Raw genomic sequence first — 144179 nt, forward strand, 5'->3', positions numbered from 1 at the left:
CAGATAATCAAAAGATGTCACAGACAAAAGGGTCAAAGAGGTGTCCAAGGTGGTGACATTTGTCTGAGAAAAGTGCTAATTAAGAATGGAAGACAGGATATTCAAAGTACAGCTCTAGTGGGGGTGGGGTGGAAAGGCTAACAAGGTTTTAGTTTAGATTTAAAAATAATGGAAATAGGTGGGGAAAGAAGAATCTATATAAATTATTGAAAAAAAAGGGGGGGGGAAAGAAACGGGGTGGGGATGGGGGGAGGGGGAGTTTAAGATCTAAAGTTGTTGAATTCAATATTCAGCCCAGAAGGCTGTAAAGTGCCTAGTCGGAAGATGAGGTGCTGTTCCTCCAGTTTGCGTTGGGCTTCACTGGAACAATGCAGCAAGCCAAGGACAGACATGTGGGCAAGAGAACAGGGTGGAGTGTTAAAATGGCAAGCGACAGGGAGGTTTGGGTCTTTCTTGCGGACAGACCACAGGTGTTTATTACGTTTGCTATTTTATATTACGTTTATTTATGCTATATTACGTTTATTCCTTAAGTTTGCTTAGACAATATCAATAGGCACAGAACTAAATTAAGCCTGGTTTTCACCAAATTCCACAGGTACACATTTCCAAAGTATCCCTGACTGACTTCTCTTCATCAGTAGCCCAAGGACAGAGTTCAATTTTATTAATTTCAACACTACCTTGATGACTTCACCTAACTCTGATCCAGGATCAAACCTAGGATCTTCCTACTCTGTATGGCTCCATACCACATTAGATGGCGCAACTACTTACAGCCATCTGTGGAACAGCACAAAAATGGGCTTCTTGGTTTATAAATGTGGACCTACAGTAAATAGAAATAAAACTCCCAGTTGAGTTTTGTTTCTTTCACATAACATGCAGAAAGTTAAGTTCTACTTGTTATATTCATCCATTCATCTTTAAACTAGCTCATTTCAATCTACTTCATATTCCATTAAAAAAAGTATTCAACTCAACTTTGAAAACAGGAAAAAAATGAAACGTTACATTGTAAATTGAGAACAATCATGTTTCTTCCTTTAACTATAGGCAGTATTACATAGTTCAAAAAAGATTGACAAGACTACAAATTAAAATGGGCAGAATAACCAACACTCAAAAAGAAATACAAGTCATATGCAATATTTAGGATTTAGAAAAGGATCCAACTGCAAAGTTAGGACCTCAATCAGTAACTTCACAGGACATTTACATAATCCACTGGTTAATAACCATCCTCCAACACCAACATATCACAACTGCAGGTTACCCCCAAAAGTACATCTCAATCTTTGTGTCACTAAAATTGGTTTTAAAAAAAAAAGTCCTCATCTGCATTTAAACATATATTCCATGATCATTCGCAGTGATGTGGGATAACGATACTTACTCAAGCTACTCTACTTCATTCATTTCAAGGAGTTACTGTTGAAATTTAAGCACTGTTTACCCAAGTTAAAATATTTAGCAATTCAAAAATTGCCATTTCTGCTGACATAATACTAATGCACTCCATTTCACAATTTAGTTAAAAATATAATCACAGTACTTCACAACTGTGAGATTTAAAAACCAATTTTCTTAAGTAGAAAACAGCAATATCACTAACTACATAAACTAACAAGGACATTTCTTTCAGGGTCTCTTGTAACATTGAAATATTTACTACCATATTTAAACAGAAGTACAAGTAACTGCAGTTTGTTACTTACCATTTGAAGCTCTTTGATTCACTCCAAACTGAGTATCTGGTCACATTACAAGCCTATTAAAACAGCACTCCATTTACATTTTCATAACTAGCATTTTAAATGATGTATAAATCAAGATTTCATTCACTAGTTATTTAAAAAATATATTTTAATAAGAGTTGATTCAAAACATGCCAGCAAGGAAATGCATCTTATTTGTTACGATTGAACAAGTTCAGAATTGTTCAATGCTTGGGGATATGAATTTTACATTAATATGTCTTTGCCTGCCTATCCAAGTTTATCTTGACCCATTCACTACTGGATGAAATATCTGGACATGCCCTGTAGGTGCTAGTTCCAGGAAAATGGACAGTTCCATGGCCAAAGCTGCAGTGTGGATTCTGGCTGCATCAAATATCATGGTGAGTTAAGTTAATCTACAGCTTTCCCCCCAACCAGTCCGGAAATACTCTAATAGTTATAGGTGATGGAAATAGCAGTGGCAATTTTATGGGCGTTTATACACACAACCAAGAAACATCACAAAATCAATCGACTTACTAATTTCAACTCTTAACTCCTAGCTTTTCAGACAGTGTTCATTTCAACATCCAAATACATCATGCCTAGATCTTCTGTAAAACATTACAACTGCCTTCCAAATAAAAGTACATTGTCCCCTAAAACATAGCACATTTATACAAGAATACAGATACATTTAATGCATGTACAAACAGGATAAAACAAAATTTCAAAGCGTGTCTCTTGATTAACAACTGATGGTGCACCTAATTGTTGAAAATCAAGCTAACACATGCATGCGCAGGTGTATACACACACACAAATCAACACCTCTTAATAAAATTTGAAAAGAAAACAAATGGAAGGGATTCAAGTGAGACCACTCAAGAAGAGTGGAGAGATCTCCAAGAGGCATGTACAGCTTGCAAGTATTCCTTTATACAATAACCATCAGTATTGCAGAAAACAGTCCAACAAAAAAAAAAGCATTTTATGATCTACACACAAACCAGTGTGGAATAAGGATTAACTAATAAAATCCAAAATCTGCTTTTGAAACCATCTGCAGCTGATATGCACATTTAGATCAAAGCTTAAATCAGTGTTGGAGAACTATGTATATACAAAGGCTCTGTACAATTCCCTTCTCGGGATGTGTTTAACAAATCAGGTCATATAGTACAGGATCCATTTTCAAAATTAAAACTCTTCCTTTCTTCAGGCCCACCATTAACTTTTGTTCAGTAACATCACTGGTCTGTTTTATTTTAGGTAGTTTGTACTACTCCTAGGTCTGGCCTGTGGAGATTTATACACAAAAATCAACAGTCATAACTACCAGAACAAAGTGAGATGATTACGTTGATCAACAAGACTGAAAGATTTAACAGTAAACAGTTATTTTACTTATCAATGTCACATTTTAAAAAGCAGTCAATTCAACCATTCTTTACTCAAGTCTTGTTCCTACATCCTTCAGAAATCTAATTAAAGCAATATTTTATTGATATATAGGAAAGTCTTAAATGCTATTGCGCAAGTCTGAGTGGCAACAGCTGGATTTATTTTTTATCCAGTTAAAACGGGTAAGTAGAACCCTAGGTTTTGCATTTTGTAGAGTGCCTATTTCTCAAGGATGGGCAGAATTTGTTTTCTAATTTAAGTAATGCAATTAGTAGGAAGGCACAACATACATTATTGCAGTTCAATTTTCAAAAGACATAGTCCAAACAGTTCACTACCTGTACTTGGCAACACAGTTACACTCTACCACAGTTCATACTTCAAACCATTTAGGCTTCTCAGTTATGTATTAATAACAATACAAAACAGTAAATCAACCATGTGATTATGCCACCAAAAATTAAAAGGATCATGCCATTCATTTTCAGTTAACAGTGCAGGAGAGCAATAAGAAAAAATTAAAGTTAGTTACTTTGACATTGACTTGGAAGTGCTTTTCATAAAGGCAGTTACAGATGTTTCACAGAAAAATAAGTTTCCAATCCAATGTACTAGGCAGTACAAACAATTCTCCAAGATCAAAGTTGCGTGCAAATCAGTCAGCAGTCCAGTGTAGCACAGAAGACATAAGATTCTCCAGTAATTCTGGAGTGCAATATTAAAGAAGCAGTGACAACATGCAAATTACAGTCTGTTAACCAAAAAAGGGCAGTATGATCATCAAAAACAGTTATGAAAAATGAAAAGCAATTTAAAAACAGAAGGTTTTGTCAAGCAAGAGTACTGTTTGTAAGTTTTTTGCCCATGCAAAAACCTAATTCAAGGACTACATGGAGCTTTTTTTTTTATACAAAGATTCATGCTGGAGCTATGGTGAGATCATGTTCAGAGACATCAGTATGCATGTAATGACTGGAGTGGTATATGGATGATGGGTGATTGAGAGGAGGAGGGTGGGTGATTTGCTTTCCTTTTTCCCTTAAATTTGGTTGCCTTTGAAAGCACCACGAGCTGCAGTAGAAGCTGCATTTGCTGCAGCCGTCTGTACAGTTTTATTCGACATGACTCCTGTTGCAAACTCTTGCTGTGCTTTCTCAAAGCTAGCTCCTGTAGTACGATACATTCCATGTACCTAAAGGAAGAAAAATATCTTAAGTTATTAAGTGCTTCTCACTTCAAGACTTAAGTGTGAGAAATAAAGCATAAAAAGATTAGCTTTATTGTTGCTTGTAGCATAGCTCAAGAAAATGCTTATTTAGTAACAGCAATCATAAAATAGAATGGAAGACATGCAAAGATCTGTGGAAATGAAAGCAAGGCTTCAGAAGCAACAAAAGCCTCTTAATTTTTTAACATCCAAGTTATCTGCATTACGTTTATCTACATTTTAATTTGCACACATCAAATCTTTGCAAAACCTTTTTTTATTCATTCATGTGGTGTGGCTGTTACTTATTGCCCATCCCAAATTGCTCTCGAAGGTTGTGATATGTCACCTTTTAGAACTGCTACAATCCATGTGGTGCAGGTACATCCACAGTGTTGTAAGCGGGGATGTTCCAGGATTTTAAGCCAGTGACGGTGAAGGAATGGAGATATAGTTCCGAGTCAGGATAATGTGTGTTTTGCAGGGGAATTTGCAGGTAGTGGTGTTTCCATGCATCTGCTGCCCTTCCCTTCTAGGTAGCAGAAGTTCCTGATTTGGAAGGTGGTGTCCAAAAAAACTTTATCCAGTCATAGAGTCATAGGAGGTCAACAGCACAGAAAAAGGCCCTTCGGCTCATCAAGTCTGCGCCGGTCAAACAAGTACCTAACTATTCTAATCCCATTTTCCAGCATGAGGCCCATAGCCTTGTATGCCATGGCATCACAAGTGCACATCCAAATACTTCTCAAATGTTATGAAGGTTTCTGCCTCAACCACCCTTTCAGGCAGTGAGTTCCAGATTCCCACCACCCTCTGGGTGAAAAAATTCTTCCTCACATCCCCTCGAAACCTCCTGAACCCTACCTTAAATCTATGCCCCTTGGTATTGATCCCTCCACCAAGGGGAAAAGTTCCTTCCTGTCTACCCTATCTATGCCCTCAATTTTATACACCTCAATCACGTTCCCCCTCAAATCTCCTCTGCTCCAGGGAAAATAACCCCAGTCCATCCAATCTCTCCTCATAACAAAGTCTCCAGCCCAGGCAACATCCTGGTAAATCTCCTCTGCACTCTCTCTCTAGTACAATCACATCCTTTCTATAATGCAGGTTCCAGAACTGCATAACTAGCGTCTTATACAGTTCCAGCATACCCTCCCTGCTCTTATATTCTATGCCTCGGCTAATAAAGGCAAGTATCCCAAATGCCTTTTTAACCACCTTATCTACCTGTCCCGCTACCATAAGGGACCGGTGGACATGCAGTTGCTGCAGTGAATTTTCTGGATGGTACACATTACTGCCAGTGCACCAGAGGAGGGAGTGAATGTTTAAGGTGATGGATGGGGAGTCAATCAAGCATGCTGCTTTGTCCTGGATGGTGTCAGGCTATCTGAGTTGTTGGAATTGCACTTACCCTGGCAAGTGCAAAGTATTCCATCACACTCCTGACTCGTGTCTTGTAGGTGGTGAACAGGCTTCCAGTCATGAGAATTCACCACAGAATTCCCAGCCTCTAACCTACTCCTGTGTCCAGGGTATTTATATGGCTGGCCCAGTTAATTTTCTGGTCGATGGTAACCTCCAGAAAGTTGGTGGCGGGGTACTCGGCTATTGAATGTCAGGGAAATGATAATTGCCAGGCATAAGTGGGTTTCTCTATTGTTTAGAACTTTGAGACCAGTTTAAATTTTCTACCACTTGCATATGCAATCATCAATTAGTGTTTTATAAAATGACTATTTTGTTAAAAGCTGCATTTTGTTTCTGATACACACTAATGCACTTAAAAGCGCAATATACATTTAGAAACTTTGCACTATCCAAGACTTTTTTAAAATTTCTACTCAGCAGCTTTTCTGCCATCATCTGGACAAGAGTTTCATCTCTAAATGTGCCATCATCAGAATTAAGTAATTGCACATAGATTTCCTATGATACTTGCACACAGCAAGTTAAACACACAGGTGAAACAGAGAAACAAAATGTAGTGGGTAAAATGCCACAAGCTGTGACTAAAATGTAACACAGGAAATGGATAGTTTTAAGAAAAAATATTTTTGATAGATATCCCCACTTAAATCAGTTAACCCCAAGAATCAACATCAGTAAAGTACACAATCAGCAAATCCGGTCATGAATTGAAAAACTGTAGGAATTGACTGCACTTAAAGCATTGGTCGCACTCTTCTTCTTCTTAATTATTGCTTGCTTACATATGCACATTTTTTAAATTAAAGGACCAAGACGACTTAACTTACAAATCCACTGCTAAACTATTCTACATTCAAATGTGCCACTCACTGGGAAAGATTTCAGCCAACTCAATACCCAGATTTGATTATTACTGAGTTTATTTATTAAATTTCTATGGCCCTTAACAATAGCCAGCTTTTATGTATCCTAGTGAACATGTATTTTGAGGATAATTAGGATACATACAACTGTTTTCTCAGATTGCCCAGTGAAAGCAATCTTTGCTGAATGTTTTCCCAGATTACTCAAAATGGAAAATCTACAAAATTTGCTCCAAATAAAAATAAATGTCTTTTTGGATAAAATGCTATTCAAATTTTCCTCTAGATTACTTATTGGTAAATTCTCTTTGCTTTTCCCCCATCCTCAAAATAAAATGGTACTTCTGTTTTCAAATGTGTGTATCCTCCTTCAGCTGAAAGCTGAATAAATTCTTTTCCATAGCTATGTTAATCTATCCATTCAGTTGATTTATTATGTGATAACTTGTATTAAATAGCATTTTTAAATGTAGAGAAAATGAATCCAATGGTATTTCACAGAAGCAGAAGGGTGAAAAATGATTACACTTCCTAAACTTTGGTTCAGCAAAGACTCAGAAATGGGTTTTAAATAGGTTATTAAACAGGAGGAACAGGAGATGGAGAAATTTGAGGATGTGGACAGATAGCTGAAAGCACATCTGTCATTGGGGTGGGGTAGGAGTTTTACCGCTAAAGATTGGAGATGGGGGAAAGAGATTGAGGCCAGAGAGTGTTTAAACTAGAGGATGAGAATTTTAAATGTGAGGAGAACCAGGAGTGAAATGTAGATCAGCAAGGACTTACTCCAGGATACACTATGTGCAGTAAAGTTTTGGATGAGCTGAAAATTTATGAATGATTATGAAGCCAGCCAGGAGAGCATTTGAATAAATACAGCCTTGAAGTAATAGAGGCATGAAGACTTAAATCGGTAAGTGAGTCAAAACAAGAGTGGGAACAGCAGATGTGACTGGGGCAGAAGTTTGTCTTTGCGAAGGAGAGGATGTGGCATCAGAAGCTCAGCTTTGGGGTCAAAAAGGATGTTTGCTATTAGGTTGGTTCAGCTTGAGACAATGGCTGGGGAGTGGAATGGAGCTTATAACAGTCTGAAAACAACTAAGTCAAGCAACATGACAGCAAAGAGGCATAAAATAGAAATGATATTTTGAGATGAAGTACATTAGCAATTTGAGACAAGAAATATGATAAATGAAGCATGGTTGGGAGCTATGGTTCCCCAAGCCTTCCACCATTATGGATTTTCATTTCCTCATGTTTAGGTCTGTTTAGACCAAATGATAGAGGTTGAATTGTCAACAACTTAATTATTGTTGCATCCGGTGACTTTGAGGATGGTTGAAGATGAATTAAAAGGACACTTGTCTTCTATCATCTGGAAATTCCCATGTTTCTTACAGCCAGAATGGAAGACAGCAAAAACGTGAGTGAGTGGTTGGCCAGAGGTATTGTAGCAAATGGAGGACCCAAGGCAGACATGGCTTCATTAGCAACTGAGCATGCAAGATGTCAAAGGCAAAAGGGTAGCTGTTAATATGGATGAAAGTGTGTGCGCGCGCGCGGGGAATTATAGAGAACAAGCGGAGTTGAAATGAAAACTGAATTCACTGAGGATGAGGGTACAAATGAGGAAGGATCCCTCAGATCCCAGTAGATGGTGAGAATTTTAAAGGAAAGTGAGAATGTTGGAACAAAGTATGGTTCTCATAAGAAAATATTCTAAAGAAGTAACAAAAAAAAAGAGAGAACAAGCTAAGATTTGATGATAAGAGCCATATTGCCACCACAGTTTATGTGGGGAAGGTAATAGTAAGTATTATCAAACCAGAAAGCTTCATTCAGGGTCAAAAGATTGACTACTGTGTTGCAGGGCGACAAAGTCATATCTGTCTGCAGAATAATCCATTATAAGATTCTGGGTGGCAAGGGCCTTGCTTGCATGGGAACAGACATTTTGGAAGGGTAGCAGATTCTAAGCAGAAAGTGCTGGGTGGGATGAGCTGAAGGACGTTGGCAAGGTTAAATCCTAGTGGGCGGATTGAGGCATGTGATTGGGGGAGGGGGAAAAGGAAGGAAAGAAGGTGACCTGCAGTTGGTGTCAAAATGGGGTCAAAAGCAAAAATGGACAATGACAAGACATTTTTAAAAACTTCAGAAATATCAAACAGCATATTGATTATTTTCAAGCAACACAATTCAGATCACAACTGCCTATAGTAGTGCTCAGACTGCCATCTGCTGGAATATCTAGGTAAACAATTTGCAACAGCCAATCAGTAATACAACAGTGCAAATTTACATAATCTTAATTAAAATTACAAGGGCCCTCTGGCACTAACACAACTGTTCTGGAGAGCTTCAACAGCAAATATTAGGAGGTTATTCAACTTCATGGGGACATTAGAACTGAGCTTGAACCAATCATAACCTGATGGTCAACCCCTTGGAACTGAGGAAGGTTAGAGAGGGGCAATACAGTGAAGGGGTATAAAAACAAAAATTAAATTTTAAATTTGAGGTGATGTAGGGCAAGGAGCAATGCAAATCAGCGAGACCATGAATAAGTCAGCAGAACTTGTTGCAGGATAGGATACAGCAAGTACAGCTTGAGGTGGAGTTGGGGGTTCAGACGGTGCAAAGCAGGAGGCCAGCAAAGCATCTGGACATGACAAGCGGATGAGAGTTACAGCTGGGCTCTTTTCTTAATATCTTAATCGTTCATGGAATCTGGGTATCACTGGCAATCCACCCCTAATCGCTCTTTGCTTTTTAATGTCTAAGCGAAGCCAAGATAAAGGAAACACCAGATGAAGTACAGAAAGGTGTCAAAGTAGAGGTCAATTGGTGTGGTGGTGGCAGCAGCAGTGGAGGAAGAAAGATTGTTAGTGAATATTATCGGGTGAAAGCAACAAGTTTGGATTGGCCGTATGATAAAGGCATGCAAACTTGCTGAATAAAAGATTAGAGGGATGTAGACCAAGAGGGGGAAGAGAATGATGTTAAACAAATTGAAATTGAAATGTGGCCGGGGGGGCGGGGGTCCTATGAACAACTAAGACGAAAGCACAAGACTGAGGCGCAGAGAAATGCACTGAGGAGAAATCCTCTGTTCCAGTAACCAAGGCTTTGGTAAAAGGCTTTGGAATTCCATTGTCCAGTGAGGGAGAAAGAAGCTGTGAAATACCTCCCTTATAGCAACAGTGGGTGCTTATTGTAATATTTCTGGGTGTTTTGGATTAAGAATCTCTTTGGACAGTTGCCTGAAAGGGATGTGTAGTGGGAGCTTAGTCAAGCAGAAATCTTGTGAGAACTGTTATAGAACTAAATGCAACTGCGTAACTGTAGTCTTGTGTGTTTAGGTTTTCTTTTCTTTTGCTAATAAATGTTTTAATTTCATCTTTAAAATCTCAAAAGGTGGTAGTGGAGTCATTACTTTTGACTTCAGCATCCAAGCCTTCTCATAATAAATACAAATTACAAAATTGTTGTGATAGCGTTGCCAAGTTTCCCTTTTGGATTTGGTCAGCCTGGCAATATCACTTACCATATCTTAAATGGTATTTATATGGTAGACCCAGTTGAGTTTCTGGTCAATGGTGTTAGGGTGTTAATGGAGGGGAAATTCAGCCATGGTAATGCATTGGACATCAAGGGGAAGATGGTCAGAGCCTGGCACTTGTGTGGCACAAACATTACATGCCATTTGTCTGCCAAGCATGAATGTTGTCCAGGTCTTGCTGCATGTGGTACCGACTGATTAATTATTTGAGGATTTGCAAGTGGCGTTGAACGCTGTTCAATCATCAGCAAACATCCCCAGTTCTGGCTTCATGACAGAGGTAAATGAAGCAGCTGAAGATAGTTAGACCAAGGACACTACCCTGAGGAACTCCTGTAGTGATGTCCTGGGGCTGAGGTGATCACTCTCCAGTAAACATAACCATCTTCTTTGAGCTAGATATGATAACTACAAACAGTGGAGAGTTTCTACCCCTGCCTCCAATTTTGTTGGGTTGCCTTGATGGTGAAATGCGGCCTCTGTCAAAGGGCAGTAAATTGGGGAGAGGGCGGGAAATTGGAGTTGAGGCTGGAATTAGATCAGCCATGATCGTAATGAATGGTGGGGCAGGCACGAGGGGCTGATTTGCCTCTTGCTCCTAGTTCTTATGTTCTTACATTCTCACTGCATTCTGGAATTTAATTCTATCACCCATGTTTAGGCTAAGGCTGTAATGATGTCTGGAGCCGAATGGGCCTGGCAGAACCCATACTGTGCACTGGTGAGCAGGTTAATGCTGAGTAAGTATTGAGGTAGAGGCAGAACAATGTGATGTCAAGAACCTTTATGTTGGGGGAGTATATGGGGTTAGATGCGTGGCTTATATAGCATATCAAGATTGGGGCCAGCCTGAGGCAAGGACTGGAATGGAATCAGAGACGAAGGTATGGAATATGCAGCCAGGGCTGAAGGCAAAACATAATTCTTCTATGATAGTTCTGGAAATTCAAAGTTTCAATATTACAGAGGTGATCATTTCAAATGGATTCAGAGTTGATCAAAATCCACGATATAATTAACTTCATTGGAGCAGAAGTGGCTCCTGTAAACCACCAAATAAAGGGGTATTCTTACTTTGGGAACTGAAGCCGGGTTTTGCATAAGAAAAGCCTAAACAGAACCTAACAGAAATCACTGCCTTAAGAATAACACCTTTTAAAAACAAATCAAATGTGAAAAAGGATCATTTGAGACTCAGTGAAATGAATATTCAATTGGGGCCTTGACTCTCACCCATCAATTCCAAAGAAACATTCTAGAAATTATCCTGAAGAGGACCACCAAACATCAAGTAAACCCAATTCAACGTTACATATACACAGGTACCATGCAACTGTTTCAAGATACTTGTTTGATTCAAGAGTTTGAATGACCATCATAATCTTAGTTTAAAAATGTCATCTGAGTCTAGAAACAGAATGGAAATTATCCATTTTACAAGTATTTATATTTCAGATCCCTGGCTATCAAAAATATTGATTACTTTGATAAATGCCATCAGTTTTATATCAATACAGAAGACTTCACAATTTTACACAAAGTAGTAAATATTTTATTCTTTTCAAAAGCATTTAGCAGGGATTAAAAATATGAAGATAAAAAGTATGGAAACTAATGAATACAAAAAGTAGTTCACATAATGTTGTGTATTACAATGGATAGTTAAAAAATGCTTACCTTTTTGAACATAATTAGTGAGACAACGGCTGAGCCAGTAAAAGCTGCTGCGACAATCATCATCAGAACTCCAACAGGGATGCTGTTATTAAGAGCTGTAAGTGCTGAAATCCAGCCACTGAAATAGAGATGGATTTCAGTTCTGCCTTTCAAAATGCAAGTTAAGACAACTGGTAACATTTGAAGTTAATAGCCACAAACTCTACAGATTTTCTACAAGTTTTAATGGCCTACATTTTGCAGTCAGTGGCAAAGCAAGGATGCTTGCTGCTGACCTCAAACAAAGTCTCACTAAGAGATTTAGAAATGTGTGACAAAGACTTAACCTCCTCTCCCCATTCAGTTGATTGTGGTGTTCTTTAGTGAGTTTCCCAGCGTGGAGTTGCAGTGATGTCATCAAGCTGTACAAGCAGCCAATCAATTCTCATGACAGCCAACCAGGAAATAAAAAGTACTAAAAGCAAACGACTGCTATTTTTTTAAAAAACAAGGAAATAGAGGGTTGGGACATATGCAAGGGGTGAAAGAAGCAGCTGGAACATCATGGAAAAAAAAATCTAGTAATTAATCATTAGTGATATTTAACAACAATCCACAAATATAAAATTATTTTTTCAGGACTAGCTCTGTTGTTCAGCAAAAACTATTATTCAGATCATCATTAAAAACCAAGCTACAACTCAATGTGTAATTTTTAAAACAGCGAAGCTAGATCAGCAAAAGGGGAAGTTCACACCACATGAATTGCTCTTAATTATTGCCAGCTCTGGGGGTTCCATAGTGGAGTCTGTGGCACAGCAGTGAAAGACAAACTGCGACTTCAGGATTTCCACGTTAATCTTCCCCAAATCACAAAGTTGTCATCAGTTTCAAGGGAGTAACGATTTGGAGTGCTGACAGCTCACTGTCAAAAACCCCTGCAAAATCCAGGCCAATACATTCCTTGAAAATTATAAGATTTGCATCTTTCTTCCACATTCCAAAGATAATTGAGTGTTCCAGACAATACACTGGAGAAGGAGGCTCCACAAATATCCCCATCCTCAATGATGGAGGAGCCTAGCACATCAGTGCAAAATATAAGGATTTGCTACAATTTTCAGTGAGGAGTGCCAAGTAGATGGTCCATCTCAGCTTCCTCCAGAGGTCCCCAGCATCACAGATGCCAGTCTTCAGCCAATTCGATTCATTCCACATGATATCAAGAAACAGCTGAAAGCACTGGATACTGCAAAGGCTATGGGGCCCGACAATATTCTGGCAATAGTACTGAAGACTTGATCTCCAGAACTTGCTGTGCCCCTAGCCAAGCTGTTCCACTACAGCTAGAACACTGGCATCCACCTGGCTATGTGGAAAATTGCCCAGGTATGTCTTGTACACAAAAAGCAGGAGAAGTTCAACCCAGCCAATTACCCATCAATCTACTCCAGCATAAATAATGGAAGGTGCCATCAACAGTGCTATCAAGCGGCACTTGCTTGGCAATAACCTGCTCACTGATACCCAGTTTGGGTTCCACTGGGGCCACTCAGCTCCTGACCTCATTATGGCCTTGGTTCAAACATGGACAAAAAAAGAGCTGAACTTCTAAGGTGAGGTGAGTGGCTGCACTTGACATCGAGCCTGTATTTGATGGAGTGTGGCATCAAGGAGCCCTGGCAAAACTGGAGTCAATGGGAATCAGGGGGAAAACTCTCCACTGGTTAGAGTCATACCTAACACAAAGCAAGATGGTTGTGGTTGATAGAAGTCAGTCATCTCAGCCCCAGGAGTTCCTCAGGGTAGTGTCCTAGGCCCAACCATCTTCAGCTGCTTCATCAATGACCTTCCCTCCATCATAAGGATGTTTGCTGGTGATTGCACAATGTTCAGCACCATTTGTGACTCCTCAGATCTGAAGCAGTCCATGTCCAAATGCAGCAAGACCTGTACAATATCCAGGCTTGGGCTGAAAACTGGCAAGTAACATTCGTGCCACACAAGTGGCAGGCAAGGACCATCTCCAACAAGAGAGTGTCTAACCATTCATTCAATGGCACTACCATCGAATCCCCCACTAACAACATCCTGGGGATTACCATTGACCAGAAACTGAGCTGGGTTAGCCATATAAATACATGGCTACAAGGGCAGTTCAGAGGCTAGGAATTTAACGAGTAACTCACCTCCTGACTCCCCAAAGCCTGTCCACCATCGACAAGGCACAAGTCAGGAGTGTGATGGAAAATTCCCCACTTGCCTGGATAAGTGCACCGTCCAGGACAAAGCAGCCCGCTTGATTGGCACCACATCTACAAACATTCACTCTCTCCACCAACAGCACAGAGTAGCAGCAGTGTTTGCCATCTACAAGATGCACTGCAGGAATTCACCAAGGCTCCTTAGACACCTTCCAAGCCCACAACCACTACCACCTAGAAGGACAAGAACAGCAGATAGATGGGAACACCACCACCTGGAATTTCCCCTCCAAGGCACTCACCATTCTGACTTGGAAATATATTGCCATTCCTTCAGTGTCACTGGGTCAAAATCCTGGAACTCCCTAACAGCACTGTGGGTGTACCTACACTACATAGACTGCAGCGATTCAAGGCAGCAGCTCACCACCACCTTCTCAAGGGCAACTAGGGATGTGCAATAAATGCTGGCCCAGCCAGCGAAGCCCACATCCTGTTAATGAATAAACAATTTTTTCTAAAACAAACAAAATATTTGCACCAATATTATTTCAATACCTCAATTATATCAAAGTAAAATAATTTGAAATCACTGGGGTAACCTGGGTTTCACAAGTAGAGGTATTAAGTACAAAAGCAGGGAAGTTATGCTGGACCTTTATAAAGCTCTGATTAGGCCTCAATTAGAAAACTCTGCCCAGTTCTTTAGGAAGGATACGAGGATTCTTGAGGGGGTCCGGAGGAGATTTACTTGAATTTTTCCAGGGATGATGGATTTTAGCTTCAAGGTTAGGTTAGAGAAAGTGAGGTCATTCTCCCTGGTACAAATGCGATTGAGGGGAGATTTGATAGAGGTATACAAGATTATGGCAGGTTTGGACAAGGTGGACAAAGAAAAGCTGTTCCCATTAGCTGATGGTGCAAGGACGAGGGGGCACAGATTTAAGAGATATGGGTGAGGATGTGAGGAAGAACTCTGTGCAGCAAGTGCTGATCACATGGAACTTTCTGCCTAGGGAGGGTGGGGGAAGAGGGAGACAATGATTTCCTAAGGAAATTGAATAAGCATTGAGAAAAAGAAACTTCCAGGGCCACAGAGATCAAGTAGGGGAATGGAACTGACTCGATTGCTCTACAGAGAATCAGCATGGGCTTGATGGGCTAAATGGTCTACTTCTGCACCATAATTGCACTGCTGAGTGTGGACACAGACCAAGATGATCCAGTTTTGATTTCTTGGCTGAGATTAGCCAAGTAACCAGAGATTGTAGCAGCTGGAACACTCCAGTCCTCAGCAGCTGTGTGTGGAGGGGGAAGAGAGTGGATGAGGTCAGAAGAAACCAATTCCTCCACTTTGATATTTGTCCAGTGACTCCTGCTCCAACAGCAGGTATGTATGTGGATGCTGACTGAGAAGTAAACCAGTCATGGCTATAATGTTCACCCAAGGAAAGCAAAAAAGCAACACAAAAAGGGCTGACCTGAATACCTCAAGTTCTATCTAACTTAATTTATAGTTTCCTTTGTGAACTCAAAAACTTCACTTAAATGTAGTTTATTTGAAACAAAAAAAAAGTCAATGGAACAATTTGGTCTAATTAGAAATGAGAACACTCAGATGACAATGACTTTGAAACCTAGGAATTAATACTCACCAGTTTCCCCACTGTGGAATTCCTACTGACTGCAGTACATGGACAGCAAATTGACAGATAAATACGAAGAAGAATAGAAAGAAGCTGAAGGAACTGTCACTCCTGAAAAACAATATACCTTCATCAGTTTTGTTGAAAATGCTAATAACTTCGATGAATACTGTACCCCTGCCTCACAGCGTGCATCTTGGGATAAATCGATCAGAGGCACAGAATTTGTACAAGATCATGGTTCATTTCAAATCTTGTGAAAATGAGAAATAAAGCAGAGTTTTTCTTTCCCCAATGAAGCAAAAAAAAAGCAAACCGAATAAATAGTAGATTGAAAGGCAGGTTTGTTGGGAAAAGGGTGCACGAGTAGTATACTTTAAAGGGGGCAAAGTTGGGTGATATGGAGGAGCAGAGTAATTTAGAAATTCAGGTTCACAAGCACCTTGATACAATTAAAAAAAAACAATGGAAGTGTTAAATTTAAAAGTCGATATGTTGAATCCATGTAAAATCTCTAAGTCCAGTGCACAAATTCAACTGGATGCTGCCTTACATAAAGAAATATGAAAATAAATTTGATAAACTGGGGCTTTTTAATTAAAGCAATGGAGATTAGAGATAACTTGCTTTCTCAATTCTGAGCACTGATCAAGAGACCATGCAGGTCAACACACTAATTTTTATGCTTGAGAGATCTAGAACAAGCAGGTATAGACACAAGATTAGAAACAAGAGTGGGCCATTCAGCCCCTTCGAGCCTGTTTAGGAGCCATTCATCAAATCCTTAATCTCTTGATATTTTGACCTAACAAACGCCCATTAATCTTGAACAAAAACAGAAAATGCTGGAAAAACTCAGCAGATCTAGCAGCATCCGTGGAGCAAGAGAAACAGTTAACGTTTCAAGTCCTTATGGCCTTTCTTCAGAGCTCTGGTGGATGTGGAGAGAATGCTTCCTTTTGTGGGAGAATCTAGAACTAGGGGTCACTGTTAAAAATAAGGGGTCACTCACTTAAGACATAGATGAGGAGAAATTCTCTCTGAGGGTAGTGAGTCTTTGGAACTCTGCTTTCACCACCTTTTGAGGAAGAGTCTTTGAATATTTTTTAAGGCAGAGCTAGATAGATTCATCATTAAGAAGGGGGTGAAAGGCTATCTGGGAGCAGGCAGGAATGTGGGGTTGAGGTTACAATCAGATCAACCATGATCTTATTGAATGGTGGAGCAGAGTCAAGGGGCCAAGTGGCCTACTCCTGCTCCTAACATGCATGTACATACGTATCTGTACACATGGACACAGAAATCTATTTGCTCCTCCACAGTCCCTAGTTTATTTTCTTTCCATTCAGCAAATATTCTGATTTGTCTTTCTTGTATTCAAAATGGATGAACTGCATTAGTCATGGTTTTCAGCACTTATTCAATCTACATCCCTTCCTCCTCCTATCTGCATAACTTACTTACCACTAAAGAATGCATGTACAATTCTATTCCTTCAAGTCATTAGTGTGTCATGAAAAGCAGAGGCCCACTTGTCATATGCTAACAATCAGAACAATCCTTTATCCCTACTCTCATGTCATCCCTCTCAATTAACGTGACTGTAGAATCTTTCTTTAAAAAAAAAAGCATACAACAGGGTTGTTAGGATATGGAATACACTACCAGAATTAGACAGATATAGGGGTCAGAAACACTTATAGATTGGACAGGTGGTTGATGGAAAAGGGAATGAAAAGATATGCAATTGTGTCTTGTGCAGAGAGAAGCTATACAGATTTGACATTTTACAATACAAATCTCATGGGGGTGGGTGGGACAGAAGAAGAGATGGTGGCGTAGTGGTACTATCATTGGACTAGTAATCCACACGCCTGGGTAATGCCCTAGGGACATAGGTTCAATTCCCACCACAGCAGCTGTGAAATTTGAATTCAGTTAATAAATCTGGAATATAAAACTAGTCTCAGTAATAGTAACCGTGACAATTATCATCAATTGTGTAAAAACCCATCTGGCTCACTAATGTCCTTGAATGAAGGAAATCTACCATGTGACTCCAGACCCACAGCAATGTGGTTGACTCTTAAATGCCCTCTGAAATGGCCCAGAAGTCACTCAGCTCAAGGGCAATTGGGGATGGGCAATGAATGCTGGACTTGTCAGCAATACCCACATCCCATGAAAGAATCAAAGAAGTCACTCATTCCAATGAGAAGAAAAATCAGGATCATTCTTAACTGGTTGAACAGTGGATTTATTTTCCACACAGTTATTATGTTCTTACCAGACCCAAAGAGGTCAACATTTTGCAGCCATTTTAGAAAGCAGTTATGTATCTGGACTTCATGCTCTCTTTGTACGCACCCTTCAATGTTTGTGTTTACCAAATAATCCTATTTTTTTTCACCTGCCCCAAAATGTTAACTTTCAACTGTCTCCTCATTGTACTAACATGTCTGCATCTTCCCAAAAATCATCATTTTTCTAAAGAAATGCCCTCCACTTGATTTGTGGAATCTCCTACTTGTGACATCAGCAAATCCCTACTCAATGCACTAATCTCCCACTCTAATAAGTTAAATGGAGAGTGAGAGCTTCTCATGTCTGCCAACTGATGCACAAAATTTAATATGCCAAATGTCAGGATATAAGACCATAAGACATAGGAGCAGAAATTAGGCCATTCGACCCATCGAGTCTGCTCCACCATTCAATCATGGCTGATAAGTTTCTCAACCCCATTCTCCCGCCTTCTCACCGTAACCTTTGATCCCCTTACCAATCAAGAACCTATCTATCTCGGTCTTAAATACACTCAATGACCTAGCCTCCACAGCCTTCTGTGGCAATGAATTCCATAGATTCACCACTCTCTGGCTAAAGAAGTTTCTCCTCATATATCTTCTGATTTTCCACAAAGGAAACCAGGAACTTTGGTACATCATGCAATGCCCCTATTCAGTTCAATAACAACTTACAAAAGTTATGTATTGATAAATAACTTGAAGGTCATACATCATGAACAGCATTCTGATTAGTAAAATTTCAGCAACACTTATCGCAATGAAGTTACAATTTCCAGAATTTATTTTTAAAATTCTTGTGGATGTGCACTTTCTGCAAACTAAAAAAAAAGCCAGTTTGGAAATCACACTTATTTTTGAAGTTATAGGTTTTACATTTATTTCACCTTTTAAACATTATAAATAGTGAGTTACTAACCTGAAGGCTTTGTAGAGTGGTCTGTACCAACAAATAAATGAACAGGGGGTAAAAAGCAAGAACCAGAGAATGGCCAGGCCAAAGTCCACCCCTCGGTAGCTATCAACACAGAACCAGGCAAGGCAACCAATAATATTTACCAAGAGTGTAACAGCATGGACTGTGGAGGAGAAAATAAATAAAATTAAGTCTAAAAATTGAACTGTTTGAAGCACATTTTAGGAGGTGCAAGAATATAACTTTAGAATTGGACCTAACCTTGGTCACAAACCAGTTCCATTGGTCACAGATTTCCTTTGAAACACCATAAAATACTGCAAGTTGCTCACAGTTATGACATTTTGCCAACAAAAAAAAAAACTTGCACCAGTGAATAAGTTGCCAATTTACAATAAAATGTCATGGTACCTGATGTGAAATTACAAAACAAAATTGGACGGTCAGCAATTCCTAATAGTACAGAGTCTGTCCATTCAATTCAATTATCTTAATGCTCTCAAACTGATAAGCATTGATCGAGGTGGTAGGTTTGAAGTTAGCCCAACTAGAATTTCATGGCAATTATATAAAATTAATTTTGGGGTTGGGGGGGGCACAGCAGGAGAAGTTGGTGCAGAGTTTCAGAAAATGTTTCTAAAAAGCATTTTTTACCTTTACCTCTGGCTAATTTAAATGCTAATAAATTGATACAATTTCTTTAGTCAGGCTTGGCCTTGTACTATATGAATTTTGGAGAACTTGATTTTTTACTATAGATTCTGAAAACGCTTACACAAATTGCAAGTATGCATCAGGCAGTAACCCCCACACATTTCCTGTAATCAGTGGCAAGCATTCAGCAAACATTTGTAACTTAACATGTTTGACAAAATAATGCCTGTGAAAATTTAGATATTTTACATGCTACCATCCAATAGATAAACATAAACAATAAAATTAAAGAAAGTTGGCAGAATTTACATACACATCCATAAGTAGTAGAGCATCTTGACTGTTTTTTGAAATTCAACAGGGATATCTACAGAGAGGTCCTGATAGAAACATGGTCCCACAGGGCATCGTTCTGGAAGGGGTGGCCAATTGTTCTTCCGAGCTGAAAAGAAAATAGCTTACTGTGTGCAGTTCTATAAATCAATTGACAATGAATAAGAAAACCCTATTTTCATCTTGGCTAGAGGAAAGAAAAATCTTTGGGAATAAAAAACACATTATTGCTGATCATTAAATAAGGGCCTCAAAAAGCAAAATTAAATCTGTCAGTGTATGTAGAATGCCATGGTGGCAGTTTTATAATCATAAATATATTTTACATACATGTACCTCAACCACCCATGCACCACACAGATTGACTTAAAATATTAATTAATTAGCAATGGACAACAAATGCAATTATGGAAAGCTTGAATGCTGGTTTGATACCTTAGAACTCAATTGTAGAAAATATGACTACAAGGTAATTAGCAAAGCTGGATGCTAAAACCTGAATAACTTTTACCCAAATTGTCTGCTATAATCGAAGTAGTGAACTTTGGGGTATAAACATTACTTTCCACTAATATAGGAAATCTATGTACAAATGCAAGGAATTTTTTCCAAAGCAATGCAACTACATACGATCGTAGCTGAGATTTTTCATCTCACGTTCCCGTCGATCAAGCTCTGCTGCCTTTTGCTCTAGTTCTTCCTGACGTCTCAGCAGCTCAGCCTGGGCTGCAGCAGTTTCCTAGAATACAAATTCAAGCTCGTTTTAACAAATTGAAAGCTACAATTCAAATTAAACACAAATTTAATAGCCTGATGGTTATCTTAAGCAGGTATTTTAATTTTGTACAGGGTTTTGTAAAAGGATAATGTAAATTTGATTTTGTGCAGGTGGAGGGATAAAATCAAAAAGGTAGCTATTTCAGTGTATTGCAAAGGCTATTACAACTCCAGCGATGCTACTTCCAAACTATATCATCTTTCCATAGCAGCCATGCTCCAAGAACTTCTCTGACCAGTTTCAGCCAACGCAGATATCCTCCATGAGAAAAGCAAAAACCCACAAAGCACGCCCAACTGTGACACATCAACCTTACTGTAAAGTTTCAGGTCGTGATCCAGGCAAAGACACAGGCTTCATCATTATAGCATGTTAAAATTTCTGCATTATTATAAAAGAAATGTAGCCAGACCATGGGAGCAGGGTTTTAAAAAAGTACGCCATGACAAGAGTTATAGAGGTCTACAGCACAGACAAAAGGCCCTTCAGCCCATCGAGTCTGCACCGGTCAAACAAGTACCTAACTATTCTAAACCCATTTTCCAGCACGAGGCCCATAGCCTTGTATGCCATGGCATCCAAGGCGCATCCAAATACTTCTTAAATGTTATGAGGGTTTGTGCCTCTACCACCCTTACAGGCAGTGAGTTCCAGATTCCCACCACCCTCTGGGTGAAAAAATTCTTCCTCACATCCCCTCTAAACCTCTTGCCCCTTGCCTTAAATCTATGCCCCCTGGTTATTGATCCCCCACACCAAGGGAAAAAGTTCCTTCCTGTCTACCCTATCTATGCCCCTCATAAATTTTATACACCTCAATCCCCCTTCAATCTCCTCTGCTCCAGGGAAAATAACACCAGTCTATCCAATCTCTCCTCAAATTCTCCAGCCCAGGCAACATCCTGGTAAATCTCCTCTGCACTCTCTCTAGTGCAATCACATCCTTCCTATAATGCGGATTCCAGAACTGCACGCAATACTCTAGCTGTGGCCCAACCAGTATTTTATACAGTTCCAGCATAACCTCCCTGCTCTTATATTCTATGCCTCGGCTAATAAAGGTAAGTATCCCATATGCCTTCTTAACCACCTTCTCTACCTGTCCCGCTATCTTAAGGGACTGGTGGTCATGTACACCAAGGTCCCTCTGATCCTCAGGTCCTACCATTCATCGTGTATTCCCATGCCTTGTTTGTCCTGCCCAAGTGCATCACCTCACACTTATCCGGTTTAAATTCCATTTGCCACTGATCAGCCCATCTGACCAGCCCATCTTTATCCTCCTGTATATCTAAGGCTATCCTCCTCACTATTTACCACCCCACCAATTTTCGTGTCATCCGCAAACTTACTGATCAATCCTCCTATATTCAGGTCTAAATCGATTATATATACCACAAACAGCAAGGGGCTCAACACCGATCCCTATGGAACCTCACTGGACACAGGCATCCAGTCACAAAAACACCCCTCGACCATCACTCTCTGCTTCCTGCCACTCAGCCAATTCTGGATCCACTTTGCCAATTGCCTTGGATCCCATGGGCTCGTAACTTCATTATCGGTCTCCATTGCTGGACCTTATCAAAACCCTTGCTGAAGTCCAAATAGACTACGTCAAAAGCATTGCCCTCATCTGCACACCTGGTCACCTCTTTGAAAAATTCAATCAAATTGGTCAGACATGACCTCCCCTTAACAAAACCATGCTGACTGTCCTTGATTAATCCCTGCCTCTCCAGGTGTACATTAATTCTGTCCCTCAGAATTGCTTCCAATAGTTTCCCCATCACTAAGGTTAGATTGACTGGCCTGTAGTTCCCTGGTTTATCCCTTCCTCCCTTCTTGAATAACGGTACCACATTGGCTGTCCTCCAGTCCTCTGGCACCTCTCCTGTGGCCAGAGAAGAATTGAAAATTATTGCCAGCACCTCTGATATCTCCTCCCTTGCCTCACTCAACAGCCTGGGATACATTTCATCCGGGCCTGGAGATCTATCTACTTTTAAGCCTGCTAGACCACTTAGAACCCCCTTCCTTTCTATGCTAATTTCTTTACTTATATCACAGTCCTTCTGCCCGATTTCCATACCCACAATCTATTCTTTCAGTCTGCAAGAAGGGCAAATATACAATTATGCCTAGAGAGATTTAGTGTAGTTAAATCCAGATAAACTTTCTCCACTCTGCGACATTAGATGGCTTGCCAATGCATATTGTTTCGATGGCCTAAAGGGGAGGGTGGGGGAAAAAAGTAATCTGCCAACATGCAAAATTCCTCTTGCCTCAAGAAGCCAAGAGCTATTGTTATTTGCCATCCATTTGAAGCCATAAGAGTTAACAATCTTTTCTGAGGTGTTAACATAGGAGCCACACAGCCCTACCAAAGATACTTTGAAGGCCAACTTTGAACCGAAGGCACCAGAAAATGCCCACATCATCTAAAATTACTGCAACATACAAGTTTATTTGTTTCAACTATTTAGCATCACGAGAGAAGAGCACCTCCCCGCCAAGAAAAAAACTAAAAATTCTGAAATGCTAGGCAAGTGGTTTCAAATGTTGGCGGGCGTTGAAGTGCAGTTCAACAGAATCACAGTTGGGGAGGCGATGGCGTAATGGTATTGTTGCTGGACTAGTAATCCAGAGACCCAGGGTAATGGGTCTGGGGACCAGGGTTCGAATCCACCATGGCAGATGGTGGAGTTTGGATTCAATAAAAATCTGGAATTAGAAGTCTAATGATGACCATGAAACCATTGTCAATTGTTGTAAAGACCCATCTGGTTCACTAATGAAATCTGTTGTCCTTACCTGGTCTGGCCTACATGTGACTCCAGACCCATAGCAATGTGGTTGACTCTTAAGTGCTCTCTGAAATAGCCTAGCAAGCCACTCAGTTGTAACAAACCACAACAAGGCACAAAACCAGACGGATCACCCGGCATTGATGGGCATTGGAAACGACAACGGCAATCTCAGACGTGTCGATGCTGCAAAGTCCTCCTTACTAACATCTGAGTGCCAAAATTGGGAGAGCTGTCTCACAGACTAGTCAAGCAACAACCTGACAGTCATCCTCAGAATCATACCTAACAGATAATCACCATCCCAGAATGTGTCCTGTCCCACCGGCAGGAAAGGCCCAGCAAAGGTGGCAGCACAGTGGTATACAGTCAGGAAGGAAGTTCACCTGTGAATCCTCAACATCCACTCCCTACCCCATCAGGTCAAACATGGGCAAGGAAACCTCCTGCCACTTACCACGTACTGCCCTCCCTCAGCTGATGAATCAGTGCTCCTCCATGTTGAACACCACTTGGAAGCACTAAGGGTAGCAAGGGCACTGGATGGGGAACTTCAACATCCATCACCAAGAGTGGCTTGGTAGCACCATTACTGACTGAGCTGGCCGAGTCCTAAATGACATAGCTGTGAGTCTGCAGCAGGTGGTGAGGGAACCAAGAGGGGAAAAAACATACTTGACCTCATCCTCGCCAACCTGTCTACCACAGATGCATCTGTCCATGACAGTATCAGTAGGCGTGATCACCGCACAGTCCTTGTGGAGATGAAGACGAATTCTCACCTTCACATTGAGGATACCTTCCATCGTGTCATGTGGCACTACCACTGTGCTAAATGGGATAGATTTTGAACAGATCTAGCAACTCAAGACTGGGCATCCATGAGGCATTGTGGGCCAGCAGCAGTAGAATTGTACTCAAACGCAATCTGTAACCTCATGGCCCTGCATATCCTCCACTCTATCATTACCATCAAGCCAGGGGATCAACCCTGGTCGAATGAAGAGTGCAGGAGGGCATGCCAAGAGCAGCACCAGGCATACCTAAAAATGAGGTGTCAACCTGGTGAAGCTATATTATAGGGCTACTTGCGTGCCAAACAGGATAAGCAGCAATTGATTGATGGGGCTAAGCGATCCCACAGTCAACGGATCAGATGTAAGCTCTGCACTCCTGCCACATCCAGTCGTGAATGGTGGTGGACAATCAAACAACTCACTGGAGGAAGAGGCTCCACAAATATCCCCATCCTCAACGATGGAGGAGCCCAGCACATCAGTGCAAAAGATAAGGCTGAAGCATTCGGTATAACCTTCAGCCAGACGTGCTGAGTGAATGATCCATCTCAGCCTCCTCCGGAGGTCCCCAGCGTCGTAGATGCCGGCCTTCAGTCAATTCGATTCACTCCACATGATATTAAGAAACTACTGAAGGCACTGAATACTGCAAAGGCTATGGGCCCTGGCAATATTGCAGCAATAGTACTGAAGACTCGTGCTCCAGAACTTGCCGCGCCCCTAGCTAAGCTGTTCCAGTACAGCTACAACACTGGCATCTACCCAGCTATATGGAAAAGTGCCCACAAATGTCGTGTGTACAAAAATGACAAATCCAACCCGGCCAATTACCGCCCCATTAGTCGACTCTCCATCATCAGTAAGGCAATGGAAGGTGTCATCAACAGTGTTGTTATCAAGCGGCATTTGCTTAGCAATAACCTGCTCACTGACGCCCAGTTTGGGTTCCGCCAGGGCCACTCAGCTCCTGACCTCATTACAGCCTTCAAACATGGCCAAAAGAACTGAACTCCTGAGGTGAGGTGAGAGTGACTGCCCTTGACAGCAAGGCAGCATTTGACCGAGTGTGGCATCACGGAGCCCTAGCAAAACTGAAGTTAATGGGAATCAGGGAGAGTACCCTCCACTAGCTGGGGTCATACCTAGCACAAAGGAAGGTGGTTGTGGTTGTTGGAGCTCAGTCATCTCAGCTCCATGACCACACCGCAGGAGTTCCCCAGGGTAGTGTCCTAGGACCAACCATCTTCAGCTGCTTCATCAATGACCTTCCTTCCATCATAAAGGTCAGAAGTGGGGATGCTCACTGCTGATTGCATGATGTTCATCATTCAACATTCGTGTCACACAGTGTGAGGCAATGACCACCTCCAACAAGAGAGAATCTAACCATCATCCCTTGACGTTCAATGGCACTAACATCGCCGAATCCCCCACTAACAACATCCTGGGGGGGTTACCATTGACCAGAAACTGAACTGGATTTGCCACATAAATACGTGGCTACAAGAGGAGGTCAGAAGCTAGGAATTATGCAATAAGTAACTCATCTCCTGACTCCCCAAAGCCTGTCCACCATCTACAACGCACAAGTCCGGAGTGCAATAGAATACTCCCCACTTGTCTGGATGAGTGCAGCTCCCACAACACTCAAGAAGCTCAACACCGTCCAGGGCAAAGCAGCCCGCCTGATTGACACCACATCCACAATCTACAAGATGCAGTGCAGGAATTCACCAAGTCTCCTTCAACAGCACCTTCCAAACCCACAACCACTACCATCTAGAAGGATGAGGGCAGCGGATAGATGGGAACCACCACCATCTGAAGTTCCCCTCCAAGTCACTCATCATCCTGACTTGGAAATATATCGCAGTTCCTTCACTGTCGCTGGGTCAAAATCCTGCAAGTCCCACCTTAACAGCACTGTGGGTGTACCTACACCATATAGACTGCAGCGGTTCAAGAAGGGTGCTCAGCACCACCTTCTCAAGGGCAACTAGGGATGGCCAATAAATGCTGGCCCAGCCAGTGAAGCCCACATCCCATGAATGAATTTTTAAAAAACTTGTAAAGTCATATTGTTGAGCAGTTCGTGTCCAGATCTTTCTGCACATAAATAATTATAAAGATTTTAACATAGCATTTAAAATCTTAACACTACAAATTACCACAAATTCAAAAATACTCATGCATTTTAAACTTGCCTGTGTATGTGGTGCATATGTGGGCGGTTCCTCTGTTGGCTTCATAATAGCTGGCTGTGTACTGGGCATAGGACGCTTTTCAGCATTTCCTGGTGGTGCCTGAGTAATTAGAAAAACACAGTACATGTTTTCATACATCAGCAGCAACATCATGGCACTTCATTTTAATTATATTTGTCAACAAAAAAAATCTTGCAATCTTCAAGATTGGCAAAAAGGGAAGTGCAGGCAATTATGGGATCTTACAATATTGTGAAAGGGGGGCGAGAAACAACAAGCATGTGGTAACATTGAGAGAAAGGCTTCGTTTCTGCTGTGCATCCTATGGCCATTCCTCTGTGCCTCACCCCAATAACTCCACTGTGGAACTCATTTACCAGCATTGAGTTAGGTACCCCACCCCATCAGTTAATACTTCTAATAACTGTATGACAAAAAACTGTGGAAGCACAATAAACAGTCTTGAATTCTATTAATGTTTCTGGCTCAGAGCAGGGAATCTGGCAGTACGACTGGATGCTGGTGGGCTAGGACTGGATTCTGGTGAATGGTGAGTAAAGAGCCTTAATTTAAAAAAAAAATCTTTTTGTAAAAATCTTATTGTTTCTAGTTCGAATTTAAGCTGTAGATTTCAGTTAAAAGCTAAAATTCCCAGCAATAAGCAGGGTTTTAACATTGGGTGAGTAGTTGGACTTATTAATTAAAGAAGCAGCTGAAACTGGGTCCCTTCCTGTGTAAGTGGGTCAATTAGCCTTTATGTGCTCTTAAGACAAAGCCAGCCAACTTAATGCGACTTTTAGAACAGTGTTCGGAGTTGGCTGATTAAGGGAGTTAGGGGAGGAAGGGAAAAAGGTGCTCCCTTGTTTTTGGTATTTGATAATGAGAGGAGAGGTGGCCTTAAGGAGAGAGGGGAACCAGGCCCAAGGGCAGGACCGGGAGCCAGCGGGAGAGGAGCGGCAGCCTTGGTAAGTAGGACCTGGTGAGTATTTCAACTGTCCAGTCTTTTAAGTAAAAATTGGTCTTTAGCTTAAATTAGATAGTGTTTAAAGTACAGGTAAGTAAAGTGCCGAGTATATATTTAATATTCCTTAAACTTGAGGAAGTAAACGTAAAGGGGGTAACTTAAGGGTAAGTCATGGCAGGGCAGCTTGATCATGTGAAATGCTCCTCCTGTGCAATGTGGGAAGTCAGAGACACTTCCAGTGTCCAAGGCAACCACATGTGCAGGGCTATCTCCTGCTGCAGCAACTCAAAATCCACGAGTTGCAGTTACAGCTGGAGTCACTGTAGTGCATCTGCAAGGCTGAGATCTTCATGGGTAGAACGTACAGTGAGGTGGTCACACTGCAGGTACAGATTGCACAGGCAGAAAGGGAATGGGTGACTGCCAGACAAAGTAAAAGCACTAGATAGTTAGTGCAAGAGTCCCCTGGGTCCATCTCCTTCTCTAACAGATTTTCCATTTTGGATACTGCTGGGGGAGATGGTTTCTCAGGGGAATGCAGTGAAAGCCAAGTCCACGGCACCATGAGTGGCTCAGCTGTACATGGGGAGGGAAGAAGAAACCAAAAAAGAGCGGGAGAGCACGAGTGACAGGGGATTCTATCATAAGGGAAACAGATATGAAAGTTTCTGCAGCCACAGACGTGACACCTGGATGTTATGTTGCCTCCCTGGTACCAAGGTCAAGGATGTCACTAAGTGGCTGCAGGACATTCTGAATGGGGGGTGGGATAAACAGCCAGAGATCGTGGTCCATATTGATACCAATGACATAGGTAAGAGGTATGAGGTCCTGAAATCAGATTATAGGATTTTAATCTCAGGATTACACCCAGTGCCATATGCTGGTGAGATCAGGAATAAGAGAACAGACCAGATGAATGCATGGCTGGAGAGATGGTGTAGGAGGGAGGGGTTTAGATTCCTGAGGCAATGGGACTGATTCTGGGAAGATGGGACCTGTACAAGCTGGATGGGTTGCACCCCAGCAAGACCAGGACCAAATCCTCACAGGGGTACTCGATAGTACTGTGGGGGAGTGTTTAAACTAGAGTAGCGGGAGATGGGAACTGGAGCAGGGATACACAAGAGGAGGAAACAAAGTTAGGAATGAAAGGCAGAAAAGTAGAAAGCAAAAGCAGAAGGCAGAGGAAACAAAAGCTGGCAGCAAATAGGGCCACAGTACAAAAAACATATAAAAATGTTAAGACGACAAGTCTAAAAAGGTACTGCATCTGAATGCACAGAGCATTAATAATAAAGGTAGATGAATTAACACATCAAATAGATGTTAACAGGTACAATATGATTGCGATTACGGAGACATGGCTGCAGGGTGACCAAGGCTGGGGACTGAATGTCCAAGGGTACTCTATATTCAGGAAGGACAGGCAAAAAGGAAAGGAGGTGGGGTGGCATTCTTAGTTAAGGATGAAATCAGTGCAATAGAGAGGGGATATTGGCTCAGAAAATCTAGATGTAGAATCAGTCTAGGTGGAGCTAAGAAGCAACAAGGGGGTGGAAAACATTAGTAGGAGTTGTCTATTGGCCTCCAAAACAGTGGTGCTAAGGTAGGGGACAACATTGAAAAAAGAAAACTAGAGATGGATGTAACAAGGCTGCTACAGTAATCATGGGTGACTTTAATCTACATATAGACTGATGGCAAACCAAATTAGCAATAATACTGTGGCAGATCAATTCCTGAAGGGTGTACAAGATGTTTTTTTAGACCAGTACGTCAAGGAACCAACGAGGGAACAAGCTACCCTAAAATTGGTATTGTGCAATGAGAAAGAAGGGGTTAATAGTAATAGTTGTGCTGGGTCCTTTAGGGAACAGTGAACATAACATCACATTCCATCCTAATGAAGAATTCTGTCAAGTAGTCCTATCTGAAATTAGGGTTCTAAAATCAAAAAAAAAAAAGGAAACTACAAAGACATGAAGGGTGAGTTGACTACGATAGATTGGGGAACTTCATTAAAAGGCATGATGGTGGATAGGCAATGGCTAATATTTAAGGAATGCATGTGTTGCAACAGTTGTACATTCCTTTCTGGCACAAAAACAAAGGAAAAGGTGCTCAACTTCTTTTGTTAGCCATGGTTGCACAGAGTATTAGATCCAAAGAGGAGCTATATAAAGTTGCTAGAAAAAGTAGCAAGCCTGAGGATAGGGAGCAGTTAAGAATTCAGCAAAGGATGACCAACAGATTAAGAGGGGAAAAATAGAGAGTAAACTTGCAAGGAGCATAAAAGCAGACTGTAAAAGCTTCTATAAAAGTGTGTAAAAAAGAAAAACATTAGTTAAATCAAAACGTAGGTCTATTACAGTCTGAGAGTTTATAGTAGAGAACAAGGAAATGGCAGAGCAACAAAACAGCTACCTTAGTTCAGTCTTCACAGAGAAGACACAAATAACTCCCTAGAAATGCCAGGGAACCAAGGGTCGAGTGAGAAGGGGGAATTGAAGGAAAGTAGTATTACTAAAAAAAGTGGAGAAATTAATGGGACTGAAAGCTAATAAATTCCCAGGGCCTGATAATCTACATCCCAGGATACTAAAGGGGGTGGCCATCGAAATAAGGGATGCGTTGGTTGTCATCTTCCAAAATTCTATAGATTCTGGAACAGTCCCAGCAGATTGGAGGGTGCCAAGTGTAACCCCACTATTTAAAAAAAAGGGAGGGAGAAAACAGGGAGTTACAGGCCTGTTAGCCTAACATTAGTAGGGAAAATGCCAGAGTCTTAGTAAATACCAATGGGATTAGGCAAAGTCAACATGGATTTATGAAAGGGAAATCATGTTTGACAAACTTACCAGAGTTTGAGGACGTAACTAGCAGAACCAGTGAATGTGGTGTATTTGGATTTTCAGAAAGCTTTCGATAAAGTCCCACATAAGAGGTTAGTGTGCAAAATTAAAGCACATGGGACTAAGGAAAAAAAATTGGCAGGAATTGAGAATTGATTCACAGACAGGAAACAGAGGAAGAGTAAAATGGGTCTTTCAGAGTGGCAGACGGGAACTAGTGGGATACCGCAGGGATCAGTGCTTGGACCCCAGCTTTTCACAACATATATCAATGATTTGGAACCAAATGTAAAATTTCCAAGTTTGCTGATGACAACAAACCTAGGTGGGAATGTGAATGGCGGGGAGCTTGTTAAGAGGCTTCAAGGCAATTTAGACAAGTTGAGCAAGTGGGCAAATGTATGGCAGATGTAATAAAACATGGATAAGTGTGAAGTTATCCACTTCGGTTGGCAAAACAGAATGGCAGAGTATTATTTAAATGGTGATAGATTTGGAAATGTTGATGTACAAAGGGATCTGGGTGTCCTTGTCCACCAGTCACAGAAAACAAGTATGCAGGTGCAGCAAGCAGTTAGGAAAGCAAATGGTATGTTGGCTTTCATTGGAAGAGGATTTGAGTACAGGAGCAAGGATGTCTTACTGAAGCTGTACAGGGCCTTGGTGAGACCACACCTGGAGTATTTTGTGCAGTTTTAGTCTCCTTACCTAAGAAAGGATATACTTGCTATCCCAGGAAATCAGTCTGGTGAACCTTTGCTGCACTGCCTCTACGGCAAGATTGGCGTATAAGGAGAGACTGGGTCGACTGGGAGTTTAGAAGCATGAGTGTGGATCTCATTGAAATGTGTAAAATTCTGACAGGGATGGACAGAGTGGATGCAGGGATAATGTTTCCCCTGGCTTTGGTGTGGGGGGTGTGGGGGGGGATCTAGAACAAGGGATCATAAGTCTGAGGGTATGGGATAGGCCTTCAGGATTGAGAGGAGGAGAAATTTCTTCACTCAGTGATGAATCTGTGGAATTCTCTACCACAGAAGCTGTGGAGGCCAAGTCACTGAATATATTTAAGGAAATAGATAGATTTCTAAACTCTAAAGGAGTCAAGGGGTATAGGGAGAGAGGGGGAGTATGGTGCCAAGATAGAAGATCTGCCATGAATGGTGAAGCAGGCTCGATGGGTAGAATGACCTACCCCTGCTCTTATTTTCTTTGTTTCTAGTAGAAAAGGAGGACTAGGGAAGGGTATGGGGAAAGAAAGTTGTTTTTAAATTCATTCCTGGGGTGTGGGCGTTGCTAGATAGGCCAGCATTTATTGCATTTATGTTCATATTTCTTCTTAGAGTTCTCTGCCCAAAGGCAGGTCCTTGGCATTATTTGCTGAACCACAGCAAAGTACCATTTTTTAAAAAACAAACAGGTAGGATGAGAAGGCAGATCCCGAATCTGCATCAGCAGGGATAAAATCCCATGCTGTTGGCGTTAACCTCATCCTCACATTAGCTGCCTGGCCAACTGAGCTAACCAGCGCCCATTAAGTCAATTCCTTCTCATCCCAGCACCAATTCCAATATGATCAGACTGAAGTTTCATTTGAGGGGAAAATGGCTTCTTATATAACTAGACACTCTAGATCTATTTTAGGAGAAAGAGTAGTGTTTTTTTTAAAAAAACACTACCCTTAAAAAAAAAATCCATGGAATTGACAACATGGTATATGGGAAGTTTCATCAACAAGAGTCTTCAAATGCTCAAACCTACAAATTTGAGTATATGTGTCAAAATATCTGTGCTAGTATCACAGGCCTTTTGCCAATGCCACTTTTGAACCAGTGATCGCATGGTATGTGATCCAAGACGATTAGCCCCTGGATTTTCTATTCCTCTGCGTTGTTTACACCTGGCCTCTTGTAATGTCATTTTTCTTCAATTTAATCCCTTAGTCTGATTGTGGAATAATGCATGGCAATTACACTTAGCATCAAATAGGTAAATGTTCTTAGCTATGCACAACAGTAAAATAGTGAATTGAAATTCTCATACCGTCCGTCCATCTGTGAAAGGATTGTATTCCTCTAATGCTGGTGGAGGATTTCTTGTTACTTGTGTAACTGATGGATCCTAGGATGAAAAGCAGCAAGAATCAACAAATGAAGAGGCTTTGCATTGTGAAAGTGCAATCACCAATCACCATGGTTAAACGTAGCCAGTTGGTGAAGGAGTCGAGCAGAAGGCAACCTTTACTCAAGTTTTAGATTTATTTGCAAAGTCAGACATTACAAACGAAGAGCTCCCAACTCCACAAGCCACCACCAGTGTCAAGTGTTTCTTAATACTCTTTTGTGCAAATAATAACCAAATAAATTAACTTAAGAACAACACCTTAAAAGGGGTACTATAACCAAGACAAAAACATCAATGGAAAATTAAATTAAAATGTAATTACTGGGACAGATGATGCACTCCAGCCCCTGCATCATCCTCTGATCGCGGTAAGCTTCGAGTGTACCGGAGAACACTGTGCTCCCTCTTCAGGAACACCCAGATGCAGATGGGAGAGAGAGGCAGGCAGTGGGGTTGAATGATCCCTCTCAACCACCCACTGCCTGCACCTGTTTATGGACACCTTGGCCAGGCCTAGGAGCGTGCTGGTGTTCGTTTATTTTATATGCAAAAAAAATACAAATAATTTAATTGACAGCCCTTTAAAGAGGCACTGTAACAAAAACCACATCTTTAAAGGAAACTTATCAAATTAAAATGTTGTTTTGTGGGCTTTTGATGCACTCCAGCCCCTGCCATGCCCACTGGTTGTGGAAGACCGCAAGCACACCAGTGTCCTTTCCAGGGACACCCAGACAACATGGATGTAACACGGAAGAGAGGTTGCCTGGTCGGGTCCAACAACCCCCTCAATGGCTCACTGCCTGTTTATGGCCGCTTGGCCAGGCCCAGGAACAGTGTAGCACCCACTAGGTACTGCATGGTAGCGTCAGGCTGGATTTTGGGTCTGAGTATCTGAACTAGGAATTGAACCCACAGCCTTCCGCTTCAAGAGAGCTATCCACTGAATCACAATGTTTCTTAATATGAGCACAAGTCATTACCCAACGAGTGGCGCCAACTGTAGACAATTAACAGACTCTTAAAAAAATGCTCAAATAATATTTCAAAACCCAAAGAAAAAATGATTTTCCATAATTCTCTACAAAGCCTCTCTTCTCAGACCCCCAATAATCTTCTGGTACAAGCATCCACTTTCATGAAATAAGCAAACAAGATTGCACTGACCCATTTGATCTTGGAGATTTCCGTTTTCTCTCACATAGATTAAGGATTGACCTTGCTAGCCTGAAACAATTTTCACTAACACTTTTGGTCAAGTGAACTTTATCCCACAAGGAACGGTTATCTGTGTAACATTGAATGGGAAAATTGTTTTCAGTGCAGTCCTTTTACAGAATTTCCCAAATATTTGACAAATAGAATCCCATTTCCACTGCTTCCACAAGTGCCAGTGTTTCCGCAGCTAAAAGTACTTTTAACAACTCTTCTCATTTTCTTAGCGTCCCAGGCTAAAAGCCAACATTTCCCATTTTCACCCACCAAAAAAGATATGAAACCCACTGCACTTGAATACCCATCAGGAAGATTGGCATGAGAAACATCATTAAAAAGAACCAATTTCATGTTCTTTGGGTCACTCAAGGATAGAAACTAAAAGTATGCATTTATCCATTTTTAATTTTTTGAAATATTTTATTTGTCCTTAAAACATCGACTTTAGGGTGATTCACCATAGTACTAGTTCCAAAAGATCAAAACTGGCATCTGGTCTTGTTTAAGTGTATAACCAATTCAACTGATCCAGATCTGCTAAAAATGCTTTCATCCACATTCCTTCCATGTGCAACTCTTCCTTTGTACTGGCACCTGCATATCCAATATCTGGATGATCTCAAAATGCCACAAAAAGAGTCCACTATCCTTTGTGACACTGCAAGGTTTGCCATTAAAGCTGCTAGAAATGACTGCTTCCCCAGGAATTTTTTCAAGGCAGTGGAAATCTGCTCCAAAAGGAAGTCTCCTTCCAAGAGCCAAACCCCGGTTACGACCAGGAGCCTGCCCATATACGACACCTTAGCACAATCGAATCATTTAAAGAGGGCGGAACAAGGAGTTTCCAAATTGAATTTCTGCTTTTTTTTTTAAAAATACAGCTAAAGCCCATGATATATTCATTCGAAGGAGGAATATTATCTTTTGAAATCTATCAGTCTGACCATGTCTCATTGGCATCCAATAGATCATCTTTCAGATGCATTTTATCCATGAAACCTAATAGTAGAGCCAATCTTTCCTCAGTATCCAACTGACAGGCTTCCAGCTTACAAAATGCTTGGCTTTCAATTTTACTTGTTAGGAAATGACAATGCCAAGGCCATAACTCGTTTCTTCTTTGGTAAGGATGTAACCTATGCCCACATATCCCACTTCATTCTTCTACTGATCATAAAGTTCAGACTCTTGAGTGTCAGAGGGTAATCAGACCCTGATCAGCTTGTTTTCATCCATACTTCAAAAGCATACTTTTGCTGGACTTGGTCCTAATTTAAAAGCTAATAACTATGCATTTCAAAATGTTCATGCCATTGTTGCTATTTTAAAACGGTCTACACAAATAAAACTGGAAACCAAATAACTACATACACAAAACTGATCCTGATCATTAGGATATAAAGGCAAGGGTGGTGTAAAAAAATGACTTGGTGGGGGAAGGGAGAGAATAAAAAAGTGAGAGATAGAGGATAAGCTGCTTTCTTCCAACTCCCTGTATCACATGATTAATTTTCACAATTAAAGCCAAGTAGGGGCAATAACAGTGATTAACCTCCTTTAGCAGAAAAGTGAACATGTTTTACTTTCACCAATTTGCCAATCAGGGGCATTTTCAATGTGATCAGGGCCCTAAAAATGGGAGAAGAGAAGCGGGTGGTAAAGAGTGAGAAACAGATCGTAAATTTTCAAATGCCGAATCACACCCAAACTTCCACACTGCAGTAAAAACTGCATTTTACCAGTTTTTTCGACTTTCCATCTTCTCATGTGACATTTTTATTCAACTAGGACAAAAATTAATTTTGTAGTAACATATGACTATTTGTATCTTTTGGTCTATGATTAACATACACTGCAACAGAAGCATTTTACAAGGCATTTTGCTGCTGAAAGAATGCTCCTTGAGAAAGACAAAATTGGTCTTCACATTACATGGAGATTGCCTACTTGGTCCGTCACCGAGATCACAAAACTTCAGTAGGGCATTTCAGCAAATATATATCAAAATTAACTATTGCTATCTTTACGGAACAAAAATAAAAATAGCTGGAAAACCTCAGGTCTGACAGCATCTGCGGAGAGAAATACAGTCAACATTGAGTCCATATGACTCTTCATCAGAACTCATTTCCAGCATCCGCAGTATTTTGTTTTTATCTAGCTATCTTTACAGCACTTTTATCACCAGCTTCACCTCTCTGAACCCACTAGATAGATAAAGCATTAAAGCTCTCAATTTCATGAGATAAAGTTACAAACTCAGTCAATGTTTTTTTTAAAGAAGATCCTTGACCTGCATCCTACAAATTTTGCATTCTTGATAATTTTGACATTGAATCACTTCTCTCCTCTAGATGACAGCAAGACTGTTCTCAATTCCTATGCCCATTGTAAAACTTAGACTGAAAAATCGATGAAAATATTACCAAGATTAATATTTTTCCCTCAAGTGAAAAGAGTAACAATATACCCCAAACTCAACGCATTAGATAATTGTAAAAGCACATGTTTTCATGTTAAACTTATCCCTGTGTCAATGATTTTCTTGACAAAATGAATTGAAAAATGCAGTGTATGAATTATGCATTTGCAGCTGACATGAGAAATGATAGGATAATTGTGCCCAAATAGCATTTTTGACCCAAAACACAGCTTTACTATAATTAAAAAGCATGAGCTTAACTATTGTATAAGTGAATGGTTCTTTTATGAGGTAAACATCTAGTTCAAAGACTTTTAGACTCTCAAATTCTATAAACTTATCAGGAAAGCTACTGAGTTTATCGATTTTAGATAAACATCTTTAAGGGGGAAAAAATTATCCTGAATCGCAACTTGGTAGACCTGCTGAGTTTTTCCAGGTAATTCTGTTTTTGTTTTGGTAGAACACCATCTGGCAACACAAGTATAGGTAGTAAGTCTGGAATGGATCTCATTTATGGCTCAGTGGTAGCACTCTCACCTGAAATCCACTCAAGATTTGGACATGTAATCTAGGCCAACACCCTACTGCAGTACCAAGAGAACGCAACACCGTCAGAGGTGCCCTCTTTCAAGTGAAAGGTTAAACCGAGACCATCTGCCTTTTCAGGTAGAACGAAAAAAGATCCCATGGCACAATTTGCAGTACAGCAGGGTCCAGGTTAATAATTATCCATCAACCCACATCACTAGAACCAATTGTCTGGACATGAGCACATTTTTGCTTGAGAGCACTTGTGTGCAAATTGGCTATAGCCCACTTTATACATTTCCCAAGTAGTCATTATTCATGTATGAAATTTGATAGCAAGTGCCAGCAGGGGGAATGATAGATAACAGCTCTGAAGATTACAGTAGACATAAAAATCAGGACAGCAGTAGGCATTCTGCTGCCAATTTGGTCAGAGGTAGAATGTATAGCAAATTGGATGTGCTTTGTTTTGTACAATGCTACTGAGCATATTGTAGCTGCATGAAACGTCAACCTTTCATTTATGAAGCATGATAATATAGTCATCCAGTCACAAGATTCTGAAATAGCATTGCATACATATCCATTTACCACATGGGGCTAAGGAAGTCAAATCTGCGGGGACAGTACCAATGTCAATCAACAAGAATGATTTCTACATTTGGGACTTAAGACTCAAGGTTGAAAAGCAAATCAATGATTGAAAGACTGTGGTAGCTGTTAAGGTAGCTGGCTTATTCAGCAAAAGGACACCATTTGTTCAGACAAATATAATAATCATGTAAAGTCTGGGAAACAAAAGCGGTGGACAGAGCTGTTACAAAGTGAGAACAAAAGGATATGTAGGGAAGATCTGCATCCAGACAGGATATTATATTTTGGCCTCTAACATGGTAAACATTTCAGAAATCTAAATAAATTAGGAACATTGGGATTCCCTGTGATTATTTCCTTGACTCAATATCAGGTACACAATATTTTTATTTTAGTAGCCACTCCTTGAATAAAATCTAATGCCTTAGTAGCAAGACTATGGCCTGGATTTTCACTGAACCAGGTTAACTCTGGAGGCATTTAAAAATGGTGGGATGGATCAAGTCTGGGATTCCAGCCCCCATTCCTGACATGAGTATTTCATACCAATGAAGAATAAGAGTGTAGGTTGGCAGTTCACACCCTGCGCTCCTGAGCTGTTCAGATCTGCTGCAGAGATAGGCATCTTGTATCCAGCCCTGCAAATTTGAGGAGTTGGACCAGCTTCTGGAAGTCCCCTGGTTCACAGACCCCTCAGAGCAGTCATGAGCCATACCTTTTGAAACATAAGCCTTACTCATGCCATGACCATTCTCCATATGCATTATGGAGAACAAATGCACCATATAACAATGGCAAGTCCTGAAGTGCTCAAAAAGAAACACCCATTCAGAAATTTGCTTTGAAAGAAAAACTGTTGTTCTTACAGCCATATAAAAGTGTGTCAGACAGAGCCATATCATCAATAACAGCCTCACTTCACACTTAATCTTGTCCAAATAAACAGATACTGATAAAACAAAATAAATCATAACCTCAAAGATGTCAATCCATCAAAGCAAACACTCCACTTGAATGAAACAGGAGCTCTGCTGAGCTAATCCATTTCAGTTTTGGAGCTCAGCCAAGCATTCATAATGAGCCTAGTGGAGAAACAGATATCTGGCATCTCTGTTGATACAGTTCCCAGTTGGTTTCAGGTGATTGCTTGGTTGAGCTCCAAGACAAATGGTAGTGAAAATCCTGCCCCAAGTGTTCAAAGTCAACAAGTAAGTATATACAGCCAACCACTAAATATTTGATGGAAACCCCTATCTTGGGGGCTCTTTGCAATTAGGGCTTACCATAAAAAGTACTAGAGAAAGCCAACTTGATTGAGGGCCCAATTCCTGATATATTCTATGCAAAACAACTTTGCTAGAGGACTGGCCAGAAATTTGGACGAATTCTAGCAAGCAGCGCAACTTCTCGGAATTAAATAATTAGAAGGTGAACCACAGACGATTTCAGTTTTGGAAATGTTGAGGATTGGGAGAGTTAATAGTTTATAGACTTTTGCTTTGCAAACAATGAGACACAATTTAGACATTGGTCTGTTCTAAAGGGAAAATGAACCCTTTCCAAATGTTAATTGGGGTATTGGGCACACAATGATTACTTTCCAAAGAAGCACTAATTGCTGGTTTGATAATTGAACCACTTTCATTACCTGATGAGAAAAAAAAATCAATTTGTGATGAACTCCTGACACTGAAAACTTGGCTCACAAGAATAGTGTGCAAGCATAGCTTATTCTGCATAGAGCATTTAACATGTCATAAAGCAGCAATTTTGAACTTGTAAAGTAATGGAAGGGGTCATCAACAGTGCTATCAAGTGGCACTTGCTTAGCAATAACCTGACACCCAGGTTGGTTTCCGCCAGGGCCACTCAGCTCCTGACCTCATTACAGCCTTGGTTCAAACATGGACAAAACAGCTGAACTCCAGGAGTGAGGCAAGAGCGATTGTCCTTGACATCAAGGCCACGTTTGACAGTGTGGCATCAAGGCACCCTAGCAAAACTGGAGTCGACGGGAATCGGGGGGAAATTCTCCACTGGTTAGAGTCATACCTAACACAAAGGAAGATGGTTGTGGTTGTTCGAGGTCAGTCATCTCAGCAGGAGTTCCTCAAGGGAGTGTCCTTGACCCAACACCTTCAGTTACTTCAATGACCTTCCTTCCATCACAAGGTCAGAAGTGGGGATGTTCACTGACAATTGCACGATGTTCAGCACCATTCGTGACTCCTCAGATACTGAAGCAGTCCATGTCCAAATGCAGCAAGACCTGGACAATTTCCAGGCTTGGGCTGACAGGTGACAGGTAACATTCAGGCCACGCAAATGCCAGGCAATGACCATCTCCAACAGGAAAGAATCTAACCATCACCCCTTGACGTTCAATGGCATTTCATCACTGAATCTTCCATTGTCAACATCCTGGGGGTTACCATCGACCAGAAACTGAACTGGACGAGCCATATAAATAACTATGGCTGCAAAAGCAAGTCAGAAGCTAGGAACCATGTGACGAGTAACTCACCTCCTGACTCCCCAAAGCTTGTCCACTATCTACAAAGGCACTAGTCAGGAGTGTGTTGGAATACTCCACACTTTCCTGGATGAGTGCAGCTCCCACAACACTGAAGAAGCTCAACACCGCCCAGGACAAAGCAGCCAATTGATTGGCACCACATCCACAAACATTCACTCCCTCCTCCACCAATGCACTGTTTTAGCAGTGTGTACCATCTACAAGATGCACTGCAAGAGTTCACCAAGGTTCCTTAGATAGCTCCTTCAAAAGCCCGACCACTACTATCTAGAAGGTCAAGGGCAGCAAATACATGGGAACACCACCACCTGGAAGTTCCCCTCCAAGTCACTCACCATCCTGACTTGGAAACACATTGCTGTTCCTTCACTGTCGCTGGATCAAAATCCGAGAACTCCCTTCCTAACAGCACTGTGGGTGTATCTACACTACACAGACTGCAGCGGTTCAAGAAGGCAGCTCACCACCACCTTCTCAAGGGCAACTAGGGATGGACAATAAATGCAGGCCCAGCCAGCGAAGCCTACATCCCATGGATGAACAAAAAAAAAACATTTTTTTAATTGGCATTAATGCAAACAATTATTGTTAATTTGGCAATACAAATGACTGACCCTTTTAAATATGTACATTTTAAGCACGGAGGTCTATAGTGAGAATGGACAGCATCTCTTGGTGGACAATTAATGGACTGCTGCTTTTTTATGACGGCAAGCATGAAAAATGGTAGTTGGGCATATGAATGGAGCGCTGTCAGTTGCCATAGGTGAGTTTTTTGATTTAAGAAATTGAGAGACTGAGACAGAGCATGTGCGAGACACAATCAAAATAATGATGAATTTGAAAACATTTTCAAAACTAAAATAAAACTACAAGTTGACTCACGCCACCTAGATGCCAAGACAAAAACTTCCTGACATACAGCAACTTTATGCAATTTGCATAACATGGAATTATTTTGTCACAAGTGACTTTACTACCAAGCATACTGCAAAGTCCAAAATAATTAATAGAAAAGGGAAGTGAATCCAGGAAGAATACAGTTCTTTTTTCAACCCACTAAATTTTAAGCAAATCGGTAAACCACCAGGTGAGCAATATTAATTTTCAAAACAGAGAGGATGGGATGTATAGCAAAAAAAACAAAGCTAGAGATTACACAATATGTTAGGCATATTCACATGTTTTAGTGGAACTGCTCCTATGAACAAAAATAAAACAGGAGGGAAAAAAAAAACAGGTCCATTATTCAGCTGTTCTTGCCAATTTCATTTTTTTGTGCTCTCCTTCAGGAGCTGTGCAATTTCTAAGACTTCCACTGGTTTTAAGATTAGAAAATGCTGAATATATGGTTCTATAGTTGTAAAGAACACCCAACTATGCTAAACTTGTTGAAATTATTCCAGCCCTTGTATACACCAGATAAAACAAGCTCATCAAAATAACGAGTGAGCGAAAATGAGTTTCCTCCAAACGAGACATGTTGTGCCTAACTGCCTACAGTGAAACAATGCTCAGATTTCCATGCAAACTAATTAAAATAAGCCAGAAAGTCAGATCTCTTAAGAATCAACGCAATCAAGCAGTGGAAAAGAGGTAAATCAATTCATAACAGAGCCTGCAGGTGTTAGGTTGGGCCAATATAAGAATGGAAAAACAAAATTTCCCCCTTTAGAGTAGGGCTACAGACCATAAGGGAAGCAGCGCTCATCTGTCGTGCAATATTTACAAAGTAATTTAAAAGTCCATCTGACCAGAATCCAAAAACACTTGGTAACTTCTCCCTTACTGCATTTGACTGATAACAGTAAAAAAAAATCTTCAATTTTGCAGAAGGCAGATGTTCAGCCCTCTAGGCCAAGGACCAGGCATGCAAGGAAGGCTGGTAGCCTCATCAGGAATGCAGCCCTTAGCAGAAATGACCAAGACAGAGACGACCAAAACAGAGACAGATCCCAGAATGGTGGAGTGTGCCTAAAGAAACTCAATGACCCGACTAGGTAAAGGAAAGCAAGACATTTATTTTTAATAACCTCATTTTGTCACACCAAATACACCAGACTCAAGATGAATCAACTTTTCCTTTGTGTCTTTGTTGGACAAGAACACGAACAATGCCCAAATGAGAGAATGAGGAGTAGTGTGGATTTCCCCAAGCCTCCAAATGCTGCCCCCTGCAGCCCCATGATCAGAAAGCAATGGAGCTGCACAATGGCCGAGGTGGGTGAACAGTCTAAACTTTGGCCATTTATCATGCTTCCATACAGACAGTGGCACATGGTTGCCACTCCACGCGCTCTGCCACTCGCAACAGTTCCCAAGTTTCTGACACCAGTAGCATTGTGGCAGTGGGGAACAGAGGACAACAGCCAGAATGAGGTCAGCGGAGCCTAATTTGTCAGCTGCATGCAAGAGGCCCACTGACTGCACTGCATCAACAATAATATGGACAATCTTGCCAGCCTGGTGTCAGAAAGTATTGTGGAAAGCTTCGGCAGCACTAACAGACTAAAGTACAACTGCAGGAGCCCATGAAGCAGTTGATCATTAACACAAGATATCTGGCCAGTCCCCTACATAGAGTCCATGAAGCAGTCATGGCCTCCAATTTAGTGGAGGCTGAGGTTTCTGTTCGGAACGGCATAGTGAGAGAGTGAGCTGCACATTTTGAAATTTCATATTTTGCACCCTTGATCATGTTTAAAAGTTAAGTTTAATAAAAAAAAATTAAAACTAAACAATGTTCATAAATTGAAAGAGGAAACAGTTGTACCTTTTTAGATCTTTAAATTTCTATTCTATCATTGCAGAATCAGAAATTATTATAACTAATCTCTTCTGTATTTGAAATAGGTCAGATTTATGAAAGTCTGTTTATAAGCTGTGCTGACATGCTTGTCCTTTTGGGTGTTTGCCTCCTCCACAAGTTATACACCCTTCCGCTCAGAATCCTGTGGCACTGCATCTTCTACCTCTATCAAATGCTCTCTGATGTAGAGTTAGAAACCTTCTGCCATTGTGAAGTTGGGCATGTGCTGTAAACCACCACAAATCATCACCACTCTCCAGAATACTGGATTAAGCCCCAGACCTTTTCAAATACACTCAAGTGGCTCTTCACCAGCCCACAGGTCTTTTTCTGTCTGGTGGGTACATGCTTGATGCTCATAGTTCTCTGCTTAGGTCTATGCCACCTGAAACAATGGCATAAGGCATGCCAGCAGCAAGAGTATTTTGCTTCAAAAACATCCATTTCACTTTCACTGAGCATATGCACTATTTTGGAATTCCTCATGGTGAGCATATCGTGGCATAAATACAAACACACACAAAACATTACACTATTGAGGTCAAATGACCAATGCTTGTTCAAAGCGGTCAGCTTTAAGGAATATCTTCAAAATGGAGGAAGGAGAGGTAGAGGGGGTACAGTCTAAGCATCTGAAGGCTCCCCCCCCCACCCCCAAAAGATTTAACGAATAAAAAAACAACTTAACTCACAGTGTGTCCCATTCCCCTATCACCCCTGTGCTCACTGATATACATTGCTTGACTGGGAGCCAAAGTCTTGATTTTAAAATTCTTATCTTTGTTTTCAAATCCTTCTTTGATCTTGCCGCTCCCTGTGTAATCTCCTCAAACTCTCAGATGTCTACACTCCACTAATTCTGGCCTGCTGTGCATTCCAAATTATAATTTTTCCATCATTGGTGGCCATGCCTTCAGTTGCCTGGGCTCCAAGCTCTGGAATTCCCTCCCTGCACCTCTCAGCTTCTCTATCGCACTCTCTTCCTTAAAGGCACTTAAAACATGCCCCTTTGACCAAGCTTCTGCTGACCTGTAGCTCATTTATAATGCTCCTGTGAAGCAGCTTGAGATGTTTTATTATGTTAAAGGCACTATATAAATACACGTTGGCTGTAGTCCTGTGAATATTTCCTCTTCAGATAATAACCCAATTCTCTTGTGAAAGCCCCAACCGAATCTGCCTCCAGTACACCCACAAGCAGTGCATTCCAGATCCTAAACACATTGCACTAAAAGGTTTCCCTCATGTTGCGGTTGGTTCATTTGCTAATCACCTTAAATCTGTCCTCTTGTTCTCAATCCTTCCAACAGTGGGACCAGTTTCTCCTGTCCAGACCCCTCAATGAGATTGTATACCTCTGTCAAAACTGCACCCTTTTTTTTCCCCCCTCTATAGGACAACAACCCCAGCTTCTCTAATCTATGTACCTGAAGTTCCTCATCCCTGGAGCCATTCAAGAATCTTCCCAATATCTTCATATCTGTCTTAAAGTATGGTGGCCAGAACTGGATGGAATACTCCAGTTGAGGCTGAACCTGTGTTTTATACACGTTTATCACAACTTCCTTGCTTCTGTGTTTTTCAGCCCCTATTTATAAAGCAAGGATTCCATTATACTCTTTTATCATCTCTCTCAACCTGCCCTACCAGCTTCAATAATAAAAACATAAGTGCTGGAAAAAACCCAGCAGCAGCTGTGGAGAGAGAAACAGATTTAATGTTAAGTCCAAAATGACTCTTCTTTGAGACTCATGAGGAACAGTACCTCATCTTCCAATTAGGCACTTTACAGCCTTCTGGGCTCAACAACTTCAGATCATGAACTTTGTCCTCCATTTGGTAATTTTTTTTTTGCTAGTGCCAGTCTGTACCTTGTTCAGGCTTTGCTCTCAGCACTGATCTGTATTCTGCTATCAACACCTATTTTGGACCAGTGCTGGGCATTGGGACAAGTTCTGGGAGAGATGGACTAGTACAGGGTGAAGGAGTTGCAGTAGAAAGAGTTGGAATGAAAGGGCGATTTGCAAGTGCTATTGGGAGGGTTTATACTAACTTGGCAGGGGTGTGGCAACCAGGCAGTAAACTAAAGAGGTGCATCAAGAATTAGGAGAGATAAATAGCACCAAAGGAGGAAATAGTAAGGTATTAGGAAGGAAAGTAATGAATGAGGGCTACTGTGCTTACATGTGAATGCACGGACTGTGGTAACGTTGGTGAGCTGAAGGTCTAGATAGCCACATGGAAATGTGATGTGGTGATGGAAATATGATGTAGTGATGATAGCGGAGACGTGGGTCCGCTAGGGCAGGACTGGGTACTAAATTAGAAAGAAAATCGGGAAGGAGGAAAGAATGAACACAAAAGTGGACAGCAGTATTTCATTAAGGAGCGCATTACAGTCCTGGATTCAGGGGATGACCCAGAGGGGTTAGGGACAGAAGTAGAGCTACGAAACAATAAAGGTAGCATTACATTGCTTGGTGCAATCTGCAGGCTACCAACTAGTGACATGAGCAAGGGTTTTAGCAGATGAGTCGAGGCAGAGCAAAGTCAGGAAATATTATGGGAGGTGAAAATGGGCTCTATTAGTGATGACGCAAATGTAAGGATGGAAGCTCACCTCGGGGTCAAAAGTGACAACAAGGTTGCAAGAGACTGGCTTAATCTCCAACAGAGGGATGGAGTCAGTTGCTAGGGAACAGGGTTGGAGCGGGGATCGAAAATTATGGCTTTGGTCTTCCCACTATTTAATTGGAGAAAATTTCTGCTCATTGAGTACAGCATGTCTGATAATTTAGCAACAGTGGAGGACTCAAGAGGTGATTAGACCATAGACCATAAGACATAGGAGCAGAAATTAGGCCATTCAGCCCATTGAGTCTGCTCCGCCATTCAATCATGGCTGATAAGTTTCTCAACCCCATTCTCCCGCCTTCGCCCTGTAACCTTTGATCCCCTTATGGTAGAGCTGGGCGTCATCAGCATAGATGCAAAAACTAATAAATTTCAGGCATCTGTAACATTTTATTTTTGTGTCATGTAAAAACTAACACTGTGCTTTTGGATGATATTGCCGAGAGGCAGCATGAAATTGTGAAACAGGAGGGGGGGGGGGCAAGCATAAATCCTCAGGGGACACAAGAGGTAAGTGGTGTGGGAATAGGAACGGAAGCCATTGCAACTGATTCTCTGGCTAAGATAGATAAAAAAGGAACCAGATGAGAATAACTCCATCCAGCTGGCCAACAGTGGAGATCTTGGATGTGGATGGTGTGCTCAGCCATGTGAAAGACTACAGGCAGGTTGAAAAGAATAAGGAAAGAGGGGTGATGGCATAGTGGTATTTTCACTGGACTAGCAATCCTCTGGAGGCCCAGGTTCAAATCCCACCATGGCAGATGGTGAAACTTGAAATTTGAATTCAATACAAAAAATCTGAAATGGCCTAGCAAGCCACTCAGTTGCATCAAACCGGACTGCCTCCATAACAGAACTGTGGGTGTACCAACACCACATGGACTGCAACGGTTTAAGGCGGCAGCTCACCACCTTCTCAAGAGCTATTAGGGATGAGCAATAAATGCTGGCCTAGCCAGCAACGCCCACATCCCAAGAATGAATCAAGAGAAGTCACATGGGATGTCATCCATTCTTGGAGAAGAACGGTTTTGCTACTGTGGCAGGGTGGAAACCCAAGCACATATGTGGTGAGCACTGCTGCGCACAATATGCAGATGGTTGTCACATACAATCTGCAGATTAAAGAACTGTAAACGTTTTATTTTAGTGCAGTGTGCGTCTAATCACTTCGAGTACCTTATGGAAGCCAGTTATATGATGGAAAGCGAATGCCCTCAATTTGTGCACCACAGGCAACTATCAAATGAAATTAACACACTGCCCAGCAGGACAGCAAGTAGAAAATGAACTTTCTTTAAAAAAAAAGGAGTTCATAGAATGTGGGAGTCACTGGCAAGGCCAGCACTTGCTGCCCATTCATAGTTGCCCTTGGAAAAGAAAGTTGGCGAGACTGGAGATCAAAGGTTTTGACCTCACGATGAAGAAATGGCAATTTGGTGCCGAAGTCAGGATGGTGAGACACTCTGGAAGTGATTGTTATCCAATGCACCAGTGACACCCATATCCCATGATCAAATAATTGGAGATTAGGCTAATGGGCCTATAATTGGATTTGTCCTACCTTTTATGGAAAAGACATCCTTGAAGAAAAGGAGCTGGAAATCTCCAAGGAAGCTGTGTCTTGAAGGACTTTGTAGCCAAATTGGTGCCATATGCGCTGTGGACTGCCCAGTAAATTCACAAGATTTATTTCTGATGTATCTGCTAATGTGCAGTTTGTAATATATATCCACTGTGATCTGCCAATTAATTCAGCAAGTATGCTAATTTTGGCTTGATTGTTAAAGAAAAGATATCTTGTCCATTGGCTTTTCATTGGAGTAGTTTGGTAAATTTAGTTCTTTTGGTTTGTTGATCTCTACGGGGACCATGGTAATTACAACCACATCTCTGTAATGGCTAAGTGACCAAGGTTAGGTGGTACTGAATAGTCATGGGCATTTGACAATTCGAAAGGATAGGAGGCAAGTAAATGTAGTAGCAGCAGTTCTGTTAATAAAAAGATCAGTACACTGGTGAGAAATGATCTTGGCTTGGAAAAACCAAGATGTCGAAAATAGGTCGATGGAAAAAAATATAGTTAAGAAAAAGGTCGCTGGTGGGAGTGGTTTATAGGCCCCTTGACAGTAGTTATACTCTGTCCTGGAGTGTAAGTTGAGAAATAATGTAAACTTGTAAGAGACTTATGTGGGTGATTTTAATCTTCATACAGATTGGGTGAACCAAATTGACAAAGGTAGCCTGAGGAGGATAAAAACAAAAAGCTACTGCGGATGCTGGAAATCCAAAACAAAAACAGAATTACCTGGAAAAACTCAGCAGGTCTGGCAGCATCGGTGGAGAAGAAAAGAGATTTTTAGAAAAGAAATATTTTATTTCACCCCTCTCCTAACTATACTTCAGTTCTGTTGAAGAGTCATGTTGGACTCGAAACGTCAACTCTTTTCTTCTCCACCGATGCTGCCAGACCTGCTGAGTTTTTCCAGGTAATTCTGTTTTTGTTTTAGCCTGAGGAGTTCAGAATAGTGTATTTGGGACATTTTCTTCAAGCCAAAACAGGGAAAAGACTATTTAGACCTAATCATGTGTAATAAGACAGGATTCTTTAATGATTTCAAGTAAAAGGATCCTGTAGGGAAGAATGATCTTAGTATGGGGAATTAATAATAGGAAAAAAATGACAACAGCTTTGAACAAGTATTTTGTATCAGTCTTCATGGTAGAGGACACAAAAAAAGAGTTAATCAAGAGGAGGAACTTATAAACCATCACTATTACCAGAGAAAAAGTTATGGAAGGCTAATGGAACCAAAGGCTGACAAGTCCTCTGGACCTGATGGCCTGCATCCTAGAATCTGGAAAGATCCCAGCAGATTGGAAAAACACAACTGTGTTTCTATTCAGGAAAGGAGGGAGACAGAAAGCAGTAAGCTCTAGGCCAGTGGCCAGTTAGCCGAACATGGAACATGCTAGAATCCATTGGGATCATTGCTGGGGCCTCAACTATTTACAATCTTGTTTAAATGAAGGGACTTAATGTATTGTAGCCAAATTTGATGATATAAAGATAGGTAGGAAATCATGTTGCTTTGGAGGCAGTTCAGAAAAGGCTCACAAGGCTGATTCCTGAGATGGAGGGGTTGTCTTAAGAGAAGAGGTTGAACAGGTTGGGCCTGTACTCACTGGAGTTTAGAAGAATGAGATATGATCTTATTGAAACATAAGATTTGGAAGAGATAGAAAAGCTCAATGCTAAGAGAATGTTTCGCCTTGAGAAAATCCAAAACTAGGAACTGTTTCAAAATAAAAAAGGTCTCCCATTTAGGATGGGGATGGAGGAATTTCTTCTCTCATAGGGCCATTATTCTTTGAAATTAACCACATCAGGAGAGCAGTAGGACAGTGGTCATTTAAAATATTCCAGGCTGAGTTAGGCAGATTTTTGATCTACAAGTGAGTCAGTAGTGTTTGGGTGGGGTGGGCAGGCAGGAAAGTGGAGAAAAGGCCATAAACCAGCCGTGATCTTATTAGAGTGGTGAAGCATGCTCAAGGGGACAAATGGCCCTACTCCTGGTTCTATATCTTATGCCTGATTTGCTTATGACTAGATTAACCTGTTATCCAAATGGAAAACAGGGGGAGCTTCAGGGCCTGTTTACAAACCACAAAACCAACATTAATTGTTTCTTATGAGTTGTTATGTTTTCTACACAAAGAGAATCATGGCAAAAGGTCCAACTTCTGAACCATTAAATATTACTAACCAATGTTTTTTCATGAAAAATGTTATACTATGTTTGAATTCTCTCAAATTATTCCACACATAAAACTGAAAATGCGAAAGATGACTAAATGAGGTCAGTTTATAATAACGAGATGCTGGAAATACTGCCTGACCTGCTGAGTATCTGTGGAGAGAAACGTTTCAGGTCAAGATGACCTTTCATCAGAAGTGCAGGTAGATATAAATGTATTAAGTTTTAAGCCAATGGAAGGAGGCAGGAGGAACCAAAAAAAGGATTAGGGCAGAATGCAGGAGAGATTAAATGACAAAAAAGTTATAAGAGTGAGTGGTACTGGATATAGTAAAGAAGCAAAAGGTGTGTCCAGATGAGTTGTGAATGACGACACAGCAGCCTTCTGAATGCAAAATGAAGGGATAAAGAAAGACAAGGAGAAAAGACCGAACCAGCAAAAAACAACTTATAGAACAGGATAGGAGGCAGAGGTTATGATCCGAAGTTGTTGAACTCAAAAGTGTTGATTCTAGAAGGCTGCAGAGTGCCAAGTTATAAATAAATCACAAGTTCGCTTGGAAGGAGTGTTTGGGGGTTTGGATAGTGAGAAGGGAGGATGTAAAAAGATGGTGTTGCAGCTCCTTCGCTAACATGGAAAGTTTCCCGAAGAAAGGGATGGGTGTGGGTAGACCAGGGTATCACAGAGGGAACTGCCCCTTCAGAATGCTGAAAAAAGGAGCTGGAGAAGGTGTGTTTGGAAATTCATTATAGCACAGCATTCGCAATTCAGTTTACCACATGGTGTTATTGAGACAAATTTCCATAAATGCATTTAAAGGAGAAGCCAAATAAGTGCACAACAGATAATGGAATAGAAAGATATGTTGAAAGAACATTGAAAGTAATGCTAACAAAAGTTATCCTGTCAAAGGTTTTCGTTTTGAACTAATCAGGGCAGATGTAAGAATGCCAAATTTCAAAGGAAACAACTTATACTGCATGAGAGAAGGGGTACAATTAGTGGACAAGTCAGCTAAGATTTTCAGGATGTGGAATTCGCTAGCTGGGCCAGCATTTATTTCCGATCCCTGATTGCCCTTCAGAGAGTGGTGGTGAGCTGCCTTCTTGTACTGCTGCAATCCATGCAGTGTTGGTACACCTGCAGTGCTGTTTGGGGGGAAATTCCAGGATTTTGACCCAGCAACAGTGAAGGAACAGCGGTGTAGTTCCACGTCAGTATGGGGAGTGGTTTGGAGGGGGAACTTCCAGGTAGTGGTGTTCCCATGTGTCTGCTGCCCTTGTCCTACTAGATGGTCATGGGTTTGGAAGGCGCTGCATAAGGAGCTTTGGGGAGCTCCTGCAGTGTATCTTGTAGAAGGTACACATTGCTGCTATTGCACGTCAGTGGTGGAGGGAGTGAATGTTTCTGGATGTGGTGCCAATCAAGTGGACTACGTTGTCCTGGACGGTGGTGTCGAGCTCAAGGGTTGTGGGAGCTGCACTCATCCAGGCAAATGGGAAGTATTCCATCACACTCCTGACTTGTGCCTTGTAGATGATGGACAGGCTTTAGGGAGTCAGGAGGTGAGTTACTTGTCGCACGATTCCTGGTCTCTTGACTTGCTCTTGTAGCCACAGTATTTATATGGTTAGTCCAGTTCAGTTTCTGGTCAGCGGTAACCCCCAGAATGTTGACAGTGGGGGATTCAGTGATTGTAATGCCATTGAACGTCAAGGGGTGATAGTTAGATTCTCTCTTGGTCATTGCCTGGCACTTGTGTGGCACGAATGTTACTTGCCAGCCCAAGCCTGGATATTTTCCAGGTCTTGTGAACGACAAAAATAGGTGGGAAGGCAAGTCGTGAGGATGACAAAGTCTACAGGAGGGATATAGGCAGGTTAAGTGAGTGGGCAAAAACTTGGCAGATGGAATATAAATGTGGGAAAATGTGAGGTTATGCATTTGGTAGGAAGAATTGAGGAGCTGAATTTTATTTAAATTGTGAAAGACCATAAGACCATAAGACATAGGAGCAGAAATTAGGCCATTCAGCCCATCGAGTCTGCTCCGCCATTCAATCATGGCTGATAAGTTTCTCAACCCTATTCTCCCGCCTTCTCCCCATAACCTTTGATCCCCTTACCAATCAGGAACCTATCTATCTCGGTCTTAAATACACTCAATGACCTGGCCTCCACAGCCGTCTGTGGCAATGAATTCCATAGATTCACCACTCTCTGACTAAAGAAGTTTCTCCTCATCTCTGTTCTAAATGGTCTTCCCTTTACTCTGAGGCTGTGCCCTCGGGTCCTAGTCTCTCCTACTAATGGAAACATCTTCCCCACGTCCACTCTATCCAGGCCTTTCAGTATTCTGTACATTTCAATAAGATCCCCCCTCGTCCTTCTAAATTCTATCGAGTATAGACCCAGAGTCCTCAAACGTTCCTCATATGTTAAGCCTTTCATTACTGGGATCGTTCTCCTGAATCTCCTCTGGACCCTCTCCAGGGCCAGCACATCCTTCCTGAGATACGGGGCCCAAAATTGCTCACAATATTCTAAAAGTGGTCTGACCAGAGCCTTATAAAGCCTCAGCAGCACATCCCTGCTTTTATATTCTAGTCCTCTCGAAATAAATGCCAACATTGCATTTGCCTTCCTAACTATCGACTCAACCTGCAAGTTAACCTTAAGAGAATCCTGGACTAGGACTCCCAAGTCCCTTTGCACTCCAGATTTCTAAATTCTCTCCCCATTTAGAAAATAGTCTATGCCTCTATTCTTCCTACCAAAGTGCATGACCTCACACTTCCCCACGTTGTATTCCATCTGCCACTTCTTTGCCCATTCTCCTAACCTGTGCAAATCCTTCTGCAGCCTCCCTGCCTCCTCAATACTACCTGTCCCTCCACTTATCTTTGTATCATCTGCAAACTTAGCCAGCATGCCCTCAGTTCCTTCATCTAGATCATTAATGTATAAAGTGAAAAGTTGTGGTCCCAACACTGACCCCTGCGGAACTCCACTAGACACCGGCCGCCATCCTGAGAAGGACCCCCTTATCCCCACTTTCTGCCTCCTGCCAGACAGCCAATCTTCTATCCATGCTAGTACCTTGCCTCTAACACCATGGGCTCTTATCTTACTGAGCAGCCTCCTGTGCGGCACCTTGTCAAAGGCCTTTTGGAAGTCCAAGTAGATAACATCCATTGGCTTTCCTTTGTCTAAACTACTCGTTACCTCCTCAAAGAATTCTAACAGATTTGTCAGGCATGACCTCCCCTTGATGAAACCATGCTGACTTTGCCCGATTTTACCATGCACTTCCAAGTATTCTGAAATCTCATCCTTAATAATGGACTCTAAAATCTTACCAACGACCGAGGTCAGGCTAATTGGCCTGTAATTTCCTGTCTTTTGCCTCACTCCCTTCTTAAACAGGGGGGGTTACATTAGCGATTTTCCAGTCCTCTGGGACCCTCCCTGACTCCAGCGATTCCTGAAAGATCACCACTAACGCCTGCACTATCTCTTCAGCTATCTCTTTCAGAACTCTGGGGTGTAATCCATCTGCTCCAAGTGATTTATCCACCTTCAGACCTTTCAGTTTTCCTAGCACCTTCTCCTTGGTAATGGCCACCATACTCACCTCTGCCCCCCGACTCTCTTGAACTTTGGGGATGTCACTGGTGTCTTCCACTGTGAAGACTGACGCAAAGTACCTATTCAGTTCCTCCGCCATTTCTTTGTTCCCCACTACTACTTCTCCAGCGTCATTTTCCAGCGGCCCAATGTCCACTTTTGCCTCTCTCTTACCCTTTATATATCTAAAAAATCTTTTGCAATCTTTTATATTACTGGCTAGCTTACCCTCGTATTTAATTTTCTCCCTCCTTATTTCTTTTTTAGTTGTCCTCTGTTGGTCTTGGTAGGCTTCCCAATCCCCTGGTTTCCCACTGCTCTTCGCCGCATTGTATGCTTTCTCTTTAGCTTTTATGCTGTCCCTGACTTCCCTTGTCAGCCATGGTTGCCTCGTCCTCCCTTTAGTATGCTTCTTCTTCCTAGGGATGAATTTTTGCTGTGTCTTCCAAATTACTCCCAGAAACTCCTGCCATTGCTGTTCCACTGTCTTTCCTGCTAGGCTCATCTCACAGGCAATTCTGGCCAGTTCCTCCCTCATGCCTCTGTAGTTGCCTTTATTCAACTGTAATACCATTACATCTGATTCCAACTTTTTCCTCTCAAATTGCAGGGTAAATTCTATCATATTATGGTCACTTCCTCCTAAGGGTTCCTTCACCTTAAGCTCCCTTATCAAATCTGCCTCATTACACACCACTAAATCTAGAATTGCCTGTTTCCTAGTGGGCTCCACCACAAGCTGTTCCAAAAAGACATCTCGTAGACATTCCACAAATTCCTTTTCTTGGGATCCACTACCAACCTGATTTCCCAGTCTACCTGCATATTGAAATCCCCCATGATCACTGTAACCTTGCCTTCCTTACACACCTTTTCTATCTCCTGGTGTATCTTGTGCCCCACATCCTGACTACTGTTCGGAGGCCTGTACATAACTCCCATTATGGTTTTTTCACCTTTGCGGTTCCTCAACTCTACCCACACAGATTCTACATCATCTGACCCTATATCTTTTCTTGCTATCGATTTAATTTCATTTCTTACTAACAAAGCAACCCCACCCCCTCTGCCAACCTGCCTATCTTTTCGATAGGATGTATATCCTTGGATATTTAGCTCCCAGTCCTGATCCCCTTGCAGCCATGCCTCCGTAATGCCCACCACATCATACCTGCCAATTTCAATCTGCGCCACAAGCTCATTTACCTTATTTCATATACTGCGTGCATTCAGATACAATACCTTCAGTCCTGTATTTCCTGTCCCCTTTCTCATCATCGTCCCTTTATCTGATGTGCTTGAAGTTAGATTCCTAGCCCTTTCCAAACACACTGTCCTATTTTGTGTTCTGGAGACTTTAATAGCCTCTCCTGGGCTCTCCTTTCTTTTCAGTTTTTTCATAATTTTCCATGAAGTTGAATCCACCCCCCCCACACGCTAACCTGCTGCTTTGTTTCCCATTAGTCATACTTCTTGGAGTTTTACCCTTCCCTCCCCCACCAACTTTCTAGTTTAAAGTCCTGTTGACCACTCTATTTACCCTATTCGCTAGAACATTGGTCCCAGATCGGTTCAGGTGGAGACCGTCCCAACGGTACAGATCCCTCCTGTTCCAATACTGATGCCAGTGCCCCACGAAATGGAACCCCTCTTTCCCGCACCACTCCTTTAGCCACGTGTTTACTTTCCTTATTCTCACGTCCATATGCCAATTTGCACGTGGCTTGGGTAGTAATCCGAAGATTATAACCCTTCAGGACCTGTTCTTTAATTTAGTTCCTAGTTCCTGATAATCCCCAAACAGGTCCTCTTTCCTAGTCTTACCTATGTTATTTGTCCCTACATGGACCACAACAACTGGATCCTCCCCCTCCCTCTCCAATATCCTTTCAAGTCGGTCAGAGATGTCCCTCACCCTAGCATCGGGCAGGCAACATACCATGCGGGACTTTCGATCTTGCTTACAAAGGAAGCTATCAATTCCCCTAATTATAGAATCCCCTACAACTACCACTTGTCTTTTTGCTCCCCCCTCTTGAATGGCCTCCTGTGCCATGGTGCCATGGTCAGCTGGCTCATCTCCCTACAGCCCTCTTCCTCATCCACACAGGGAGCAAGTACCTCGTACCTGTTGGACAAGGTCAAGAGCTGAGGCTCCTCTGTTCCTGAACAGAGTGGATCCCTCTACCTGCCTCACTTGCAGTCACACCCTGCTGACCCTGACCGGACTTGAGGTACTTAATCTACCAGGTGTGACCACCTCCTGATACAAAGCAACCAGGTAACTCTCCCCCTCCCGGATGTGCCGCAGCGTCCGGAGCTCGGACTCCAGCTCATCAATTCTGAGCCGGAGTTCCTCCAGCAACCAACACTTGCTGCAGATGTGGTCACTGCGGCTCACAATGAGATCTGCCAACTCCCACATCATACAGCTACAGCACATCACCTGCTCAGCCATCTCTACTTACCTTTGCAGTGATTTTTTTTTTCAAATTTGGTGCACATTTCCTACCAACCAATCAGGTCACAGCTTTCCTGTGACGTCACTTTTTCAGTTTTGGCTTCAGTTGCTCTGTGCCCCGAAGTCACCGCTCCGGTGCTCCTCCCTCCGAGTCTGCTCCCTGGAGACAAGGCCGCGAATCCCCGAGGTAAGCTAGATTTATACTCACCGTTCCGGTGCTCCTCCCTCCGATCTGCTCCCTGGAGACAAGGCCGCGAATCCCTGAGGTAAACTAGATTTATACTCACTGCTCCGGTGCTCCTACCTCCGAGTCTGCTCCCAGGATTTACTCACCAATCAGCTGGACTGCAATCAAGACTGCAGAAAGCAGAGGGATTTTGGGGTCCTCGTGCATGAATCACAAAAAGCTAACATACAAGTTCAGCAGGTAATAGGGAAGGCAAATGGAATGTTGGGCTTTATTTCAAAAAGGGAATGGAGTATAAAAATAGGGAAGTCTTGCTAAAACTATAGAAGGCACTAGTTAGACCACACCTAGAAGACTGTGAACAGTTTTGGTCCCCTTATGTAAGGGGAAATATACTTGCTTTGGAGGCAGTCCAGAGAAGGTTCACCAAGTTGATCCCGGGTGTGGGGGGATTTTATGAGGAGAGAATGAGTAGGTTGGGTCTGTACTCACTGGACTTTAGAACAATGAGTGGCGACCTTATTTGAACCGCATAAGATTCTTAGGGGGCTTGACAGGGTCGATGCTGAGGAGGTTGTTTCCCCTTATTGGAGAGTCTGGGGCCAGAGGGTATAATATCAGAGTAAGGGGTCACCCATTTAAAGACATTGGAGGAGTTCCTTCTGAGCATAGTGAATCTGTGGAATTCTTTTACTGCGGAGGGCTGTAGAGGCTGGGTCATTAAATATACTCCTGGTTGAGATAGACAGATTTTTAATCAGTAAGGGAATCAAGGGTTATGGGGAAAAAGGCAGGAAAGTGGAGTTGAGGATTATCAGATCAGCTGTGATCTCATTGAATGGTGGAGCAGACTCAATGGGCCAAATGGCCTACTTCTGCTCCTACATCTTATGGTCTTGCTGCATTTGGACATGGACTGCTTCAGGATCGAGTTGCAAACTGTGTTGAACATGGTTGCACAATCAGCGAACATCCCCACTCCTGATCTTATAATGGAGGCAAGGTCATTGATGAAGCAACTGAAGTTGTTGGGCCTAGGACGCTACCTTGCGATACTCCTGCAGTGAGGTTCTGGAACTGAGATGGCTAACCTCCAACATGCACAACCATCTTCCTTTGTGCTAGGTATGACTCCAACCAGCGGAGAGTTTTCCCCCTGATTCCCATTGACTCCAGTTTTGCTAGGGCTCCTTGATGCCACACTCAGACAAATGCTGCCATGATGTCAAGGCAAACTCCCACCTCACCTCGGGAGTTCAGCTCTTTTGTCTGTGTTTGAACCATTGAACCAAGGCTGTAATGAGGTCAGGAATTGAGTGGCACTGGCGGAACCCAAACTGGGTGTCAGTGAGCAGGTTATTGTTAAGCAAGTGCCACTTGATAGCACTGTTGATGACCCCTTCCACTACTTTACTAATGATTGAGAGTAGACTGATGGAGCAGTAATTGGCCAAGTTGGATTTCTCCTGCTTTTTGTGTACAGGAGATACCTGGGTATTTTTCCATCTTGCCGGGTGGATGCCAGTGTTGTAGCTGCACTGGAACAGCTTGGCTAGGGGTGCGGCAAGTTCTGGAGCACAAGTCTTCAGTACTATTGCTGAAGTATTATCAGGGCCCATAGCCTTTGCAATACCCAGTGCCTACAGTCGTTTCTTGATGTCAGACAGAGTGATTCGAATTGACAGAAGACTGGCATCTGTGATGCTGGGAGCCTCCAGATGTGTTGCAACAGCTGATATTTTATGTTAACAAGGAGAATACACCAAGGGGCGATTGCTCCCCTATGCGTTTGTTTATTCAGAAATGGTGCAAAGTCTGGATATGGTCGCTGCAGCTTCCAGCAAAGGTGAACGTGGGCTACATTGCGAGCCTGACAGATAATCTTAAATTGGTTGTTTGTAAGATTCTGCCTACTACAAACAGCAGAAGGGACATGGTGTTTGATACAATCTGATAGTTGTTGGGACGTATGGCCTATGTACCTGGCATTGCACAGGCGCTGAAATTGATATCACAGGCAGACAGGACATCTGAAACAAAAACAGAAAATGCTAGACAAACTCGGCAGGTCAAGCAGCATCTGTAGAGAGAGAAACAGAGTTAACATCGAGTCCGTATGACCGTTCCTCAGTTATACAGACTCAAAACATTAACTGTTTCTCTCTCCACAGATGCTGCTAGACCTGCTGAGTTTTTCCAGCGTTTTCAGTTTCTGTTCCAGATTTCCAGCATCCGCAGTATTTTGATTATATCCGACAGGACATCTTTTTGACTTGATGACACCTCTCCTCATATGCAGTGCAATATGCAAGAGGTGTACTCCTCTACCAGGGTGCCGCCATCACGTCCTGTCCACCCCACAGGTGGGTAGTGTGCTGCACAAAGTGCCGGTGTGCTGTTGATGATTGGCCAATGGTGTGTATATATACACGCGCGCACACGCGCGCACACACGCGCACACACGCGCACACACGCGCACACACGCGCACACACACACACACCCAATTTTATTTGTAATATAAACATATTGCTTGGTATCTGCTAGATACCAAGCAATATGTTTATATTACAAATAAAATTGGTGTCAGTTTTCACCCCATTTCTTGGATGCTCTATTCAAAAAAAATGCAAATGCACTCTACCTCTGTTTACATCTCAAAAGCTAGAACACAAAGCACCCAGACGAACTGGCTTTAATCCAATTAAGACACACCCACAGACTAAACCTCTACTTTAAAAGAAAAAGATTTCCCAATAATATTATATACATTAAAAGCTTCATGACAAAAGGCACTTGACTGACTGGAAACAGACAAACTTCAGTCACATGCAGACCATGAAGTCTTGAAGAGATTCTATGATGCTCTGAACTGTTTACAGGTGCCATTCTACTTGGTTCATCACCAAGCTTTCAGCTGATGGGACAACTCTGCTCAAAGAGGAGGGCCACAAATTCTAGAAATACCAGACAGAACACTTTAAACACACCTAAAAAGCTTCACTTTCTTGGCTAGAAATGACAAATGCAATCAAACTCCTGTCTAGTGCCAAAGCTCCAGCTGGAGGTCTACAAAGGCTCGAGTCAATGTCTGGTCAAGAACCTTTCTGGCTATATGGGAGCAAGGAACCATCCTGCAAAGATAAAGATGCTTTCCCTTACCCACTTGGAAAGTGGAAAAGAATTCACCAGAACCCTTCTGAACTGCTTAGTGCAATATCATGACCAGCATCTGCTGTCAGAGAGTCGGTGTGATTCAGAAAAGTTTGAGGAACCACTGATTATGGTGTTTGGGATTAGGACAGCTCCAGAGAAATGCCAAGTACAGAACATGGACCTCTACGCCACATTTATTACCCTGACCAAAGCCTTTGACACAGTCGGCCATGAGGGCCCTTGGAACCTAAAATGAAGAAATTCTTTCTCCGAGAAATTCATCACAATCTTTTGATATTTCCATAAATAGAATGCTCACGCATATCCTGGATGATGGCGAGTCTTCTGACCCATTCCCAGTCACTAATGGAACTAAACAGGGCTGTGCGCTAGCCCCAACCCTCTTCAGCAGGTTTTTCTTCCACTATGCTCTCCAATGCCTTCAATGAGAGTGATCCTGGCACTGAAATCAGATATCACATGGACCAAGAAGCTGCTCAGGGATGACTCCAGGCAAAGACCAAGATCTCCAAGGACATACTTCATGCTCCTGACTGTGCACTAGCTGCTGGCTCAAAGCTGGACATGCAAAGTAGGATGGACTTGTTCGCCAATGCATTGATAACTTCAGCCTACTCTAGGAAAGCCCCATCTAGGCCAAGGTTTCAGTCCATGACTAGAACATATCAGCAGCGGTTAAGTTCATTTACCTCAGCAGCACACTCTCAAAGTGTCTATAGTACTGACAAGACACACCCAAGAATTGCCAAAGCAAAAACGTAGTCTTCAGCAGATTTCAAACATCAGTCGGAAGAGGAGCAAGTCTTCCAATTCAAAGTTGATAGAGCAATAGTCCTGCCCACTGTTCTAGTCATGTGGGACTTGGACTTTGTAGTGTCTGGAATATGCTGAGCACCTCCCATTCCTTGGCAGCCATATCGCTCAGAAAAAGCCATTGATGTGGAGATTCAACAGCGGATCAGCTGTGCCATAAACTGCAGGAGAGTGTTTGACCAAGACCTCTGCAAGTCAAAAGTCCTCTGTACAAAGCAGTCGTCACCACACCTGGACTTCAGCATGACCTGGGTTGTGTGTGTCAGTGACACACAAGAGTGCTAGAGAAATTACATAGCAAGTTCACATCAAGTCATTTCTAAAGATTTCCTAGTGCAGAGGGCTTCAGCAGCACATCGTGTAGCAGGGGGCCACTTTGGCAACTTTGGGATTTCCACAGTTAATTGTGCAAATGTGGATGCCAGGATTTGCTCAGTTTTGTCGTCACTATAGCTGCAAAGTCCAAGCCATTATCTTACCCTCAGATCACATTCAAGGCAAGATGTGGGGCTCTTCAGCCTCGTACCTCAGTTTTGACACCTGGGATCAACTGGATTGTATATCTTTCAAAAACTAAGAGCAAAGTGATCTTGAACTTCAATGATAGAACCGAATTGCCTGACCAGAATACTAAACAGCTTTAGCATGATCTTCTCAGAATTCTACTTGAGTAATTGAATATGGCTCAGCATGATGTTCGTACAGCAGCAACGCAGTGGCTGGACACATTAAAATATCTCTCAGACCTCTCTGAACCTCCTCTCTGGCTGAAAACAGATTAGGGGAAGCTATTGGCCATTTCGGGCATGCATGCAGAATCCATCTAAATTTCGTTCCCCTATCACCAATCAAGTCAGCCAGTCACAGACCACTCCAACTTTAAAAACACACAGTCAAAATCCCTCAATTCTCTACCTAATAGCACCGTGGGTGTGTACCTAAACCACACACTGCAGTGGCACACCACCACTCTCAAGGGTAATTAGGGATGGGCAATAGCTGGCTTTGCCAGTGATTCCCAAATCTCAAACAAACAACTGAGGCCCAAGATGTTTTACTAATGCAGAAACAGGTTCTCAAATGTTCAAGGAAAGTTCAGCACAATTTAGAGAATGGGACATGGAGGTCACTGTCCCTACAGGAGGAACACAGTCAGGCAAAGTGTTTTAGGTCAACTCCAGGGGCAAGAGCAGCAGTAGGTTTTGACCTACTGGATATAAATTAGGTTATGTACTTGGGATGAAAGGCCATTAGGCCCATATGCACGCGCCCTACTTCTTACTTGATTCTTTTGTGACCCACATCTTTGTCCATCACCCAGAAACCCCCCCAACATAAGTATTCCAGAAATATTAAGAATGCCTGACTCTTCAAAATAACCACCCTAAAATTTTCACTTTTCCTTCTGTTATTTGGAAAACTATAAAATCATAACTTGGGTTTTGAAAGAATGCAAGGAGTCAGTCAAGTCAATAACTAAGATAAAACATTCACACATCTAACCCCACTGGGCTCTATCATATTAAGTGAATAACCTTCAGTTCTATCCAGCATCATCACAAACAAAGAATCTACCTATAGTTTCGAAGGCACTAATTTAATTCAAACCTAAATTAAGTGTTGGATTTGCTGCAAAGCATCTATGGCATGAAGCCCACTGCCAGAGATCAATTCACTTACATCTCAGATCCTCCTCCTTGCCCTTCTACTTCCAGAGCAAACTTCTTGGCATCCTTCCATCTCACAAGACGATGATTTGTGCCATGGCGCTTAATTCTGTTAAACAGCCTGGTGCAGCTCAGAAGCCCCACTCTCGCTTAGTTGTCATATTTGCTGCACGTCAAGACATTTGGCTGAGAAAGTGCATGATTCACTAGCCTGTCTGCTCGGGCCCTCTTGGCAAGCTGTGCTTTGTGTCTGCTCGCACCTTCTAATGCCCCTCCAAACAGTTAGCCTTCAGGGGTCACAGCCATTGGAGACTTTCAGTTGTCAGTGTCAAGGTCCACCACCTTCATAACTCACTTGCAGGAGTCCTTGTAGCAGAGGTATGGATGCCCAGCAGGTGGTGACCGATTCACCATATAGGTGGTCTTTGGGCAGATGTCAGTGGCTTGGTCAGAGTGTATTCTGGTGAAATTAGCACGCTCCAGGGTCTCAGAACTAGTGACCTTGTGCTGCCAAGAGATGCTGTGGCTGCATCCGAGACAGTGAAGGTGGAAACTGTTCAGCCTTTTCATAATCGCGCACGTTTTTCAGGTTTCACCATTGTAAAAGAAGTAACAGGCTTGGGTAGACTTGCACTTTGGTGTTCAGTCAGGTTGCTGTTGTTCCACATTCTTACTCAGCTTACGTACAACAGCTACAACTTTGAGGTGTTGATTCCAGCATCTTGGGTGACTGATTGTTGGCAATTGCAGCGCCTAGATATTTGCAGCTCACAGCCAGCATCACATCGTCAATGCTGATAGATGGCAAGATGGCAGTCTGGCATCCTGGACCACGCCATTTTTCTTCCTGATGTTGATGGTCAAACTAAACTCCCTATAAACACAAGAGGGTCTGTCCATTTGCCGCTGAAGGCATTCTCAGTATGGAATGCTAGTGCAACTTAGTCAGCGTAGAGCAATTCTGATGACGGTACTTAGCACATTTTTGTTTTGGATCTCTGGTGAGCAAAACCATTTGACCCCATTGCAGATCTAAGGCTTCCAATATTGCCCCATCATAGTTGATCTTACCCATCATGTTATCACAAAAGGAGATCACACTCAGCTACTTCAGAAGGGATGCCATTTTCTCCAGCAGCTTCAATAGACCACCTCTGCTAACATAAATCAAAAGCCTTGGTGAGATCAGTGGAGATAATATATAATGGTCTCCTTTGTTCATGGCATTTCTCTTCCAGCTGCCGAACCGAAAAGATCATGTCAATTGTGGGTCTTCAAGTCTGAAACCACACTGGGATTCAGAGGGGGGCATTACAGTCTTACAAGCACATTGTTGCAGAAGCATTTGCCCACAATGTTCAGCAGAGAGATGCCTGGATAGTTGTTGCAATTGCTGTGGTTGCCCTTGCTCTTGTGCAGGGTCACGAACTTTGCATCACGCACATCCTGAAGCGATGCCCCATCCCTCCAACAAGGGCAGAGCAGCTTGTACAGGTACTGAAGTGCCAGTTTCCCATGCTTGGACATTGGCATAGCTTTTCTACAAGAGGAGAGGGAAAGCTTGCATAGAGTGGATCATCTAAAGAAAAATATTTCAGTTCATCTGCAGAGGAAACACGTGAGCAGGGCGTAGGCTTAGCTGTTAGAAACTCTGCTCAATGATAGGACCCCCATCCAAACACAACTGGTTCAGAGCATGTTCTTTCTTTGTCTCTCAACTCAAAATAGGACTAGTTAACCTCACAAGTATTGATGTTTCAACACTGTACTCCAGTAGAGGCAAAAGACCAGTTCTATGAAGAGCTTGACACTGCTATCAGCAGGATCCCCAAGTCAGAACACCTATAACCTACTGGGGGATTTCAATGATGAGCATGGACCATAGACTCCTGCCTTGGGAAAGGTAAACGAGAATGGACAAAGACTGAGTTTTGCTGCTGCCATAAGCTGTGTGGAACGTACAACTTATTTCAGAAAAAAAACATGCTACAAGGTGTCCTGGAGGCATCCAAGATCTGGGCATTGGCTCCAGCTGGATCTGATCACCACCAGACATGACTCTGAACAGTATTCTCAACACACGCAGCTATCACAGTGCCAATTGAGATACAAGTCACTCCCTGGTGTGTAATAGGATCAGGATGCAACCCATGGAAGCTTTTTCAAAGCAGAAATGCCATCCTCATATCAACGTCAGCCATATTGTTTATCTAGATAATAACCAACGATTCCTTGACTTGATTGAGCAAGTGCCCTACAACACACCACCAGAGTGGAGAGGCAAAATGGAATATTTTGAGACACCATTTACAATACCACAATGCGTGGGAAGCAAGAGCGGAAAAACACCGAATGGTTCGAGGCCAATGTCACTGTGATGGAAACCATCATTGAAATCAAATGATGCACTCATTTGTTTCAAGAGAAATTTGAGCAAGAAGACTATGAATGCATTAAGAACTGCTCAATGTAAAAACCAACAGACTGCTAGGCACTATGCCAATGACTACTGTTTACAATTTTGCCAGAATATCCGGGTGCCCTTTGACACCAAGAATGCTAGGGGCATGTATGCCCCGATTAACATTTATACCATAAGGAACAATCGATGCCCAAGTCTCTCCTACTTCACTTTAGCACCCAGTTTATGATCTAGATCCAAATTTTTCCACCTCTAGTCCTTTCTACATTCAGCTCCAAGCAATTCTGACATGTAAACAATCCACTTGATATTTAGTTTTACAAACTGAAGTAACAGATCCAACACTCATCACTTAAAATAAAATACAAAATCTGTTCAAATCTGCTGCTGTGACCATGCTGCCATTTGCGATTCTGTCCAAGTCAGCCACCAGCATAACCCAGTTTAACATAAAAAAAGATTTCCTTTGTTTGAGCTGCTTCAGCTATTCTGCTTTCTGAATTTGTTTTAGTTTGCTATTATTTCTTTGTTAACGCCAACTGCTTTTTAATGCTCTTCCCTATCTGAAAAAAGACATTCAAAAAGGCAAGTTGCCCAATTAATTCCAATTGTCTAATTAAGCCCTCAAGACTCAGCGATATCCAAAGATTGACATCCATTAAAGATTTTTTTTTTTAATTTAAAAATGTCCACAATGGTCATACAACTCACTTCCATTTAATTATCAATGTGTCTCGCCATTTCTGTAAACCAGGCCTTAACTGCAGAATCAATAAATTATCTTAAAACATTTCTCCCTGACTCAAACTGACAAACAGCAGATAACATTCACACTACATTCGAGCACAAGGTGCGCCCCCACTACTAGGTTACCTAGCAACTGTGACTCATCCCTGATCACCAAATGCAAGATATTATCCTCTCTAGCACTGGGATTCACACTGAATTAAGCAGCAACCACTGATTGCATCACAAAAAAATGCTCACAGGAGGCTTCCCAAGCTTATCCCCACTTTGATAATATATTATAACAGCATAATTCTCCTATCACCACTATGACACAAGAATTCAGGGAACCAAATTGATTTTTTTCACAATGGTGAGAGATGATATTTTGACAAGGATTGTAAAAGACTGCTGGAGATGCAGATAGGTGGTAAATACAGAAAATGTTCAATAATAAATATTTGAAGTAGTGGAGCATAAAAAGATCAGAACTGATAACATTTTAAATAGAACAGAGACAAATCCATGCCTGCGGAAATACAGGTCATGAAAGGTTGCTGCAAAAGTAAATAAGGCAATAAAAAAGACAAACAGAGCCCCCAGTTTCATCTTTAGAAGCATAAAACACAAATGAGGGAATGTTGAACTTGTACCAGGTTTTAGTTTGGTCTCAGTTAGAATACTGTATACACTCTAGGGAATCCCATTCTCAGAAGCATATAAAGAGCACAAAAGATTTAATAGATGTTGTCAGGGATGAGGGGGCTAGGCCAGGATTTATTGCCCATCCACAATTGCCCTAGAGTTACTTTCTTGAACTGCTACAGGCCATGTAATGTCGATATACCCACAGTGCTATTAGGAAGCAAGTTCCAAGATTTTGACCCAGCAGTGAAGGAATGACGGTATAGTCCAGAGGCAGGATGGTGTGTGGTTTGGAGGGAAACTTGCAAGTGATGTTCCCATCCATCTGCTGTCCTTGCCCTTCAAGATGGATCTTCAAAATTATGGAGGGTTATGGTAGGATAAACAACCAGTTGCTTCCAAGTGGTCAGGGCACAAATTTAAGTTAATCATAAAAAAATTTGAAGGAATTTCTTTTACACCAATTGTAGCTAATAAATGAGATTCTTGGTCATAACCTGTGGTTGAAGCAGAACCCATAAATTTTAAACTGGAATTGGAGAGTTGCTCGCAAAAAGATCCATCCTGTGCACCATGCTCATTTTGACAAAAAAAAGGCACCCCACAAAACGCCACAAATTTCAATCCCATCTTGTAATAAACCATTAAATCAATGCCCCATCTGCCCTCTCTGGTGGGCAAACAGACCTCAAAATGTTAGCCAGTTTTGACAAAAAAAGAGAATCACCCAAGTTAACCTTATCCTTCCTTTCTTCACAGTTGCTGTTTGACTAGTTATTCTTAATTTCAGATTTCCAGTATCTGCAGTAATTTGCTTTGACTTGTGTCCCAGCCAACATTTATCTCTTGACCAACACATCCAAAAACAAACAAACAATCTGGTTACTTACCTCACTTCTGTATGTGAGAAGCTTGCTGTGCATTTCCCTACATTACCACAATGCCATATTTCAGAACAATTCATTGGGTGTAAAGCACTGAGCAAAAGAAACTCCCCTGATGAGCTATTAAATCAGGTTTCCCAATGTTGGTCAGCTCAGTGCCCAGCTTCTGTAGGGAGCACTTCAAAAAAGGTAACAATCTTCCAAAACATAGCATCCATACTCAGAATGAGAATAAACAAAGTAACGATTTCCACTTAAAAGACAATTTAAGATTAATAGAAGTCAACTAACTAAAATTATTAAGCGACAGAGATATTAGTGCATATTACTTATAGTAGACAGTTCTCATCTACCTTAAGCTGTGTTACATAAATTTGCACTGTGCACTGATGCAAATTTTTTAAAAGTTTACTAGCAGTCATTCACCTCAGGTGTAGAAACATTAAGTAAATGTTCAAGATAAGAAATACTGCACGCAAATACATTTTGCAAATTATTTAAAAACGTGCCCTAAACTAGTTAGCAGAAGAACTTCAATGTTTGTCAGTATGAAGACCGCTTTTAAAAAATAATATTTAGTTAAGTTAGGTGGCTACAAGATGCAGAGGGAGAGAATTTTAGACGCGCGTTACAGAAAGAAACTACTCGAATAGTGACACACAACCTTTATTCATCTCTTCATTAGCACTTCGCACCGCTGGGATCCCAAAGAGCCCGAGAGCACCCGCGACAAAACAAACAGTTACGATCCGGTCAGAATCTGCTTCTACAAATAGCTCCACCAACTTAGACATTAAAGCCACCTGGCACATCGTCTTCTGTGGCTTTTCCCCATTCTATCAACCACAGGGTTCGGCAGGCAAAAGAAAACAAAGTGATGGGATCAGACACATCCCTGCTTCTTCTCAGGGCCGGTGAGAAGCTCCCCTCCCCTCCTCTCCTCCTCCTCCTCCTCCTCCCCCGCGCCCCGAAACAGTCGGATCCTTTTTCGCCCCCTCCCCTCTATTATCATCATCCTCCTCCCCAGCCCAGCCCAGCATTCCCTCCATCACAGACACAGTCCGCCGCGGTTCCCAGGGCCCCCCCCCGGCCACCACCAAACGCTATTAAAGTAACGACATGGCGACTCCGATGTCATTTACCTTAAAGGGATTGTTAAATTCAGGATCGGCGAAGGGATTGCTATCGAAGTCCGACATATCCACGCCTTGCGACACGTTTCCTCCGTTCCGTGTTTATTTCAAGGCACCGATTAACGGGCTTTCTCCCCCCCCTTTAAACCGCACTCGACTCACATCGGCGAGAGAAAATGGCGGCGCCGGAAGTGGTTGTTCGGTCACGGGGTTTATATTACGTCATCGCTCGCGGCGGGAAAAGGAGGGACAGCTGAGCGCGTGTCTGCCAGGAGGGCAACCTGGAGAGTGCGACGTAGTCACTCAGGTCCCCTATTGTGTGCAGCAATGTTGTTTGCGAACAGCGCAGTATGAAAGATAAAAGCAAAAAACTGCGGATGCTGGAAATCCAAAACAAAAATATCTGGAAAAACTCAGCAGGTGTGACAGCATCTGCGGAGAGGAACACAGTTAATGTTTCCAGTCTGTGTGACTCTTCAACAGAACTAAGGAAAAATAGAAAAGAGGTGAAATATAAGCTGGTTTAAGGGGGGTGGGACAGGTAGAGCTGGATAGAGGGCCAGTGATATGTGGAGATAACCAAAAGATGTCGTAGACAAAAGGTCAAAGAGCTGTTGAAGCTGGTGCTATTATCTAAGGAATGTGATAATCAAGGTACAGACAGCCCTAGTGGGGATGGGGGGAAGGGATCAAAATAGGCTAAAAGGCAGAGATAAAACAATGGATGGAAATACATTTAAAAATAATGGAAATAGGTGGGAAAAGAAAAATCTATATAAATTATTGGAAAAAGGAAGCACTGTTGACAGATTTCAAAAGTTTTTCGTTGGACGTGCAAGGAATTGCAATTCCTACTTCCAAAATAGGTTTCACCACAGGAATTCGTTAAATTGCGTGTCTTTAGAAAAGAAAGCGTGCAAAGATAGCGCCTGTTGATTGCTTAATCGCAAGATAGAGGGACATTTGGAAATGGTGAACTCAGCCGCACTACACATTTTAAGACATCGGATTTTGCAAAGTCTAGCACTTGCACATAGACATATGTGGGCTTTCACACTGAAAGAACAAATTTAATTTTTTATATTTAACTCTCCCAAGACTAATTAAAATCTGAAGGAATGAGAGTCCATTATTAGAAATGACAATTTTCAGTGTCAGAGAGGTTGTTTAAAAGTAACTGTAAGTTTCTATGATTCTTTATCCATTGTGAGAATGGATTTTGAAAAACATTTTTGGGGGATTTTGTGCCATTCTGTAAAGAAGGCTGGGTGTATGTGTGTGTGATTTAATTAAGCTGGGAAGAGATTGATAGGAGTCAGGTAGTCTGGGGGCTTTGAAACATGAAAAGGATAGAGGTGTTAAGTTTGAGGTAAATAGGTTAGATGTAACATTTGCATTTTCAGATAAGTTGAAAGTTTGTTGAATATTAAAGGGGAGTCAGAGGTGAAAAGAAATAAGCTTGCACCTTGCAGGAGTTCCATTGGTAAATAGTAGTGGGGATATTATATTTTATTGACCCAAAAGCAAAAACAAGAGAGAGACATGAAAGATTTGATGTTTGGAAGGATTTGAGTTTCAAAGAGGTGTGAGAACAATAGAGCCAGAGATGAAAGGGGAAAAAAGATATTTTAATGTTACTGTGGAGAACTTAGGATATGGAGATAGCTGGAGCTCTGGGCTGGGAGAGGATGCCAGTTGAACCAGTCATCCAGTCAAGCCAGAAAGGTCTTGGGGTGCAACAAGCAGTTTTATTCTGGAGTAGTGTTGCCTGGAGGTGGTTACTTTTGGGTTTGACCAAGTAGAGAGTTTTTGGAGGAATGTTTTGTAAAATTAACGTTAATTGTGTAACTGTAATCTTGTGTACTTAAGTTTTCTTTTATTCTTCTCAATAAAACTTTTACTTTTAATTTTTAAAAATCCTACAAGTGTTACTGGACCTCTTACTGTTGAGATTGGTACATCTTCTTCTCATTTTCAGAATATCAAAATAAAGGGTATGGCCAGCAATTAACACGGGCTGTGGCCATAACAACATTTTTAGCAGACAAGGCTCCTTGCCAAGATCAAAGTTAGAAAATCACCCATTAACTCTATTTTTGTCACAGAAGATGCGGTAACACTATTTATTTTATTGGACTAGTAATCCAGAAGCCTCGAGTAATGATCTGGAGACATGAGTTGGTTTGAGTCATATCTAGCACAAAAGACGATGGCTGTGGTTGTTGGAGGTCAATCATCTCAGTTCCAGGACATCACTGCAGGAGTTCCTCAGGGTAGTGTCCTAGGCCCAACCATCTTCAACTTCTTCATCAATGACCTTTCCATCATAAGGTCAGAAGTGGGGATGTTCGTTGATGATTGCAAATGTTGCGAACTATTCGTGGCTCCTCAGATACTGAAGCAGCCCCATGTCCAAATACAGCAAGACCTGGACAATATCCAGGCTTGGGCTGACAAGTGGCAAATAACATTCATGCCACACAAGTGCCAGGCAATGACCATCTTCAACAAGAGAGAATCTAACCATTGCCCCTTGATGTTCAATGCCATTACCATCACTGAATCCCCCACCATCAACATCCTGGGGGTTACCATTGACCAGAAACTGAACTGAATTAGTCATGTAAATACAGTGGCTACAAAAGCAAGTCAAGGCTAGAAATCCTGCAGCGAGTAACTTACTTCCTGTCTCTGCAAAGCCTGTCCACCATCTATAAGGCACAGTTCAGGAGTGTGAACTGAACAGGAGTACTCTCCACTTGCCTGGATGAGTGTGGCTCCAACAACACTCAAGAAGCCTGACATCAGGACAAAGCAGTACCTGGCACCCCATCCACACACATACACTCCCTCCACCACCGATGCACAGTGGCAGCAGTGTGTACCACCTACAAGATGCACTGCAGGAACTCACCCAGGATCCTTAGACAGCACCTTCCAAACCCACGACCGCTACCATCTAGAAGAGCGATCTTCACTATTTTTCAAGCAAGGCCACTTTAACAAAAAACCTGCAATATGAGAGCTACATCAACTACTATAATAGAGGCCATTGCCCGATTCTCTCCTGCTTGCAATAATATAAAGGAAGAAAGGACATTAATCCAAAGCACAATACTTTCTGGGGGAATGCAGGCTTGAATTGGACTGACTGGACCACACATCAGTGCCAAAGTGAGGGATTTACCTGCAGAATGTGCTTCACTCTCCCAATCAGCTAGTGGCACACTCCTGTATGTCACATGCTGCTGCGATGGCGGCTGCCCCTTGAACATTTCCAGTAGCCAACTGGATCGCAATGCCAGATTGCGCATCCGTGGCGGGATGGGGGGGCATTGTCAAGATCGTCACACTCCTGAACGAGCGGGCCTGTTTTCTGGATACAAACTGGTCTCCCACATACACTTACTTACTCTCTCACTCACACACACACACACACACAATCACTTTCTCACTCCCGCACACACACTCACTCACTTTTTCACTCCCGCACACACACTCATTCACTCTCTCACTCCCGCGCACACACTCACTCACTCTCTCACTCCCGCACACACATTCATTCACTCTCTCACTCCCGCACACACACTCGCTCACTCTCTCACTCCCGCACACACACTCACTCTTTCACTCTCGCACACACACTCACTTACTCCCACACACACACTTAGCAGTCAGCCTCTTCCTCGCCCCTCCATCCCATGACCAGGGGCTCCACTCCGCAGAGGCTTGCTCCTGGACCTCGCAGCCAGCCTCGCCTCCCAAAGGCCCCAGACCTCGCAGTCAGCCTCGCCTCCCCTAGACCTCCACTCTGCTCTTCGGGCCCTGGTTGGAGGTGCTGTAGCTCTGCTCTGGCAGCATGACACCACTGGTCGAGGAGTCGCACTTAGAATCAATGGGAGCCACCATTGGCTTGCGGGCCTTGCAATGAAGAACACTGATTTAGAAGGATAAGGGCAGCAGACACATGGGAACACCACCACCTGGAAGTTTCCCTTCAAGCCACTCACCATCCTGACTTGGAAGCATATCACCGTTCCTTCACTGTCGCTGGGTTAAAATCCTGGAACTCCTTCCCTAACAGCACGGTGCATGTACCTCCGCTACATGGACTGCAGGGGTTCAAGAAGGCAGCTCACCGCCACCTTCTCAAGGACAATTAGGGATAGGCAACAAATGCAGACTTAGCCAGTGATGCCCATGTCCCATGAACAAATAATAAAAATAAATCTCACCATATCACCAGGGGAATTTAAGTTAAGTTAATTAAATTAATCTGGAATGAAAACTGAGTCTCAGTAATGGTAACCATGAACCTACGAAATTATTGAAGAAACCCTCTCATTCGCTAATGTTCTTTAAGGAAGGATATCTGCCATTCTTACCCAGTCTGATCCAGACCTCCATGAATGTGGTTGATCTTGCTTGTCTTCTGAAATGGCCTAGCAAAGCATTCAGCTGTATCAAAGCACTACAAAAAAATTATTATAGAAATAAAACTGGACAGACCAATAGGCATCGTCCCTGGACATTGGACATGATAAAGGCACATCCAATACTGTCAATATTGCAAAGTCTTGTTCACTGACATCTGGGGATTTGTGCCAAGAGCTGTCCCACAGGCACTAATCAAGCAACAGCCTGACATAATCATATTCACGGAATCATATTTTACAGCCAATGCCCTAGACGCCTCCATCTCCATCCTGGGTATTTCATGATACACTGGCAGGACAGACCAAGTACAGATGGCGGCGGCACAATGGTCCACAGTCTGGAAGGAGTGTTTCTGGGAGTCCACAGCATTGTCTCCAGGCACCATGAAGTCTCAAGAAATCAGGGCAAATATCAGCTACGAAACCTCTTGCTGATTATCACCTACCACTCTCCCTCAAATGATGTACTTTTGCTCCTCCATATAGAGCACCACCTGAAAAAAGCACGGAAGGTAACAAGGGTACAGGATGTACTATGGTTGGGGAAATTCAACGTCCATCCCCAAGAGTGGCTCGAAAGCACCAGTGCTGATTGAGCTAGCTGAGACCGGAAGGACATATTTTCCAGTATGGGCCTGCAGCAGATGGTGAGAAAACCAAAATGAGGAAAATATCTACTTGACCTTATCCTCACCCATCTGCCTGTCACAGATGCATCTAATTATGATAGTACTGATAGGAGTGACCACCACGCAGTCCTGGTAGTGATGAAATCGTGTCTTCATATTGAGGGTATCTCCATTGTGTTCTTAGGTGCAACCACAGTGCCTAATTGGATAGATTTAGAACAGATTTAGCAGTTCAAAACTGGATACCCATGAAGTACTGTGGGCCAGCAGCAGCAGCAAATTATATTCCACTGCTATCTTAATCTCACGGCCTGAAATATTTTTCAATCTACTATCACCAGCAAGCCAAGGAATCAACCCAGTTCAATGAAGAATGTGGAGGAATGTGCCAGGAACAGGTCCAGGCATGCTTAAAAATGAGGCACCAACTTTGTGAAGCTACAACACAGCACTAACTGAGGAATATGATTAGGCCTTTTAACTCCTACACCACATGAACTGCAGCAGTTCAATGCAGCAACTCACCGAATTTGTCTCTGAAGAAGAGTCGTAGGGACTCAAAACGTTAACTCTGTCTTTCTCTCCACAGATGCTGTCTGACTTGCTGGGTTTTTCCAGCATTTTTTGTTTTTGTCACTGAATTAGTAACTAGGTAACTAATTAATCAGATAAATAGGATTAAACAGACATGGCAGGGCTGGTGGTGTGCCGTGATTGCAACATATGGTAGTTTGTAGAATGCATTGCAGTCCCAGACAATCATATGTGCAACAAGGGTCTGCAGCTTGAGCACCTTCACCTCGGAGTTGCTGAGCTGGAATCCGAGTTGCAGACATTGCAGGGTATCAGAAAGGAGGAGAGATACCTGGACACTTTGTCCTGGGAGGCAGTCACACCTCTCAGATTAAGTAGAACTTCAGAGTTGGTCAATGATCAGGGAGAGGAGGGTGTGACAGTGAGAAAGGCAGGTATGGGAATCCAACATGCAGCCATGAAGAAGCTTTGGCCCTTGACTCTGACCAACAGCTACGAGATACTTGTTATCTGTGTGGATGAGAACAAGATGTGCAGGGTGGAGGAGCAAATTGATGATGTTACCATGGCCCAGGATTCCTGGACAATTGGTGCAGAGAGAGGGAATGTGGTAGTAATACAGAGCGGTATAGTCAGGGGGATACAAACTGTTCTCTGCAGCCACAATGGGAAATTCCAAGGGTTGTGTTGCCTGTCCACTACCAGGGTTAAGGACATCTCACATCTGGAGATAAGCTTGGAGTGGGAGGGGAAGGATCCAGTTGCTGTGGGAGATAGGAACCAATGACATAGGTAGAACTAGGAAGGCTGTTCTGCTTAGAAACTTTGAGGAGTTAGTGTTCAGATTAAAATACAAAACATCAAAGGGAATAATTTCTGGATTCTTTCCTGAGCTACACACCATGTAGGGCACTGGCAGTAGTACTTGGGAAAGAGGGTGCTGTTCCATTGGGATGGGTTCCACTTAAACCAGGCTGGGATTGGTGTCCTGGCGAACTGTATAACTAGGGTTGTGGTTCAGGCTGTAAACTAAAAAAGTGCAGGGAGATTTAGAAATCCAAAAAGAAAAGACAAGACAATCAAAGAGTGATGCGATTTGGGTAAAGGCAAGCAGAGTTGGACAGGAAAGGATAGAGTGTTTAACAGTAATAGCGTATCAGCAAAAAGGTCCATGCAAATAATGGTAGTAAAAGAATAAAATCAAAGGCAGCTTATCTGAATGCATGAAGCATTCACACTAGGATAAAGGAATGAATGGCACAAATAGAGCTAAATGGTTGTGATCTAATCACCATTACAAAGACATGGCTACAAGGTGCCCAATGTTGGGAAGTAAATATTCCAGGGTACACAACCTTTTAAAAAGACAGACAGAATGGAAAAGGAGGGTGAGTAGCTCTGATAATAAAGACAGTAATGAGAAAAGATCTTGGTTCAGATGATCAGGAAATCGTATCAGTATGAATGGAAATTAGAAATAACAAGAGCCAGAAAACCCTGGTGAGGGTAGTTCATAGGCCCTCAAACAGTGGTTATACTGTTGGTTGGAGCATGAAGCAAGAAATAATTGGAGCTTGTAACAAAGGCAATGCAATAATTATAGGAGACCATAAACTTCATATAGACTGGACCAATTAAATTGGCAAAGATGGTCTAGAGATGAGTTTGTAGAATGCTTCCCTGACAGTTTCCTGAACAATACATTATGGAACCAAATTGGGCTAAATCTATTTCAGATCTAGTAGTGTGCAATGAGGCAGAGTTAATTAGTAATCTCACAGTAAAAGATCCACTGGGAAAAAGTGAACACAATACAATTGAATTCACTATCAAGTTTGAAAGCGACATATTCCAATCCCAAGCAAGAATCCTAAACTTAAACAAAGCCAATTATGTAGGTGAGGGGAGCGCTGGCTAAGGTTGACTGGATAAAAAGACTAAAAGGTATGGTGATAAAAAAACAGTGGGAAACATTTAAAGAAGCAGTTCAAGCTTTCAAAATATATATTCCATTGAAAAACAAACACTTAGCAAGGAAATTAGGGATGGTATTAGATTAAAAGAATAGGTTTATAATGTGGCAAAGTAAGGTAATAAGCCCAAGGATTGAGAGTGTTTTAGAAACCAGCACTGGGCAACCAAAAATTTGATAAAAAGGGGAAAGATTAAATATGAAAGTAAACTAGCCAGGAATATAAAAACAGATTGTAAGAATTTTTGTAAGTATATAAAAAGGAGTAAAGTAGCTGAAGTAAATGTTGGTGTCTTAGCAACAGAGACGAGAGAAATTATTATTGAATAAATATTTTGGGCCATAACCCCCTACTGCCATTGGAAAAAGATGGCCACCACAAACAACAAAGAAATTACACACTTACCTGCCCTGCAAATTAAGACTCACCATTCCAATCCCGGGTGGTGCTTGGGGCCTACATTGAAGGACTCCTTGAAGGTCCCAGTGAAGTGCAACTCTGGTGAAGGCCCACCCCACCATGACTCAACTGGACCAGGGAACGCCCCCTGAGGGCAGCTTTTGACCGAAGACTTTTGGAGAGTCAAGGTGGAGACCCAAGGATTCCCCATAATTTTAAATGTATTTCCCAAATTTAATTTTTTTTGTTATTACTTTTGAACAGTTAATGCTGTTGTTATTGACTCATTCTAAGTGTAATTATTTAATTTCTTTTAATGATCGAATATGATTTTTAGTCAATATTTATGTGAACTTAGTTTTTCTTATTTATTTTAAATCTGTAAAGTTATTAAATTACTTTAAATGTAGCGTGCTTAAAAGTATTCATATTTTTGCATTTAGAAGATGACAACTCATGATAATGTGAAGAGCAGTCAAAACTTCACAGATGAGGAATTTAATATTTGGTTAAACGAGGTGCAAGAAAGGCTCATGTACATCCTCGGGCGTGGAAAATCTAAACCTCCAAGGAAACAACAAAGCATGGCTTGGAAATAGGTTGCAGCAGTTCTTAATGCTAACAGCATTCGAGGATGGTGGATCAGTGCCATAAGGAACTGAATGATTTAATACATATAGGGTATGTCTATATCTGAATACATGAAGTAATTTCTGAAACTTAAAATCCTAGTTTGTGACTTTAAAAATTAAGAAAGGTCAGAAATATTTGTTCTATCTATTAAGTTTATGAGGCATCAAAAGTGCAGTTGCCGTGGAGATACTTGGAACTAGTTATATCCAATGTTAAGATAATAAGTTTTTCCAGGTATTTTTTATTTTTTGTTTTGGATTTCCAGCATCAGCAGTTTTTTGTTTTTTTTGTTTTTAAGATAATACAGTTGCTTTGCTGACTTTGAGGTGTAAAGAATGCAGTTGTCTTGGAGCTGCTATGAACTAGTTCCATCCAATCTTGATAAGACAATACATTTTCTTTGCGAACTTTTGAGAGGTGTCAATTCACAGCTGCAATACCAAGCCTTAACAGATGTTTTCCAGCATCTGCAAACATTAACTGAGGTCAACACTCAGCATGTGCAGATTTCTCAGGAGCCGAGTGAGCTTATGAGACAGCGCAATGAGTCTCTTTGTCAGATTCTTACTAAAATGGTAACACCTGCAGCTGCACCTTCTGGCCAGGAGCCCCCCAGTTCAGAGTGAGTTGCTGCTGGGCATGTTGCAGAGCATGCACCTTCTGTCCAGCAGCCACCCAGTTTAGAGAAACCTGCTGCTGGGCATGCATCTGGGACACAGGAGGTTGTGTCACGTGGACAGGGAAGGGGCTGGGGGCGATGCAGTAGGAATTAGCGTCCCTCCCCTCTCCCTCCAACTCTACCTCGTCAACTCCCAGTTTTGCATGAAGGATATCTTCTTTATTTTTTCAGTGCTTTGCATTCCTTATTTATAACACTTTTGACCACTGACGACTGTCAACTGGTTTGTGTAGTTTATTAGTATTTTTAAACCTTCATTTAAAAATGTTCCAGTTCAGATTTGTTGTTTATTTGAGTTATGTTATTCAGTTATAGTTATTATCTATTTAAGAGTTCAGTGTTTCTGATGTTGTAATAACATATTTGTAGCAGTCTGTAAAGTTTTATGAAAAACATTTATTCACAAAAATAATGTAAGAGACACAAAATCTTAAATTTTTGACTGCACACTAACCTTTAACTTAAGCAGCTGCAATATGACATTTTGGATAATAACTACCTGAACTTTTTCACATTTTTAGAAATAAAATGAAACTTTTTTAAAATCTTTACCACAACAGCTTTCTTATCTTATTTTGGAAGGGAGGGACGGAGGAAGGGAGGGACACATGTAAAATTTCAAAGCTCAATGTCCAAAAGCAGTAGTGACCAGGCAAAATGTTACACATGTCACTAATGCTGTGTAAAAAAGACCCAGATGCAAAGAAATTCATTGCTGCTGTGAGATTCACCTCCACTGTTAAGTCAGTGCGGCATTTCAAGTTTGGCTTCAGGTTTTCCTTCGCATTTCACAGAGGCATCCCATCGCTTCTTTGCTGAAGTGTAGTCTCCTGGCACACAGCTCCTCTGTCATCACTTCCTGTAATGTCCTTTGCCTGTACACTGTCTGGGATGGGTAATGGATCCCCTCGCTCAGCAAGTGGACATGTTGCCTGACTCTTCTCTCATGGTCCCTGCGCCTATGTCGAGCCCTCAACCTAAGTAGAGTGGTTCCAATAAGCAGAGCAGAAGTTTTGATGTGCCAGGGGTTGAACCTGACTCCAGATCAAGTTTGCAATTTGCACTGGATTCTGGAATACCTGTTGGAGAAATAGTTCACATCATTACAGAAGGCTTGCATATGTCCTTTTAAGCATTATACATTTCTAAAGCAATTGAAATAACCAAATTACATACTTGTAACAGTAAATGCAAGACTCCTTTTCAGATATATCAAATTTACTACTTAAGAGGCTTCTACAGATCAACATTGCATTCCAGAGACTCTTAAAACTGGAATACATCGCACTGCATTAAAATGCATCGTAAACACATATTTTACAAAATAACATTAGCTGAAGCGTAATACAGGCACTCCTATGAGTCAAACCCATGTTAAATATGAAAGTACTTCTTAATGGAACCAACAGCAGAATTGCATGACAAAGTTGTAAAAATATTTAAATTTCCATCTTTCTCACACTTTCTGTATATTATATATAACTTTCAACATCTTTCAAACATACATGAAAAAGTTACCCACCTAAAGAATCTCGCTGAAATGTCTGCTGCCTCTGTTCACTGCAATTAGATCAAGAATGAAACTCTTTCGAGTTATCAACAGTCACAGATTGCAACTCTTTCGAGTACAATCACAGTTCTTGGTTTCCAGGAGTGGGACATGAACCCACAACCCTCTGATTCAAAGGCGAGGGTGCTATGAACTGAGCAGAAATCCACGTAGATAATTGCCTATCATTGTGGCATCTAGGCGAAGTTAGCGCTGTCACATCAATTTAATTAGAAGCCCTTCAGTGTAGCGTACGCAGCTGTGTAGTTAAAAATCCCGAGTTGGAAATTCAAATGCAGCACACTTTTAGCGCGCATGTGCGTGTGTCAGGACTTCCGCAGGTGTCCCAATGCACAACTTCCAAGCTACGCTGCCAGAGAGCCGATTAGTAATGACGGAGTTAAGGCCCTTTGTGTCCATCTCCACAGTAGAACACACAAATTACATAACAGAAATATAGGGTAACCAATGTGCTAACAAGGGTGAGGAACTTAAGGTAATTAATTTTTTTTTCACTCATTCTTTCACAGAATGTGGGTGTCACTGGCTAGGCCAGCATTTATTGCCCGTCTTTAAATGCCCTTGAGAAAGTGGTGGTAAGCCACTTTCCAGAACCCTGCAGTCCATGTGGTGTAGGTACATCCACAGGGCTTTTAAGAAGGGAGGAGCCTCCTTGTCTCCAAATGTTAATTACTGATGTTCATATATGCTACATGCATATTAATTGTGCAACAGAAACAGGACAGAAATTTCTATAGATTAACTTTGAACTACACTTTTTATATAAACATTTATTTTAGAGGCATAAAAATAGCTTATTCCATGTTCTGATCTCAGACATGTGTCTTCATTGAATGTTGATTAATGCCTGTATTCTCACGATGAAGCCTTGCAGTAATGTGCGATCTTACCAAAGGTGATTGTTCAGGTGAGAATTTCACTTGCAAGGAGAGAGGATTCCCACATGGCATGGGTCACAACGTGCCTTTGCAACATTCTCTGATGTGGGTGAATAACACAGATCATCTGGTGCTGTGAATAGATGCCATGGCCACAGAATCTGTCAAAACCGAGCTCTTGCAGAATCTGCAATCATCAGTTCATGTTGGAGGCATCTTTGTATTTCTTGCTGAATGGTTCCTTGTTCCCATGTAGACTGAAAGAGTTCTGTGTGCTTCTTGGCCAGGCATTGACCTCCAGCCTTGTAGACCTCAGCTGGGATAGTATCAGCTTCTGGACCTTTGCTGCTTGACAGGATTTTGATTGTGTTCAGCATTTCTAACAGCTTGGGAGGGTTATCAACAAAGCAGTTGATGGCAACCTGTGGAAGTCTATTGGTTGCTTCTTCATTGATGGATCATGGCTGATTGAGGATGCGTTAAAGTGCCCTGCCCATCTTTTTAGAATTTGGTCTTAAATTTCTGTGATTGTTGACCCATTGGCATCAAGGATTGGTGATGAACTCGTAGACTGGGGCCTGCAGACAGATTTCAGAGCATCGCAGAATCTCTCCAAGTCTGTGGTCTGCATATGACTGTTGCTTGTCTGCTTTCTGATTCAGTAAAGTGTCTTGCATCTCTCTCAGCTTTCATCGGACAGTCTGTGGATGTTTCAGTAGATAATGTGTTTGGAAAGTGAAGACTGGGCATTTGAGGTAAACCATGTTTCTCCTCGAGTAATTTTTGATTACCTCACTGTTTTCATTGAACCAGTCTTGATGTTTACGAGAGTTGGGGCCAAGGGCATCCATAGCAGTCGAGTACACTATGTCCCTGAAGGTTGCTTTGTTGTGCTCAATGCAATGCGTGTCCATTTCACTCTACACAACAGATTCTTGATTTCTCTGAGAGAAATTCCCCCATGACTCCCTGTTTGAGCCTTGACAAACTGAGGTGCGCCTGGACTTTCATGCTGTTGGGGTGTCAAGGGGGATAGATATTGACGTTTAGCTTTTGTTATGGACAGGAGAGGGTTTAATTTAAAACAGCCCTGATTTCCCCTCTCAACACCCATCCGTAAACAGAAAGGTGTTTGAATTTTGATTTTCTCCTTTCAAAGTGGTGGTTTTTCCCAACCCCTCTGTTTTGGAGTGAACCTATCCTCTGTTAATAACCCCACAGCAAACTCAAGATAGGGTAAAATCAGAGGGTTAGTTTATTTTACACACAGTCGAAATGTGGGGAAGGGGTGTTGCTCTGTAACCCCCAGTACAGTCATACAATAAAAGAGGGGTAAGGAAAAGAAAAAGGTACAGGGCAAAGACCACAGACAAAATAAGAATTATTGTGTCACATGAGTCCAGAGACCAGAATCAAAAATCAAAAGCAAAATGCTCTTATCAAAAGTCCAGTGGTGTATTCCTTCACAGAGGTTAGTAGGCTGAAGCTGGGTAATCCACCTTTCCAGTAACGATGACTTCACGATGGGAGAGATACATAGAGATGAATTAGAAGTTCCAGTAGAAACCAGTGTAGGTGGGGAGCCAGGTATTCAAAAGCCTGGACAGGGCCCTTTTCTGCTGCTGCCTGCAAGATGGAAAATGGCAGTCTGCTTTTTTTCAGCTCCACAAGGCAATATTATAGGTTCTAGCAGCGTGATGGGGCGGGCATGTCATGTGACTTAATTGCAACTTCTCCATCTTTGTTGAACAAAGGATGTATATTTCTTGTCTGGACTCTTGAGATGGTTAATGTATCAACCATTAATAAGTTCAGTAGAGGGTTCTGGGTCCTTTTGTCCTCACAGACGATTGTCATATAAATGAGGCCTTATAAATGTAAACAGCCTTTGTACAAGTCCTGGGGATTTGATCTCTGAAGTCATGGGGCATTAGCACCTCTTCAGAGATAACAAGGTTGCTGCTGTCCTGAAGGTCAAAAATTCCTTTTGTGTGAGTCATAGCCAGTCATGGCTCCAGTCAGTGTAAAGCCCTTGTCCAGTTATTTTAAAAAAACAATTTTATAGATTAACTAGGATGATATATTATAAAAATATAGAATGAGGTATCATCCCCCTGTCACATTGAACATCAAAGGTGTCAGTTCTGTTGTCAGCACGGCATATGGCTTTCATTACACACACATCCTGCTTGTCCCTCTGCTTGGTGATGGCATAGTCAATTAGATGCCAATGTATCGAACAGGGGTGTATCCAAGACATCTTGTTGCAATTAGAGAGGTTGAAAACTGTGTTGCTGATTAAGAACTCATGCTCAGCACACATCCTCAGCAAGAGGACACCATTGCTGTTCCGATGATCCCTTCCCACACTTGGTGTGGCTAAACTTGTCTGATTTTGTCGCAGTATCAGTCAAGGAGTGAAGATCATCATAGAATTTATCCTTGACTTCATCAGGATTGGTCATGGTAAGGGTGTACACACTGATAAAAGTTGCTTGCTTATTGCAGGATAAGACGAGAATAAGCACCATTAGATGATTTTCAATACCCTTGGGAAGGCTAGTCAACTTCCTGATGGGATGGTTAGTGACAGCAAAGCCTACACCAGCTTTGCAGCGTTCTTCTGTTTCATGGCCCCTGCAAAATAATGTATACCCTGCACCAATTTCCTTGAGCTGAACCTCCACAACTAGACAACACTGGTCACCATTGATGCATGGAACGTGCACACCCCCATTTTGTATAACGCCACAGCCCACAGACCTGAGAGAAGAACTGCTCTTAGTCGGGAGAGGGCAGGCTAGGTTCTCGTATATCTGCGATTCATGTTAAAAAGGTATTGAAACAAAAGAATAAATTTGAGCAGAATCTTTTTAAAAACTCATAAATATATACAAATTTTCTTTAAAAGTCAGATAAGTGATATCAGTCATTTTGAAAAATCATAAATGTATACATTTTTTAAAAAAGTCAGATAAATTGTGTCAGAATAATCTTTAAACATCTTTAAATTGCATTGTTAAAAAAGTGCGCCTTCCAGTTCTCATTGGCCTCATTGTATTTTTTAATTATTTGCAAAGTGACACCGTGTGCTCCCTCCGCCTGAAAATACCAGCCTTAAAATATTGTAGTTAAAATGCTTCATTATTTGTGTGCAGTCAGCCCAAATTCTCACCGATGCCTTTCTCTGTTTTTAGTCTTGAGTTCAGTGAGTGCAATGGCAAAGCATTCAGAGCAGGGCACAATGGCTCAGCACAGCTTCCAGATTTGCATGCTACAGTGCTCACTCTGTGGGTGGAATTGTCCCAGATTTGCACAAAATGCAGTAGTGGGCGGGAAAAAGGAATTTTGTGCCCGCTGGCCTCAATGGCAGATTTTTGCGCCGTATCGTCCCATTTCCGGCGCATCCCACCTCATTAATAATGCATTCCTTGGAAACACGACCACCCTGCTGTCACCTCAGGCCTTCAGTAATCCAGGTGCCACATTGAAAGGGCACCCCTGCACGGAGCTAGCACTCTCTAAGGCATCGGATGCTGCTGCAAAGTTATGGCTGCCAATGGGAGGAAACATGCTGCCCCCAAATTAAGCAACGCCTCCATCGGGCGCCTACTGGACGCTGTGGAGGCCTGCCATGAAGTTATGTACCCCTGCTCTGGGTGAAGACCAGCAAGCAATGTCAACAATCCAGGGAGGCAGGGGCAGTGGTGGTCAGTGCCAACGCCCTGCAAAAGAGGACAGCTACCCAGTACCAAAAGAGGATGAATAATCTCTGTTCCGCCAGAGTAAGTCACTCTTCTCATCGCTCTCAACTCACACACTCTCAAACCACAGGGCTCTCACTCACTGCCAGTTCAAGAGACATCACCATTTACACTCTCACACACACCTTCATCTGCCCTGTGTATTGTGTCTTTATGCAGGACAAGCTGGCACACAATAAAAGGGAGAGGTCGCAAACTGGTGGGGGAATGTTTGACCGCAAGGTCCTCACAGGCTTTGAAAATAGAGGCATCCAGCTGGCCTGTGACAATCTGGACTGTCCCTGTGCTGATGGTGAGAATCCAGCAATACAACATCCATCAGACAATCATGCTATGAGTCAGTTCCCCTGTTCTACAGTCCCCTGTCATGCACTAATTATCTCTTCTTGCTTTCGCAGGCACACCTGGAAGCAACCATGGGGGTCCACAAGCCACGTCCTCAAATCAAGCCCTGAAGACACCTCGGAAGACGAATCTGAAGACATCTGAATGGAAAACCTGTCACAACGCTCACCCACGCCCTCCACCAGCGCAGAGACACACACCTCAGTGGGACCTAGCTTTACAGCAGCCTCAGGATCACAATCTGGTGAGCACGTCACATTGTCTGATCCACAGCAGGTGGCAACAGGGACTTCCCAGGTTTCTGACACTCAGAGGACTGCTGGAGGCCAGAAATCTGCTGAGTCCAAGTCAGATGAGGAGCCTCTGGATTCGGTCATACCTTAGTTGCTGGAGCTGCAAAGGCAAGCTCGGGAACATTGGGAAGGGACGTCCGCTGCGGTCCTCAGATTGCAAGGCACGGTGGAGGAGTCCATCTGCCTTCAGCCTGAGGTGATAGCGCCGGCATACCAATGCACCAAGGTTAACACTGGTAGGATGGCGGCCATCATGGAGACCTTGATTCAGGGCACCAGTCCTGCACTGCTGCGCAGGCTGAACTCCATCACTGACACCATAGTTGCCATCCAACAGCGTCAATACAAGAGGGGTGCAGGGTAACTCAATCTCACTCTAGCTTCCCCTTCTCCTTGAGGAGTCAACCAGGGGCCCCTCAAGCACCCATAGGGAGGTGGATCAGCAGGTGCACACCCCAGGACCATTCACCCAGGTAACTCCAGGAGTGTCTGGTACATCCAAATCCCCTCTTTCTGTGATCCCAGCAGCTCCAGCTCCAGGCCGAGGAGCGTGCCACTGCCACACAGCAGGACCCCTGAAAGCAGGCCAAGGCCCTCCATGTCTCGGCCCTCCAGAGGATGCCCGTCAAGGTCATTACAGACAGGGCATGGCAGGCTGCCTCCACCTCTGCTGTGGATGTCGGGGGAGCACCAAGATGTAGCAGCAGGGTTAGGAAGATTAAGGAGATTGAGTTGCATAGCCTGGGCACAGGTGTTAATCACTTCTACTTAATGTTCATTATTGTAAATAAACTCCCAAGAATATCTCTTTGCCTACAGTTCCTTGTTATGATGAGCAGTGTTCTTGTCACTCAAATGTGAATCCTTGGGTCCTGCACAAGATAAAGGCAGGTGTCTCAGTCCAGGTCCTCTTCCCTGTGCATTGTGTAACCTTCAGACAAAAGTGATGGTCCTGTTTCACACTCACCGGACACTAGTGATGCCTGCACCTCGACGTGAATATCGTGGGCAAGTGTTACGGAGTACCGTCATTCTCTCTGTGTGCTCTCAACACCTTTGAGGTCGGGCTGGCCCCCCCCATCTCTTCAGCATCTGTGACCGGTGACGCTGTGGCTCCTGAAGGGGTCAGGTGCTGAAGGATGAAAAGAATCAGGTGTATTTAAAGTTTCATGGCTGCGTCTCCATGATATGACCCTGATCACAGAGTGCAAGCGAGCTGCCCTCAGCCATACAGGAGTCAGACATTTACAGAGGCAATGTGAAGATCTATGGAGTGTCCTCACTGCATGTTGTCATCATCCTCCTGGAATCGAGCGACAATTAGGGCCTCCGTTGTGCATCCATGACATGAGCCTGAGCACTGAGGGTTTGTGCACTGCCATCAGCCACACTGGAGTCAAACATTCACAGGTACATGGTGAGGGTGTCAGCACTGCATCTTGTCATCATCCTCCACATTTGGAGGCACTTTCATGCTTTTACGTTGCTTGAGTGGGCACAAATGCTTCAGAGGCCCGACTCCAAGCATGTAAATGGAGCTGCAGCTGGATGGTCTCAGCAGCGGAAGAATGCTCACTTTTGACAAGCTTTTCCAAGTGCATGGCCACTTCCCTCACCCCTCCCCCCACCTCCACCCACCCCTGGCACGTGCTTAATTATGTCCTTCAATCTGTCTGTGCTCCCTACCCACGAACCCCACCCCCCCACCTCATTCTGACCCACACTGGAGCCCTTGCCCCAGCACTGCACTGAAAGCCAGCCAGGAAAAAGCAACTTGCCTGTGCCCTAAGCGAACGCGTGGCGCCTCTTCCTTGATGTCCTACAGGCGATGCTCATGAGCACAGTGCAAGGTTGTGTGCACTCACCTCCAAGTTCCCCTCGAAGTTTAGTTCGCCAGGTGCACGCCTTTTAAAGGCAGTTGTGAAGCAGGCCGTTCTGAAGTCACGCCGAGGTGGGCAGTAAATTTGATGTGGGGAGATAATACCGGCGAGCAGGGCTTATAACTAGACGCATGGTGGCGGGAAACGTGGCCCGCCATTGATGGGTGGAGCGGACAATTGCAAACTAGTTTCACGACGGCATAAATCCGATTTTTGGCCTTCTCACCATATTGCCCCCCGTGCCCTATTGCCTGCCATGATGCCCGAAGCCAGTGGGGCCAGAAAATTCCAGCCTGTAAATCTCTGACCCCCTCACCGGTGAAATGATATTGAATGCTGACAGCTGAGCTGTCCTTAGCACAGTAAAATCTGGGCCAACGTAGTTCTTCAAAAATTACTGCACAATGGATGATCTGGGCACTCAGTATTACAAAAACATGTATCAGTTAAGACTGGTAACTTGTCTAATTTCATAACTGTCCTGATTGGACTAAAAATGTGACTGCACTTTTCTATAAATGTGTAGAGGTTTAAAATGGCTTGTTTTATACAAATTAGAAAACAAATCAGGCATTCTATTTCTAATTAGTTGCCAAGACTATAATTTTACAGACAAGTGATATTTCATTTAAATTATGTATTTCTGTAATAAAATGACTTTTTGGAAAGGAATGCCTAGCAACATGTTCATGGGGCAGAGTTTTCCTGTCACCGTTCGGGGGCGGGCCCGACAGGCCGACGTGTAAAATGACGCGCGGTGATGTCGGGCGTGCATCCCGACATCATCGTATGCCATTGCGATATTTTGTTCAGCAGGCGTGCACCACAGTCGTCTGCGTGCCCGCCAAAATGTAAACGACTTATTAAGGCCATTAAGAAAGCAATTATTGTCATTAGTAACACTGCCCGTTCAACCTTAAGGTTGGCGGGCAAGCGAAAAGCCCAAGTGGCCTTCGCAGTTTTCAGGAAACCTCATCCACCAGCGGGATGAGATTTCATGAAGCTTTTATTAAATAAATAAATAAATTTTCGTTAATATACAAACATGTCCCAACTCATGTGACACAGTCACATGAGGGCACATGTTTCAATAAATTTTTAAATCATTTATTCAATTATTTTAATATCCATTCAATCTCCCTGAGGCAGCTCTGTGCCTCAGGGAGATTGCTGCGCTCTTTCGCACTGGCCCCCAACTCTCCCTCTTCACTCCGTCCCCACAGGTAGCACTGAGCGCTCATGGCCGCACATTACGCTGGGTGGGCCTTAATTGGCCCGCCCGCGTAAAATGGCGGCGCAGAGCTGATCACGGGCAGCGATCGGCTCTGTGCCTGCTCCCGCCCGGCCCACCCACCATAGGAAAAGTCCTGGCCATGAAGTTTAGATACGTTGTACCGGACATAACTGCTTTCATGACATTAAAATACTTCAATTTTGTAACAATTCAGTCTTCATCATTTCCTCTTCTCCATAGCTGACTGTTCACATTCAGGCATTTTGATCTGGAGGACGTTTCTGTGTACCTTAATTTTGTAAATATCATGGGTGGAATTTTCCATTAATGAGACTAAGTGCAGTGGTGGACTGTTTTGCCTGGCTGGAATGGTGGGTACTCGCACCTGATTCTGCACTTGGAGGGACATTAATTATGCAAAGGCATGTGTTGGTCCGAATCACCTGTCGGGTTGGGAGCTGATTTGTCTGCCCACTGTTGGCTGGCCAGTTCTAAGGTCCGGGCGCCATATTTAAAGGCCAGTCCAACACATAGACCCTCATCGGGTGGGCTCCGGCGGGGGCAGGTGTGAGCGGTCGAGAAGTCGACCACCACCTGCGATCGGGGCCGGACCACGATTTCACACTTGTGGGCCAATTAAGGCCTGCCCAGCGTGAAACGCGTGTGGCAGTGCTCAGCGCTGCATGTGTAAGTGGGGGAGGAGTGCGAGAGCGCAAGTCTGCATCTGCACGCGATTGCACGCTGGAAAACCTCCCTGAGGCACAGAGCTGCCTCAAGGAGATGAAGAGTTTTGACATTTAAAAATTAAGATTTTTGAAATGTTAAAAAACTTGTCCCCTCATGTGACTCTGTCACATGAGCAGGTACATGTTCCAAATTAGGTTTAAGTCTTTCTATTTTTTTTAATGACCAATCGAAACTCATTGCGCCTGTGGATGAAGTTTTGCAAAAAATGCAAAGGCCGCTTGGCATAAGGTTGGAAGGGCAGCGAAAAATGTAATTCAATTACCTTTTTAATGGCCTTAATAGGCCTTTTAATTGTTGGTGGGCGCGCTGTCGATTTCCACACGCGCCCACCGACTGAAATATCGCGCAAGTGCGCAATGGCGTCGGGACGCTCGCCCGATATCATCATGCGTCATTTTACACCCGAGCAGGTTGGGCCCGCCCACTCAGCGAAAAATCCTGCCCATAATCTCACTCTCTCCAGTAGTCTTTGACAGACTTGAAACATCAGTCTGGGAATGAAGAGGATTAAGACTGTCTACCAAACTGAAAGTCTTTGGAGAAATAGTCCTTCCCAATCAGCTCTCGGCATGCGAGACTTGGATTATGTACCAGTGTCACACCAAGAAGCTCAAACACTTTCACTTGAGCTGCCTTTGGAAGCTTCTAAAGATCCGATTGCAGGACAAAATACCAGATACTGAGGTGCTCACCTGAGCTGGCAAATCAAGTGTCCGCACCATATTAAGATAATCACAACTGCGTTGGGCTAGTCATGTAACTAGAATTCCTGACACTTGCTTACCAAAGTGAATCTTCTACGGATAGCCTGAGTCTGGGCTGCACTTTCATGGCGGTCAAGTTAAGTGCTACAAGGACACTCTAAAAGCTTTAGTTAGGACTTTTAATATCGAATGTGAGTCCTGGGAAAAGTCTGCCCAGGAATGTTGCACCTGGCGCAACTAAATAAAAAATGATGCAGCCTCCTTTGGAAGCATATATCAGAAACATAGAGAATGCACAAGGAGACGAAATCTCAAGCCAGCGACTCGTCCAAAACACAATCCTGTCCAATTTACAGCAGAACCTTCCAGGTACAGATCAGGCTTAGCAGCCACCCACATACCCAAGGGAACCCTACCAAACACCACAGGTGATGAACATGGTCATCTTCACCTTAAAGGAAGAACAAGAAAGGATGGTGGGCGGAACAGGGATGTGGGAGGATCTATGGGAATGTCCGGCCAACAACCTCACCGGGAGAAGTGAGTGCTAATGAAGAAGAGGGAGGCCGAGGTGATGCCGAAAAATAGACGCGCTTACAAAAGACTGCAAACTTGCAAAGTCAGTTTCAAAAAAGAGCCCAGAACTGAGAGAGGAGCACCTTGAACTCTGATCCAGGTTTTCCCGGGTCCAGAATGCACCCCCAACCAAGCTCCCAAGGCCCAACATTTAGTTAAGCTCAGGGAGGAGGGGGAATCTCTCCACAAGCATGCCTATGGCTATGACTGGACTTCTTTCAGCCTTGCAGCTCCATGATACTGCCTTTTCATTCAGCCTCTGATGGTCGTCTGGGCACTGTAACCTCCCGCCGAGAGGCTGCCCCTGAATTGTTGCCGGTGTCCTGCTGCAGTGGGGGACCTGTGCAATGCTGGGGAACTTTAATTAATGTCAAAAAACAGCCCTTGATTGAGGCCTTAATCATGTGGATAGCTTGCCTGCCTCCATCGAGCAGATTGCTGATGCCAGTGGCAGCCCGTCCTTTGGAAAATCGCCTGGAGGTGGAAACATGTTGGGGAGCCTTCCTGACAGGCTTTCATGCTGCTTTCCCAGCTCCCCATCTTGAAACCGGCCTCCACAGAGCTGGGAAAGTACCCCCAGGATGTCAGCTGCCCCCTGTTATTAGCATTTGTGTTTCTGGCTGAAATCTATTGGGCTAGACTACAGAGTGCAAAAGGAGGTTGATTGTCCCTCCTTGTGTTCATATTCTCATTTATTGTTGTAGTTTCTGTTACACAGGGGCCTGCCACTTCTATCTGGTTCACACTTTCTATTGTTAGTTCTACTGTTTCACTTATCCTAGGGGTAGGGTTAAGGTCATGAGTTTAATCCTGGTTCCCATTAGGTTAAGGCTGTTGATATTAAGGTTATTTTCTCTGGGCAGTTGCAGCTTAACTAAGTGTTGGGCCTTGGGAGCTTGGTTGGGGGTGCATTCTGGACCAGGGAAAACCTGGATCAGAGTTCAAGGTGCTCAGAATGAGGGTTGAAGGGAGTTCTTGGGTTAGGATATTTTAAGGTTAAGATTTTGTGTTCGGGTCTGGATACATGCCAAGTTCTGGGGTAGTTGGGCTGACAATTATGTTTGAGGGGTTTTTGAGTAGATGTCTCTCTTCAGCATTCCCCTGTATGCTTCCCATTTCCATTCCTCTTCATATGTTTCCCTTTCTCCTTGAATAAATAATAGGGCAGATTTTCTTGGCCTGCTGCCTGCAGTGGAGATTAATAGAAGAATTGTGGCCCTTCTGCCCACCCTCAGGATCACTGATGTGTCCTGTGCCAGACAATTTCCCCAGCTCAGGAGTACAACCTTGCTCCTCGATGGTTCCCATCCTGAGAAATACCTAATTCCAGGACAGAAGGTGCAGGAAAACTGGGCGTAGCAACCTGTAACCACCCAGACAATTTGGCATCAGCCTAGGCACAGGAAACAACATTGGAAAACTCAGCCCCAACAGCCCTGCAAAGTCCTCCTTACTAACATCTAGGGGCTAGTGCCAAAATTGGGAGAGCTATCTCACAGACTAGTCAAGCAACAGCCTGACAGTCATTCTCATGGAATCATATCTTATGGATAATGTCCCAAACACCACCATCACTATCCCTGGGTATGTCATAGCCTGTTCCACCAGCAGGACTGACCCAGTAGATGTGGAGGCACAGTGGTATACAGTCGAGAGGGAGTTGCCCTGCGAGTCCTCAATATCAAATCCGAACCCCATGAAGTCTAATGGCATCAGGCCAAACATGGGTAAGGAAATCTCCTGCTGATTACCACGTACTGCCCCCCCCTCAGCTCATGAATCAGTGCTCCTCAATGTTGAACAGCTCCTGGAGGAAGCACTGAGGGTGGCAAGGGTGCAGAATGTACTCTGGGTGGGGGACTTCAATGTCCATCATCAAGAGCGGCTCAGTAGCTTCACTACTGACCTGAGCTGACCAAGTCCTAAAGGACATAGCTGCTAGACTGGGTCTGCGGCAGGTGGTGAGGGAACCAACAAGAGGGAAAAACATACTTCACCTCATCCTCACCAATATGATTGCCCCAAATGCAACTGTCCATGTCCATGACACTATCGGCAGGAGCCCTTGTAGAGACAAAGTTCCGTCTTCATAGTGAGGATACCCTCCACCATGTTGTGTGACACTACTGTCGTGCTAAACGGAATAGATTTCGAACAGATCTAGCAGTTCAAGACTGGGCAACCATGAGGTGCTGTGGGCCATCAGCAGCAGCAGTATTGAACTCAACCACAATCTGTAACCTGAATGCCTGTTATATCCCCCAGTCTACCATTACCACCAAGCCGAGGATCAACCCTGGTTCAATGAAGAGTGCATGGGGGCATGCCAGGAGCAGCATCAGGCATACAGATGAGGTGTCTACCTGGTGAAGCTACAATACAGGACTACTTGTATGCCAAACAGCATAAGCAGCAAGTGATAGATAGAGCTAAGCAATTCCACAACCAATGGATCAGATCTAAGCTCTGCAGTCCTGCCACATCCAGTCATGAATGGTGGTGGACAATTAAACAACTCACCGGAGGAGGCAGCTCCACAAATATCCCCATCCACAATGATGGGAGAGCCCAGCACATTAGTGCAAAAGATAAGGCTGAAGCATTCACAACAATCTTCAGCCAGGAGTGCCAAGTGGATGATCCATCTCGGCCTCCTCTGGAAGTCCCCAGCATCAAAGATACATATCTTCAGCTAATTCAATTCACTTCACATGATATCAAGAAACGGCTGAAGGCACTGGATAGTGCAAAGGCTATGGGCCCTGACAATATTCTGGTAATAGTACTGAAGACATGTGCTCCAGAACTTGCCGCACCCCTAGCCAAACCGTTTCAGGACAGCTTCAACACTGACATCTACCCGGCAATGTGGAAAAATGCCCAGGTATGTCTTGTACACAAAAAGCAGGACAAATAAAACCCGGCCAATTACCGCCCAATCAGTTGACTCTCCATCATCAGTCAAGTGATGGAAGGGGTCATCAACAGTGCTATCAAGCGGCACTTGCTCAGTAATAACCTGCTCACTGATGCTCAGATCGGGTTTCGCCAGGGCCACTCAGCTCCTGAGCTCATTGCAGCCTTGGTTCAAACATGGACAAAAGAGTTGAACTCCCGAGGTGAGATGAGAGTGACTGTCCTTGACTTCAAGGCAGCATTTGACCGAGTGTGGCATCAAGGAGCCCTAGCAAAACTGGAGTCAGTGGGAATCAGGGAGAAAACTCTCCGCTGGTTCGAGTTATACCTAGCGCAAAGGAAGATGTTGTGGTTATTGGAAGTCAATCATCTCAGTTCCAGGACATCACTGAGTTCCACAGGGTAGTGTCCTCGGCCCAATCATTTTCAGCTGCTTCATCAATGACCTTCCTCCATCCTAAGGTCAGAAGTGGGGATGTTCTTTGATGATTGCACAATGTTCAGCATTATTTGCAACTCCTCAGCTACTGAAGCAGTCCATGTCCAAATGCAGCAAGACCTGGACAATTTTTGTACTCGGCTAACAAGTGGCAAGTAACATTCACGCCACACATGTGTCAGGCAATGACCATCTCCAACAAGAGAGAATCTAACTGTTGTCCCTTAGCATTCAATGGCTTTACCATCACTGAATCTCCCACTATCAACATTGACCAGAAACTGTACTGAACTAGCCATGTAAATACATTGGCTACAAGAGCAAGTCAAAGGCAAGGAATCCTGCAGCGAGTAACTCACTTCCTGTCTCCCCAAAGCCTGTCCACCATCTACAAGGCACAAGTCAGGGGTGTGATGGGATACGCTCCACTTTCCTGGATGAATGTAGCTCCAACAACACTCAAGAGGCTTGACACAATCCAGGTCAAAGCAGCCCACTTAATTGGCACCCCATCCACAAACATTCACTCTCTACACCACCGACAAACAGTGACAGCAGTGTGTACCATCTACAAGATGCACTGCAGGAACTCATCAAGCCTCCTTAGACAGCTGCTTTCAAAACCATGACCACTACCATCTAGAAGGACAAGGGCAGCAGGCACATGGGACACCACAACCTCAAAGTTCCACCCCAGGCCACTCAGCATCCTGACTTGGAAATATATCACTGTTCCTCCACTGCTGTTGGGTCAAAATCCTGAACTCCCTCCCTAACAGCACTGTGGGTGTACCTACACCACAGGGACTGCAGCGGTTCAAGAAGGCAGCTCAGCCCCACCTTCTCCAGTACGGTTAGGGTTGGGCAATAACTGCTGGCCCAGTCAGCGACACTCACATCCCATGAATGAATATTAAAAAATGGTTTGCAGGTTAGGCTTCGGATATCAGGAACTGTTACAATCAAGATTCAAGCTGACGATCCTGGGGAGTGTTGATGTATGTTAAAAATGGCCCTACCATCACATCTATGGCCCGTGCACACTCCAGTCAGACCACAGAGTCAAGGTTTTGGGTATCCAATCAATGAACAATCTGGAAAATTAGGCAGGAGCTCAGAAATGCTGCCTTGCATCTACTTTAAATGCCTCCAACTGCTATGCACCTACTCTATGTGTGTGCCCAGCTTCATTCTCAGATGAAAGCCTTAGGAATCCCATAGTAATGTAAGAGTGGATTCAGCAAGCCAGGTCTCTACAACTTTTGCGCTGACCTTTGCACTGGGGAACTGGATATACACCAGAGAAAAGAATCAGGAAAGTTGTCCCTGTTGTCTCCACTCCCAATACTATCTGAAAAGTAGGACACTCTTCTAGGGAGCTAACAGCAAAATTTCTGTGAAGGACACCATGGTCTCTGGTGGCTTTTGACCTAATCCTACTTTGGGCACCATATAACCCAGCGCATTCCTGCCTGCTGTACCTAACTGATCTTATTCACTTCATGTGAAATGGAAAATCATTAAAGGTGGAAAGAAAATGGTGAGAATGTACTGCATCCTACTGACTCTGCACAACCTGGTGGGGTCAGTGCTGAAGGTCTCTGGTGGATGTAATTGGCAGGATTGCTGGCTGAGGACTTTTGTCCAACTTCTGACACTGATTCTCAGGCAGCAAAGATCAGACAGGACCTGGGAGTATAGCGCAAAACCTTGTGCCAATTTTGTAAAGTTTTCGATACATTCTCTGAAAAACTGCTTTGATGGAGGTGTTCATTATGTTGGAGTCAAATATAGACATTTTGTCGTAAAACAATACTTTATTTTTCTACTTTTCAAGCCAATGTTGCCTCATCTACTGCTCACACAAAATTTATTTTTTTTAATTCATTCATGGGATGTGGGCGTTATTATCCATCCCTAATTGTCCTTGAGAAGGTGGTGGTGAGCAGCCTTCTTGAACTGCTGAAGTCCATGTGGTGTAGGTACACCCACAGTGCTGATAGGGAGAGAGTTCCAGGATTTTGACCCAGCGACAGTGAAGGAACAGTGATATATTTCCAAATCAGGATGGTGAGTGGATTGGAGGGGAACTTACAGGTGGTGGTGTTCCTGTGTGTCTGCTGCCTTTGTCCTTCAAGATGATAGCGGTTGTTGGTTTGGAGGGTGGTGTCTAAGGAGGCTTGCTGAGTTCCTGCAGTGCACCTAGTTGTTGGTACACACAGGTATCACTGTGCGTCAGTGGTGGAGGGAGTAAATGTTTGTAGATGGGGTGCCAGTCAAGCGGCTGCTTTGTGCTGATGTCAGGCTTCTTGAGCGTTGTTGGAGCTGCACTCATCCAGACAAATGGAGAGTATTCCATCACACTCCTGACTTGTGCCTTGCAGATTGTGGATAGGCTTTGGGGAGTTAGCAGGTCAGTTACCCGCTGCAGGAACCCTAGGCTTTGACTTGCTCTTGTAGTTACAGTATTTATATGGCTAGTCCAGTTCAGCTTCTGGTCAATGGTAACCCTAAGGATGTTGACAGTGGGGGATTCACAGTGGGGGATTCAGCAATGGTAATGCCATTGAATGTCAAGGGACAATGACGAGATTCTGTCTTGTTGGATATGGTCATTGCCTGGCACTTCTGTGGAGTGAATATTACTTGCCACTTGTTAGCCCATGCCTGGATATTGGCCAGGTCTTGTTGCATTTGGACATGGGTTGCTTCAGTATCTGAGGAGTCATGAATGGTGCTGAACATTGCACAATCATCAGCAAACATCCCCACTTCTGACCTCGTGATGGAAGGAAGGTCATTTATGAAGCAGCTGAATATGGTTGGGTCTAGCACACTACCCTGAGGAACTCCAGCAGTGATGTCCTGGAACTGAGATGATTGACTTCCAACAACCACAACCATCTTCCTTTGTGCTAGGTATGACTCCAAACAGCGGAGAGTTTTCCCCCTGATTCCCATTGACTCCAGTTTTGCTTGGGCTCCTTGAGGCCACACTCGGTCAAATCATGGTCAATAAACATAAGAAAAACAATCTAATTCTGTAGTTCTCAAGATATTTCACAGCTGACTCAGCTTCTCATGGCCTCCTAACTAAAGATGCTGATGCTGGGAACACTGAACAAATAGCCTCTCTTCTGCACTTCTATTTGTTTTTGTCCATTACAGGCCTTCTTTCTCTCTCATCCTTCTCTAATTTTCTGCATTCCTTCTGAATTCTTCCTTCATCTCCAAGGCCTGATTTTAACCCGATGCAAGTTGATGAGTTTTGAATGGGTTAAGATGAGGTCCTATAACTCTTTCATGCTTCCTTCCCTTCTATGTATCTTACTCTGTCTTTGAAGTTTATATCCCTTTCATCTCATTCTGTCTGTTTCTCTCAACTTCTTGCTTCCTGTCTGTTTCTTCAGCCTTCGCTTCCTCATGTCTGCCAACATAACAGTAGTGACCACACTTCATTTATTGTGGGTTATTTTAGGATGTCCTGGAGATTCTTCTTTCTATCCTTCTTTGTGTGCTTCCCTCTCTGCCCCTTCTGTGTATCTCTACCTCACATCATCATGAGAGCACCGTCATCACAAGGATTGCAATGGTTCAAGAAGGCCCACCATCACCTTTTCAAGGGAACTAGGAATGGATTATAGATCTTGCCTTACATGTTGAGAATATCCCTTCTTTATATGTGTCTCTCTCTTTTATATTCCCTTTCCCTCTCTTCTATCCTTGTGCCTCTATTAACCCTTTCACTCTGCCACCTACCTTTTTCCTCTAATACCTCCTTCTCTTCTTCTATTTTCTCTTTTATCGGTGTCTTCTTTCTGCATCCCTCATTCATCACTCCTTTCCCTTTTCTCCCCCTCCTCCAAGCCTTCCCTTACCTAGTCCTTTTTCTTGCCACTCCTTTCTGTGTCCCTCATTTCCCTTCTCTCTTTTTCTTTCTCCTTCTTACTTTCCTTCTTTTGTTTCCTTTCCTTTCTGTAACCCCCCCTCCTTCCCTTCTGCAAATGCCACTTTCTCTGTTGCTTAAGTTTTCTGTTCCTTCTGTGCCTTTTATATACCACTCACCTTCCCTTTTTCCTTCTACCTCCCAACAGTTTTCCTCCTTCTCCTTGTTCATTCCTCTCTTACACAAGAACAACTTGCATATATATCAAGCTTTAAACGTGATGAAATGTCCTAAAGCGCTCCACAATAGCATTATCAAACAAAATTTGACCACAAAACACATTTCTCCCTCCTCCTCCTTTTTCACCTCTGTCTCTTTCTGTTTTCCAACTTATTCCTTATTTTGCCTCCTTTCTTTTGTTTTTCACTTGTCTTCTCTCTTGCAAGTTGAAGTTCCGCACCAGGATTTGAGCACAATAATCTAGACTGATACCTCAGTGTAGTACTGAGGGAATGCTACACTGTTGGAGGTGTCATCTTTTGGGTGAGACATAAAAATGAGATCTTGTTTGCCCTCTCAGGTGGATGTAAAAGATCCCATGGCACTATTTGGAAAAAGAGTAGGGGAGTTAGCCTGATATCCTGGCCAATATTTATGTTCAATCAACATCTCAAAAACAGATGATCTGGTTATTCTCACATCGCTGTTTCTAAAATCTTGCTCTGCGTAAATTGGCTGCCTGCGTTACAACAACCACATTACAAACGTATTTCATTGCATGTAAAGTGCTTTGGGATGTCCTGAGATTGTGAAAGGCACTTTATAAATGTTAGTCTTTTTCTTCATTTCCTCTCTTATCCTTGCTATCTCTCAAGTGACTTCTTTCTTTTGTTTGTTTCTTTCTTTGTATCCTTCTTCCATTCCCTTTCCCACCTTTCCTCGCATCCTTTTCTCCTCATCTCCTTCTCTACATGTTTCTCACGTGTCGGTGCAGACTCGATGGGCCAAAGGGCCTCTTCTGCACTGTGTGATTCTGTGATTCTAGTCTTTGCCTTTCTCCCACTCACTTTTCCTTTTTGGCTTCTATTATGTTTTTCACTTTCTTCCTTTCCTCTGCTTCCTTCCCTTATCTTTCTTTTTTGCTGTGTTCCTCATTTTCTCTCTACATTTCCTTTTCTTTCTCTCTTGCTTCCCTTCACACAACCACCCTTTTCTCCTGTCTTTCTTCTCTTCTCCCTCCTTTCCTCCTGTGCGTTCCCCTTCCTCTTTTCTCTCACTGTTACCCTCTCCTTCCTTTATATCATAATCTCACCTCCCTTCTGTTTCTTTGGTCCCTAAGAAAACATATTTGTTTGAATAATGCATAATAATGTATAAGACATTCCCCATTCTGTGGGCCTCTGAAAAGGTAATTAGTCTGACGTATAAGACATCTTTCTGCTCCTTTGAATAGTTGACCAGTAACGGTCCTGTAGAAGGGTAATCTAATGCAATGGTTATTGTATTGGAGTGTTTGTGGTACAAGAATAGCAACCCAGAGGTCATGAATTCAAAATTTATCACAAGTTCTGAAATTGAATTCAATAAAAAGTAACCGTGGAAACTGCCAAAACAGTCCAACTGATTCTCTGATGTCCTTCAGTGAAGTAAACTGGGCATCTCTGCTGAATCTGCCTAGATGTGATGACAGTGTTCGACTCTTAATAGAAGCCACTCAGTTGTAAAATCATTTGGTACATAATGGTTCAAGAAGACGGCTACTAGAGCTGGGCAAAGCATGGCCTTATCATATCACACACATGTTGAGTAGCAATAAAAAAAAACACATGTTTCTGCTCACTGGGCTTCTGAAGACTTGATCAATGCACATTTAGTTACTGAGCAAGATTTAAAAGATAAATTAAACCTACGAAGCAGTTATGTGGCTTAACTTTTGGGGTACTGCTAGAACCTGGATTTCCCCATGACCAAAAGATTCACAGGCGATTTAAAGTACTGCTGCTTCATGCAATACTTACAGGTGAGGAAAGTCATCCAACTCATCATAATAATTCATTCAGAGCAACCCTAAACTCACCCCATTGCTAATTGTCGTTGCTTTGTAAATGATTCTCTTTCCATTCCATAAGCTGATTACTCTCCAAATGAAGTAGAAACTCCTTAAGGTACCTTATTCTCATTTCTCTGTTCTACTCAGACAGTGGTGAATCTTTGGAATTCTTTTTATTTTTTCTCCCAGAGGATTGTGTGACTTTGGAACTCTCTGCCTCAAAAGGTGGTGGAGGCGGGGTCATTGAATATTTTTAAGGCAGAGGTAGATAAATTCTTGTTAGGCAAGTGAATCAAAGGTTATCGGGGTTAAATGGGAATGTGGAAATTGAAACATAAGAAGATTAGCCATGATAAAAACAAAAAGCTAAAAGCTACTGCGGATGCTGGAAATCCAAAACAAAAACAGAATTACCTGGAAAAACTCAGCAGGTCTGGCAGCATCGGCGGAGAAGAAATCAGTTAACGTTTCGAGCCTTCATGGCCCTTCGGCTTATTTCTCCCTTCTCCTAACTATGCTTCAGTTCTGCCGAAGGGCCATGAAGGCTCGAAACGTTAACTGATTTCTTCTCTGCCGATGCTGCCAGACCTGCTGAGTTTTTCCAGGTAATTCTGTTTTTGTTTAAGATTAGCCATGATCTTATTGAATGGTGGAGAAGGCTAGAAGGGCCAAATGGTTTACTCCTGTTCCTATTTCTTATGTTCTTATGTTGGAGAGGCTCAGTCTTTGAGCATATTCAAGACAGAGATCAATAGATTTCTAGGTATTAAAAATATCAAGGAATATGGGGATAGTGCAAGAAAATAATGTTGAGGTAGAAGATTGGTCAAAATCTCATTGAATGACAAAGCAGGCACGAGGGGCCGAACAGCGTACTCCTGCTCCTATTTCCTATGCTCCTATGTTACTCCCACCATTTATCTGAAGGTAGTATTTCGGATTAACGGGTGGAATTTTCCACTCATGCCAATGGCGGGAATCATGGCGGGCGGGGAAACTACATTTGCCCGATTGATCCTTACCTCCCTAATTCAATGTCAAGCATGGGGAAAGTGAGAATGAAGCGTGGAATGATGTCAGCCTTGAACGAAGAGACGAGATCTACCTGCAGAGAGGTATGGAAGCCTATGGGCCTCGAAATTTGACACTATCTTTTTCATTAACTCACTCTCACAAAGTAGGCACCATTGCTAGCTACACATTGTAGAAATGATTATAATGTTAGTTGCAACGACTACTTGTGCCATCCATAAACAACAGACATCAGTGCCACAGCAGCAGGATAATCATGAACCTTGATGAGCACTTCGCCAGAACCCAAAGCATGGCTGACTGAGGTTTAAGGCTGACAGGTGTATTGGCCAGGCATCAGTGTCACAGGTGATGTGCCTTTCCTGATATTGCAGATGTGCAAATAAAGGCGACTCACTGTGGTGGGGAGGTGTGAGAGTTTAGGCAACTGAAGATCCAGTTGAGAGCTCATTAGGGGGGGTTCATTTTAGATCCTTAAATGAATGTGGGACACTTTACCACTTTGACTATCAATTGAATCCAGGGGTGGAGTGCTGCTGGAGCTGTTGGATGGCCGCTCCGGCACCTCCAACCAGGGCCTGAGAAAAGGGGGTGCTGACGGTTGCAAACACTGGGACCCATGGGGCTAGGGCAGTTTTAAATGGAGTTCTTGTCGTCCATGCTGAGCAGCCTGAGCTGAGGACCCGATATGCTGGCTTATAAAAAGAATCAGAACTTTTACGCTGAGAGTTACGATTTTTTGAAGACGGCCTGTCAGGTCAATTTCACTCATTATTACGCTGCTGCTGGGGAGGTTGTGGGTTTGGGGAGTGGGAAGGAAGGCTGTTGAGAGGGGGGTTGTTGTGGGGGTGGAGAGGGTGGGGAGGGGGGAGAGGGTGTTATGGGAGGGGACTAGGGGTATTGGGGAGGTTGGGGAGAGGTGGGGAAGAGGTTAGAGTGTTGGGATCGAGGGGGAGGGGATGGGGCTTGGGGTGGTGGGTGGGGGATTTGGGTGGTGGGGAGGTTGGAGGTGGGGGAGGTTGTTGGAGGTAGGGGTAAGAAAGAGATTGGTGGCAGTGGGGACATTAATATTTTTCACTTAAAAAGCATAGTTTTACTGACTTTTGGGGACTCAATTTTATTTTTATTCATTCGTGGGATCTGTGCATTGCTGGCTAGGCCAGCATTTATTGCCCATCCCTAAATGCCCTTGAGAAGGTGGTGGTGAGCTGCCTTCTTGGTGTAGGTATAGTCACAGTGCTGTTTGTGAGGGAGTTCCAGAATTTTGACCCAGTGACAATATAGGAATGGCGATATATTTCCAAATCAGGATGGTGTGTGGCTTGGATGGGAATTTCCAGGTAGTGGTGTTCTCATTTATCTGCTGCCTTGTCTTTCTAGGTGGTAGCAATCGTGGGTTTGGGAAGTGCTATCTAAGGAACCTTGGTGAGTTCCTGCAGTGCATCTTGTGGATAATGCACACTGCTGCCACTGTGTGTGGAGGGACTGAATGTTGAAGGTGGTGAATGGGGTACCAATTAAGCGGTCTGCTTTGTCCTGGATGGTGTCGAGCTTCTTGAATGTTGTTGGAGCTGCACTCGTCCAGTCAAGTGGAGGTATTCCATCACACTCCTGACTTGTGCCTTGAAGGTGGTGGATGGCCTTTGGGGAGTCAGGAGGTGAGTACTCACCACAGGATTCCTAGCCTCTGACCTGCTCTTGTAGCCACAGTATTTATATGGCTAGTCCAGTTCATTTCTGGAGTATAATGTGGGAAAAAGTGAAATTGTTCACTTTTGCAGGAAAAATAAAAAAAGCAGAGTATTACTTAAATGGAGAACGACTGTAGAATTCTGAGGTGCAGAGGGATCTAGGTGTTCGAGTACATGAGTCACAAAAAGTTAGAATGCTGGTACACAAGTAATTAAGAAGGCTAATGGAATGCTATCCTTTATTACAAAAGGAATTGAATATAAATGTAAGGATGTTATGCTTCAGTTATACAGGGCATTGGTGAAGCCACATCTCGCAAAATGTGTGCAGTTATGGTCTCCTTATTTAACGAAGTATGTGAATGCATTAGAGGCAGTTCATAGGAGATTTACTGGTTTGATACCTGAAATGAGTGGGTTGTCTTCTGAGGAAAGGTTGGACAGGCTGCGCTTGTTTCCACTGGAGTTTAGAAAAATGAGGGGTGACTTGATTGAAATGTATAAGATCCTGAATGGTCTTGACAAGGTGGATGTGGAAATGGCATTTCCTCTTGTGGGTGTGTCCAGAACTAGGGGGCACTGTTTTAAAATTAGTGGGGGTGCCCTTTTAGGACAGAGATGAGAACTTTTTTCTCTCAGAGGGTTGTGCGACTTTGCAACCCTCTGTCCCAGAAGGCGGTGGAGGAGGGTCATTTCTTTAAGGCAGATTCTTGTTAGGCAAGGGAATAAAAGGTTATCAGGGGTAGATGGGAACGTGGAATTAGAAATACAAACAGATCAGCCATGGTCTTATTGAATGGCGGAACAGGCTTGAGGGGTCAATTGGCCTACTTCTGCTCCTATTTTGTATGTTTGCATGTTCGTAACGGTAACCCCCAGGATGTTGATAGTGGGGAATTCAGCAATGGTAATGACATCGAGTTAAAGGGACGATGGTTAGACTCTCTCTTGTTGGAGATTGTCATTGCCTGGCACTTGTGTGGTGTGAATGTTACTTGCTACTTGTTAGTCCAAGCCTGGATATTGTCCAGGTCTTGCTGCATTTGGACATGCAATGCTTCAGTAGCTGAGGAGTTGTGAATGGTGCTGAACATAGTGCAATCATCAAAGAACATCCCCACTTCTGACTTTATGATGGAAGGAAGGTCATTTATGAAGCAGCTGAAAATGGTTAGGCCTAGGACACTGCCCTGAGGAATTCCTGCAGTGATGTCCTGGAACTGAGATGATTGTCCTCCAACAACCACAGACATCTTCCTTTGTGGTAGGTGTGACTCCAACCAGCGGAGAGTTTCCCCCGATTCCCATTGACTCCAGTTTTGCTAGGGCTCCTTGATGCTACACTCGGTCAAATGCTGCTTTGATGTCAAGGGCAGTCACTCTCACCTCACTTCTGGAGTTCAGCTCTTTTGTCTATGTTTGAACCAAGGCTGCAATGAGGTCAGGAGGAATAAATGAGGAATAAATCTGGAATATAAAGCAAATCTCAGTAATGATGATCATAACAACTGCCATAGATTGTTGTAAAAACCCATCTGGTTCACTAACGTCCTTCAGGGAAGGAAATCTGCCATCCTTACCAGGTGCAGTGTACATGCGACTCCAGACCCACAGTAATGTGATTGACTCTTAAGTGCTCTCTGAAATGGCCAAGCAAGTCACACAGTTCAAGAGCAATTTGGGATTGGCAACAAATGCTGGTACTGCCAGCGATGCCCACATCCCATGAAAGAATAAAGTCAGCAATGAAAATTATGGCTGTGATGCAGAGCCTCCCTGCTTGACCAGGAGGTTCTTCTATAACCCACCCATCCCTGCTGCATTGTTAGCTGATGCCGTGTTTCACTGATGAAAAGCTTCACTTGTTGCGGAATTACACATTTTCCATGCATGCCATCAGCAGTTAGAATTTTAATTGTAATTGCATCAGAACTGGGTAAGAGAGCATAAGTGGTGCACTGTTCTGGTTACGATATTGGAACAACATGCTGTTGACAAAATCCTGGCCCTTCTTTCAACCTCATCAATCCCGTCATTAGCTTTTTCAGTACATAAATTGCAGATGTTACCATTTTTTAATTCGTTCATGGGATGTGCTGGCGATGCCAGCATTTATTACCCATGCCTATTATTTATTTCCCTTGATAAGGCGGTGGTGAGCTGCTTGAATCGCTTCAGTCCATGTGGTGTAGGTACCTTCCTCCATCAAATGGACTTTCCTTTGTATTATTCTTGACATTTATCTCCATGAACTTTCATCTGCCACTGTTCAGCTCACTCAGATATTTAATTTGGCTCATTCCGTCATTTCTGGCTGCGTCTTGTGATTACACTACCTCTGAATTTGGTATCATCTGTGAATATGTGCAACAGGCTCGAGGGATCGTATGTATGGCCTACTCCTGCTCCTGTTTCTTATGTTCATATCATTAGTTTGCATGAAGTGTTTAAAAATATGAAAGGATGATTCAGAGTAGGTAGAATCAGTCTGTTTTCATTAGCTGAGCAGTTAAGACCAAGTTGCCTTGGATTTAAGATTAAATGTAAAAGAATTGAGAACAGGACAAACTATTTTACCCACAGATTTGTGAGGTTCTGGTGTTCACTTCGAGGGTTAATGGTTGAGGCAGGAAAAATAGCAACATTCAAGACGAGATTGCATTGGTTGGATGAAGAAAATTGGTTTGAAGGCATTTGGGACAACAATGGGCAAATGTGATTAGAACCAGAGGTGGTTCATCAGATGAGGCAATGGAAGCACTGTCTCATCTTTTATGTGTACAAGTGAGTGGGGAATTGGTGTTTCTGTCCACAGCAGCTCCAGGTAAGCAGGGATGGTGTCAGCAGTGGAGCTGTGCTGCATTCCATGGTGAGATTCCACAAGAAGGATTGCCGATGAGCTGCAAGTGGAACCAGGGATAGGAGAAGGAGAGGGAGAGAGAGAGTTCAGAGGTGTGAGATTAGAGAGGGGGATGGGGATTTATGATGTGCATTTCAGAAAGAATGAGTTCAAGAAAAAAATGCCAGCTCAGTCAAAAAGATTATTGGGCTCTTCTTTTTACATCTGTTTACTGGTTACTTTTTTTTTTACTTTGCTTTCTTTCTATAAGGAAAGATGGCTATAGGCAAGAAATGTATTATGCATGTGTAAAGGGCTTATTGCCATGGTAACATGCTGTCTCACTCATTGAGAAGGTCACCAGTCTCCAATGATTAGAACCATTGGAGGATAAACTATTTGGTTGATAAACACTGGCACAGACTGGTTGGCTGAATGACTTACTTTCATGTTGAAATTTCTATCCGTTTCTGAATCTAACATATTGACGTAAATTAAAATCAGCTGTGGTCCCAGCACTGAGCCCTGGGCACCCTATTCTATACTTCCTCCCACCCTGTTATTACCCCTCAATATAACAGGTTACTGTCGTTTTTCACCCGTCAGCCAATTTCTTATCCATTCCAAAGTTTTGTTCCAAATGTCTACACTTCTGAGCTTAATTAATTTACCTATTGTGTGGAACTTTGTCAAATGCTTTTGGAAATCTAGCAATACAATTTGGTAAGGTTTCCCACAGTTAGCTTGGGTTGTCACGTCCTCCAAGAAATCAAAAATGTTGGTCAGGCAGGATCTGTGCTATCGAAAGGGATATTGGTTGCTGCTTATTAGGTTGCTGTTGTACAATATTCCACAAATACATTTCTGATAATAAATTCCAGTATGTTGCATGGAAGTTGAAATAAAGTTAATGGGAATGGATTCTCTGTACCTCTTTTGCCATCCTTGTTGGATTGGGTACCACATGAGTGTTTCCTCTGTATGCTACGTTTTATTACATTAAAAACACTACGTAAATATAAGTTTATTTATGACGTGCCATCAGTCGTCTCAATTTCTCTGCTCCTCTCACCCACTCTAACCTGTCTCTTTCTGAACTTGCCGCACTCCATTCTCTCAGGTCCAACCCTGACTTTGTCATCCAACCCGCTGACAAGGGTGGTGCTGTTGTTGGCTGGCGCACTGACCTCTACCTCGCAGAGGCTGAGCGTCAACTCGCAGACACTTCCTCCAACCTCCCCCTGGACCATGACCCCACCACTGAACATCAATCCATTGTTTCCAGGACTGTCACTGACCTCATCTCCTCTGGAGATCTTCCCTCCACAGCTTCCAACCTCATAGTCTCCCAACCTCGGACAGCCCGCATCTACTTCCTACCCAAAATCCACAAACAGGACTGCCCCGGCAGACCGATCGTGTCAGCCTGTTCCTGCCCCACGGAACTCATTTCTTGCTATCTTGACTCCATTCTCTCTCCCCTTGTCCATTCTCTCCCCACGTACATCTGCAATTCCTCTCACGCCCTACATCATATCAACAATTTCCAGTTCCCTGGCCCCAACTGCCTCCTCTTCATCATGGACATCCAATCCCTCTACACCTCCAGTCTCCACCGGGATGGTCTGAGGGCTCTCCGCTTCTTCCTTGAACAGAGGCCCGAACAATCCCCATCCACCACTACTCTCCTCCGTCCGGCTGAACTTGTTCTCCCACTGAACAATTTCTCCTTAAACTCAGCTCACTTCTTCCAAATAAAAGGTGTGGCTATGGGTACCCGCATGGGCCCCAGTTATGCCTGTCTCTTTATGGGGTATGTCGAACATTCTTTGTTCCAGTCCTACTCAGGCCCCCTCCCACAACTCTTTCTCCGGTACATCGATGACTGTTTCGGTGCCGCTTCATGCTCTCATCTGGATCTGGAAAAATTTATTAATTTTGCTTCCAATTTCCACCCCTCCATCATTTTCACATGGTCCATCACTGACACTTCCCTTCCCTCCCTTGACCTCTCAGTCTCAATTTCTGGTGATAGACTGTCCACCAATATTCATTACAAGCCTACCGACTTCCACAGCTACCTCGACTACAGCTCCTCACACCCCGCTTCCTGTAAGAACTCCAGCCCATTCTCTCAGTTCCTTCGCCTCTGTCACATCTGTTCTGATGATGCCACTTTCCAAAACAGTTCTTCTGGCATGTCTTCCTTCTTCCTTAACCGAGGTTTTCCACCCACGGTGGTTGACAGGGCCATCAACCGTGTCCGGCCCGTCTCCCGCGCATCCACCCTCACGCCTTCTCCTCCCTCCCAGAAACATGATAGGGTGCCCCTTGTCCTCACTTATCACTCCACAGGCCTCCACGTTCAAAGGATTATCCTCCACCATTTCCACCAACTCCAGTATGATGCCACTACCAAACACATCTTTACTTCACACCCCCGCCCCCCCACCCCCGGCGGCTTTCCGCAGGGATTGTTCCCTCCGGGACACCCTAGTCCACTCCTCCATCACCCCCTACACCTCAACCCCCTCCCACGGCACCTTCCCATGCAACTGTAGAAGGTGCAACACATGCCCCTTTACTTCCCCCCTCCTCACCATCCAAAGGCCCAAACACTCCTTTCAAGTGAAGCAGCACTTCACTTGCACTTCCCTCAATTTAGTCTACTGCATTTGCTGCTCCCAATGCGGTCTCCTCTACATTGGAGAGACCAAAGGCAGACTGGGTGACCACTTTGCGGAACACCTTAGGTCTGTCCGCAAGCATGACCCAGACCTCCCTGTCGCTTGCCATTTCAACACACCACCCTGCTCTCATGCCCACATGTCTGTCCTTGGCCTGCTGCAATGTTCCAGTGAAGCTCAACACAAACTGGAGGAACAGCACCTCATCTTCCGATTAGGCATTTTGCAGCCATTCGGACTTAATATTGAGTTCAACAATTTCAGATCATGAACTATCTCCTCCATCCCCACCCCCTTTCTTCCAATAATTTATAATTTTTTTACGCTATATTTTTTCTTTTCCCTCCTATTTTTAAATTTATTTCGACCTATTGTTTCATCTCCACCTTTTAGCCCATTTCGATCCCTTCCCCCCACCCCATCCACACTAGGGCCATCTGCCACTAGCTTGCTTCCCTTAATGTCCCCAATAGCTCATCCTTTAGATAATATCACCACCATCAACACCCTTTTGTCCTTTTGTCTATGAGATCTTTGGCAGTCTCTTCTTGGCCTCCACCTATCACTGGCCCCCTATGGAGCTCTCCTGTCTGACCCACTTCTACCAGTTTATATTTCATCTCATTTTTATATGTCTTAGTTCTGATGAAGGGTCATACGGACTCGAAACGTCAACTCTATCCCTCTCCGCAGAAGCTGTCAGACCTGCTGAGTATTTTCAGGTATTTTTCTTTTTGTTCTAGATTTCCAGCATCCGCAGTATTTTGCTTTTATATAAATATAAGTTGTTATTGTTAGTAACTCTTCAGCATCCAATGAGTAGTAATGATTTTAAAGTTGCACTAATCTCCTCACTAGTGTCTCTTCGGACTCTGGGATAAACACCATGGGGATTTATTTGTTTTGTTTTGGGTTGTAAAGGGATTAAAGAATGTGCAAATTATTATTTAAATGTGTGAATGTTCATTAATCTTGGGGGTTATTTAAGAACATAAGAACTAGGAGCAGGAGTAGGCAATTCAGCCCCTCGAGCCTGCCGCGCCATTCATTACAATCATAGTTGATCTCATTTTGCCCTCAACTCCAATTTCCCGTCCTCACCCCATAAACTTTCAACCCATCACTAATTAAAAATCTGTCTCTCTCCTCCTTAAATTTATTCAGTGCCCTGGCATCCACTGCACTCTGAGGTAGTGAATTCCACAGATACACGACCCTTTGAGAAAAGTAATTACTCCTCATCTCTGATTTAAATCTACCATCCCTTAGCCTAAAACTATGGCCTCTCGTTCTAGAATGCCCCACAAGGGGAAACATCCGCTCCACGTCTACTTTGTCTATCCCCTTTTGCATCTTATATACCTTAATTAGATCTCCTCTCATCCTTCTAAACTCAAGCGGGTATAGGCCTAAACTGCTCAATCTCTCCTCAGAAGACAAGCCCCTCATCTCTGGAATCAATCTAGTGAACCTCCTCTGAACCGCCTCCAATGCAACTACATCCTTCCTCAAGTAAGGGGACCAACACTGTGCACAGTACTCCAGGTGCGGTCTCACCAATGCCTTGTACAGTTGCAACAACACTTCTCTATTTTTATACTTTATTCCTTTAGCAATAAATGCCAAAATTCCATTTGCCTTCCTTATTACTTGCTGTACCTACATACTAGCTTTCAGTGATTCATGCATGAGGACACCCAGATCCCTCTGCACTGAAGCGTTCTGAAATTTCTCTCCATTTTAATAATAAGTCGCCTTTTTATTCTTCTGACCAAAATGGATAACCTCACACTTATCCACGTTAAACTCCATCTGCCAAATTTTGGCCCATTCACCTAACCTGTCCATATCCATTTGTAAATTTCTTATTTCTTCCTTGCAACTTACTTTCCAACCTATTTTGGTGTCACCTGCAAATTTAGCTATAGTACCTTCTACCCCTGAGTCCAAGTCATTAATATAGATTGTAAATTTGCATAGATTTGCATATTTAATTTATAGTATTACAGTATCGATCCTATTCAGATTTGTTTTATTACTGATGCTATTATTATTTTCATCTAAAAAAACTAGCACAAAAACATTTTCCTATTTCTAGAAAAGCAAGGTAAAAATACACGAAACTCGTTTCAACAAAAGCATATTGAATGAGCAAGAACTCAGACTGTGACAGGGCAGCCACATATTTGAACTGTAATAATCCAGGAGAGTCATTCTCTTAGGGTGAGATTGTGTGAGCAGTGGGCTGGCCTCACTTGTTTTCTGTTCACTGCACCCAACCTGCTCTCCCTTTCTTTTTCCTGTTGGTCCATTCAGTTTCTCCTAACCGAATAGCTGTTAAATCTGCCTCATTTACACTCAAGATCTCCACTTTCTGCTCGGACCCTCCAGCTATAAAAACAGCACTCTCTTCCTGTTGCCAAGTGTGGCGTCACCTGATCCTGGGCTGATGGATATAACCCACATACTGCCTTTCATACAACAACATCTTATATTTATATATAACAAAGTCGAAAAACAGTTCAGCTATTTCATCAGTGGTTTTTTTCATACCAATTACTCCGGTTCTGCCTTCTTGAACCGCTGCAGTCCATGTGGTGTCCGTACACCCACAGTCCTGCTGGGAAGGGAGTTCCAGGATTTTGAGCCTTCACTGTGGCTGGATCAAAAACCTGGAACTCCCTTCCTAACAGCAGTGTGGGTGTATCTACAGCACACGGGCTGCAGTGGCTCAAGGCGGCAGCTCAATGCTACCTTCTCAAGGGATTGGCAATAAATGCTGCCTTTGCCAATGACGCTCAGATCATCCCAGAAAGGAATTAACAAAAAGGCAATTATTTTTCTTTATTTATACTTTCATGGGATGTGGGTGTTGCTGGCAAGGCCAGCATTTGTTGCCCATCCCTAATTGCCCTTGAACTGAGTGGCTTGATAGTCCATTGCACGTGGCAGTTAAGAGTCAACCACACTGCTGTGGATCTGGAGTCATGTGTAGGCCAGACCAGGTAAGGTTGGCAGATTTCCTTCCCTAAAGGTCATTAGTGAACCAGATGGATTTTTAACAACAATCGATGATAGTTTTCAGGGTCACCATGACTGAGACTGGCTTTCCACACCATATTTATGAACTGAATTTACATTCCACCAGCTGCCACGGTGTGATTTAAACCTGCACCCCGCCCGGGGCCTGGACCTCTGAGCTAACTCGTCCAGTGACATTACCACAACGCCAACATCTCACTCGCCCCCATGTCATGCTCAGTACCACTGCATTTATTTGCTTACACATCATCCAAAAGTGGTTTGCAATCTGCTGATGACCAGTGGGCGCCAGCCTGACAGTACAAAAACAAAAATACCTGGAAAAACCCAGCAGGTCTGGCAGCATCTGCGGGGAGGAACACAGTTAACGTTTCGAGTCCGAATGACCCTTCAACAGTACTGACAGTGCCAGGGCGTGAGCAACGCTGACTGCTGAGCGCACGCTCCCCGCGCTCGGGGTCCGCACCTTCCCATCGCCAGAGCCGGGAGCAGCGATTGGCCGGGGCGCGTGCGAGACGTCATGAGGGAGGGGCGTCTCCCGGGCAGCCGTTGGATCACGTGGCCTCGGCGTCAGCTGATCTTCCACTGCCTTCCCCCCCCCCCCCTCCTGTCACATTTCCGGTGCCGTGTGACTGGGGGACCGGCAAGCGAGGGGGGTAAAAACAAAATACAAAAATTATATATATATATAAAAAAAACATTTAAGCATTCGGCAGCCGGATTGGCAGCGACTGTGCTCCATACGGACGGGAGAGCCCTCTGCGAATGATGGCGAGTAATAACGTGTCCTACAATGATCAGGGTGACCGGGGCCTGGGAAGTGGTGAATCGACCGAGTTGGGCCAAGAAGCCACGGCAATGACTTCAGGAGGAGGGGCAGGAGCGGGGTTCCGGCTCTTCAGCGCAGACTACAAGAAGTAAGTTAGAGTCAGTTTGTGCTGAATTGCACACTCTCCTCAGGCTGCATTCCCCGACTACAAAAACTGTCTCAGCTTTCATCACCGTCCTAAAGTTAATCAAGGGACTGAGTTTCCGTGGAAAGACTTTGGCGAACTTTGCTCGCGCCAATTAATTTTCAGAGGCATTGCTTGCGATGAGGGTTTATTTTCTCAGACAAATAAACAACAGGCGGCTGAATGTTTCATTGTGAAGACAGTACTTTATTACACTGGTACTACTATACCAGCTTTTTTACATTGACGTTTTATATTGTAACACCTTCGGAAGCTATTGTGGTGAATCTGATCACTTTCCACTCTCAGCAAAATTACAGAATCTCGGAATTGTTACAGCACAGAAGGAGGCCATTCCCTTGTGTCTGCACTGCCTATCTGAATGAGCAGTTAACCTGGTGCCATTCCCCTGATTGGTAACCTTGCACATTCTTCCATTTTTTGGATAATCTAATTCCCTTTGAATGCTTTAATTGGACCTGCCTCCATCACAGCCTCAGGCAGTGCATTCCAGATCCCAACCACTCACTACGTGAAAAAGGTTTTTCACATATCACCTTTGCTTCTTTTGCCAATTACGTTAAATCTGTGTCTTCTGGTTCTTGACCCTTCTATTAATGGGAACAGTTTTTTCTGATGTACTCTCTCCAGAGAGCTCATGATTTTGAATGTTTCTATCCAATCTTCGTCTTCTCTTCAAGGAAAACAGTCCTGACTTTTCCAATCTATCTACTTAACTGAATTTCCTCATCCCTGGAACCATTCTCGTGAATCTTTTCTGCACTCTTTTCAATGTCTTCACATCTTTCCTAAAGTACCATGCCCAGAAGTGGTGCAACACTCCAATTGAGGTCGAATCAGTGTTTTCTACAAGTTCAACATAACCTTCTTGCTCTTGTACTTTATTTGCCTATTAATAAAGCTTAGGATACTGTATGCTTTATTAACTATGCTCTCAACCTGTCCTGCCACTTTCAGTGACTTATGCACATTTACACCCAGGTCCCTCTGCTCCTGCACCCCCTTTAGAATTGTACCCTTTATTTTATATTGTCTCTGTGCTCTTCCTGCACTCAGCATTGATCTGTCACATGTCTGCCCATTCACCAACATGTTCATGTCCTTTTGAAGTTCTAAACTATCCTCCTAACGGTTCACAATACTCCCAAGTTTTGCATCATCGAATTTTAAAATTGTGCTCAGTACACAAAGGTCTAGGTCATATCAAGAAAAGCAAGGGGATCTCCACTACAAACCTTCCTCCAGTCTTAAAAGCATTAATTAACCACTACTCCTTTCCTGATCACTCAACCAATTTTGTATGTGTTGCCACTGCCTCTTATTCCATGAGCTATAACTGCTCAGAAGTCTGTGCAGCACTGTAACAAATGCCTTTTGGAAGTTCATGTACATCACATCAACAGCAGCACCCTCACCAACCCTCTGTCACCTCTACAGAAAACTTAAGGAAAAATGGTTAACTAATTTGCTAAACAAATTCACATTGGCTTTCCTTAATTAACCTCTATTTGGCCAAGTGACTGCTATTTTGCCCAGAATTATTGTTTCTAGAAGTTTCCCCACCACCAGAGTTAAACTGACTGGCCTTGAGCTGCTGGGCTTATCTTTACACCCTTTTTTTTGAACAAGGGGGTGACATTTGCAATTCTCCAGTCTTCTGCCACCGCCTCAGAGGCTAAGGAAGACTGGAAAGTCATGGCCAGTGCCTCCGCAACTTCCATTCTCACTTCCCTCCGTATCGTTGGATGCATCTCATTTGGCCCTAGTGCCTTATCAACTTTAGTTGCATTGAGCATTGCCACTCCTGTTTGCTGCAGGGAATTTAATTGTAATATCTTTGGACCCATGTTTTGAAAATGATTAGTAATCTTTTAATGATTCCCTTTAGCACAGTTGTCCAGCATTATATTTTTCCAGCACTCAAGTGCAATTAATTGCCCCCACCCTTCAGCTTCTCAAAAGGTTAGGGAGCTGCTTTTTGTTCCAGGAAAAAGTAATTGTTATTTCAAGTGGCACACATTGATTTAAATTAATGTATGATATTTACTTTGCAAATTAGTTAGTAAAACTAAATTCAAAATCTAATTTTGGTAACTTCACTGCCTGCATTCACACACATGTTGCATTGTTGAAATTCTTCACTGTGTAGGTTAACTAGATCATCTTGGAGCAACTCTTTATAAAGGCAGTTCACATCTCACAACATGAATCCTTAGCTCTTCTCTTTATTACTTGTAAAGTTTGTTTTTTTTTAAACCATTGATTAATGTGAAGTTGAAACTTTGATTTGGGTGGAAAAAGTTTAAAAGCTCAATGTAAATTGGTTAGAATTGCTGACAACTGTCGATCTAAGAGCCATGGTTGAACCTGAATAGATAGCTTGCAAATAGCATAATGAATTTAGCTTAATACCTAAAAAGATAGAGCATTGGTAGACAAAGATGGGCAATGTAAGTTCTTGAATGTTACTGCAATAGCCCTGGGTTATATCGAGGAGATCTTAAGGGTCTTTTGTACACTTGTGTTCAAATGGCCAATTGCTGCAGAACAAATACAACAAATACAGTGGGAGGAAGTCATGTTCAAGTACATGTTCTAGTCAGGCTTCACTTTGAGCACTCTGTGTGATTTTGATCAAGATTTATGGGTGACATTCAAGCCTTGGGGGTAGAGCACTATGGAATCATGAGGCTCCTCATAATGGGTTCTCCATTATGGTAAAGGTAAGACTGGAGAAAATGGGCTTTAAACTAAAGGAGTGCTTTAGCAGTTGCCTTTATAGATGTTAGGAAAAGTTATACTGGAGGCACTTTTAAACATAAAACTGATGCAGCAAGGGCACACCAGGTCCAAGTCAGTTAAAAGCCAGTTTAGGACTGATGCCAGGAAGCTGTTAACATGGAACAATTGCAACCTGCAGATGCCTTGTTTCAGATGATGGAGGTGAGAGCATTTCAGTGTTTAGTTTAGAACGATTAGGCAATTTGAATATTTCTGGAATTAGCTGGAAAGCCTTTTTCGTCCACATCTATCTTGTGAAGTTGTTCTTTTCCAATGGCTGGTTCATGTAGGCACCACTACTCTGGATTGAATTCAGAGTAAAGCAAGAGCAGATTGTTCCATTATTCTTGGCCCAGAAACATTTCACAATTCTCTCCTCCTTTCCACCCTACACGCCCCTGCCCTGCCACATTTCTATAACTATGATCTACAGTTTCAAGAAGGAATAAGGGATATATAATGTTAGCTATGATCTAAAAATAATAGGTTTAGGCTTAAGACCGTGGCATTTGTCAAATGCATGAGCTAGCGTTGCTGCTTTGGATGGGCACATTTTTTTCCACTGTTCAGTTCCATATTGCTTTTGTGTGCATGAAGTAATTTTGTGCCATCCCCTAGCCACTTGTCTGCTTCTGGTTATGTACAATAGATAAAAGCAAAATACTGTGGATGTTGGAAATCTGAAATAAAAAGAAGAGTCATATGGACTGGAAGCGTTAACTCTGTTTCTCTTTCCTCAGATGCTGCCAGACCTGCTGAGTTTTCCCATCATTTTCTGTTTTTATTTCAGATTTCGAGCATCTGCAGTATTTTGCTTTTTATCTTATTTATGTAGGATAGATGTTATGTAGGTTTCTTTGTTAGATATCTGGGAAACTGTTTTGACAGAAAGCAGTGGAGAGTGACCAGTGCATTTTCAACAATTGGCACTCTCCAGCAGACCTGGGCACTCTTCCATTGCTTGGTTCAGATAAAAGCAGCTCAAACCATATCTTTGGAAATTGCTCATGACTTGTTTCTGGTATTTCATAATTTTTTTGTGGTGTGTCACTTGGGCATATTGTCATGGCTCAAGAAAAATTGAGGTTCCAGCTGTGACGGGTGAATGAAATGATTTTTTTAGGAGCAGGTTTGAGATCCTCCTGAATGCTTGTCAAGTTAATGACAGCAACTTGGTTTGTTTTGCAGACATATTTGCCTTGGTTCTGGCGAATTGTGCTTGCAAGGATTAGTACTTGTCGGGGCCAAATAAAAGCAAGAAACTTTTAAAATTTTGTCTACTATTCTATGTATGTGGCTGAATCAAGTGCCAAGACCCCTGCCAATACTTTTTGTGTGAATATTTATTAAAAATTCTTTGATATTAAGAAGTTAAATAACAATTCATTGCAGGATAGTGGGTTGATATGTGGTCCATGTTTGGTTGGTGTGCTAATGGTGCAGTGATGTGTGAGAATGTACGTTTGTACTACTCTCTGCATTGAGTTCCCAGTTTTGCTGCTCTGCTGCCAAGAGGAAATAGCATTTAGTCCCAGCATTTCACGTACATGTGCATGAAAAAGTCTCACTATCACCAGCTTGCACTTGAACAGTGGCATTGGTCAAGGCTTGATGAGCTTGCAGCTTTGCGTGTCACCTCTTGGAATGTGAATATGGAATGGGATGAGGCTATTTGACCTGTTTCTTTTATGGGGAATCTACAATCTATCCTGTTGTGATTTCTACTCCACCTAAAAATATTTTATGCTTCTGAATGTAGCAATTTATATTATTCTATGTAACAGCTTTACAATTCATTCTTGGCCTTTGCTGCCCTCTAATTATCTCTGGTTGATCCTTCAGTTTGTTCATGAGTTAAGTCTCAATGTTTATGTTTCATTTTAAATGAAAACAGAATATGCTGAAGCCATACTTTATATGCTTCAAATCTAAGATAAGTTTAATATTGAGTGTGACCCTTCAAAAACAATAGAAAGATTGGAGCCAAAAGTTTCTTCAAATGTTGACACTCTTGTTCGTTTTCATTTTAAATGAGCAACAATTGGGGTTTCTTTATATAAGACTCTTCGACATAGCCATTACTTTGTGGTAGAATGCCATATTTAATCTTCAGTTGCAATTGAGACTTGTTAATTTTTAACTGATGTCCTACCTGTTGACAACTACATCATCTATTCCTTTTGACGTCTTCAATTCCAGCATCTTGTTTTCTTTTGTCTTTTCTGTAGTGGAGACAAGTTCAGATTTGTAAGTAATTATTCAAAACTTGGAGCACTAAGCTTTTAGCATGCTACTTTTAATTATAAATGAATCCTTCTTTGAAGGCAAGGGACAAATGCATTTTGAGATTTATCCTCATTATCAAATGTTGATGAGAGCTTTTCTTTCTCCACATCTTAAAGCTTAGTAGTCATCACAATACACTTGTGTTGCAATATCGATCACTTTCCATTCGCCTCTGCAAGTTATGACCTATAGTGCCTGAACTTTCCCTGCCTCTCTCCCTCTGCAGCAGATATCAATCATGCTGCTCCATAAGAGCAAACAACAAAAACTTTCACTATTATATGTCTTTAATGTAGAAAAATTCCCAAAGGACTTCACCGTTTCTGTCTGATTAAAGTTCCTATCAGAAAGGGGTGGCTAAAAGCATTGTCAAAGAGGTGGGTTTTAAGAAGGGTCCTAGAAGGGGAGAGGGAGGTTGAATGGGACTGTTAAAGTGCTAACCCAAGGAATGATATAAACCTGTTGCGAGGTTACGTGGGTCCAAATATTAATAGAAAATGACAGTTTTTTTTCTCACCATTGTGACCCCAGTAGTTGTATAACGTGGAAATATTGTATTAGTGTTACAGCCTTGCACATGTTTCTTTTATTGTGCTTCCTTTATCTAGAAAACTTTGTTTTATTGCCCAGAGTTCACACTAGCACTTGAGCTCTTACCTCTGAGCCAGAAGGTCATGACTCCAAGTCCCACTCCAGAGAATTGGACAACATGAACTGAGCAAACTATTGGGATTAAAGGGTGACAAGTCCCCAGGACCTGATGGCCTACATCCCAGGTTCTTAAAGGAAGTGGCAGCGGAGATATTGGATGCATTGGCTATGATATTGCAAAATTCCCTGGATTCTGGAAAGGTTCCAGTGGGTTGGAAAAATGCTAAAATAACGCCCTTATGCAAAAAGGGGGGGGAGGCAGAAAGTAGGAAACTATAGACCTGTTAGTTTAAGTCTGTCATTGGGAAACTGTTGGAATCCATTATTAAGGAAGTAGTAATTGAGCATTTGGAAAGTCAAAATGCAATCCATCAGAGTCAGCATGGTTTTATGAAGAGTAAATAGTGTTTGACTAATTTGCTAGAGTTCTTTGAAGATGTGACAAGCAAAGTGGATAATGGGGATCCTGTAGATGTAGTATATTTGGACTTCCAGAAGGCCTTTGATAATGTGCCACACAAAAGATTAATACAGAAGATAAGATCACATGGAGTTAGGGGTAATATATTAGCTTGGAATAGAGGATTGGCTAACCAACAGAAAGCAGAGAGTTGGGATAAATGGATCTTTTTCTGCATGGCAAGCTGTAACTAGCGGGGTGCCACAGGGTTCGGTCCTTGGGCCCCAACTATTTACAATCTATATTAATGACTTGGATTCAGATAGAAAGTACTATAGCTAAATTTGCAGGTGACACCAAAATAGGTGGGAAAGTAAGTTGCAAGGAAGAAGTAAGAAATTTACAAATGGATATGGACAGTTTAGGTGAATGGGCCAAAATTTGGCAGTGTGAGTTTAACATGGATAAGTGTGAGGTTATCCGTTTTGGCCGGAAGAATAAAAAGGCGACTTATTATTAAAATGGAGAGAAACTTCAGAATGCTTCAATGCAGAGGGATCTGGGTATCCTCGCGCATGAATCGCTCAAAGCTGGTATGCAGGTACAAGTAATAAGGAAGGCAAATGGAATTTTGGCATTTATTGCTAAAGGAATAGAGTATAAAAATAGGGAAGTGTTGTTGCAACTGTTCAAGGCATTGGTGAGACCGCACCTGGAGTACTGTGCACAGTTTTGGTCCCCTTACTTGAGGAAGGATGTAGTTGCATTGGAGGTGATTCAGTGGAGGTTCACTAGATTGATTCCAGAGATGCGGGGCTTGTCTTCTGAGGAGAGATTGAGCATTTTAGGCCGATGTTCGCTAGAGTTTAGAAAGATGAGAGGAGATCTAATTGAGGTATATAAGATGCTAAAGGTATAGACAATGTAGACGTGGAGCGGATGTTTCCCCTTGTGCGGCATTCTAGAACGAGAGGCCATAGTTTTAGGCTAAGGGGTGGTAGATTTAAATCAGAGATGAGGAGGAATTACTTTTCTCCAAGGTTCGTGAATCTGTGGAATTCACTACCTCAGAGTGCAGTGGGTGCCGGGACGCTGAATAAATTAAAGGAGGAGATAGACAGATTTTTAATTAGTAATGGGTTGAAAGGTTATGGGGAGAGGGGGGGAAATTGGAGTTGAGGCCGAAATGAGATCAGCTATGATCGTATTGAATGTTAGGGCAGGCTCGAGGGGCTGAATTGCCTACTCCTCCTAGTTCTTATGTTTTTAACGAAAGAACTAAAAAGGAGAAATCACACTGCTGGAAGTATATGAAAGAGTCAGATGGAGTCATTTGTAGGCGAATTTCTGAAGTGCAGAAGCAATAAGGCAGTAATAGGGGATTTCAACCATCCCAATATTAACTGTAATAAGTTCAGTGTAAAAGGTGTAGAGGGTGCATAATTATTAAAGCATTCACAAAAACCTTTTCGGCCTGTATCTGGCAAACCTGACAAGAGGAGGGGCAGTTCTGGACCTTTAGGCACTGAGCCTGGGCAGGTGGAAGGACTGTTGGTGTGAGGAGATAGGGTTTAGAACAGATACATTTCCGCAGAAAATCTGGTGACCCTTGGAAGTTGAGGAGCACACAGGGTAGGATAGACAAAAAGGGAAGCTTGCGTCAAATACCAGAAGTTCAGTACTGCTGAAAGCCTGGAATATAGAAAATGCAGATGTGGCATGAAAATGAAATTAGGGAAGTCAAGAGAGGGCATGAAAATATGTTGTCAAGTTAAACCAAAGATATTTTATAAATAAAAAATAACCAAAGAAAGATTTGGGCCTATTAGAGACCAAAAAGTAACCTGTGTGTGGAGACAGAGTATGTGGGCATGGCTCTTAATAAATACCTTGCATCTGCTTTCAAAAGGGGGGAATGATGCAGACATTGTAGTTGAGGAGGGGTGTGTAATATTGTGTGATATAAACTTGGTGAGAGACGAAATAGTAAGGGATTCAGTATCCTTAAATAGATAAATCACCAGGCCCAGGTGCCATGTATCTCGGACTGTTAAGGGAAGCAAGAAAGGAAATAGCGGAGGCTTTGACCATCATTTTCCAACCCTGTCTGGCTGCAGGTATGGTGCTGGAGGACTGATAACATACAATTGTTTACAAAGGGAGGAAGGGAGACATTGATTAATTACAGGAGGCAAATCAGTTTAACCTTGGAGATGGACAAATTATTGGAAAACATTCTGACAGATTAAACCTCATTTAGAAAAGTACAGATTAGTGGAGGGCAATCAACATGGATTTGTTAAGGGAAGACAGTATCTGACTAATCTAAGGAGTAACAAGGATGGTAGATAGTGGGTTTGATGTAGTCTGTGGATTTCAACAAGGCTTTTGGCAAGGTCCCACATGGCAACTGGTCAGAAAAGTTAAAAGCTCCTGGGCTCCAGGCAAAAGTGACAAATTGAATCCAAAATTGGCTCCTTGTCATGAAGCAAAATGTAATTGATGACAAGTGTTTTTATGATTAGAAAGCTGCAAGGCACAGTACTAAGTCCCTTAGTTTTCATGGTACATATCAGTGATTTAAACATAAATATAGAGGGCATGCTTAAAAAGTTTGAGAATGATATATAATAGGCTATGCAGTTGACAGTGAGGAAGAAAGCTGTAAATTTCAGGAAAATATTGGTAGACTGGTCAGGCGGGCAAAAAAAATGACAAATGGAATTCAATCTGGTGTGTGAGGGTAATGCCTTTGGAGAGGCAAGATAAGGGAATACTCAATAAATGTTAAGATACTGAGCAGTGTAGAGGAACAGAAGGGCCTTTAGATTTCATGTCCATGGATCCCTGAAGATAGCAGGGCAGGTGGTTAAGAAGGCCTAAGTAATACTTTATTAGCTAAAGCAGAACATATAAGAATGGGGCAGTTATGCTAGAACGGTATAAAACATTAGTTAGGCCAAAGCTATGTATATATGTTGGGCCATAACATAGTAACGCATACAGTGCTGGTCACCATATAACAGGTAGGATGTGACCACGCTATAGATGGTATAGAGGAAATTTGAGGTTGTTGCCAGAACTAGCAAATCTTAGCCATAAGGAAAGATTGGATAGATTGGGCTTATTTTCTTTGGAATAGAGGAGGCAGTGGGGGAAATTTTACCCAGAAGGTGTTGGAGCTGTGGAATACACTGCCTGAAAGGGTAGTAGAGACAGAAACACTCATCACATTTTACAAGTCCTGAACATACACTTGAAATGCTGGAACCTACAAGGCTACAGACCCAAGAATTAGAAAATAGGATTAGGCAGAAAAGCTGTTTTTTTTTCAGTTGCCACAGATCTGATTGGTTGAAAGGCCTCCTTCTGTGCTGTAAATGTCTTTGATAATCTAGGCTAACATTTGAGTGGCATTGAGGGAAAGTTGCATTCAGTGGTCCCATCTTTCAGATGAGATGCTAAGCCAAGATTTCATCTGCCACCATGGGTGGATGGAATAAATCCCATAACACTATTCAAAGAAATATTCCAATACCAACATTACATTGTGATGGAATTCTTTTCATTTGCCTGGATAAGTGTAGCTCCAACAACACTCAAGAAGCACGACACCATCCAGGAAAAAGCAGCCTGCTTGATTGACACCCCATCACCGACACACAGTGGTGGTAGTATGTACCATTTACAAGATGCACTGCAGCAACTCGCCAAGGCAGCTTAGACACCATGTTCCAAACCTGTGACCTCTACCACCTAGAAGGACAAGGGCACAGATGCATGGGAACCCCACCACCTGCAAGTTCGATTCCAAGTCGCGTGCCATCCTGACTTGGAACTATACTGGTGTTCCTTCACTGTCGCTGGGCCAAGCTCCTGGAACATCCTTCCTAATAGTACTGTGGCTGTTCCTACAGTACATGGACTGCAGCGGTCCAAGAAGGCAGCTCACTACCACCTTCTCGAGGGCAATTAAGGATGGGCAATGAATGCTGGCCTAGCCAGAGACCCCCACATTCCATGTATGAATAAATAAATAAAAACTTAAAACATTTATCTAATTGCTGTTTTGTAGCACCTACTCTTTATCTTGGTGTATTATATCGTGACTATATTTCAATTGTTATTAATTGGCTGTGAAACACTTGCAATGTCACAATTCATGCAAAAGGCATTATTTATATGCAAATCTGTTATTGGACTAAACCTGAACTGATTTGCTGCCCGCCCCACCCTCCCCATCTCTTTCCTTTAGGACTTATAAGCGTGCCTGATGAGGTTTGATTTGGAAGGTTGAACAATAGTTTTGTATCTGGATTTAAAATTGAGCAGACAGTTTGTGAAGGGTTGGGAGGAAATGGAAAGAGGAATACAGTTCATTCAACAGTCTGGCCGTGCTGGATGTTCATGCAGAACCTAAAAATAATATAGGCACAAAAAGGTCGAGACGAATGTAATTGGCTGTAATGGATGCAGCTAATTAGTATTAGAAATTGTAGAACGATAGAAAATTTAGGGTGCAGAAAGAGGCCATTCAGCTTATCATGTCTGTGCCGGCCAGAAAAAGATGAAAAAGAAACTAGCCGCTCATGTTAATCCCATTTTCCAGCACCTGGTTTGTAGCCTTGCAGGTTGCAGCGCTTCAGATGCAGATCCAGCTACCTTTTAAATGACTTGAGCATTTCAGCCTCAACCACTGAGGCAGTGAATTCCAGACGCCCACCAACCTCTGGGTGAAAAAGTTTTTCCTTGTGTCCCCGCTAATCTTTCTACCAATCACCTTTAAATCTATAATCCCAGGTAATCAGCTAGGGGAAACAAGTCTTTACTGTCTACCCTATCTAGGCATCTCATAATTTTGTACACCTCAATTAGGTCACCCTTCGGCCTCCTCTGTTCTAAGGAAAACAACCCTAGCCTATCCAATCTTTACTCATAGCTGCAATTTTCAAGCCCTGGCAGCATTCTTGTAAATCTCCTCTGTACTCTCTCCAGAGCTATTTTGTCCTTCCTGTAATATGGTGACCAGAACTGCACACAAATTTCTAGCTGTGGCCTAACCAGTGTTTTATAGAATTCCAGCTTTACATCCCTGCTTTTATACTCAATACCTCACCCAGTAAAGGAGAGCATTCCATATGCTTTCTTGATTACCTTGTCCATCTGTCCTGCCACCTTCAGGGACCTGTGGACATGCACTCCAAGGTCTCACTTCCTCAATCCCTCTCAATATCCTTCCCATTATTGAGTATTCCCTTCCTTTGTTTGCCCTTCCCAAATGCATTACCTCACACTTCTCTGGATTGAATTCCATTTGCCACTTTTCCGCCCACTCAACCAAACCATTGATATTCTGGAGACAACAGCTATCTTCTTTACTATCAACTACACGACCAATTTTTGTCATCTGCATATTTCCCAATCATGCCACCCACACTTAAGTCCAAATCATGAATATATACAACAAACAGCAAGGGCCCCAATACTGAGCCCTGTGGAACACCACTGGAAACTATTTTTCATTTGCAAAAAAACCCATCGACCATTACCCTTTGTATCCTGTTACTGAGCCAATTTTGGATCCAACTCGCCACCTTCCCCTGTATCCCATGGGATCTCATTTTTCTGACCAGTCTGCTATGTGGGACCTTGTCAAATGCCTTAATAAAACCCGTGTAGACAATATAGACTGTAGTACCTTCATCAATCCCCCTTGTTACTTTTTCAAAAAATTCTATTAAGTTAGCAAGACACTATCTTCCCCTAACAAAACCATGCTAACTGTCCCTGATGAACCTGTGCCTTCCTAAGTGACAATTTATTTTGTGTCTCAGAACTGATTCCGATAATTTGCCCACCACTGAAGTCAGACTGACTGGTTGGTAATTTTCTGGCCTATCCCTTTTTAAATAATGGTGCAAAGCCAGATAATTATTTCATTTTGCAGAAATTAAGGCTGCTTTTCGTTACTGTAATGTCACAGAGGGTGTCAACTCAGTTTCATAGTATTACAGTGGAAAAACTACTCTCCATTGTGGAGGAACATGGGTTGATGGTGGAAATTGGCAGTTGATCTAGAACCTATTAATGATGCAGCAAATTGCTTTGCCTAACCATGTGGCTGCATCAGATCCACTGAAGCTGCATAGCTGATTACTTAGCTAATCAAACATCATGTAACCTCCATCATCTTCCTTCTAACTTCCTGTAATATGGTCCTGACACAACCCTGCCCTTTGCATTAATTTATGATTCTGGTCACCAGTTCCAAGAATTGGCAGGGAAATGTCACTTTCTAGGCATTATTTAGGATTGACTATTGCATCTCAGTAAAGCACTGAAGAATTGCTGTGGGTGAACTGACCAATTAAGCTTGTTTGTCTATAATGATTGGCAACTTGAATCTGTCGTCATTGACTATGATTCTGACTTGGCTGATGGCTAAATTGCCCTGGCTTAAAAGTTCCAAAATCATTAGCAAAGCACCACACAAACTTTCCTCTGTTTTCGCTACATACAGAAACTAGTTCTTAGCCAACCCAAAAACCTCATCTGAAGCAACTCACTTATTTAATGGCTCAAACGGTATAAAATGCAGTTATCTTTCTGTGGTTACTGCCCCCATTTATTTGTGAACTTCCTGTCTTGTCATGGTATATTTCCTCAAGAGCAAGGTGAAAATACCACAATCTCTCATTCTTAATTTGTCTGAGATTGAAAACTCCCTGGTTATCATGAGGCATCTGTTGATGTGTTCTTGGGTGTTGCGGTTGTACGAAAGGAGGGCTAAGATTGCCGGTCCAATGTTTGCCCCTCTCACACATAAGGTATTTGTCCAGAGCGGCTGGAAATCCAGAGCATTAAAGGCACAACTGATATTCCAAGTTGAGCCCTGAACATAAGCGCAGACCTAAAGTGGGTGAAGCATATTGTTGCAGGCTAAATGTTGAAGTGTAGATTGAGATGAACCAGTAGAGTGGCACTGGGCTAGCTCAATGCCGGAAAAACCAAAAGCATCACTATATGTGCAATCTCCCCCCACCACAGCCCCTGACCCTTACATTTACAGAATACCTCATCACATCCTCAGGATGTTCCATTGTACTTTGCCATCAGTGCATTAATTTTTAAATCACTGTTCAACTGCAAGAACACAAATCCAACACCACAAATCATCAAATGATTAAATTTTTCACACTACACAGAGCCAGATCTGATCTGTTTCTGCTGCTTCCCATTCTGTTCCATTGTTGCCAGTAACCTTGCTCTGCTGCTTTCTGCCCACATCCCACTGCCACTCACTCCATTATCCCTCCCTCTGCTGATACACTGGGTCTGTTGGTGTGCACTACTACTCACTGCTGCTGGACCCATGGATCAATCTAATGCTGGCTTGTGATCAATTTTCCACATCTCAACTCTCCGCAGCAAATTCCTTCAAAATGCTCTTGCTCACCTGTCTCCAAATTTGGAGATTCTTTTGTCAGTGCTTTAAGCTGATTCCGCAAGTCTACTTTATCCCACCATGAACTTTAAATTGGGCCTATCTCGTAGTCTCTTACCTATTCACTGTTTAAAACCAGGACACATCCATGCCATGCCTATGAAACCTGAATTTCCTCTTTCCATTTGTGTGCTCGTTGTTGTTACTCTAGACCTGAGCCCATTAAATCTAGCTGTTTTACCCATCTAGGCCCTTCACTCCTTTCTGTTTCCAGTCAAGCTCCCTTTCAATTCTCCTGTTACTTCTCACTCCCAAATCTCTATCCAACCCTTCTAATTCCTCCACCTTTGTACATCAATCACTGCAACCCTCTGCATTATCCTCTAGAATATATTCACTTGGCAACAAGGCCTTTGTCATGCATGACTCTAATAAGAACATAGAACATTAAACAGGAGTAGGCTATTTCGTCCCTCAAGCTTGCTCTGCCATTCACTGAGATCATGGTTGGTTTTTGGTTTTAACTTCACTTTCTTGCCTCTTTTCCCCCCTGCCCCAACCCTAACCCTGAAAACCTTTGAATCCCTTATAGATCAAAAACCGTGTATTTAGCCTTGAATATATTCTTAACGAGTGTGAGAGAAACAGCATGGTCATTTACAGCAAGAGTGTGTGAGAGGAGTGAGGCCTTTAACAGTGAGAAAAGAGTGTGAGACCGGGAAAGAGCGTGGAGAGTAGCTGATTGGTGTGTAGGATTGGTGAGTATTTCTTGTCGTTAAAGTAAAGTCAAGTCTTCAGTTTGTGTTTAGGCCTCTAGTCTTTTTTTTGCTCTTTTTCTTAAAGATAGCTTGTTAAGTGTTAGATCGATACTGGCGTGAAAAAAACATAATTGTAAAGAGTGGGGATACGAGAGTAATTAATTAATAAATTGAATAAAATACGACAACAATGGCAGGACGGGTGATGTGTTGCTGCTGGACACCAAGGTAAGTGTTTGCAGCTCAAGGAACTTTGGATCTGAGTTAGGGAGCTGGGGTCCGAGCTGCAGACGTTGCGCCACATCAGGGAGGGGGAAAGTTACTCGGACACTTGCTCCAGGAGGTGGTCACGCCCCTCAGATTAGGTAATTCAAATTTGGTCTGTGATCAGGGACAGACGGGTGTGACTTCAAGTGAAGCAGGTTTGGGGACCCAGGGGGTAGCGATGGGGGGTGGTTCTGGAAAGGGGACACACAGGCTTACAAAGCAAAAAGCCATGACAGCCTTGAAGGGCAGCTACTTAGGTAATGATACCCAGAGTGTGGCAGGAAAGGACAGAGTGTACAAACATAAAAAGCAGCAAATAGGGTCAAAAGGGGAAAAAAAATGGCAAAAAGGCAAAATTAATGGCTTTACTTGAAAGCATGTAGTACTTGGAACAAAACAAATAGAGGTTAAGGGTTATGATCTTCTAGCCATTAGTGAGATTTGGTTACAAAGAGATCAAAGCTGAGAATTAAATGTGCAGGGGAAGGAAGGAAAGGGTGGTGGGATAGCTTTGTTAGTATGAGATGGAATAAGTACGACAGCAAGAAAGGGTCTTGGATCAGAAGATGTAGAATCCATGTGGACGGAGGTAAGAAATAACAAGGGGAAGAAGATACTGGTGGGAGTAGTCTATAGACCCCCTGACAGTAGCTATACTGTAGGACAGAGAATAAATCAGGAGATAATAAGGGCATGTAAAAAATGTAATACATTAATCATGGGTGACTTGAATCTTCATGTAGATTGGGAAAATCAAATTGGCAGAAGTAGACATGAGCAAGAATTCATAGTGTATCTGGGACAGTTTCTTAGAACAATATGTTGTGAATCCAACCAGGGATCAGGCTGTTTTTGTTTTGGTAATGTGTAATGAGGCAGGTTTAATAAATGATCTCAGTAGAAGATCCCCGAGGAAACAGTGACCATTAAATGGTAGAACTTAGCATTCAGTTTGTGAGTGAACAACTTGGGCCGGAAACAACTGTGCTAAACTTAAATAAGGGTAATTGCAATGGAATTAGGGCAGAGTTGGCTGGAGTGGACTGGGAAAGGTTGGGCCTGTACTCATTGGAAATTTAAAAGAACGAGAGGCGACCTAATTGAAACGTACAAGATTCTTAGGGGGCTTGACAGGGTAGATGCTGAGAGGTTGTTTCCCCTTGTGTGAGTGTCTAGGACCAGAGGGCATAATCTCAGAGTAAGGGGGTGCCCATTTAAAACATAGATGAGGAGGAATTTCTTCTCTCAGAGGGGAGTCAATCTGTGGAATTCTTTACCGTAGAGGCTGGGCCGTTAAGTATCTTCAAGGCTGAGATAGATTTTTAATCAGTAAGGGAATTGAGGGTTAAGGGGAAAAGGCAGGAAAGTGGAGTTGAGGATTATCGGATCAGCCATGATCTCATTGAATGCGGAGCAGACTCTATGGTCGAATGGCCTACTTCTGCTCCTGTGTCTTATGGTTTTATAACTTGGCTTCAGCTGCTCTCTGGGGTAGTAAATTCCAAACATAAACGACCCTCTGAGAGAATAAATTCCTCCTCATCCCTGTCCTAAATGGGAGACTCCTTATTTTGAAACTGTGTCCCCAAGTTCTAGATTCCCACAAGGGGAAATATGACAGCATCTACTTTGTCAAGCCTCTCCAGAATCTTATGTTGCAACAAGATCACCTTTCATTCTTCTGAACTACAATGAGTGCAGGCCCAACCTCATAAGATAAACCTCTTAGCCCAGGAATCAGTCTAATGAACCTTCTCTAAACTGCCTCCAATAAGGAGACCAAAACTGTAAGCAATATTCCAGTTGTGGACTCACCAATGCTATGCACTGTAGTAACAAGAGTTCCCTACTTTTATATTCCCCCACTTTGCAAAAGAAGTCAACATCCATTTGCCTTCCTAATTACTTGCTAGACCTGCATGCTAATTTTTTGTGATTCATGTATTAGGACACCCATATCGCTCTGTACTGCAGTATTCAACAGTCTCCCTCTCTATTTAAATAATACTCTGCTTTTCTATTCTTCCTGTCAAAGTTGACAACCTCACAATTTCCCATGTTATAACTTCTGTCAGACTTTTGCCCACTCATCTGATATAACAGAACCTGCAAAGGGATACAATGCCCTCCTCACAACTTGCTTTCCTACTTGCCTTTGTATTGTCAACAAATTTGGCGACAACTTTCTTCAATATTTATTCTTTCACAGGATGTAGACTTCGCTGGCAAGGCCAGCATTTGTTGCCCATCCATAATTGCCTTTGAAGGTGGTAGTGAGCAGCCTTCTTGCTGCAGCCCAGTGCAGGTAGAGGCACACCCATAGTGCTTAGGAAGGGAATTCCAGGTTTTTGACCCAGCGACAGTGAAGGAATGGCAATATAATTCTAAGTTAGGATGATGTGTAGCTTGGAGGAGAACTTGCAGGTCATGGTGCTCCCATGCATTTGCTATCCTTGCCTTTCTCGTTTGTAGAGATCACAGGCTTGGAAGGTGCTGTCGAAGGAGCATTAGAGTGTTGTTGTTTGGCATACATTGCTACCATTGTGTTTCAATGGTGGAGGTAATAAATGTTTAAGGTGGTGGATGGGTGTCAATCAAGCAGGCTGCTTTGTCCTGGATGGTGTCAAGCTTCTTGAGTGTTGTTGGAGCTGCACTCATCCAGGCAAGTGGAGAAAATTCCACTACACTCCTGACTTGCGAGTTGTAGATGGTGAACAGGTTTGGAAGGTACGTGAAGTGTTGTGTCTAAACAATCTACAAAATGAGTAATTTAAAATCTCTACAAAATAGAATGCATAAAATCAGTATGTTAGAAAATACGTAGAAGACTAAATTTAATATGGTTGTGTTTTGTATTGTCTTGTTAGAAATGGGTGCTATACCTGCTCCATGAAGGGAGTTGAAATAGCCAGGGATAAAGTTGAAAGAGAGCTAGGAGTCCAGTCGACTCAATACTTAACTAGTGCTGTGAATGCAGAGCAACAATCAGCAAAACAGATATATTGCTGAAAAGAGAGACCTGATGCTGGAGTTTTTCCCAACGACAGACATTAAACTAACAGGTTTATCATTTCTTACTTTCTGCCTCCCCTCCTTTTTGCATAAGGGCGTTATTTTAGCATTTTTCCAACCCACTGGAACCTTTTCAGAATTCAGGGAATTTTGGAATATTGAAGCCAATGCATCCACTATCTCCACTGCCACTTCCTTTAAGACCCTGGGATGTAGGCCATCAGGTCCTGGGGACTTGTCACCCTTTAATCCCAATAGTTTGCTCGGTACATTTTCTCTAGTGATGGTGATTGTTCTAAGTTCCTCCTTCTATATCCTCTGCACTACCTGTTACTATTGGGGTGGTACTAGTGTCCTCCACTGTGAAAACTGAGGCAAAATATTGATTAAACGTCTCTGCCATTTCTGCGTTCCCCACTATTAACTCCCCAGTCTCATCCTCCAAGAGACCAACATTCACTTTAGCTACTCTCTTTCCTTTTATATACTTGTAGAAGCTTTTGCTATCAGTTTTTACATTTTGCGCTAATTTTCTTTCATAATTTACCTTTGCTCTTTTTATTTTTTTTCAGTAACCCTTTGTTGATCTTTAAAAGTTTCCCAATCTTCCAGTCTGCTACTGACCTTTGCAATTTGGTATGCCTTAGTTTTTGCCTTTGTTACAATTAACTTCCTTGCTTAGCCATGGATGCATTTTCCCCTCTTACCATCTTTCTTCCTCATTGGGATATATTTTACTTGGGAGGAAATGAATATCTCCTTAAATATCTGCCACTGTTTATCAACTGTCCTACCTTGTAGTCTTCCTGCCCAGCGCACTGGGGCCAAGTCTGCCCTCATACCTATGTAGTTACCTTTGTTTAACTCCAGAACACTAGTGTGGGACTCAAGTTTCTCGCTGTCAAACTGAACTTGAAATTCTAGCATGCTATGATCACTCTTCCTTAGAGGATCCTTTACTATGAGATCATTAATTAATTATGGCAGTTCTTTACATAAAAAATGATCAACATATAGAAGGTACCTCTTTTTAGGATGCTGTATTCAGAAATCCTGGAATAGTTTAAGAAACAGTTGGGTGCTGTGAACTGGACTGATTTAGGTTTTATTCCAGATAGATGAATGGCCATCCTCACCTGCATTTATCGAGCTCTTCAGACAATTCCATTTTTTCTATGATCTTGCATATGTATGGTGTACACTGCTGTCAATGGTGGAGGAAATAAATGTTTACGGTGGTGGATGGGGTGCCCGTGAGGTCAGTATTTGGTCTTGATGGAAACTTGGAGCACAGGTGATAAAACCTTTCCCTTAATGTAACTTCCCTAGCTGCCTGTACTTTTGACTGCCACTGTCACCCAAACTGTCACAGTGGTGGTGTGGCCATTATCAGCACATGTGTCTGGACCACTGAGCACTATCAGGCCCTGCTCTCCTCTGCCAAAACTTAAGGATCACCCTGGAACAACATATAACCTCCAACTTGACTGCACCATTACCAACAGTCTCCATAAATTCTTTTACCCTGCCCCTCCACACTGCCCACGCCCCCAATCCATCACTCGCCTTCAAGTGCAAAGAGTGAGACCATTTGTTTCACTGCTTCTGTCGCATCCCTCTCCCACTTTCCCTTGCCCATCAAGCCAAGGTTTCCTCTTGCCCTATCCCTAAGTTGTTATCTTTCTCACCTTTCAAAGTTTTTATTTTCTTTGATGGGATGCGAGAGTCACTGGCAAGGCCAGCATTTATTGTCCATCCAAAATTGCCCTTAAAAAAAAAATGATGGTGATCTGCTGCTATGAATTGCTGCTGTCTTTCTGCTATAGGTGCATCCAAAGTACTGTTAGGGAGGGAGGTAGAGGTTTTTGACCCAGTGATGGTGAAGGGATGGTGATATTTTTCCAAGTGAGAATGGTGTGTGGTGGGGAGGGAAACTTTGCAGTTCATGATGTTCCCTTGCGTCTGCTGCTTTTGCTGTACTAGGTAGTAGGGGGAGTTGGTTTGAAAGATGCTGTTGAAGGGGGCTTGGCAGGTTGCTTCAGTGCATCTCTTACATGGTACACACTGCAATGGTGATAGAGGGAATGGTGGTTGTGGTGTCGACCAAGCAGGCTGTTTTGTCCTGGATGCTGTTGAGCTTCGAGTGTTAGTGGAGCTGCACTCATCCAGGCAAGTGGAGAGTATTCCGTCACGCTCCTGATGGTGGACAGGCTTTGGGGAGTCGGGAACTGAGTTACTCGTTGCAGAATTCCCAGTCTCTGACCTGCTTTTGTAGCCACAGTATTTATGTGGCTGGTCCAGTTTCATTTCTGGTCAGTGGTAAACCCCAGGATGTTGATGGTGGGGGATTCAATAATGTCGTTGAATGCCAAGGGGAGATGGTTAGATCCTCTCTTATTGGAGATGATCATTGCCTGGCACTTGTGTGGAGCTATTGGTACTCCACTTCTCAACCCAAGCCTGAATGTTGTCCAGCTCTTGCTGCATATGGGGACACACTGCTTAGGAGGAGTTGTGATTAGTACTGAGCACTGTGCAATCGTTTGTGAACATCCCCACTTCTGACCTTATGATGGAGGGAAGGTCATTGAAGCAATTGCTGAGTATTGCTGAAAAAAGAGATGTCTAAGCTTTTCATCTTGCACTCACAAGAATCCCAATATAAGGGGAAAACAAGGAGTTAATGGATTTCAGTGCCAGTGTGAAGCTAGGTATGTAGGCTGTATGTCCCAAAGACTGGCAGATCACCTCAAACAGTATGCCTTAGCTGCTGTCCGCAACATGCAAGGTACATGCCATACCCAACCAGCCCATGCTGGCAAAACTCAACACTTTTCAACATTAGATGTGATTCTGTGATTGGACAATATCACAGTATATTTACAGTGCAGAAAAAGGCCATTCGGCCCATCGAGTCTGCAGTGGCTCTCTGAAAGAGCATTCCACCTAGTCCCACTCCCCTGACTTATCCTTGCACATTCATTCTTTTCAGGTAGCAATCCAATTCCCTTTTGAATACCTCAGTCGAACCTGCCTCTAGCACCCTTTCAGGAAGTTTGTTTCAGACTCCAACCACCCTCTGGTGAAAAAATTTTTCCTCATATCATATTCCTCTTGCCAATTATTTTGAACTTGTGCCCTTGAGTTCTTGGTGTTCTCTTGAGCGGGAACAGTTTGTCACTATTTACCCTGTCTGTACCCCTCAGGATCTTGAATATCTTTATCAAGTCTCCCCAGCTGCCTTTTCTCCAAGGAAAAGAGTCCCAATCTCTCCAATCTATCCGCATAGCTACAGTTCTTTATCCCTGAAGACGTTGGATAATCCTTGCTAAATAGTCCTCAGTGTGCTAAGAAGTATGCTGACAACCAATTTAAGATTCAGTTGGGCCCGCAATGTGGTGCATTTGCATGTGCTGGCAGCTACATATATTAATATACAGGGCTCTGTTCTTTGCAGACAGAAGGAACATGTATACACATTATGCCTGTTTCAGCTAAGCAAAATAAGTGACAGCCATTCATTGACCCATTGGTCAAGGCACTGCCCTGAGGAATCGGGGTCAAGCTGCCTGGTTTAAATTTCAAACAATGCTCGGCAGTTAACTGTCAGTCACCATCAGTGGCACATTCTCTATGTCAATGTGACTTGCCAACCAAACAGCACTCTCTTCATGTACAGTATATATTGTTTTCCCCTTATATTGGTATTCTTGCGAGTATCCTGATGAGTGCAAGACGAAAAGCTTAGAAATGTGTCTCTTTTTCAGCAATACTCAAGTTCTGTACTACCAAACGACCAACTGAAAGTAGTTGAGCTAGGACTATTTTGAGGAACTCCAACAATGTCCCGAGACTGAGATTATTGGCTTCCAACAACTACACCATCTTCCTGTGTGCTCAATAAGACTCCAACCAGTGGAGAGTTTTCCCCCCATTCCCATTGACTTCAATTTTGCTCGGACTCCATGATGCCACACTTCGTCAAATGTTGCCTTGATGTCAAGGGCAGTCAGTCACTCCTCACTTCTTCAGTTCAGTACTTTTGTCCATGTTTGGATAATGTTATAATGATGTCAGGAGCTGAGTGGCCCGGCAGAACCCAAACTGAGCATCGATAGGCAGATTAATGCTGTGTCAGTGACACCTGATTGCACTGTTGACGACATCTTCTATCAATTTGCTAATGAAGAGTAGACCTTTTGGATGATAATTGGCTGGATTGGATTTGTCTGGCTCTTTGTGGATAGGACATATCTGGGCAATTTTCCACATTGTTGGGTAGATGTCAGTGTTGTAGTTTTACTGGAACAGCTTGGCTAAGGGTGCAACTAGTTCTGGAGCGCAAGTTTTCAGTACTATTGCTGGAATGTTGGGGGCCATAGCCTTTGCAGTATCCAGTGCATTCAGCCCTTTCTTGATATCACGTGGAGTGAATTCAATTGCTGAAGGCTGGTATCTGTGATGTTGAGCACTTCTGCAGGAGGCTGAGAAGGATCATTCACTCAGCACTTCTGGCTGAAGACTTGCAAATGCTTCAGTCTTGTCTTTTGCACTGATGTGCTGGGCTCCCCCATCGTTGAGGATGGGGATATTTGTGGAGCAGCCTCCTCCAGTGAGTTGTCTAATAGACCACCATAATTCAGGACTGGATGTGGCAGGACTGAAGACCTTAGATCTGATCCATTGGTTGCATGACTTAGCTCAGTGTATTGTATACTAGTTACGCTGTTTGGCATGCAAGTAGTCTTGTATTTTAGCTTCACCAGGTTGACACCGCATTTTGAGGTATGCCTGGTGCTGCTCCTGGTGTGTCCTCCTGCACTCTTCATTGAACCAGGTTTGGTCCCCTGGCTTGATGGTAATGGTGGGGTGCGAGATATGCTGGGGCGTGAGGTTATAGATTGTGGTTGTATACAATTCTGCTGCTGCTGATGTCCCACAGCGCCTCATGGCTGCCCAGTTTTGAGTTGCTAAATCTGATCAAAATCTATCCAGTTTATCATAGTGGTGGTGCCACACAACACGATGGAGAGTATCCTCAATGTGAAGGTGGGACTTAATCTCTACAGGGACCCTCCTACTGATGCTGTTATGGACAGATGTCTGTAATGGGTAGTTTGGCGAGGAGGAGGAGGTCAAGTATGTTTTTCCCACCAGTTGGTTACCTCATCACTTGCTGCAGACCTAGTCTAGCAGCTATGTCCTTTAGGACTCAGCCACCATGGTCTGTAGTGGTGCCACTGAGCCACTCTTGGTGATGGGCAATTAAGTCCCCCATGCAGAGTACATTCTGTGCCCTTGCCACCCTCAGTGCTTCCTCCAAGAAGCGTTCAACATGGAGGTGTACTGATTTGTCAGCTGAGGAGGGGTGGCCATTGGTAACCAGCACGTTTCCTTGCCCATGTTTGACCTGATGCCATGAGACTTCATGGGGTTCAGAGTCAATGTTGAGGACTCCCTGGGCTATTCCCTCCTGACTGGATAGCACTGAGCCTCCACCTTGGGTGTGTCTGTCCTGCTGGTGGGTTGGGATGTACCTAAGGATGGTGGCGTTGGTGTTTGGGGCGTAGTTGTACTCGGGCAATCATACCTTACAGACTATGTCAGGCTGTTGCTTGGCTAGCCTGTGGGACAGCTCTCCCAATTCTGGCACAAGCCTCCAGATGTTTGTAAGGAGGACTTTTCAATGTCACCAGGGCTGGATGTCCCATTGCAATTTCTAGTGTCTAAGTTGATGCTGGGTGGTCCGCCCAGATTAATTTACTTTATTAGACTTGATAGCAGTTTGATACAACTGAGTGGCTTGCTAGAGGGAATTTAAGAATCAACCACATTGCTGTGGGTCTGGTGTCACATGTAGGGCAGACCAGGTAAGGATGGCAGATTTCCTTCCCTAAAGGACATTAGTGAGTCAGATGGGTTTTTACGACAATGGCAATTGATTCATGGTCACCATTACTGAGGCTAGCTTGATATTCCAGATTTTTCAATTGCATTTAAATTCCACCAGATGCTGTAGTGACAGTTGAACCTATGTCCCCAGAACATTAGTCTGGGACCCTGGATTACTGGTCCAGCAACATTACCACAGTGTTACCGCCTCCTCCCAAATGCATCTGAGAAAGGTAGATTGGTGAAGGTGAGATCAAGTAGATTTTTCCTCGTGCTGGTTCTCTCTTCACCTGCCACAGACCTAGTCTGGTTGATATGTTCTTAAGGATTCGGCCAGCTCGGTCAGTAGTGGCGCTAACAAGCCACCCTTGGTGATGTGCATTAAAGTCTCCCAACCAGAGTACATTCTGTGCCCATGCCATCTTTAATGCTTCTTCCATATCGTGTTCACCTTGGAGAAGCACTGATTCATCAGCTGAAGGAGAACAGTGGTTGGTAATTAGCAGGAGGCTTCCTTGCCCATGGATGTGTGGAAGAACAGTGGAAGTGAGTGGTAATGCCCTGGAACTTTATGCCTTTTTAAAAAAAAATCATTCATGGGTTGTAAGCATCGCTGGCTGAGTCAGCATTTATTGCCCATCCCTAATTGCCCTTGAGAAGGTGGTATTGAGCTGCTGCTTTGAACTGCTGCAGTCCATGGTGGTGTAGGTACACCCACAGTGCTGTTTGGGAGGGAGCTCCAGGGTTTTGACCCAGCAACAGTGAAGGAACGATAATATATTTCCAAGTCAGGATGGTGAATGACTTGGAGGGGAACTCCAGGTGGTGATGTTCCCATGTGTCTGCTGCCCTTGTCCTTCGAGATGGTAGGATTGTGTGTTTGGAAGGTCCTTTGTGAGAAACCTTGCTAAGTTCCTGTGGTGCACCTTGTAGATGGTACACACTGCTGCCACTGTGCGCCAGTGGTGAAGGTAGTGAATGTGGATGGGGTGCCAATGAAGCAGGCTGCTTTGTCCGAGATGGTGTCCAGCTTTGAGTGTTGCTGGAGCTGCACTCATCCGGGCAAGTGGGGAGTATTCCATCACACTCCTGACCTGCCTTGTAGATGGTGGACAGGCTTTGGGGAGTCAGGAGGTGAGTTACTCGCTGTAGGATTCCTAGCTTCTGACCTGATTTCTAGCCTTCCACCTATGACGGTGGCGGAAATGGAGATGAATGATAAAATTGGATGGATACTTGAGGAAAATAAACTTGCAGGGCTATGTGGATAGAGCAGGAGAATGGATCTGACTAGGTTTCTTTACAGTGAATCAGCACGAATGTGATGGGTCATATGGCTTCTATGCCATAATGGCTCTGATTCTTAGCTATCCACTTGCAGCCCAAAACTCTCCTGCAGTAGTTTTTCTTCTCACCCCCTTACCCTTATCTCTGGAACCCCTTAATGATCTACCCTTGATCCTCCCCTATTTTTCATCTGTATGCTGTGCCTCATGTTCCACATGTATGCTGATGAGCCTCATCTCTACCCGATTTCGCTGCCTCTGCTGCGTGTTTGACGTCCAATCCCTGATGAGCCAAAATTTCCTCTAATTCAACAGTGAAAATATCAAAGCCATTGTTTTCAGCACCACCACAAATTCTGTTCCCTCACCAAGTACTTCATCACTCTCCAAGGCCATTGTTGCAGACTTGGCCATTGTTTGGAACCTTGGTGTTCTTTTGAGCCTGAGCTGAGTAACCAATCCCTTATCCTCTACATCACAAAAACTGCCTGTTTCCACTTGCATGACATTGCAGGTCTCAGTCCCTTAACTGTTGCTGAAATCCTTATCCATTTAACAATTTGTATTTGCCTGGCATCTTGTAATTTAAGAAAATGTCCCAAGGCCCTTCACAGCAGCATTGTAGAGCAAAGTTTGACACCAACTCATGTCTTAAAACCCACTTCTTTGACCATTCTTTTAGTCAACTGCCCAAATATCTCCTTTTGTGGCTTGAAGGAGGAAAGAGAAATGGGCAGGGTTAGGAAGGGAATTCCAGAGCTTACAGGCCTAGATAGCTGAAGGTGTGATCACCAAAGGTGGAGTAATTGAAATCAAGGATGTATTCGAGGCCAAAATTCGAGGAGCGCAAATATCTGAGGGTTGTGGGGTCAGGAGAGATCATACTGATTGTGGGGGTTGGTTGGTGAGACCCTAGCAGCACCTGAAAACAAGAATGAGAATTTTAAAATTAATGCATTACCTAAACAGGAGCTAATGCAGGTCAGCCGGCACAAAGGTAATGGTGCACAGGACTTTATGTTGGCAGCAGAGTTTTGGATGACCTCAACTTTGCAGAGGGTAGAATTTGGGAGGCTGATTGGGAGTGTCCTGGAAAAGTCAAATCTAGAGGCAACAATGGCATGGATGAGGCAGCAGCAGATGAGCTGAGGCATGGGCAAAGTTGGGTAATGTTGTGGAGGTGGAAATAAGCAGCCTTAGTAATGGCGTAGATACATGATAAGCTCATCTCAAGGTCAAATATGCTGCGAACTGAATGGAGCTGACACTCCATTGTGCTGTTCTTCAAAATTGTGTAATTTTTATCTATGTTATAAAATGTATTGGAATATATGGACTGACAGGAGGAGTGAGAAAGAAATAGCTGAGAAGGCTAAAGATATGATCATTTTCGTTTTGATACACTCGATACCAGGTTTGGGGAAAGTTGGTCCACTATTATTTTCCTTTATTCTTTTTTGGGGTATGGACGTTTCTGGCAAGGCTGGCATTTGTTGCCCTTGAACTGAGTGGCTTGCTAGGCCATTTCAGAGGGCACTTAAGGGTCAGCCACACTACTGTGGGTCTAGAGTCACATGTAGGCCAGACTGGGTGGTAGATTTCCTTTCCTAAAAAGACAGTAGTGAACCTGATGGGTTTTTATAACAGTTGATGATAGTTGTCATGGTCACCATTACTGAGGTGAGCTTTCAGTTCCAGATTTTATTAATTGAAATTAAATTCCACCAGCTGCCGTGGTGGGATTTGAACTTGTGCCTGACATTAGCCTGGACCTCGGGATGCTAGTCCAGTGATGTTAGTACTACCCCACTGTCTCCCCATTCTAGTACACTGATGCAAATATCTAGATACTTAAATGTCATACAATACACACCATTAAAATGGCAACACCAGAAGGTGTTAAAATGCTCAACTCACGTTTCACAGTATAAGTTTACTTGTTAATAGAACCTTTATTTTTACAAGCAAAATACTGCAGATGCTGGAAATCTGAAATAAAAAGAGAAAATGCTGGAAAAACTCAGCAGGTTTGACAGAATCTGTGGAGAGTTAAATAGAGTTAATGTTTCGAGCCTGTATGACCCTTCAGAACTAAAAAGAAGTAGAAATGTGATGAAATTTACACTGTGTTTAAGGGGGGGTGAAGCTGGTTAGAAAGCCAGCGATAGGTGGAGGCTAAGGAGAGATTCACAAAAATGTCATAGACAAAGACAGTGTTAACGATAGTGGTCAGGGCTAAAGGAGGTGCTGATAGTGGCATAAAGGTAAAAAAGCAGAATGCTTTAATAGCAGAACAAGGGTAAGCACTCTGTGAAAGAACAACATGGACAGATGCTGTCAGACATGACTTTTTCCAGTATTTTCTGTTTTTCTTCCACTATTTTTAAAGTTTTTTTGTTACCTACACTTTGTTGTAAAGTTAACAATACTATACATTTATCATGCCTGCTCTGCAACTAAGGACACATTGAAGAAAAGGGATGACATCAGTTGACATAGATAAAGAACATGGAAAGAGGCATTTGGTCCAAGCAGTCTGTATTGATGTTTACCCTCCGCATGAGCAGCAGCCCTAATCCCATGTGACTGGTCTGTGCTCATCACCCACTCCCTCCTACCACCCTTTGCTTAAATGACCCATCTGACCTCTTCTTAAATGTTGACATGGTTTCTCCTATCATTAACTCTGGAAATGCCTTCCAAAGTGTCTCAAACCTCTGGGTCGGGGAAAAAAAGCTTGCTTGCACTATGTTCCAAATTTCTTGCACTACATCTTGTTCCATCCCTTCAAAATTTTAAACACTGCTATTCAATTACCTTTTAGTCATTATTCAAATGGAAACGAGCCCCAAGATTATTGACATCGCTACAATATGCAGACAGAGTAATTTCTTGCACCTTTTTTTTACCGGTGGGATTTTAAGCCTTGCTGGCAGATTCTGCTGAATTGTGATTTAACCAGATGTAAAATTATTTAATGGCTGACACAGTCGGCATTCATAGCTTCTATGTCCTGTTCTCGGGCAGTTTTATTTTGAATTTTATTGACTTTTTGAAAAATCTGATTTACAGTAGCTTTGATAACCTTACCATGGTGTTTGTGTGGTTCAATAACATTAAAACTGTAGATTTCAGTTAAACCACTAGATGGTGCCAATTCATTGCCAAATCCAAGCAAGGGGAATTTTAAAGAACTATTCCAGCGTAATACCCTACAGTGGTCTTGTTGAATATAAGCAGGCAGCCAATTCTATACCTTAAAATAAAAATTGCATCTGAAGTGCTGGGCTTCTTATTATGATGATGGCCAAGGTTAGGCAACTTGTCATGTCATGTTTCAGCACATGTATCCTTGGAAACACACAAGATTTTCTTAATTAGGAAGCCAGCTGCTTTCTCCTCCCGTTATTTGACACCCCCTCTTTTCAGTTTCTTTTCTCCTTGCCCTGAAGGTGGTGCTGACTTGTCTTGGGCTATGATTTGGTGGATAATGGCCATTTAAGCTTTTCATTCTTCATGTGTGAGCATAGGTGACATGTTGACAGGTCATCTACTCACATTTAGATACATAATATTCTGTCTTCATCCTTGACTATAATCCACGTAAACACACTTTTTTTTAGCTGGGCATTTTGCAGACATTTCCTCCCTGTCGTCTATTATCGCCTGAGGGCAATTGTGAGGTCCCAACACCTATTCTGACTGAGATCAGCAAACTCTGCACTGTCTTGCACCTCATTGGTGAACATTGGTTTGGGATGGTTCGACTGTTTGTTTGTTTTTTCACCTGGGAGGAAAGTAAGTTTGTGATTTTACTTTGTTTGGTATTGAGCTGCACGTGGAGATGTTTTGTTTTGTTTCCCTGCAGACCTCCCAGCCCCAAATTGATAGCAATCGAGGAAGGGCCACTTTTTGCAACACACTTTTAATAATGTAGCAACCTAAATGTTCGATATCAGTCTTAACAAAGATGGGACAAATAAATGATTGGAGAATGCTTTGATGGTCAATTACTCATTGTTGGTTAAATTACTTGAATTGAGCTAATACTCAACAGGCCAGTGTGTACCTTTCAGCATTGCTCAGTATAATTAATATTGGATACAACAGAGGATTTAAGAACTACTTCAGATTCAAAAAAACACTTTCTGGGCATCACTTTCATGGAGGTTTGTTTATCATCTTCAGTGTCCTGACAGTGATGTAAAGGGGAGATGTTCACAGATCTAACAAAAGAAAGTAAAAGGAAACAATCATTTCTTAAACCTTGCATACAAAGCTTGGTAGGAAAGTAAGTTGTCAAGAAGACATAATCTACGGCAGGGATTTAGATTGGTTAAGTGAGTAGGCAAAAATTTGGCAGGAAGAATATAATTGCATTAGAAGCTACTAAGAGAAGATGCACTCGACTCCTTCAACACAGGAATCAGTTACTTATGAGGAAAGGTTGAGCAGGTTGGGCCTGTGCCCATTGGAGTTTAGAAGAATGAGAGGTGATCTTAATGAAACATCCTGAAGGGACTTGATAGGCTGGAAGCTGAGAGGATGTTTCCCCTTGTGGGGCATTCTAAAGCTAGGGGGCACGGTTTAAAAAATTGGGGGTCTCCCATTTAAGACTGAGATGAAGAGAATTTTTTTCTGAGTGTTGTTAGCCTGTGGAATTCTCTTTCCCAGAGAGCAGTGGAGGCTGGGTCATTGAATATTTTCAAGGCTGAATTAGATCTTTGATCAGCAAGGGAGTTCAGGGTTATGGGAGGCAGACAGGAAAGTGGAGTTGAAACCACAATCAGATCAGCTACGATCTTATCAAGTGGCAAAGTGGGCTTGAGGGACTGAATGGCCTACTCTTCCTAATTCTTGTGTTCCTGTGACGTTTTACATATTCATTGTACCTGGAATAGCTGCAAACTTTCTACTCATTGTTTCGTGGCATGTGCTTGGTTAAGAGTACTGTAATAAAACATAGTTCAAATTCTTTTTTTTATATAGACTGACTCAGTTCTCTTTCTCATAGATTTATTAAAACCTTTAATTTGGGTTGGCATTACAATTTTTAAAAAAAATTTTGAACATGAATGATCGTGCAAACAGTGAATGAGTGAGTAATCTACCAAGAATGTTTGTGAAACGGGTATTTCACAATATTGGGCTTGGCAAATGTATTTACATAATCAAAATCTTTGGCTTTCCAGCAGATGTACAAACTGAACTATTGGAGCTTCACGAAATGTCAACATATTGTGAGACCCCGTACTAGCAATGTGATTGGAGTTAGGATGTGCTTAAAGTTCATGTTAATAGCACTGCCTTTCTGCAAGTCATGGTTACAGTATTACAATACTGTCTGGAAGTGAAACCATGAAATTACTGTACCTATATAAAAAGTCGCATTTGATAAAACCACTTTTGGCTTCTTGTTACATTTCTAAGCTTCTCCATGCAATTGGCATGTGCTTTATACAAAAATTAAATGCTGTGAATTATAAAGCATGATGTGTGAAGGGAAACAATCAAAGTTGTAAATTCAGGTTTTACACATGTGTATTTGGTAATCAAAGATGATGGGGAATTATTAGTTACCTTTAAATGGTAAAGGAAAGCTGTTACTCTGGACCTCAACCAGGATTGTTCATCAGCAGTGGAAAATTTGAGTGCAGCTGGATGAATCCAACTCGCCCAAAATGTTAAAGGTTTGTAGTTATCTAGGTTTGCATATATAACTATACCAGTTTAATGAAGCAACATTGGTTGTGGCGCTTCTTGTGGATGTGAAACTGGGTGAGGAGGATGTACTGTGAAACTGGATATTCTGCCTTTTGTAAGGATTTGCAACCTGCATAGATAAAACTAGTAAAGGTTCAGGGATACTCCTTGTTACCAGTAGAGCTGATTAAACCTGACCTTCATTAGTCAGCAAAGGGTTATCAATTATTTTTCTGAAACCTTCATTCCACCTTGGGTAGGCCGCAAAGGTAATTTAGTACCCATTTTTGAAGTCAGACATTTTGTCATTATTTTTATACCTGAGACTAACTGGGAAGAAGAAAAATAGATTTGGTTTGCAGCATGTAGCAGTTTTATCAGAAGTACACATAAAGGAGCTGGAAAATGAAAAGCTGCATGTCAAATTGGGCTTGTTCAAAGTTTTACGTGGTGACTAGTTTCTCCTATACCTCTGCACATAGCAAAACAGGAGACACTCTCCCCAGAACTAAAATTACTGCAGGGTATTTGATAGGTGACAAAATGCCTTTATGTTGTCATTTAGCCGTAGTACACTTCAAGCACTTAAATCTGTCGCACCTCTGCCTCATAACTCAGCATGTTGATTCATGGAGCTGTTGCTGATGGCAGCCCCAAAAGGCAGCAATGCTTTTTCAAAAGGTCCCAAGACCCAGCAAAAGCAGTTTGAGAATCTACAATGATTCATCCAGTTTTTCAGGTGAGTAGCTGAACCATGCACAGCAAGAAGGCTGTTAAGTTGTTTGAGGAGAATCAGAAGGGTCTGTAATTTGCCTCCGATCCCCACGCAAGGGTGGTTGTAAGCTGCCACAATTCCTATGTATAGGAGCTTTAACTGAATGCCTCATCTGTTGGGGTAGGATTGGAGTTGCATTTGGTTAAATAGTCCGCCAACCATTGCAGCCAATGCAATCAAAAACTTCCAATTGTTACTGTTTATAGGTGGTGCTTCATCCAGAATTTCTAACCAAAACTGAGGTGGCCATCCATCTCGGCCTAATTATGCTCAGATTATACCTGCAAACTTACTTTTCTGAAGTTGAATGCAGTGTATAACTTAATGAAGTATTCATCCATTTAGAGTTCCCCATAACTATTTTCTGTAGTGATAAAACCTTGTGTTAAGAGATTTTTAGTAATTGCCTTATTAGATATGTGATCCAGTGCAATTGGTGGCACTCTATGGCTGGGAAAGGTTGAATTCTATTTTATTGGGCCTATTGTTGTATCTTGGAAAAAGATCAGAACAGCTCCTTTCGAATATCCCTGTAGAGGAATTCCTTACACTTTGCAAGAATATTAACAGTATTTTTGATCAAAGAAGATATGATTTCTGCTGAATTAGCCTTTTGTTGATCAATGGTGATTTGTCAGGTAACCATTTTTGTATTACCTAATTGAGTAAATAGGGAAGTAAGGAAGTTAATGATTTATTTTCATTTCTATTATTAAAACATTAATCGTCCCTACACGAAGAACCAGCCATGTTCTGGGATTGGCTCTTTGATCTGCAACTAAAGGAACAGTGTATTGAGTTATTTCCTATTTGTTCACCCAGTGAGCTTACTGTTGAGCTGTAAGTTAGTCTGTTAGAGAAGTGCTAATGTAGCACAGGACCTAGAGGCTTTGCATATATGTGTCTTACTACAGGCATTGTTTGCTGTGATTTTGACCTCCTGGTTTGCTGATGTATCTATCCTGGAGGATAAGGAAGGAGCAAGACGATAAGTAACATCTTGGAAGTAGATGTTGTTTTACACTGTGAAGGAGACCAAAGCATTTTGAATATGTGTTGAATTGAAAATTGCTTCAGATTTACAAGTTAGGAAAAATGTATTTAGTTCATTAACTTTTATGAATACATAAGGTAATTTGATCAATTTAGTTTCCAGTAACTGTTTGAGTTTTGGTGTCCTGAATGATCCATTTGATATTTCTTGGGGCTACTATATTGGAGTCTGCAGTTTCTGCATAACTGTTGTTTGCTTTCATTCTGTGGCACTTTGCAATTTGTAAGCTGTTTTCTTGGACCGGTTCATTGGATTTTTAAAATTGGAGTTTGTTTTCATTGTTGACAGTTTTTAAATTTTACATATGTTTTTACATCTAATAAGATAACAAGATGTATCATTTTATACTTTGTTCTATGCAGTTAAAGCAGTCAAGGTTTAGAAGTTATAGATTAGGACAGGAAGAGGGATTGTGACGTAGAGTTCCGAACTTGAATAAGTGCTACTGCACCTTGTTGATAGGCATAGAATGTTTGCAAAGGGAAACAATTCTGAGATATGGGCGAATGCTTTAATGAAGGTACAGTGAAGTAATCCATTGGGAATGTTTATTTCTTTACCAGTTTGCCTGTCAGGTGACTGTTAGTATGCAGTAGCATTGTACATGCTTGGTAATATCCCAGCAGGAGCTAGTTCGGTAGAACTAAAATTTGCAGGCTCATTCCAGGCGAGAGACTCAGAGCTTGGATGCCATGGCTGCAGTGAAGAATGTACTGGTGGTTGCAGATAGTCTTCAGCTATCACTGAATTTGCAGCAGACTGCAGAAGAACGGGGCCTGACAGATGTTAACAGTGGAAGTGAACAGCAATTGATTGGGTATGTGTCAGCACTCAAATGTTAGTATTGTCATTACATTAAAGTTAATGGCCTGGAGTTTCTGCTCGGTTGCATTGGTTTTATCAGTGTGACTGGCACAAGATCTTGGAATTTTCAGCCTGAGCATAGGTCCTGACCACACAACTTGCCTTCGCAGCCATTGGGAGTTTCCACTAATTTTGCTTGTATGTGGGCCTTTCAGGAGCTTCGAAAAATTCAACTTTTTTTTGGGTGCAAGGCCACTAAGCAATATTTAAAAAGCTTTTGAATGTAATTATTTTTTAACATACTAAAACTGACAACTTAGAGAATATACAATAATTCATCCAATCTACAGTACTCCAATATAACTAGGAAATGTTTCTGAATATTTTGTGCCCACTGTGACTCGGTTGACAGTACTCCTTCTAAGTTGCAGGGTTGCAGGTTCAAGTCCCACTCCAAGATGTGAACACACAGCTCAAGGTTAATACTCGAGTGCATTATTGAGGGAATGTTGCACTGCCAAATGCGATGTCTTTTGGATGAGATGTTAAACCTGCTTAGGTAGATGTAAAAGGTCCTGTGGCACTATTTCAAGAAGAGCATGGGAGTTCTCCCCAGTGTCCTGGCCAATATTTATCCCTCCTCTGTTGTAATGTAGGAAATACAGTGGCTAATTTTGCACACAGCAAAGTACATAATTGGCATTTAAAAGTGCTTTGAGATGTCCAGTGGTTGTGGAAAATGCTATGTAAATGCAATTTTTACAAGTATTTTTCAGTAATTTAAAATCGTATCACTCTCAGATGGTGGATTCGCACTGATTGATTGAAAATGCTTCTTTTGTGATGACCCCATTTTCAACTGCAGTGATCAAGCAGATACTCTAATGAATTTGAGCAGGAGCATGAGGGATAAAAAGGCTTCTCAAAATGGGCGCAATTTGCACCCATTTTGCTGTTTACTCCCAAGCTGTGCTAGCATTTTTTGCAAATCGTTTGCACCTAGTGTTCACAGAATCTTTCCAAATTATATGCTAAATAGTTTACCAAACAGGTAAGCAATCTTTCAACATGTTTTGTTCATGCATCATTCTGCTTGAGCAATTACTTCTTGAATAATGTTCTTTGATCAAGAAATGTTTTGAGACTTCAGTGATGTTCTCATGGGCACATACGATCAGCATTAAGGTGTGTAAAGAGACTGTCAAAGTAACTAGTGAGAAAAGTATGACTCGTTTCACTAACACATATTAGTAGTCAGTATGAGGTTTGATAGATTTTAAAAAGAAATATCTGAATTCTTTAGATCTGTTTTACACCCAAAGGAGTTTTGTTCCATAACCTAAAACTAAAATGATGCATGTTAATCTTATTTAGCTTCTTTTAAAGGGCCTGATTCATCCTCAGATTTACAGGATTGTTGTTCTGGTTTCTGGACTTAGTCACTGATGGATTCACATTGTGTATTGTAATAGCTTCTTGTCATAATATTGTTCAGTTCTTTGGACTTTGCTGCTGAAGTTGCGGAAAAAATAAATGTTGGCTGAAAAGCCCAAGTTAAGCAA

General features: G+C 42.7%; 2 protein-coding genes across 5 annotated transcripts in view; one reads left to right on the top strand and one right to left on the bottom strand.

Moving 5' to 3' along the window:
• Window positions 1-1848: 1848 nt before the first annotated feature.
• Window positions 1849-66995, bottom strand: scamp1 (secretory carrier membrane protein 1). Of its 2 annotated transcripts, XM_078563163.1 has the most exons (9): window positions 66684-66995; window positions 32352-32429; window positions 26490-26588; window positions 20534-20642; window positions 19884-20012; window positions 18920-19079; window positions 15704-15805; window positions 11866-11983; window positions 1849-4317 (listed from the first exon to the last, which is right to left on the bottom strand). In XM_078563163.1, exons 1-9 carry the CDS (start codon window positions 66738-66740, stop codon window positions 4165-4167), a joined length of 1005 nt encoding a protein of 334 aa, XP_078419289.1. In that variant the 5' UTR covers window positions 66741-66995; the 3' UTR covers window positions 1849-4164. The 2 variants fall into 2 exon arrangements, with proteins under 2 accessions (XP_078419289.1, XP_078419295.1); XM_078563169.1 differs by lacking the exon at window positions 19884-20012 and having other exon boundaries at window positions 66684-66870.
• A 42159-nt stretch (window positions 66996-109154) lies between these two features.
• Window positions 109155-144179, top strand: part of ap3b1a (adaptor related protein complex 3 subunit beta 1a) — a 325597-nt gene continuing 290572 nt past the window's right edge. For all 3 annotated transcript variants that reach the window (XR_013579525.1, XM_078563182.1, XM_078563190.1), the window contains exon 1: window positions 109155-109447. Coding sequence is in view for 2 of the 3 variants with exons in the window: in XM_078563182.1 (XP_078419308.1) it covers window positions 109296-109447 (152 nt within the window). In the remaining variant the exon portion in view is untranslated. The remainder of the gene's footprint in view (window positions 109448-144179) is intronic.

This window comes from Cetorhinus maximus, chromosome 2 (genome assembly GCF_964194155.1).
Source record: "Cetorhinus maximus chromosome 2, sCetMax3.hap1.1, whole genome shotgun sequence".
NCBI classification, from domain to species: Eukaryota; Metazoa; Chordata; class Chondrichthyes; order Lamniformes; family Cetorhinidae; genus Cetorhinus; species Cetorhinus maximus.

What these genes read in the sequence shown, in the direction of transcription:
- scamp1 (XM_078563163.1), bottom strand. Translation starts at nt 66,740, where the DNA reads ATGTCGGACTTCGATAGCAATCCCTTCGCCGATCCTGAATTTAACAAT. An exon ending in AATTTAACAATCCCTTTAAG is followed by an intron (nt 32,430 to 66,683) that starts GTAAATGACATC and finishes TTTTCATCCTAG; the next exon opens with GATCCATCAGTTACACAAGT. An exon ending in GCTCTACTACTTATGGATGT is followed by an intron (nt 19,080 to 19,883) that starts GTATGTAAATTC and finishes TCTCCTCCACAG; the next exon opens with TCCATGCTGTTACACTCTTG.